Source organism: Talpa europaea (genome assembly GCF_964194135.1).
Source record: "Talpa europaea genome assembly, chromosome: 9".
NCBI classification, from domain to species: domain Eukaryota; kingdom Metazoa; phylum Chordata; class Mammalia; order Eulipotyphla; family Talpidae; genus Talpa; species Talpa europaea.
In genome coordinates this window covers 110181156-110325334 of record NC_140076.1, presented here as the reverse complement: position 1 = coordinate 110325334, position 144179 = coordinate 110181156, and the positions used below count along the sequence as shown (strand labels likewise).

At 41.5% G+C, this 144179-nt stretch overlaps 3 protein-coding genes across 6 annotated transcripts; 1 reads left to right on the top strand and 2 right to left on the bottom strand.

Annotated features, from left to right (window-relative positions):
• Positions 1-30266: 30266 nt before the first annotated feature.
• Positions 30267-61986, top strand: TSPAN2 (tetraspanin 2; the record flags this gene model as incomplete). Of its 3 annotated transcripts, XM_084243104.1 has the most annotated exons (8): positions 30267-30335; positions 44732-44834; positions 53303-53400; positions 54667-54741; positions 56010-56108; positions 57241-57312; positions 58987-59070; positions 61921-61986. In XM_084243104.1, the coding sequence occupies 8 exons, from the start codon at positions 30267-30269 to the stop codon at positions 61984-61986; spliced, it is 666 nt and encodes a 221-aa protein (XP_084099230.1). The 3 variants fall into 3 exon arrangements, with proteins under 3 accessions (XP_084099230.1, XP_084099231.1, XP_084099232.1); XM_084243105.1 differs by lacking the exon at positions 54667-54741; XM_084243106.1 differs by lacking the exon at positions 58987-59070.
• A 6519-nt stretch (positions 61987-68505) lies between these two features.
• TSHB (thyroid stimulating hormone subunit beta) lies at positions 68506-73368 on the bottom strand (the record flags this gene model as incomplete). The annotated part of the gene is made up of 3 exons (XM_084241959.1): positions 73312-73368; positions 69188-69350; positions 68506-68760 (listed from the first exon to the last, which is right to left on the bottom strand). Exons 2-3 carry the CDS (start codon positions 69347-69349, stop codon positions 68506-68508), a joined length of 417 nt encoding a protein of 138 aa, XP_084098085.1. The 5' UTR covers position 69350; positions 73312-73368.
• Positions 73369-87116: 13748 nt separating this feature from the next.
• SYCP1 (synaptonemal complex protein 1) lies at positions 87117-141912 on the bottom strand (the record flags this gene model as incomplete). Of its 2 annotated transcripts, XM_084243515.1 has the most annotated exons (31): positions 87117-87254; positions 87352-87438; positions 94561-94704; positions 97298-97477; positions 100109-100168; positions 101309-101383; positions 101884-101976; positions 102977-103087; positions 103487-103603; positions 106956-107018; positions 107184-107246; positions 111205-111286; positions 115509-115579; positions 116105-116222; positions 118654-118757; positions 119551-119655; positions 123984-124045; positions 125869-125936; positions 127121-127305; positions 127749-127843; positions 129854-129962; positions 131617-131690; positions 132269-132338; positions 133759-133817; positions 135311-135384; positions 138136-138203; positions 138840-139004; positions 140374-140430; positions 140594-140637; positions 140819-140903; positions 141808-141912. In XM_084243515.1, the coding sequence occupies 31 exons, from the start codon at positions 141910-141912 to the stop codon at positions 87117-87119; spliced, it is 2931 nt and encodes a 976-aa protein (XP_084099641.1). The 2 variants fall into 2 exon arrangements, with proteins under 2 accessions (XP_084099641.1, XP_084099642.1); XM_084243516.1 differs by lacking the exon at positions 101309-101383.
• Between the last annotated feature and the right edge of the window lie 2267 nt (positions 141913-144179).

Here is a 144179-nt window from a genome sequence, read left to right as displayed (position 1 = left end):
TGGGCAGCCTCTGCAGCGTGGGTTCAATTCCCAGCCGGCCAGGAAGCAACCCACATGGTGCAGCAGACCTCTCCTATCTCACCCGCTGCTCCCCTCAGCAGTGTCTTTGGTCCTTCTGCCTGTTCTGCTCCCCGCTCTGTCTCTGGTGAATCCTCGCCCCCTTCTACACTCTGGCCTATACCCTAGTTCTTGTATAAATAAATCTTTAAAAAAAAAAATCTGAATCTATTAAAAAAAAATAAAGTATGTAAAATTAGCGTCCCAATTTGGCTACTGTACTCAAACCAAGCCCAGGGACAAGGGAGTCCAGAGCACGCTAGGAGCAGAATGCCCCCGGAGGGCAGAAGGAGGCTGAGAGGGATCGGTCCTGGGACGTCTTCAGCTCCATTCCCAAGCTGGCTGGGGGCTCTGCCTGGACAATCTCATCAGCCACCCACTCACCTCCCCTGTCCCTCCCACCTCCCAGGTTACTGAAAAACTCAAATGCAGTCCTAAGAGAAGATGGTGTTAGCACCGGCACCCTCATCTCCTTCAGGGCGCAGATCACCGTGCCCAGCGGGGCTCGGAGACCCTGGGGCTCTGCCCTGTAAGACAGACACTCAGATGTGTCGGAAACACAGACAGTGGGGAGAAATCCCAGCAAGATATAAACACTCCTATGAGTGTATATATCATGTATCAAATGAAGCTCCAAGGCTGTTTATTTTCGAATACAGGACTGTTTACAGTGCGGCGCCCGCTCCCGGCACATGATGGCCTTGAAATGCAGGGGAGGCTCGTGGGAAGCCACCATGCAGATCCCAGGTGCCCCAGCGCGTGGTTCCGTTTATTCCTCCAGCATCCTGGACATTCGCTTTCTGGCAGAGCAGGAAGCCAAGTGTGTGGAGGAACTGGCACTTGAACCAGGTCTGTGGACTCCAAAGTTGACAGCTGTCTGCTTCCTCCAGCATCCCCCTAGAGCCTCACTCCGGAGCCTGGAGATCATCCAGGCCAGCCATGGCCCCTCGCGAGCACCATGGCTGGGGGTCTGGAAGCCGGCAGCTCGCTGCTCTAGGATTCCTGGATCCACCGGCCACACTCACTCCAGGGAGGTGACACTGCTGCCTTCCTCCTCCACAGACTCTTAGAAAACGACGCACATCAGCTCACGGGGACGCCTTGAACACCTGACTGACCCTCACAACCGCCTTGCAAATACCAAGAAGCATGTTCTGTTACTCAAGCGTCCCTGTATTTTAAGGAACAAGAACACTGGTGATATAAATGCGTAAATCTAAGCCCTTGGGAGAGGACTGGGCACCCAATGCTAAGGACCTGATAGTCACGGGGAGGCTGGTGGCTCATGAATCGGCGCCCCCATCCAGGGCCCCCACATTCAACTGGGCTTCTGGGCCTTTTCAAAATCCTGGACCAAAAATTCCTGCTCTTCTCCCCAGGGAATCATGTATCTTGGGGCCGCGATGTGAGCCTAGAGGTGAGGACGGACTCTGGGTGTCTAGAGATGTCAGAAGAACCAGGCCAGAGTGCGAGGCACAGCAGGTGGCAGCTCACAGGGACTAGGGGACCCCACCCCCCTGCCCGGCCGCGCCCTGCGTGGTCTCCTGGTGCTTATAGCCAGCAAATGCACCTCTGTGAAGCAGCTTGTTCCTGTTCAGTGGATCAGAATTTCGTTTTTCAAATACATGCAAAATAATGAAAATTACTTTGTAACTAGGATGACTTTTCTGCATAGCTTCCCCCAATGAGAGGTTTGGAACCCCCAGAAGACAGTCAGATAGGAAACAAATGCACCCTTTCAGGACCGAGCCACAGAGAGCTGTCCCCTCTGAGGACCTCCAGGCCCACTCAGGCCCCCTGCCTGCTCCCCTCAAGTAACCCAGGCAGAGGAACTTTCCATCAAGACAGGGCCTGACTCAACCTCTCCCAAGTAAACCAGACACCAGCCACCAAACTGCCAGCACAAGAGTTTCCATAATGAGAAGCTTCCAGGAAAGCCCCATAAAACCTTTACTGTAAATTCAATAAACTGGATTTCAAATATGGTGGCTGGGCTGGGGAAGCCCGGGGCCACCCCCCAGTGTGCACCCCGTGCGCCATCTCTGCACCACAGACGCAGGCCACCCAGCCCAGACAGAACCGCAGCCCCACCCTCCCCTGGTGTCAGTTCTCCCCTTCCCAGGTCAGCTTCTGCGTGCTCTCCCCACGCCACCAGCACCCCCGACCAGTCGTGCCCGGTGTGAAGAAGGGACACTTCAGCAGACCCTCCAGAAGACGCAGCCGACCACAGGGTATGAAAGCCTCAGGCCCCTGGAGCTCACGCCTCACCACCTTTCCTTTGCCCCATTCTGTTAACTCAATCTAGGAACCCCCAACCACCAAGAGCACAGAGAAGAACCCCCACTCCCAGAACATGCAACCCATATTCAGAAGCCGGGTGTTGGACAGTCCTAGTATTTCCCCAGGTCCTGGTCCAAACCCCACCCCTCGCCCCGACCCTCAGCGAACGCCTCACACTCCCTCTTCCACCCCTGAGAACTTGATTTTCCTCAACACAAGACATCCCCACACCTTGCACTCTGAGACGAGGCCCGGCCTCACTCGGGCCTCCGGGGCCGGGCCGTGCGGGGGCCTCGCGAGCCTCAGGAGTAGGCAGCCAGCCCGGGGAAGCGTGTGCAGCTGCAGGAGTGAAGCAGGCCTCGGCTTCCAGACCGCGCTCAGCCCACCTGGTGAGTCTCAGGAAAGGTCACGGCAGAGGTCTGGGCGGGATAACGCAGCTGATAGGGCGGGGAGAAGGGACAACTGTGTTGGCAGGGCTGGGACGTTTGGCTTCAATCAGGAAACACAGCCCCTCAAAACTTTGGAAGGGAAGGGGCTTGGACTGTAGGGGTCACCCAGCCCCATACTTGTATTGTGCAGAGGAGTGAGGTACAGGGGGGTGACGTGACTTGCCCAAGGTCACACAGTAAGAAGTCAATGAGGGGGTCAGACACACAAAAGCCGGCCCCTGACCCCGGGGCACTTCCTGCTTCTGGGACCACACAGCAGGGACCCACGGGGGCCCCCAGAGCCAGGCTGTGGCCAGTCATGGTCCAGCAGTGAGGACACTGGATTCATAGGCAGCCGAGGTCCGTGTGGCCCATGTGACAGAGAGCTCCCCACCCCCTAAACTTGGTCCCCTGTTGCTCACAATACGCCCAGTAATATCTACCTTCTGTACCCCCGTCCTCATTTGCTGCAAGTGTCCAATAAGGTCGTGTGAAAATCTGAATTGCTGCCTAAGGTTGGAAGTGGGGGAGTAACAAATAGCACCAGGGGCTGAGCAACCAGGCACCCAGAAGGAAGCAAAAGCATGTTCCAGGTCCCCACTGAGCCTGGGGGAACAGATCAGGCATCTCCCCCACGCTGGAACCACCCCCATCTGAGGCAGCCCCCCAGCCGTCACCTGCCCTGCCCAGGCCCACAGAGATGAAAGGTACACTGTTCGCCTCTCCTCCGGGCGATAGAGTTTCACATTCCTTCCCTCTTCACAAGAGGACCTCGGAATCTTCTGTGCAGGCACTTGGGTTGTGGATATTTTCCACATTTTTTTTTAAACTGCTTTTTTGGGAAACTATTTTCCTCCAGTCCTGGACCAAGAACAAGCCAGTCAGAGCTTGCGTTGGGAGTCCCGAGGGCAGCCAGGCATCTGCCCGAGGGCTTGGGGGCACAACGCAGCCTGTACTTTTCCATGAATGGGAGGGGGCAGGGGCAGGGGTGCTGCCTGGGAAGGCTGCCTGGTGGCCTGGCATCCCGGGGATTTTCCCGGTTGGCTTTGGGGAAGTTATTCCGACCTGATCCACTGTGGCAGAGGCCCTGATGAGTGTGAGGATTCAGACCTTGAGCCCCAGTCTGAAAATCCATGGTGTCCTTGGTTCCCCCAAGCCAGGTTTCTGGTTGACCTGCATGGAAGCTCTTCAGGCCTGGCCCCTGGCATTAGGCCATCTGCCTCCAAGCACCTGCATGTCTTAAACACCCCCACCTTTAGGGCTGGTTGACCTCACCAATAACTTGTGCTCACACCTCACCCCAGCCCTAGGGCCAGATGGAGAGTTCATGAACTTCTGCCACCAATAAAATGGAATGATGACAGAGCATTGTGGTTGTATGAAGTAGCTAAACACAAGAACCTGGGGTCTGACATTCAAGTCAGACAGGCTTTGCTGCTTTCAGGCCGCAGTTTCCTCACCTGAGAGAAACAACCAAAATGTCCCAAAACAGACAAGTGGGTCAAGAGGAAGTAGTCTATGTACAAATGGAACACTAGTCAGCGAGCCAAGAAGATAAACTCACACCATTTGCCCTGGTAGGGATGGAGCTGGGATTATGCTAAGCAAAATAAGTCAGAAGGAAAAGGAAAAATTTCTGATGGTATCAATTATAGGGAGAATTAGGGATCCGGGAAAAGACAAAACTAGAGGGCAAACCGTAGATCTGAGGCACCCAGCAGGGGGGAGGGAGGGAGAAGGATCAAAACAGGGGAGGGAAGAGCACAAGGGACTGTGGTGATGTCATGGGTGCCGAGGTGGTGGGAGAACTATGGGGACCACACCTGAGGGGAGAAATCAGCTATTGTACAAAAATGGACGGTGTCCAAAAATAAAAAAAGGAAAAGGAAAAGAGACATGACTGGCCTATGAAGACTATAGTTAGGATTAATTAAAATGATGCATAGGAAAAGTGCTTATCATTATACATGATACAAAATTGAGACATTGTCATGTCTGGAATGTAAACGTGACAGGTAGGGCCTGAGACGTCGGTCTACCCTCTCCTCCGCCAGCATGGCGATCTAGTGAAGCAGAAAGGATGCTCAGGCCGGGGCAGGCCCAGCAGCAACCCCAAGGACCGTGTCTCCATGTTTTGAGTCACACAGCATGGCGGGGGGGTTATGACTAAAGCTGCAGCGGTAGAAGAGATCTGGGCTCTCATCATGGTTGGAGAACCAAGAAACTGGAGTCTCCTCAAGAGTCTGCTCATAGAGACCTAACTTCCTCTAGGGGTCTGTAGTGAAGTCTTAAATCAAAGTGCACTCAGCAGTTGGAAGAAAGCACACTTTTTTCATGTTGTGGCAAAAATTTGGTGATATTTTCACCTGAGGTAACATGGAAACTAGTACAAGGACCTAACTTGATAGTCTAAGATTCTCATGCAGAACACTGACAACCCCTGGTTCCTTGTCCTTTATGATTAAACATGAAAGAGAGAAAACTAAAGAACAAACTGTTAAGTATAATGGAGCAGGACTTGCTGCATTTGAAAATAAAACTTTCTTAATCCCAACCTCTTCAGAATGAACAATTGTCATATTAAACAATGCATCAGATCCGAGATAGAGCTTTGAGATTTTTCGTTAAAACTTCAGAAAGAGGGCCTCCCTGGTGGCTCAGGCGGTCGAGCGCCACACTGTGAAGCTGTCTGCAGCCTCTGCAGCATGGGTTCAATCCCGGCCGGCCAGGGAGAATCCCACATGGCGCAGCAGACCTCTCCTGTCTCGCCCGCTGCTCCCCTCAGCAGTGTATTCCTTCAGTCTGCCTGTTCTGTTCCCGCTCTGTCTCTGGTGACAGAGACAGAGAATATCTCTCCCGCACCTCTGGCCTGTATCCTGGTTCTTGTACAAAAATAAATAATCTTTAAAAAAAAAAAAAAGCTTCAGAAAGATCCACGATGGTGCCTCTCAAGCATCCATGTTCCAGAAAAAAGGCAAGATCTCATTTTTTATGGCCTAGTAGTATTCCATTGTGTATATATGCCACATCTTAATTCAAACATCTGTCATCAGACACTTGAGTTCTTGAATATATATTATATTCAAATTGTCTAATAAATCCAATATGTGGACATCCTCTGGAAAAATATCTGTTAACTCCTTTTTTTCCTGTGTGCTTTCCTATTTCTTTGTATGTCTTCTAAATTTTTTTGAAATTAGACATTTTTATACTATCATGTAGCATCCCTGGAAATCAAGTCCTCCCAAGTCTTGCCCCTACCCCTCAGGTCTGTTGCTGTTGCTGATGTTATTAGCACTCTTGCTAGTTTTCTGGACTAATTCTGTAAAGCCTGTAATCATTGTCATGTGCAGCCACTGAAGTCTCTATTCAGTAGTTCAGTGGTTAGCTAATGATTGGACAGAGATTCTTTTGCAATGCCTTGAAACAATGAGTCTCTTAGCCATTACCAAGGATTCTGTGTATGTTAGGACAGATCCTCAATTTACCAGCAGTTTAAAAGTTGCCTTAAGGTGTGAACCTTTCCCCTAAATCATGCAGTGTGTTGTGAACCAATGTTACCTCAATAAAAAAAGGAAAGTCTGCCTCAGCCCTTACTTCCTGTTGTGCAAAGGCTCAGCCCAAGAGGACGGATCAGGCCTGCTCACGTGTTTCTCCCTCATGCACACATGTCTGCACACGCGCAGGGCCTTCTAGAGACAAGGGAATAAGTTGAAGCTTTCCAAAGTCCCCTGTGAATATCTCATTCCTCAGATTTTCTGTTAAGCCTCTTGCCCCAAGTGGTATGACTGCCTCAAGTAGTTTGATGTTAAAACAATTACAGCAAATTGTTTCTGACATATTCCCTAGAAACAGTGCTTTCCTCTCTGAGTGAACTCTGAGTCAGGCAACTAAAGATCCGCCCCATGAATGGGGCTCTCCAGGGAGCTGCTAGCCAGGGCAAATGATGATAGTTTTCTGTTGGTGGGCACGGGGTTTCTTGGGGTACTCCAAACCCATGCTGCCCCCTCCACTGGTTGCTAAGCTGCTGCTTTTTACAGGAACCATAATCCCAAGTCTCCTGGTTTTCAAGGCCACCTCAGAGTTGGAGTGTGGATGGAAATGGACAAGTTAAAACACCACAAAACTTGCAGTTCTTGCCAAAATGCCATCTTGACTAAATGCTCCTTTAATTTTTTTTTTTAAAGATTTATTTATTTATTTGTTTGTTTGTTTATTTATTTATACAAGCACTGGGTACAGTCAGAAGCTTGGGAGGGCGAGAGAATTCACCAGAGCCAGAGCGGGGAGCAGAGCAGGCAGAAGGACCGAAGTACACTGCTGAGGGGAGCAGCGGGCGGCAGGAGAGGTCTGCGCGCCTTGTGGGACCCTCCTCCGGTGGCCGGGGAGCAGCCGGGGATCGAACCGGCGCTGCAGAGGCTGCGGGCAGCTTCGCAACCCAGCGCTCAACCGCTGCGCCACCAGGAGGCCCTCCTTTAATTATTATAGACCTTTGTTAATTTTCAGAGTTCTGAAAAACCAATTATGGTTATTTTTTCCAGAGTTCTAGTTGCTTTTATAGAAGCTGATTTTCAGAGGTCCTTAGTTTACCATTCCAAAATGCTTCCTGCCCGATAAGAATTTAAAGAGCAAGTCTTGCAGAGCCTCTCTGTTAAAGGACAGAGTTTCTTAATATCTTAAAGGATTTGTTCCACAGCAGCCTAACTGGATTCCAAGGTAGAGAAGGCCCCTCTTGAAGGTCACTGTGGATGTGACTTTTGACTAGTGGGGGAGACTATAAATTGACACAAAAAGTTCAGAAAGAGACACTAAAAAATGAAGATGCTCCTGGACCCCCAAAGTGAACTCTGAAAATCATTCCATTTCAACATGTGTTATTTTATATATATATATATATATATATATATATATATATATATATATATATATATATATAAAGAGTGACCCAGAAGGCAAAAACCAAAATCCAAGATCCCCGAGAGGAGAAGCAAAAGACACATAGAATAATCTAGATTTAACTAAAATCAAGCTCTAGTTAAGACCAAAATGGGCCATAAGAGTCCAGATAGATTTCAGAATTGCTGTGGACCAGGAACATCTACATGCTCCCTGTCTCCCTCTTTATGAACTGAAGAGTCTAGAGTTTGCCTGGCCCACCACTGCACAGAGGCTCTGTGGAGAACAGAAAACTTTCACCTTCTCTTTAGTGCAAAGTTCTTCAAATCAAGAGGAATGTACTCACCTGAGTAGTCTCATTCACATTTGAACCTGATATAAATTATGAGATCTTGTCTTCAAGTTGCCACCATAAGGGGGTGAGCTTTGAAAGTCCTGGAGAGCGGGACAAGTGTGTCTTGCCCATGGAAAGCATGTAATTTTAGGTTATGGTCAGAATATGGACTATGACAGATTGTATCTTTCAACAGTAGTCACTACAATACCTGCCATCCCACATGCTTTTCTTACAATGTGACCTTGGTATTCCTCCTACTGCACAATGATATCTATGTCCCCTTCCCTAGAACCAGGTAGATCTCTGTGTCTGTATCCACAAATACAGCAAGACAGAAGTGATATTGAACTTCCAAGTTTAAGTCATAAAAATCTCATGCACTGCTGCTTTCCTCTTCAGGGTCATGAGCTCTGGGAAGCCAGCCACCATGCTGTCAGAAAGCCTAAACTCTCCCACATGGAGAAGCCACATATAGGTTTTCTGGCCAACAGCCAGCTGAGATCCAAGCCAACAGTCAGCATCAACCACAAGAGATGTGGCTCTGACATCTCCAGATAATTCTAGGCCCCAGCTTTGGGGTCACCCCAAGCTTCACGTCTTTCCTGTTGAGTCCCAACTCATCGTGTAGGAAAGACAAGTTTTGCCTTCTCTGACCTCCCCAAATTTCTGACCCACAGAAACCATGAAAGGTTTAAGCCCCTACGTTTGGGGATGATTTGTTAATCAGCAATAGAAAACTGGGAACATAATCTAGAGAAAATGGTTTAAGACCCTGCACATTTGAGCTATTTAATTTTTTGCTATTGTGAACATAACTGCTATGAATATTCTCATACAGTTCCCCAGCGCTTGTGTAAAAGGGCACTTGAGGGTATAGATTTTAAAGTGAAATTGATGTCCACATTTACAAGCTAGTGCCAAATTGCTCTTCAAAGAGGTATTCGCAGTTATATCCACTTGACAAGGCATAAAAAATCCTGTTGACCTCTCTCTGGGCTCTTAACTGCGGTGCCTCTTCTCCGCACCATGCACTCGCTGTGGCCTGCAAATCTTTCTCGGATGCCATTTTGCCAATGAGGCCTGCCCCGGCTGCTCCACGCCAGGTGACAATGCCCCGCCATCACCCTCAGCTGTCCCTGCCCACGTCTTTATCTCCCTTCCCAGCATGCCATGGAACCAGTAATTGTTGCATTTATCGCTTATTGTTCACCTGCCCTAACAGAATGTTCACGGCCACATTCATGCGGGAGCGCAACCATCCCATACGGGGTAGGTTCATTACCAGTTCCAGCAGCCGTGATGGAGTTTTTGTTAGGGGGAAAAGGATGTCCTAAAGCTGATTCCATACAGGCTTTGTGGACTCCACCCCCACCCCAGGCCAAAGCCAAAGACACTGGGAACTCCAAATCCCATCCCCACCAAAGGGAAGGTGGCTGGGACCTGAGGGTGGGGTTAAGCAGCCAGGTTGATATAAGGCAGACACGTGGGATTTGGAGGGGTCCCCCATTTCGGCTCTCCGCCAGCTCACAGCGTCTGGCCAGCTCTGAGAGTGCTTTTTGGGTTTCCAGGTCGTCGAATCAGGTAGGACGCATTAAAGACCTCGCAGTACCTGGTATGTATGTAAATTGTCAATGGTGATTGTCACCTTGTAATATTGTATATTCAATTGTTTATTATCTACATAAATTGTTTCTGGAAATATAGGGAGAAAGGGTCTCAACAGATTCCTATTAATGGAACTGTTGAGAGTAAAAACTTTCCTACAAAGGACTGAATAGACCTGGAAATACACCTGACATTTACTAAGTTTTCTTTGACATAATACTGGTAATTTTTTATGCATTTTGTCCTGAATCCACAAAGTTTTGTTTCGTTTTGTTTTGTTTTGAGTAACCAGGATCTGCAGCAAGGTTGCAATTTTTTTTCCAGCAAAGCTAACTTGTCACATTTTCTCTCCCCTTGATACCAACACAGCATACAAATAGTGGTAGTAATTTTTGCTACTTATCTCAGAGTCTGTTTTTGCATAACTTCCATAGGGATTTTGTCTGCTTAAACAAAAAAATTGGACGTGAGTTTGATTGTGTGGCTTTGTGTGGAGTTCTTCCAGAAAGTTGGAAAAGAGCTGAACCAAGAAGAGGAGAACCTGTTTGCCTTGTTTGTAGGGTTCCAGAGATCTCCAAAGAAGGTGAGGAAGCTTGCCTCCAGTGGCAGGACTGGACAACCCGGCCAACGAAAAAGCCCTGGTACCCTGGAGAAGAGGAAAGTCCAGGTGGAGTCTGATGAGACCAACTTTGTTCCTGAAGCCTGCATCGACCGGATGCCAACGGTTCGCTCTGATCCTATATGGAGTATTTCAACAAAGCCAGCTAGAAATTGCTGTTAGTTATTTCTGCCCTGTGATTTTATGCAAAAATAGAAAAAATGGTTTAAAAGTAGTTTTAGTTTGCAAACTTTTGCTATGCTGTTCAAAGTTTGGGATCAAGGTTGAGAAAATTTGTGTTTTACATCAGTTGAACCATTTTAAGATTTTTTTTTTTTCCTGTGATTTTGACATATCTGCTGTCTTGTTTTGGCTAATGCCTCCAGATTTTTTTTTTTTTTTTTTTTGGCTTGAACTGATGAACTGTTTTTCCAGGAATAGAGGACTTTTGCTTTCCACAATGGACAAATACCTGGAGGGACTGGTTTTCTTTCACTCTGGAACCTGGTAAAAAAATGTTCATCTGAGACTGCATCCCAACCTCCATATATTCGATCTTCATCACCATGGAAATGGTGGCAAAAAGTGAAAGGGGGGAATTGTTAGGGGGAAAAGGCTGTCCTAAAGCTAATTCCATACAGGCTTTGTGGACTCCACCCCCACCCCAGGCCAAAGCCAAAGACACTGGGAACTCCAAATCCCATCCCCACCCAAGGGAAGGTGGCTAGGACCTGAGGGTGGGGTTCAGCAGCCTGGTGGATATAAAAGGCAGACACGTGGGTTTTGGGGGGGTCCCCCATTTTGGCTCTCCACCAGCTCGCAGCGTCCGGCCAGCTCTGAGAGTGCCTTTGGGTTTCCAGGTCAGCGGATCTGGTAGGACGCATTAAAGACTTTATTTCCCTATTTTCTCCCTGAGTTGTACATGTTCCTTATTTCCTTTTCCCTTGTAAATAAACCTTTTATTAACCTTTTGTGTGTGTCTGCAGTGGAGTATTCATAAGTCCCTTTTAAGCGCACGGGTGAGGACCCATAGCCAGGCAACCCATATTGGGGCTGCCCTATAACATTTTCAGGCCACACTCCGCCCTGCACGCCTGTACTCCTCCGCACTCCCCTGCACACCTCCGTCCTCGGCGCCACGCCACCCACACCATTTGGCCAAGTGCACATGCACGGCAGGAGGGCAGCAAAGCCTGAAGCTTCTCCCTTTACTTACCCCACACATGCCAATTGACATTTTTCGTTGTCCACCACTTTCTATTTTTTTTTAAGATTTATAATTTATTGCTGTGTCCTAGCACCCAAATGTGCACAAATGCAATGAGTTTATTAAACAAGTGAATGTCTATATCTTTTCCGGTACCCTAGATAACAAACTGATTTTTACTAATTAAACATAAATGCTAAATCACAGTTGCCTTTAGTTTTCCTTGAAAAGTAATGATGTTAAGTAGCTTTGCATGTGCTTATTAGCCATCAATGGCTCCTCGCAGGTGACACCCCTGTACATGTCACTCATCCACGTTCCTATTGTTTGTTGCCCTTTTATTAAGTCATAGGAGTTCTGTATGTATAATCTTGATACTGATCCATTGCCAATCACATGCACCCCAAATATCTTCTCCCAGTGTACAACTTATCCTTAAGAGGTCTAATAGACAGAAATTTTGTTTATAACATAAGCAATGCAATGGTAAATCCTTTTTCTGTTCTGTTTAAAAATAAACTATTCTCCCACCAGAGCGACAATGCTGGGGGCCAGCTCTTTCTAAATCTTTTTAAAAACCTACTTTAGTGGGCCTCCCCTGGTGGCGCAGCAGTTGAGCGCTGGGCTGCCCGCAGCCTCTACAGGGCCGGTTCGTTCCCGGCCGCCAGGCGAGGGTCCCACAAAAAAAAAAAAAAAAAAAAACCTACTTTAGTGACCACGGAAGGATCTGTGACATACAAGGTAGTACAAAGGACCTCCAGGCCCCTCCGGAGAGACAAGCCCACCCACCCCCAGATCCAGGCCCCTCTCCCTTTCATTCAGCCTCTTCTCCCCTCCAGCAACAGAGACACCATTAATCACCTCTCAGAGCTGCCAGGTGAGCCCAGCCGTGGTGGGGGGAGGTGGGAAAGTGCCCTAGGGAAGGGGCTGCAGCTTAGACTCACCAGCTGGCAGGAGCAACCCCCACCCCTGCAGAAGCACCGGGCAAGTTCCAACAGAGGCATCTAAGGGGCACTTTGGGATTCAAACCGTAGCCAAAGGGATGAGCCTGGGGAGGGGAGCCAGCCCTGCGCTAAGGCAAGGTCCCGCTAAAGCAGAAAGTCTGTTTCTAGAGGGACACGGTCTCCTGTCCGTCTCGTGGGCAGCCCCGTGGCGGCAAGGGGCAGTCATGGTCACCTCTGCGGCTCGTAGAGAACCAGCCCCTGGTGTGGCCCACACACCTGCGCAGGTTCCAGGAAATGCCAGAGCACGAGGGGGCAGGCGCGGAGAGGGCCGGGGTCCTGGGAAGGGTGACGTGGTTATTAGCCACAAGTCACGTGCACTGACCTTGACGTCACGCTCACCCATCCCGGGCCTGCGGATGTCTCCTCTGCTTCACAACTCGAGGATGAAACTGTGGGGAGGAGAAAGTTTCGAATGTAAACACCAGACATGCCCCCTGTCCTTCTGCCTGATTAGCGGGGCGTGAGCATGTAACCCGGGGGGTTGTCAGTGTCCTGATGAGTCACCAAATCCTATGTGAGGGGCTCAGACTTTGCCTCCGGTGAATATTTGCCTTTCACACGTCCTGTCGTCTCTGCCGAGAAGCAATAAGCAGTCACTGCTGCGAGCCCAGGGCTCACAAGCCTCCTGCCTCAGGTCATCCTCCACTGCCCCCGCCTCCCGGCACCCAGCCCCGTGCTGAGCACTGGGCGGGGAGTCAGAAAAGCTGGCTCCTGGTCAATTTCTCTCTCCCCTTTTCTACTTAACACAAGCCAGGACATTGCAAGGCCTTCAAGCAGAGAGGCTGCCGACCCGGCCTGCCTTCTGCCCTCACCACAGGCTTCCCAGAGCATCACATGAACGAATCTTCAGTTCCTGCAAATTGCTGAGGCACCAGAGGAGGCCCACTTAGCGCAGGGCAGTCACCAGCCCTGGGATCCATGGGAATTTCCTCTCCAGGCCTCCCTGCCTGCCCCTCCCTCACCAACCCTTTGCAATCTGAGAAGTGTGACCCCCGAGGAGGCAGACAGTACCTGGACAGCATGGCCTGGGGGTAACTCCTCAGGGAAGGGAGTCCCCCACACCCAGCATTGTGGCAGCCAAGCACAGAGCAGGTTCTCCACAGATTAGGGCGGACAGATAAAGGAGAGTCTTGGAGCCCTCAGTGGCTTTTCCAGGCTTTAATGCTCTTTCTACACTAATTATTTTGGGGCAAGCCTGCATGGCAGGGAGGCTGTGGGGGGGGGGGAGGGGCGGGAGGTTGGCAGGCCTCCCAGTACCCCACGAATCTTTACTCTTTCTCTTTGGGCTCTCTCTGGCATTCTCTCACGGCCTCTTCCTCTCCTAGCCATTCCACCGCAGCCCTTTCATCTGATTGGCCCCACCCTTATAGCCTCAGCCTCCAGGCGCAGGTGTGTCCACTCAGGCATGCCCACACCATACTCCAGGTGTGCACCATCAGGCGTGCGTGCCCCGCTCCCACACTCCCAAGTGTCTCCTGCATTCAAGGCCACAATGGATAGCCACAGGGGCCAATGGCATAAAAGCCTGACCAATTCACTTACCTTACACCCAGGTTGTCACAAATGCTAAGTCCTCAGTCTCCCTGGAGACCACGCACACACAGCGGGCCTCACCCAGAACACCTGACCTGCCAGCGTGCTCAGAGTGGGAGGTCCCAGTCTAAGGAAATTACCTGTGAAGATTCTCCTAATCTTATAGGTAGTACCATGTCCAGAACGTTCCTGCGCCCACGGAGGCCCCTCTCTGGGCAGACCAGAACAGGGTTGCTGGATCTGGCAAATAAAAACACAGCACATCCAATTAAACATCAATCAGAAGTAAACAAGGAATCTTTTTTTGAGTGCAAGTTTGTCTTACAGAAGATTTGGGGCACACTTAAACTAAAAAAAAAAAAGAATGATTGCTATCTATCTGAATTCTAAATTTAAATGGACATCTTGGATTTCATATGGCAACAGAACAACATCACAGGCCCAAACCTAAGCTCATGTATGAGACAGCGTGGGTGCAGGTAGAAATTTAAAAATCACACTCGGAATCAAAATAAAGGGCGTCTCAGAGTCTGAGGGTGCTGCAGGGCCTGTGGGCTCCCGGGCATATTTCAGACCCATCACCCCTGTAGCTGCCAGCAGCACCCAGAGGGAGGCGGTAGGAGACCCCAGAAAAGAGGCCCAGGTGCTTGGCAGCCAGCTGCATCCACTCAGACCAGAGCTGAGGGAAAGCACCCTGCAGGGAGAGCTGTGGGTGGGCCAAGGGGAGGTGGCTGCCAAGATGGGGGCCCAAGGGGCCATGAGCTTTCAAATGAAGAAGACTTTGCTGCCAGGAAAGAAACTTCTGAGGTCAGCGCTGCCAGAGCAGCTGGGAACAAGAGGGCCTGCAAGCTGGGGAAACTGAAAAACAGGAGCCCCTGAATCCAGAGCTGCAGTCACAGACTCAGACGCTCTGAACTCGGGGGAAGCTGAGCAGCTCTCAGCAGTTTCTCTGGGCAGCCAAGCGAGTGTCTCTTCCTAGAAGCCCCACTGGGGAGCCCCCACGCAGGTTTCCAGCCCCACACCCAGGACCTCCCAACACCTCCTACCTGAGGCTCACACAGACACGCAGGAGAGCAGCCAGAGCTAGTCTGCGTGAGCTGACCCCTGGGCTCCGCGGAGCCGCCACCTCACAGGGCCCGCTGCCAAGGGAGGTCGGAGGCTGCATCTTCTAAGCCAGGACCAAGGTGCCACCTTTGGAAAGGCGGTTCCTCAGACACAGTGGAGCCATCTCAGGACTGGGTCAGACAGTAACAGCCAGGAGGACGCAGAAGTGTGTGGCACCCGCTGCCCACCAGCAAAGGCCTACCTCTTCCCGCCCTCTCCTTGCGCCTGGGGGACCAGGCTCCGGGCCTCCTGTGAGGGGGCTGAAGTCATGGAACCCCCCGGAACATCCAGTCCCAGCACCACGCAAGGGGGCGGAGGGGGGGACACATGTTACCACCAACTTTGAGGAGCTTTGAGAAGAATTTGGGGCCACTTTAACAACAGACGCCACCATTATTATTGTTATTTACAAACGCAGACTGTATGTGTTAAGTACGTTACACACTGTCTTGCTTAATGCACAGCCTATCAGCCGGTCCCTGCCAACCTGGACAATTAATAGTCAGCGGGAGAGGAGCCCAGCAGACAAAATCTCAGACTTAGCAACTGATCATCAAGGTTAAACCCCTGATTGTTGGACCACGGTATCTGGACTGAAGAGGCTAAGGGCCGGCTCCAAGTCCTTGCAAGGCTGAGCTCTGGCAGCAGGGGGCGCCAGTGTCTGCCATAAACTACTTGCCACAGAAAATCTACACATAATTGTTGCAAAGAAATACAGAAGCCAAAGGGAAGAAACGAGGAAATGATCCCTAGAAAATTCCAGGGGCCCCAGGAAAGAAACTCAAAACAAAACTAGCCAGTGATGCGGGCAGCTCAGACCCAGCTGGAGGGTGTTAGATTCCAAGAGCCTGGGCCTTCCTATCAGCTTCTCCAGAGCTCAGCAAACTTCCTTGGGGAAAAGCCGTCTTGCCCCTGGTTTCTCAGCTGTCATGCCCGCCCCTTGAGATGGCCACAACCTCTGCGGTTTTGCTCTTGGCTCCCTCGGGTCAAGTCCACACCCTGCAGACACCCGAATGGGGAACAAATGAGTAGCGACCAGCGGGCCTGGGAAAGGCCCTTCCTCCTCTCGTCTCTTGTTGCCTATTCTTGCTTCCACCACTCTCCATTGTCTGTCAACATAGGATTTTTACAATTTAGTCAGTTTCTTGCTTGTCATTGCAGCAGTAGCTGTGGCGGCCTGTTGTAACTTTCTGTATCCCACCCAGGAGCTCCCTCCAGCTTCCCTCTCCGGCTGGCCTTCCTCATCTGTGAAATGAGGGTGACTGTTAATATTAAATGAAAGGTAGCAGCTCAATCAGCCAAAACAGTGCTCCAAATCTGAAGCTATGTGACCTTGAATAAGTTACTCCTCCCCGAGAGGCCTTCTCAGAGTGTCTCTGTTTTCTTCCCAGTCAAATGAGAAAAACTGATGTCTCTGTCTCATATTCTTGCAAGGATTAAATGAGATACCACATGTGGAGCCCTTGGCTTCATGCCTGGCTGTTGGAAGGCAGCCAGCGCTAACTAGTAGTACATATTATTTCAGTTAATAGTAAAGAAGGGCAGGTCAATTAAGGTATTATGGTATTTGCAGAATGTCTATCAAAGACCAAATATTATAACAAAGAGCAGAAGGGTATAAGGTAATGATATATATTTCTTATACTTTGTATCCATGCAGCAATTCTCCCAACTGCTTTGATATTCATTATTGCATCCTCACCGCCACCAGATGACATATAGCAGAACAGATATTATCCCCATTTTAAAGATAAGGAAACTGAGGTTTAAAGAGATTAATTGAATTAATGTTCACCCAGCTACTCAGAGAGAGAGCCAGAAAAAGAATTCATCTTCCCATGCCTGGCTCCGGCCCTCAGGATGCCATAACCCTCCGTGAGACGGGCTCCCAGTCCACGTACATTCTCCTCCTGGCCGACATGGGCAGGAGGACAACAGAAGGTCACAGAAAGACCGGGTTTGTGTGTTTAACGCAGCCACTCCAGCCGCCACTGCCTGCTGCAGACCAGAGCCCTGGGCCGCAGATGAGGCTCAGCACCCCGAGGACAGGAGGGTGGGGAGCCAGGCCCCAGCTCACCCCACTTGTTCAGTGGTCACTCCACGTGTGTGGCGTGTTCTCACCCGCAGCAGGTGCTGCGCCCTACGTGCAAATCTGTCAGGGACAGAAACATGGCTTCAGCTTCACAGGACTTCTTGTCTAGTGAAGGGGGAAGATGATAAGCACCTAAGCCATGCGCAGACACAAGCAGCCAGAGACAGGTGAGTCCAGGTGTGTTTAGAGCCCGAACCAATGAACCCGGCCCAAGGCTGGAGGCGCAGGGGAGCACCCCAGCAGCGCAGGGAGAGGGTTGCGGGCCCCAGCGCTGGGCCCCTGGAGGATGGGAGAAAGGAGAACAGGCGGAGAGAGTGGGGGGTGGGGAGGGTGAGGATTTGGCCAGCGGCCACCCAGGGCCACCGGCTGGGCCTGCAGGCTGCAGTCAACTGAAAGGGGAAGGAAAGAGGGCGGCTTTTCAGGGTTCGCTGGTCATAACAACAGGAACAGAGTCTGGCTTACTTCAAAACACAAAACGAATTTATTGCAAGCAGATGTAGCATCAAAGGAAAAGCTGAACAAGCCGGCCTTGAGCAGGGCAGGAAGAAAGGAAGGGCCACAGGTCTAGGTGGTGGGGATCAAGATGGTCCCCCAAGTCAAAGAGATCTGCCCAACCTCTCTCAGTCCTGGGGTTCCTTCCCCAAGATTCAGATTCCCCAGAGATGGTCCCTGTTGGCCGGAAGACAACAACGTACCTGGAAGACAGTCAACAGGACAGCTTCCAAGGGGGAAGGACGGCCAAAAGGAACATCACAAAAATCAGGGTGACATTCCCAAAGGAGTGGGAAGGAATTCTGGACACAAACACCCCCACACTCACCCGCCCTCAAAAAAAAAACCCAGACATCTACTTGAGATTGCGAAAAAAAAATGTCTGGAGGATCATCAAGGACAAACTGGATTTCCTCTGGGTTTGCCCAGAAAATAAGCTCAGGCCATGTGGAGTCCAGGGGTGCACTTTTGGGAGGTAGGAGCTCCTGGCAGGTCACATGGTGTTTAACCCAACTCCAGGCTCTCTGTGTGACTCACCTGTGACAACCAGAGAGCTAAGGTAACCTCTAAGTAAATAAACCTCCAGCAGGGTCAGAGGTGACAGAGAATGCCAGGGGCTGGATTCATTGCACTAACAATTATATGCAAACCAGCTTGAAGGCTGACTCTAAAGTTTTCCCTGCTCTGGGAGTGAGAAAGCTGCAGGAAGAGGTGAGCGGTACCTTAAGATGCAATTCTGGGTGTGCCAAACAATAACCAGCAGAAGTGATGGATCTGCGGGTAGGAAGCCCCGAGATGTCCTGAAGATCTAGCCGTTGGAATCAATTGTGGTTTCCTTCCTGCACAGACAAGCTTTGTCCAAAATGTGCTAATCCAACATATGATTTCTCACAGGAAGAACATTTCAAATGTGGGTTGCAGTATCTCAAGAAACCCATAATGCTTCAAAGGAAGGAGACATTGCAAAAGCACTAAAGATAAAAATTGCACAAGATTTGGACTCTGTGGTGGGACAGGGAGGCCTTGCTTGCCTCTGCGCTATTTTATTCCCTTGGAATAGAGGTCAAGGTTCTTTGTGCAGTTTTGAGCCATTGGCTCGATGGTTTCTAAGTCTTCTCTCCCTCCCCCTTTTCATGGAAAACTTCTTTCATTGCATTCAGATGAAAACTTTTTGGTGTAAAAAGAGTGGCTCTGATTCTAAGGAAAGCTCAGTGATGAAACCAATGTGTTAATGTGTCAAATCTGCAAAATACCACTGGTGCCAGAACCAAGAGATGCCTATTTTGCAGAAAAGCACTAGGAGAGATTTCACATCTTGCTCTGATGAAGCAGGGGAACAGATTTATAGTAAGAACGTGCACAAATAGAGACCCAAGGCACAGGGACATGCCCAGCAGATCCGCCATATTTAGACAGGGAATTCTGTGCCCGTCCCAACCTCACCAAAGCTGTTGTGTGGAACTGAGAAAGGGCTGTCTCCACAGTCAGAGGTGAGCTGAAGGCCCCGGCAAGCCAGACCCCACCTGGCAATGAGTCGGAGCCCAGAGGGGAATCCAGTGATTTGGAGCCCAGAGGGCGATCCAGTCACTGCCAGGGTAGTCTGTGGGACCTCAAGAACCACCTCTGGAATTCAAATACAGAAGGAGATTTTCAGGGACAGCGACCATTAACATATCCATAATACCACTGCCCTGCTGGACTTCTGGCATAACAGTATTGGACTTGATTGGACCACCAGTTCCCAACATCCCAGAAAGAGCACACCAAAGAGATGCCAGCAGGTACCAACAACACAGTGTCCCAATGCATTGGACAAATTAGAAAACAAGCAGCAGGGAGAGGAAAAATTACAAGCAACCAAGTACATCCCCAGGGAAAAGACACACCACAAAAAGACAATCAAACACCAGATTGCAACACCAGTGACTTAGAGGAACTTAAGAGTCTTCCCAATATAGAATTTAAAATCGCCATGATTAAAAAACTGAAAGAAGTCGAAAATGATATGGGAAAAATAATCAATGATCAGAAGAATGAAATTGAGTCCCTAAAGAGGGAAGTGAAAGAAATGCAGGAGATCAAAGGATTAATGAAGATGAAATGGAAGAACAAATAAGTACTCTCAAAGGCACAGTAATAAAAAGAACCAAAAGGAAAAGGAAAAGAAAAGGAAAGAGAAGTATGAAGGAAAAAGAATGAAGAAAGACTTTGGGAACTATCTGATTCCATGAGGAAAGGAAATATAAGAGTTATAGGAATCCCAGAAGGACAGGAGAGAGACATAGGAACAGAGAAAATATTCAAGGAAATAATTGAAGAGAACTTCCCAAACATGAAGAAGGAGCTGAAAGTAGACATACAAGAAACAAGAAGAACACCTAACTTCCATGATGAAAGGAAAAATACAGCAGGACACGTAATAGTAAAGCTCCTGAGAATCCAAGACAAGGAAAAAATAATGAAGCTGACAAGAGGGAAGAAATAGATAACATACAAAGGAAAACCAATCAGGCTGCCATCAGACTTCTCTGAAGAAACACTACAGGCAAGGAGAGAGTGGAGGGACATAGTCAACAAACTCCAAGACAACAAATGCCAACCAAGAATACCCTATCCCGCAAAGCTCTCCTTCCTCTATGAAGCAAGAATTAGGACCTTCCAGAAAAAGAGAAAATCCGGAATTTCATTACAACTAAACCCCCACTCCAAAAAATAATACAAGGAGTTCCAAAGACAGAGCCAGCAGAGTTATAAGAACGAAACAAGACAAAATTTTTTTTTCTAAATAAATAAATAAAACCAGAGAGAAGACAAACAAAATGGCAAATACAGATGCTAACATATCAATATTAACTTTAAATGTAAACAGACTAAACTCTTCAATAAAAAGACACAGAGTCGCAGGCTGGATTAAGAAACAAAACCCAACCTTTTGCTGTCTCCAGGAAACACATTTAACTACAAAAGATAAAAATAGACTGAAAGTAAAAGGATGGAAAACAATCCTACAAGCAAATGGACCAAAAAAGAAGGCAGGAACAGCTATACTTATGTCAGATAAGCCAAATTTCAAACTCAAAAAGGTAAAAAGAGACCCAGATGGTCACTACATTATGATCAAGGGGACAGCACATCAAGAAGACATAACACTCATTAGCATATACTCACCAAATGAAGGAGCACCAAAATATGTCAGACAACTATTATCATCTCTGAAAACAGACATCAGAGAAAATACATATGTAGTAGGAGACTTCAACACACCACTATCAACAATGGATAGATCAATGAGACAAAAAATAAGTAAGGACACTAAAGCTCTAAATAAGGATCTAGACCTCATGGGCTTAACAGGCATCTATAGAACACTAAACCCAAAAGAATCTGAGTACACATTTTTCTCAAGCACACACAGATCATTCTCCAGGGTCAATCACATACTGGGACACGACAAACATCAACAGATACACCAAGGTTGAAATCATACCAACCATCTTCTCTGACCATGAAGGCATCAAACTAGAAATAAACCACAAAAAGAAGGCAAGGAACCCTCCTACTTCGTGGAGATTAAAATCCGCACTACTGGAAGACCACTGGACTAATGAGGAGATCAAAGAAGAAATTAAAAAATACTTTGAGTTGAATAACAAGGAGGACACCAATTTCCTAAATGTATGGGACACAGCAAAAGCAGAAATAAGAGTAAAATATATAGCAATACAGGCTCACATCAAGAAACAAGAAAGAACTCAAAGAAACAACCTAATCTCACATCTCAAAGAACTAGAAAAAGTACGACAAAAAAACCCTAAAACCAGTAGAAGAAAGGAAATAATAAAAATCAAAGCAGAGGGCCTCCCTGGTGGTGCAGGCGGTTGAGCGCCGCACTGTGAAGCTGCCCGCAGCCTCTGCAGCACCGGTTCGATCCCTGGCCACTGGCGAGGGCCCTCATGGCGGGACAGACCTCTTCTGCCACCCGCTGCTCCCCTCAGCAGTGTATTTCGTCAGTCTGCCTGTTCTGTTCCCTGCTCTGGCTCTGGTGAATTCTCTCACCCTCCCACGCTTCTGACTGTACTCTGTGCTTGTATAAATAAATCTTTAAAAAATAAATAAATAAAAATAAAATTGACTTGCCAGATGATTATTCTGTAATTTTTTTAAGTCTGTCCTAATTCAGAGGGTAATAATCTCAGACACAGTAAATATTCAGACTTAGCCTTCGGATCCAAATGGGTGATGTTCCTCTTCTCCCCACAAACTCCTATAAACGTGACAACAAAAAATGAGCAGGTTATTCCCACAGGGCCCGATGGAAACAATTATCTTGGAGTCTGGCCCCCTCTCCTGTTTCACAGCCCCGCCTTCCTTCCTACATGGCCACACGCAGGTAGATACTCTTTCCTCTCTTCAGCAAACACCAGAAGCTGCACATGATGAAAGGAAGCTGCTGCTGCCTGGATGCTGCCGGGCCAGCGCCGTAAGACGAGAGCCAGCACCTGTGGCCATGGCAATGGTTTGCAATCAGCAAACCTTGGCCCTCACCTTCCCTCCTCCTCTGGGCATCTAAGACATGGTTGGTTTAGAAACCCTCAGCCCACAGACTGTTTTCCATCAACAGCTGCATAGCAACGGGATTAACATGCTACAAACCCAGCCATAAAAAAACAAAAAAACACTGTTCATGTCCTGCTTATCAAAACCAGGTAGGACAGCAGGCACCCCAGGCTCTTCTTTCCAACACTGGGGCAGACTTGATGTCCTCACAACTTACTCCATCGAAACTGTAACACTGGATAAAAGGCAGAATCATCTTTTTAAATGCATTGCTTGAGGGGGAGTTTCAAAGACAGCAGGAAGTGAAAGCAGAAACACTGAGAAGCAAGTAGGGGTTCAAATCACCCTTTGCCTTGAGTTGAGTTTTCAAGGTTTGGGGTTCATGAAGTAAAACCGAAACCCGACTATAATAGGGAGTTTATTAGGAGACCCCACCCCAAAGGCACAACCTCAAGTTAAGAGTAGACAGGAAATAAACGAGTCATGTGGACGAAGAGGAGGAAATGGAGCGTTTTGATCTTGGGGTTGGGTGGAGGGAGGTCTCCCCTCAGAAAGTGTAACCACGAGCCAGTCTTTTAATGGGCTTGTTGTCTGAATTAATATTCTGTGGAAGGGACTTGAGATGGTTTATAGAAATCAAAGCAAATTCTATCTGGAGGAACAAAAACCTCAACCCACCACTCAAAGAATTTCACAATTTTCCAAGAAAAATTAGCAGCTTACAGCAAGAAGAATGGGGGGTGACAGGGAAGGAGGGAGGGAGGGAGAGAGAGAGGGAACAAGACATTAAAATCGACAGGCACAAACTTCTACAGGCGGCAAAATCAGATCACAGGTTCAAATATCAGGATTATGAGATGGAGAATAGACTTTTTCGAGAACTCTGTCCTTGCCTATTTTCTCCTGTCTCCACATGTAAACCCCCCGTGGGCTCTTAAAACTCAGCCCCTTTCTATTTTTTTTTTAAGATTTATTTATTTATGCATACAAGAGCTGGGGCACAGGCCAGAGGTGTGGGGGTGAGAGGATTCACGAGAGACAGAGTGGGGAACAGAACAGGCAGATTGACTGAAATACACTGCTGAGGGGAGCAGCGGGCGAGACAGGAGAGGTCTGCTGCGCTGTGTGGGTAGCTCCCTGGCCAGGGATCGAACTCCTGCTGCAGTGGTTGCAGGACAGCTTCAAAGGTTGAGTCTTAACCCCTTGCACCACCAAGGAGGCCCCCCTTTCTATTTCTTGAAACTGCGTGTGCCTTTCTTCTTGCTCCATCTGCCTTTTTCCACAGGCGCCCTCCCCACAGACTACAAACACATCCAAATCTTTCCCAGTAAGAAAAGAAAAAAGAAACCTTGCTCCCCCATCCTCTCCTCCACCCTCACAGCTCAGGTTCTTGAGAGCTTGTGTCTCTTCTCCCCACTGCCTGTTCCGTCCTGAGCTGCAGCCTGGCTTCCACTCACCCCGACCCGCACACAGCATCTGCTCTTCTGAACTAGCCCTTCCCCAGTAGTCAGAGTCCTAAATAACCGTGCTACCAAATCCAGTTGACCATTACCTGTATATTCTGTGGCCACACCCTCCTCCCCAAAACTTTCCTCCTTGGCCTCTGTGACATCACTTTCTTCTGATTTTTTTCTTTACCTCTCTGATCATCTCTTCCCAATGTCCTTGGAGTGTTCCGTCTCCTCTGCCCACCTACCATAATGTCACTGTTCTTCAGCTCCTTTCTCAACACGAAACATGTTTCACACTCTCCCTGGACACAGCATCGGTCTCGTGGCTTAAAACAGCTGTACATCCCTGAGGCATGCACACCCTGGTGATACCAGAAATCTTTCCAGATTTTCCGAAAATCTGTTTCCGAACCCTGGATTTCCATCCTAGAACCCAGCTGCAGAGAACACACCTGTGACCAAGATGTCTTCCCTCACCAGCTACCTCTCATCCTACCTGACTCTTCCTCCTGAGTGTAGAAATCTCTGGACAGGTGACTTGAAAATTATTGGCATAGGTAGTGAAAAAGTGACTAACCATAATATGGATAATAAATGCTACCGCAAGTTAGAAGAGTTCGAAGTCTACTTGACATAAAATTGAAGAAAGAGCAAATGAGCAATATTAGAAATAGTGTTTGACAGACTATCAAACTGTGTGAAATGGGGCAAATGGTTCAGAAGAGATTAAAAAAAAATTGACATTGCATAAAAACATCTTCCTTCCTCACCGCTTATACATCTAAACAAACCTCCTCAGCATTTATATCAAAGCAATGAAAAATATTTAAGGGACCTTTGCCAAGCCCTCCCTGTGTTTTTCTAACAATAAGTAATGTTCATTCAAGGATAAACAAACTAGAAGGAATAACCGCAAACCACCAATCTCATTAAGAGATGTGTTTCCAGTAATTCTTTACTTTTAGGTTTAAAGATAGTTTGTTGAAAAATATATTTGTTATTTTAATCATTGTGTCCTCAAAATATTTTAATGATAACTTAATGGAGAAGGAATTAATTAACACTCACAGCCTCAGGGTCTCAGGAGGAAAAATGTAATTTCTTTTAATAAACTTTAAGTAATGTTTGTTCAGACAAATGTAGAGGGACATTCAAGAAGAATCTCTCAAGCATGAAAATGCATTCCTTTAAGATAACATTTCATAGAAAAGGTGGAATGGGAATATAAGCTCAAGGAGAAAAAAAGATATAAAATTTGCACTTTATTAAAGAGGAGCTTGATCATGTAATTTCTTAAATGGATGATGGTTAGTAACAGATCATGTTGGTACTAAGTTTATTGGATGCATTAAAATGAGTGACATGACAATTTTCTTTTGAAATACATAATCTTCACATTTTTATAGACAAGAAAATGGGTGTCCAAAGAGGTGAAGAAATGTGCCCCCAAATTATTTAGCAATCACATAGTTATGACCAGTTCATGACTTAAACTAAACCCTGGTGCCTTCCCACTGAAGACCAGGCCTCCACACCGCTGTGTGGGGACTACACAAATGCCAGTTTGCCTCCTCCTTTTCTCATCCTGCGCTGCCAGTTATGTAAATTACCTTCTTAATTTCACTTGCATTTATTGTTTTTTTTAATTCCCACTTCTGTTATCCTAATTTAATGCTTCATTATTTCTCTTTAGAAATCCAGTTTTAGCCTTCTCTCTAGCTCACTTCTAAAACTGCCCTTACCTCTTGGTAACTTTGAAGGGTTTCTGATTTGAGGGCGGATATCTCTGTAGAGCTATTCTGTATTCCCAAGTCTCTCTAACTGTATTTATTATTTTTTTTAAAGATTTATTTATTTATTTATACAAGCACTGGTACAGTCAGAAGCGCGGGAGGGTGAGAGAATTCACCCGAGCCAGAGCAGGGAGCAGAACAGGCAGAAGGACCGAAATACACTGCTGAGGGGAGCAGCGGGTGTGGCAGGAGAGGTCTGCACGCCATGTGGGACCCTCACCGGCAGCTGGGGATCGAACCAGTGCTGCAGAGGCTGCCAGCAGCCTTGCAGCCCAGCGCTCCACCGCTGCGCCACAGGGGAGGCCCTTTATTACTATTTTTTAATTGTATTATTTGTGCTGAAGTATTATTGATTTACAACACTGTATATGATTTACAGGTGTAAGTTCACAAAAATAATTTTCACCCAGTCTACTGGACTTGCTCCCAACTCCCATCTCTACTTCTGAAAGCCTCAATTCTACAGGCAGATTTCTAGGGTTTCTTTTGGCTTAGTTTCGTCTGTGCCTCTATTTTGTTTCCCTCTATTCCACAGGAGTGAAATCATCTCATTATATGGTAATTGTCTTTCTCCTTCTGACTTATGTCACTTAGTATAATCCCCTCCAGTTCCATCTGTGTTGTGGCAAATGGCAAATTTCATCTTTTTAATAGCTGAATACTATTCCATTGTGTAGCTATATTGGAACTTGACAATTTTTTAATGTAAATAGTTAAAATACATCAGAAATGACACCTTTACAAATACTCAAACTTATAATGCAGAATTTTATATGTTACTTTAAAATATGTGAGGGTAAACACTGCATAATTCCATGTAGAGGACATTATAGAATAGGCCATATTAATCTATAGTGAAATACGTGCCTCAAAGAGTAGTAGGAGCATTAATTCTGGGGTGAGGTTAATATTCTACATTTTAAGAGGCTTTGTTCAAAAGACAAAAACATTTGTCAAAAATAATCAAATGGTATACTGAAAATGTGTCCTTTTCTTTGAGCTGTGTATTATCTCAAAAAAAGGAAGAAAAACTATTCACAGATATTTGACCTCTAGTTAATGTTCTACATGCTAAAGAGCTCAGAGAGTAGACGTATTGATGTCTCAATTAATTTGGAAATGCAATAAAGTGACAAGTGGACAGATGTAGAGATAAGTAATGTAAGTACAGCAAATTCTCTATTTACTGTAGAGTCTAGGTGGTGAGTATATGGTATCCACTACTCAGTTATTTCACCCTCTATCTGTTTGAAAATATTCATGATAAAACATGCAGGAAATGTACAAGAGAGAATAAAATTTTTCATAACTTTTTAGGGAATGTGTGGACAAAAGTTTAATGATCATTGGTTTCCATAATCATCATTTGCTAATGAATCTTTAACCTAAACTTAGAGTCCAAATTTCCCTCCAGAATCCCAATCATATCTCCATCCACTTCCTGTGGCACTCCATCTAGATTTCCCATCAGATCTAAAACTTTGCAGATCCAAGTGTGAATATATTATCTTTCTAGGTTGGTTAGGAACAGCATCAGCTATAAGTAACAGAAATGTAAGAGTCTAATAAAACTAGGGTTATTTTCCTTACAAACAAGAAATCTAGACGAGGCGGCTGGTGCTGGTACGGGGATCTCACGGTCTCTTGTTTGGCAGGTCTGCAGTCCTCTTGGCCTTCCCTTCCTCATAGTTACAAAATGTTCTATAGTTCCAGGCATTGTGTCTGAGTTCAAGACAGGAAAAAGGGGGAAAGACTAATTCCAGACACAATTGAACCTTTTATCAATGTTTTCCAGAAACCTCCCAGCCAACTTGTACATAAATCCCATTAATCAGAACCATACCAGATGGCCACCCTTAACTACACAGAAAACCAGAAGCAAGGACTTACCATTCCTATTTTCTCGACTGGGTGGAGGGCTGGGCGAGGGGTAAGCCCATCTACAACATCCTTAACATTCTCCCAAACCTCCTCTACCTTCTATCATAGTCCTGATCTCTGTGCACGGTTCCAAGATCTACCTAGTCACCCATAAAAGAAATCCAGGATCATCCTTTTCTGTTTTTTTGTCATAGTCAGTCTGTCTTGATCTTTCCTCATCTTTGAATCTCTCAAATCTGAGCCTCCTTCTTATACCCACAGTCACTATCTGGATTCCAGCTCTCCTTTGCTATCTGAAATAGTATAACAGTTTCTTATTATTAGTCCCAAGTCTTAACTTCAATCATCCTCCCAGTAGCCCCCAATTCGAGCATTCTAAAAATAGAAATTTAACCATCTAATCCCTGTCTTATCTCTGTTCGATGGTTTGCATAATGTCTAGTTAAAGGCCAATTCATTATTATGCCATTGAATGCAATTCCCTACTCTCATGTGATAATGTACTCTTTAAAAATGTGTTATCAGGGCCTCCCTGGTGACGCAGCAGTTGAGCGCTGGGTTGCGAAGCTGCCCGCGGCCTCTGCGGCGCCGGTTCAATCCCCGGCTGCTCCCCAGCCACCGGAGGAGGGTCCCACATGGTGCGCAGACCTCTCCTGCCGCCCGCTGCTCCCCTCAGCAGTGTACTTCGGTCCTTCTGCCTGCTCTGCTCCCCGCTCTGGCTCTGGTGAATTCTCTCACCCTCCCGCGCTTCTGACTGTACCCAGTGCTTGTATAAATAAATAAATAAATAAATAAATAAATAAATAAATAAATAAATCTTTTTTTTTTTTTTAATAAATAAATAAATATGTGTTATCAGTTAGGATGCCCTATTCCTGTCAAGGGTCAGTTCTCCTAAGACAGAACTTTGTGGAGGAGGTGGGGTGAAGAACCTGCACTCAAAATCTAAATCTGAATTCTATGTAGGCAACATCTGTGTCTAACACATGCATGCTAAAATGGTAGCATGAAAGAACAAGGCATCTGTATAGTAGGGGTTTTCTTCTCAGACATAATCTCTAAATGTATTTTGTCTTACAGACATAAAATTTGGCAATATGTTTAAAATATAATGTCAACAATATATTTAAAGTATAACATCATTATTGTTCATTCAATTCTGAGATTTATTGAATGCTTAACCATATACCAGACACTACTTTTTAATTCAGTTGTTTTCCTTCGTAATAGAGCAGAGATGACAGAGAACAATTTATGTTTGACTGAAGTTAAAGAGATGCCTCTTTCTGCCTACCTAATGACTTCTCTCCGTATTTCACTATTAAGACTAAATGCTTATTACCAGAACCAGCACTTTCATTTTTCGGTCTTCTACTCATTTTCATAAGTAAAATTCACTACTTATTCAAATAAATGTTCAAAGACCCAAATGGAAGCCAAGTTGGGAATACGGTAGAAACTGCTGGCAGACTGATAGAGCCCAGCACAATAACAGCTGACGGTAGATAGTGCTCTGTGCCAGACACTGTCCTAGGCACTTTACAGATGAACTCACTCATCTGCACAGCTCTGTAGGGTCGGTACTATTATCTCCATAGGACACCATAGGCAGGACACTTGCACTTTGTCATTTGACTAGAAGCTGAGTCCTAGTACCTTTTGGGCTAATTACAGAGATCATCGTTCCCTGAGAGGTCTCCAGGCCTGGGCTGCGCACCTCTCTGTCCAGATTCATCCTTGGAGATAAGTCAGCCTCACTCTCCCAGGCAAAGCTTTCCCTGCACAATCCAGGGAGCGTGGGCCTTTCGGAACAGCCTCCTCACCTTGCTACAATTTTCTGCGTGCAGACTGACAGAGAAGGCGCTGCCAGACCTGGCTGTCTCCCTGGGGCTTGCTACTATGCCTGGCCTATAATAAGCACTTGAAGTTTTGCTGAATTAATGCAGAGGCTCCCTGGATTTTACACTTTGTTGTCGCCCCCATAGTGTCTGGCACCACATATTGTAGACACTTAGTCAACTAGAGTGGGAGCCTGATTTCCCCGCCAGCAGCCTAACTTAATAAAACAAAGCAAAATAAAGCCAGTCCCTTTTACTCCCATCTCTACCGCTCCATCAGTCCTGCGGATCTGGATGCCTTTCCAAGCCCCCCATCAACCGAATTCAGTAGGAGCTGGAGGCTCTGACTCCCCCTTCCCTGGCCGGGCGGAGCAGGGAGGGGAGCAGCCGCATCCCGCGCATTCTCCCAGCTCTTGCCTATTAAGGTAAGAAGACTCGCGGGCGCGCGGGAGGGGCGGGGTGGGGGGGGTCCCCCAGAAGCGGCCTCCGCAGCCTGCGCACGCAGGGGCGGGGACCCGCAGGGGCCGGACGCCCCCGCCAGTCTCCAGGCGGTCACGGGTCCAGCTCAGCTCTTCCACCCGAGGTCGGCTTCCTCGGTTTCCATGGCCACCGGGGCCGTGTCCTCACAGCAGGCTCAGCACAAGGCGCTTATTAAATGGGCCTCGGGTTCCCAGGGGACACTCCCTCCTCGCAGATGCTCCGAAGCCACCCGGAGCGGGGCACCTGCGGGCCGCGCCGCCCTGCGGGGGCCGGGAGCGACCTGGCTCGGGGAGAGGGCGGGGAGCTGCACCTTTGGGCCCCGGGTCTCGGCCCCGCGGCGCCCACGCCCACCGCCCGCTCGCAGCTCCGGCTGCAGCCCGAGGCCCCGCCCCCGCGGGCCCCGCCCACAACAGGCCCCGCCCACAACAGGCTCTGCTCACCGCAGGCCCCGCCCCCGCGGGCCCCGCCCACAACAGGCCCCGCCCACAACCGGCCCTGCTCACCGCAGGCCCCGCTCACCGCAGGCCCCGCCCAGTGGCCCCGCCCCCCGCAGGCCCCGCCCCCTCCGCGGCTCCCACCGCTCCCGGCGCCGCGAGCGCGGGCCTGGGACTCGCACCCAGCCGCGGCCGCAGCATGGGGCGCTTCCGCGGGGGCCTGCGGTGCATCAAGTACCTGCTGCTCGGCTTCAACCTGCTCTTCTGGGTGAGACCCGGAGCCGAGAGGGCCGGGCGCGGGGGGCCGGGCGGGGCCGGGCCGGGTCGGGGGGCGCCGACCCAGCCGCTCCGGGGCCCGCGCGATCCCGGCGGAGGGGGGTGCGGACAAAGGGGGGCGGCGTGAGGGCGCGAGCCCCGGGCGAGGCGCAGCGGCGAGAGCCGGGAGAAGCGGGGAGAAGCGGGGAGAAGCGGGGAGGCGCCGGGCAGCTCTGCCTGGGCTGTCACCGCGCCGCGGCGGCTCCGGGTGCGGGGCCGCCCGCCCCCCGCGCCCGGGCTGCACCCCGACCCGCGCTCACGCCCCCCAGCTCACGCCCCGCCGGGGCCGCCGGGGCCGCCGGGGCCGGGGCCCAACCCCAGCGGGGAGGATGCGCTGGCTGTGATGGTTTCGCCCAGGAAATTGGGGGTGGGCGTGAGAATGTTATTGGGGGGTCGGTCGCGCTCTTCCTGGGTGCTAGGAGAGTGCAGTGATGGGTGAGAGGTGGGGGTGCGCTTCTGAGCAGGGGGAGGGGAAGGGGCTGCCAAGGGACAGCAGCAGCACCCCCTGTCCCTGGCGCTAAATGCGAATGCGCCCAGGGATGATCTCATTCAACTTTGCAGGGTGCCGCTGAGCTGACAGCGAGCGAGCGCGGTGCTGGGGGAGGCGGCTTGGCTCCCACGACCCTGGGCTCCCATGTCCTGGGGACAAGGTTCGGGCCAGACCATCCCCAGATCTCCCCATACCCTGCCTCCGGCCCTCCAGGGCTGTGAAGCTAGGTCTGAAAATTGTCTTTTCTGCACACTCCCCCTTGGGCTTTATCAAGAGAATGTCAGCTAGAAGAACTGCTCAGGTAGACCCGGAGGGAACCTAGATCTTGCTTAAAGAACAGGTTCTTAGAACTGGGAGGGAGCAGCTGTGCCTTGGGTTCCTTGAAACAACTAAGATGGAGGGGGGTTTTCCTTTTCCTGCACTGGGGAGTGTGTCTTCCCATGACTGCAACTCATTAATTATTGAATGACGGGCTCATCTGGTGTTTGCCAACCCATTAGCCCAGATGCCTGTGTGAGTCTAGCAACTTCCAGGCTGTCAGAAGCCAAGTTACCATCTCCCGCATCCTTCAGCTGGGGTAGGTGTGAAGGAGGTACCTGGAGGACAACCCCAAAACTTAAAATACACACATGGTGTTTGTACACCTGGGCCTTTATACCCATCATGCTACAAGGAGGAGGTTTCTAAAGGCCATTTGTGTTGTGCTTTTTAGTAGTTTGGCTTCATTTCCAAAGCTGTCGTTTATAGAGGTCATGCTTCAGTGACATCCTTCACTCTCGCTGCTCACAAATTCAAAAGAAGTTTTGTATCAGCCTGGGAAGGAACTCTTAGGCCAAGTTCAGTGCTTATTTAGTGCCTGAGGTCGTGCAGCCTTCCCAGGATAATGGGAAGCATTGATTGAGTGTCTTGGTGTGTCAGAAAGAGCTCGAAGCACATCACAGCCACTATGCACTGAATCCCCACGACAGTCCTGCTGAGCACACTATCATTATCCCCATTTTTACAGACAAGGAAAGACTCAAATAAGCCAACGTGCCCAACATCACACAGCTAGTAAGCGACAGGGGTGGGACACAGTGTCCCGAGCACGCTGGCTCACTCAGTAAACAGTGGTTCTGGAAGTGTGTCTTCTAGACCAACAGCAGGAGCATCTCCTGGGAACTTGGCACAAACGCACACTCTTCAGCCCCTTCGCAGGCCTCTCTGAGTCAGAAACTCCCGGGAGGGACCCAGCAACCTTTTCCCAGGTCCTCCAGGTCATCCTGATATAAAGTGTGAGGCCTGCTGCGGTTAACAATTTTTAGACAAGTATTAGAAAGAGAGTGTCCATACAGAAATATAAACTTATAACATGTAAATATATGTAACATAAATGTATATGTAAATTATAAGTGATTATATATGTCATTTATAAATATAAAATGCTATTCCCTGAGCTGCTGATGTTCTGGTGGAAATAAAGCCAGTGCAGACAAAATAAGACAGTTGACAATCCAGTGACCAGTTTCGTGCGCTGATGCTCACACAGTGAGGAAGGGAAGGAGGAAGAGAGAAATGTTTGGGTCCTCCCTTGTGTTAGGCACAGGGTTAGAGGTGAATGAACATTTAGATGTGGGAGTGAGTCCAGGAGTTCAGACGAAGGACCAGTGAGGAGTGAGGAGGCAGGACGGGTCTCCTGAGGAAGGGGCGCTTAACCTGCATCCCGTCTGTGCCACATGGAAGTGGACAAAGGTGCAGGGGTGGTGCCACCCACACAGGAGGAGCGTGACCCCATCTGCCCACAGCAGGGGCTTGAGTGAGTTAGTCTCCCGCCTCAGCTTCTGTCTTCTCATCTCCACAATTGGAGCAACAGAGTTATGGAGAGCATTAAGAGGAAATAAAGTGTCTGCCTGCACCTCCTGTGAGCCTAGCACCTTGCAGTTTCTCCAAAAGTGTTAATTATGAGTTTTATTATTAAGTGCCAGGCACAAAGGAAATCCTCAATAAATCCTCACTCTTTCCCAGCAGGGAAGGGTGTATGTTTGCCTGGCAACTGGCAGCTTGTTTTCATTTGGGGTAACTGCACATTATCTTCACAACTGTGCTTGTGGCTTTTCCCACACTGGAGCTCAGAAGATCGGGAGCAAGCCTTTTGTCTGTTGTGTTGATGTCTGTGCCACAGAGCACAGAGGAGGCGTCCGTACGGAAATATCTAGAGGAGGAAGACATGAATCTGCCACTTGGAGACTTGGGCCCAGATAATGGATCATCAGCTTTAGCTGAGGGCTCAGCCTCTCTCTCCGCTCATTGCCTATTGATCTGTTCTCTGCTGGCCGGGGTTGAGCCCAGGGGGGCAATACCGGGCCTTCCTCCCTCCCTGTTCCTTGGGGTAGGGACTGAGGACCAGTGGCCCAGACACACCTCCAGCAGCATCTGTGCTTGCACCCCCCAAGGGAAGGGGCCGCACGGAAACCGATGCCTAGTGATTTAGGAAAAAAGCAGTTGTTTGGGATAAAATCTAGATATTGACCGACAGGGTCGCTGAAAGAACCTGATTCTAGAAAAGCCCCACCCTAGTGTCTGAAGTCGTGTTTTCCAGGTTGGAGGGTTGAGGAAAGTTTGGGGAAGGGACCGAGGGTGGGGTGGGGTAGGAGGGCAGTTTTCCTGGAAGGATAGGCCTGAGCTGGGACTTCAAGGGTGATACTCACACACCCTCAGAGGCCTCCCCTTCTGAAGTACAAGGTCCTCCGTGGTGACGGCACTTCCTTTCTGTCAGGAACTCACCAGCAGGCAGGCACAGAGGCGGGGGTGGCTGTGTTTTGTGATCTACAATTTGACAAATCTATTTGCAACCTCCTTCTGGCAACTTGATTTAAGTTTCCCTAAGCTGTGCTCCTGATTTTATAAACATCCAACTGGGTCCTGCCAGAGCCAGCACAGGGCTTCCTGGCCCAGGGCCGACAACTACATTCACCATTGAATTTTTAAAAACAAAAGTAAAACTCAGCCATGAACCCCACTAAATTAATTTCTGTTATCAGGGTGGATGGCTAACACAACCCCCACCCCCACCCCACCCCACCCCCACGCTTGTCATGTCTAAATTCGGATACTACGATCAGATAGCACAGCATATTCCCATGCCTTTCACTGAAATCACCTTTATTTTTTTCCTCCGTTGCATAGCAATATAAATAAAACAGCACAATCCACCGAGCGCCTGTGTGGGGAGACCTGGGCGCGTGTTTATTTCTTGCTTGATTGTTGTAGCTTTCCTCGCATTGTGCTGGGGGAGGCCGCTGAGTGTCACCCACCGACAGGAAGCAGGACTATTCATTGTCAAAAGCCAGAAGCCATATATGGCTGACTTGGAGCTGCTCGCCGCCCTTCTCACCAGTTGCTAGTGCTGCTCTGGGTTTTCAGTCTGACAGGTGCATCTGGGAAAGACGGGGTCCCACGGCTGGGGCATGAGAGGTGTTTGAGGCTACTAAGTGTCCAGAAATTGCCTCTTGCTCTTTCCCAAACTTATTTCAAACAATAACTTCAGAGCTACCACCAGTCAGAGACAAGTTAAAAAAACAGGAGCTCAAGAAAGTATTTTTTTCAGGTCTAGCTGAAACTAGACCACCCCAGAAAGCAGATGGGAATTTCCTTGACCTTCTAGTAGGGTAGTCAATTCTGATCTCTGTCAAGGTGGGAAGCACGCAGCACTGGCCAGCCTCCTGGGGTGGACAAGGGCAGTGTAGCACTGTTGGGGAGAGGGGGCGGTGAGAGCTGAGTCCCAGGGATCTGGACAGCACTGAGCTGAAAACCCCGGGGTGTGGAACCTGGGAGGTAGATGTTAGCATCACACCGCATGGCTTTATTCCAAGCTATTAGGGACTGGGTTAGTAAGTTTTTAACCTATTTGAACCTCAGTTTTCCTCATCTGCTAAATGGACATAATCGGCTACCAACATCAATCTATGATCTTTGTGCAGACAAAACGCATATGTAAGATATAGGGCCTCCCTGTAGTGCAGGGGGTTAAGACACAATCTCTGAAGCTATCCGCAGCCACTGCAACAGGAGTTCGATCCCCAGCCAGGGAGCAACTCACATGGCACAGCAGACCTCTCCTGTCTCGCCCGCTGCTCCCCTCAACAGTGTATTTCAGTCCGTCTGCCTCTTCTGTTCCCCATTCTGTCTCTGGTGGATCCTCCCACCCTCCACACCTCTGGCCTGTACCCCAGTTCTTGTATGCATAAATAAATAAATCTTTTTTAAAAAAAAAGATAGTATGTAAATATGTAAGGTAACAAGTATGATGCCTGTGCATGGTAAATACTCAGTAATATGAGATATTAGAGGAAGTCATATCTAAATTCTAAAAGTACAGGTTGGAAAGTGGAACCCAGAAGTCAAGAGGGTTCCAACGGTAAGGACAAATAGGAAACAGGTGTCCTCAGCCCAGCCAGCTAGCAGAGCAGCAGGAGTCTGCGGCTGACCAAGGGTGTGGAGTCAAAAGGAAAGCCATGTTCCTCTGCAGCCAGCCACTCAGCAGACGTGCGGACCCCCTCCCCAATGCCCAGTGCTCTGCCAAGTGCTAAACATCAAAAATGGTGAAGCCTTGAGGCACTGTGCCTCTTTAGGGCCTTTGACAGTAGTTGACCCTTCTCCAGTGGTCTGTGCCCCGGAGGGCAGGGCTGTGTCATGCAGTGTCTCCCTCGCCATCCTCAGCCCTGGCGCTAGGAGAGGCTCAGCACTCACTGGGATGGCTCTGGGCACATGGTTGCGCACTGAGACTTTAATGCGCACACAGATCCCCTCATCTGGTTCAGATCCACATTCTGACTCAGTGGGTCACCTTTACTAGCGAGCCCCCAGGTGGTGCAGAGGCTACCGATGCAGGGAGCACCTCAACCTCTTCCTCAGACGTGACCTTGGGAAATCAAAGGCCCACCAGAGCCTCTTGTTTCCACCAGGCAGGGAGTCCGTGCCCTTCCTTTTGCCCCGCTCGCCTGACTTCCTGGGGCAGTTCTCTTCATGCCAGTTACTGCTTTACCATTATTATTTTAAGAGCTTTTTTTTTAACATTAAGATTTGATGGTTTCTAGAATTACCAGGCAGCCACCGGCCCATTGTCCATTGCTTCACAGTGTTATTCTAGAACATCTCCCATGCGGTTTCTTGGGGTGTCCAGCCTTGTGGACAATAGAGCCTGTAACTCCATCTCCCATCTTGACATTGAGAGTGAAATATCACAACGGAGCTGTTCTGACGCAGGCACCGCTAACGCTGTCCTGACCACGGACAGAACCTGTCAGTGTCTCTAAGGAGTGAAGGAGGAGGACTTGAGAGGGAGGCTGGTAAGAGGGGACTTTCAGATGGGCTGGAAACACATCTTACAGATGTAGGGGGGCTGCTGGCCTGCCTTGTTCATCCTCTTTGGATTTGATTGCAAACAAAACTAAGAAGCTAGTGACCATCCCTATGATGTTTTAGTTGACAAAATGCTTTCACATGTGTTATCCCATTTGATCATGAATCACAATAATCCCATAAGTCATATCATTATCCCCATTTTGCAGACGTGACACTGCAAAGCAGGCATAAGTTCCCAGAGCTGGGGCGGAGCAAGGCTGGGTCACCCCCAGATCTCTGGTTTCAAAGTCTGTTCTTTTCACGGTATTAACTTATTAAGGTGTGTGGAATATCAGGCAGAGGAAACACTACTTCTCTAGAAAAGGTGAGGTCTGTGGTCGCGGAGCTTGATTTACTCACAAATGTGGTTGCAGAGATGCATTCAGCGCTGGCACATGGAGGAAGCGGGAGAGAGGCTGAGGCCAGGGCAGATGCATTTAAGGCCGAGGAGAAGCAAGACAGGGCTTGAGAAAAGAGCATATATTAAAGAAACAGTTTGCAGCACTAATTTTAGCAGCAAAACCAAGAATAATAACAAGCACTATATAAATGGAAGCTGCGTGCCAGCTGTTTTCCCAATCACATTTTGTATATTTAATTCTATCACCCTCACAACAACCCTCCAGAGTCTAACCGCAGCTCTAACAATGACCCTCTAAAATCTAACACCACTCCCAGTTTATGTCTGAGGAAGCAGGAGCGCCAGGGTTTAGTAGACTTGCCCAGGCTCCCAGAGCTCGCCAGGGGAGGGCTGGGCTGCGGCCTGTGCCAGACTCTTGGCCTCTCCAAGTGTGCAGATGAGCAGGGGGAGAAGCTGAAGCTGTGAGGAGCCTGGGGATTCTAGACCTGTGTTCCCCAGCTCAGCGGCGACTCTACCGATCCCACATGGCTGTGTACGTGCACATTAATGGAGATTAAAGGACGAAACTAACTTCCTGCGTGACCTCGCGTGCTCAGCAGCCATGGTTGGCCAGTGGCTGCGAGATCATGGACATCATTGGAGAAAGTTCTGTTGCGTGACAATTGCCTAAATACAGTTATTCTTTCATAATTCGTTGTTTCCTACTTTTCTTAGTCTTAGGAAACAAACTTAAGAGAGACAGGATCATAGTTCCTGGAAGGGGAGCCTTCTAGTGTAGAAGGTTTCGAGAACTCAAGGGAACCCCAGCGGTCGTGGGGAGAGTGTTGAGCTAAAATAGAAGTAGAGGAGGTGGGAGCTGTGTTTCCTCTCTTGAGAGGGTTGTTTGAAGGCTAAACGCAGCATTTGCAAGTTTGCACCATAATGGAACTAAGTGCTGGGCCCTCCCTGTGGGGCTGGGTAAGGTGAACACGCTGCCTTCTCAGGGAGGCTGTGATTCCCTCCACTCTGCAGGGGGGACGCTGGCCGTGTGAATGGTTGTGTTATATCCCACCTAAGTGCCTCCTTCAGTGTCAACACTCAAGGTTAAATTTTCTAGAGCGCATCTGGCCAGTACCCCAGGGTGGGTGCCAAGCCCTGTCCTCCCACCATGATGGTGACTGGGACAGAGGCAGCTTACACGTAGTGCGGGAAGGCAGACGTGCGCTAGTCCGCTTTGGCTGCTTGGTGGCTTGGATTTAGTTCTGTGCGCATTCGATCTCTCTCTAAAGACACCTGCCCACCAGGGTAGCCAGTGCTCTGCGTTGCCTCTCCTCGCTCTTTAAAAAAAACTCTGCAGGGCCTCCCCGGTGGCGCAGCAGTTGAGCGCTGGGTTGCAAAGCTGCCCGCAGCCTCTGCAACTCCGGTTTGATCCCCGGCCATCAGAGGTGGGTCCCACATGGCGCGCAGACCTCTCCTGCCGCCCGCTGCTCCCCTCAGCAGTGTACTTCGGTCCTTCTGCCTGCTCTGCTCCCCGCTCTGGCTCTGGTGAATTCTCTCACCCGGTGCTTGTATAAATAAATAAATCTTTTTAAAAAAGAAAGGAAAAAAAAAAAAAACTCTGCAACCATCATCTTCCTCATTAATTCTTGCTATCTCTTCTCTCCTTTTCCCTGCATTTTTTTTTTTTTTAGAACAGGCATTTTTGTGTAGCCACCGAGTAAATCCAACTCACTTCCTATGACCTATATCGAAATGATCTGCTTTATCAGTCACAGCTTTTCATCCCAGGTCAGCTTCCTTCCTGGACTTGGTCCCCACCACCCATGCCCCCAGCTCTCCTAAACCCCCTCCCAGCAAGGTCAGCTCGCCCACGCTCGTTAACTTACAACAACCTAGACAAGAGAAGAGGGGGTGGGCACAGCACAGAGCCCATTGTTCTTTCCAGGGGTGAAGAGAACATTCCTGAATCTGTCACTGTTTGGAGAGCGGAACCTTCCATCGTGCAGAGAATGAAGCATTGATTGATTTTAAAATAACACCCTTACCTGAAGGAAATCTTTCAGGAACATCTCTGCATAACTCGTTCTTAGGAAATCATTATGAGGAAATATTAGAGGAAATTAGAAAGACTGGGATCAAACTCGTCTATTTCCACACCAACCACCTTCTTACCATGGGCACCTGCCTGCTGGTTCCCTTCACCCATCCTAATGTCGAGGCCGGGCAGAGAGGTTACTCGAGAGGCTTGTGTGGGTATCCGAAGGCAATTGGTGCTTGTGTTTTTTCTGACAAAATCTTTGCTTTTGAGAACGTTGCCTCTGAATCCTTGCCTTGCTGGTGCTGCATAATAGGATGAAAATCTGAGGAGCTGACTTTCCTCTTCAAGAAAATTAGCATCATCTCCCAGAACAAATGTGCTTGTGACTTTTGTCTGCTAAAAGGATGAGGCACCATTACCCTGATGGTATCACAATGTGGTTTGCAATCAGATCGAGAGTTGTGAGTGCTTCCGTCTGGGATGAGAATTGCCACCCTGAGCAAAAGTATTAGCTTAAAAGCTTTTAATAAAAACTCTAGGGTTGAAAAGTCATTTCCAACATGTGGGACTTCATCCCAAAAAAAGAATTGCAAATGAACTGGGTGGTGTGTGCACATGGTCTTCACCCCAGGGAAGCAAGAATACAAAATTGATGCTCATTCTCTCATTTGCATTCAGAGTGTGTGTGTGTGTGCACGCGCATGTGCACATGTGCATGAGGGTGTTATCATATTAAGTGTAGGCTCCTTCCTGTAAAAGGGGTGTGTCAATGGATTCTCTCTGTCCACGAGTACTGCAGAACACACATCCCCACAGGCTGAGGAAAACACAAAACTGACACGACAAGTTCTCATCTTGTTTTTCCTGCAGGGAAGTGTTTTGCTGAGTGTGATGGACAGCATGCTCACCCAGGGCCGCCGAGGTGTCTGCGGTGTGTCCCAGGTGCAGAGGAGTCTGAAAATAGTATTTGCAAAGTTTTCCCTCCAGAGAGCTGGTGGGGAGATTGTCTGCAGTCTCGCCTGTCTGCCTGTCTTAGTCAGATCAGGTTGCCCTAAAAAAGTCTCATGACTGGGTGATTTAAAGAACAGGAATTTATTTGTCACAGTTCAGGAGGCTGGAAGTCCATGGTCAAGGTGCTGGGCTATTCAGTTGCTGCTGCTGAGGAGTTTTTTCCTGGCTTGTAGATCAGTGTGAGCTCCGTGGCAGAGAAAGCAAGGAGGGTGGGGTTGTGGGGTATTTCTTATTGGGCTCTAGTCCCATCACAAGGGGCCCACTCAAGAGCTCATCGAGCCCTAATCATCTCCCCAAGACCCCATCTCCAAGGACTGTCTCATAGGGCTCTTGGTAGAGCGTCACCTATGGAGGGGGCGTGGTGGGGTCACAATTTAGTCAATGACGCAGCCCAAAGGGCACCTTTGGGAAGGTCCCCTCCGTTCATTTAACAGGCACCTGCTCCGGGAGGTGGACAGAGCAACAGAGGCTTGTCCCTGCCTTTAGGCCGTAATCAAAACTAGACACAGAACTCGACAGAAGTGGTTCTAGCAGACAGGAGGGGAGGTACAGGCCTGGGCCAGCCAGCGTAGGCTCCTCCGGGGAAGTGACATCAGAGTTGAGAGCAGTGGGGGGAAGGGGAGGGATGGAGATTCCTAAGGAAATAACTGAAGTAGAGCCCCCCACCCGCACCCCCCCCCAAGCTGACGCTGTGACTAGAGCACCGAGGCAGTCGTGCCCAGCTCGGGAAAGGCACGGTGCTGTGGGAGAACTTCTCCAGGATGATGCTTCTGACCCAAGAGGGGGGCTTTCTGCTGGATTTAGTCCTCAGCAGAGTAGCTGGTTTGCTCTTTGTGATTGGAGAGGGTGGGGAGCCAGCCTCCCTGGGGGGCCGGGGCGGGGAGCAGAGCGGACTGGAGGGCCCAGGTCCTGGGAGTGATCTTTGCATTTTTGCTTCTCAACACCACTGCCTTCCAATGCTGTCCCTTCCTGAGAACCATGTTTGTGATTTATGAAGCTTTTTTTTTTTTCTTGAGTGCAAAAATATGTCCTCAAGATAGAACATTTCATTCGCCGTCCTAGGAAAGTGGAAATGACTACAGTAAAATAAAGTTGAAATCCATTCATAAGTTCTGCTCCATGTGAAATGACTTCTCCCCGGCGGAGAGCCACTGCTTAAAAGAAACTTTTGTCTATTCACTTTGCTTTAAAGCCGTCGAATCAGGTCTTCTATCCTTTCTCCTACTAATTTTGTTCTAGAATACAAAGGTCTCCTCTAAGAACATGTGCTTGTTGTTTGTGCCTTTGTAGCCTGCTCACTCTCTGGACAGGGCTGGCCACTTAGGTGGCTTGGCAGTGAAATGTATCATCTCATTGTATCTGGCGACCCCCTACTCAATAACATGGATGTGTGTGCCATTGTGTCCCATCTCTTTTTTCTATTTGACTTCTCTTTTTAAGTACTGGACACTCTTTTGTCCTCAAAATTCTATGTCATCACCTCCTCGGAGTGCCTAATGCATGACTGGTACCCAGAAGAGGGCCGCGACTTAGCTTGGTGACAGGTGGTGTCTCCAGGGGCTGGTTCTGTGACCGACTCCTCAGGGTTAGGGAACCCGCCTGGGCCGCCCGGTGCAGATCGGCTGTTCCAGGAGCCGCTGAGATCCTCCAGAGAGAAGAACTGGCTCTCCCATCTCTGAATCGCTGGCTCCCAGCTCACAACAGATACCTAATAAATGTTTATTTGATGATTAACATCAAATCCCAACTCATACTGTTGTGTGAAAAAAACCCATTCCTGGAAAATCAGCATTTCTAGTGATGGCTGGGACTGGCCCTGGAAGCAGGGCCCCCGTCGGCAAAGGTCTTAGAACCCCGGTGACCCTCACTGCTGACCTCCACCCCGTAGGGTCCAGGTCTGGCCTTCACTCCCCCCCACCTGGGTCTCCTCGTTAGCTCCCCACAGTGTCCGGCACCAGGCGGCACTCACGCACCTGCTGATTCACATCAAAATGAGCCGTTCCCACCTCCCTTCTGGACCCGCGTGGGCGTTCCAAGGTGGCAGCCGGCTGAGTAGAAGTGGGGTCTTGGTCTGCCCCCAGTGCCCTGCGCAGCCAGGCCCTCTCCCCACACGGCATTCGAGGTGCGGAAGCCAAGGCCTCGCCGTGCTGTGTCACTGCCTGGAGTTCCCGCCCCGCTGCAGGCCTGCCCAGCTCAGGGGCTTCCCGCGCATTCCTCAAGACTTAAATCAGCACCGTGGCCTCTGCTGCCTGCCGGTGGGCTGGGGGGCATTGCCAGCGTTGCACTGCGTCACTAGTTGAAGGGGTGTCAGATAAAAAGACTGAGCCAGATCTTCCTGTCGTCTCGCGATTGCCAAGCACGGGGCCGACCAGACCAGACTTGACTCTTTAACATGCCAGGGGTGGGGGGGTGAAGACAGGCACAGAGAAGAAGGGGAAGAAAAAGCAGCGGCCTCTCTCTCCTTATTTGCTCTAACACAGAGGCGCAGTGTCTGAAAGCAGAAGAGCGGCTGCGATGGACAGGAGAGAGACGGAGGTGCAGAGGTTGGGCGTCTGGAAGGGCCGAAACGTAGGCTCCGGGGCCTGCCGGTGTCCCAGGTCGCTGAGCGAGACACTTCCCCCCGGGCTGGGTCACGCAGGGCGGTGGGGCCCAGGGACGCCTCACTTCCTCGCTCTGCGCCTGACAGGGCTCTCGGTTGGTGTGAATTTTTTCCGAGCAATTTCTAGTTTGTGGCCGAGCAGCCAGAGTGCAGGGAAGCCACGTATTCTGCGAGCCTCACAGGTCCAGAAGGATGACGCGAACCAGCGTGGTCTCTGTCGAGGCCACTTTGCACACCAGCGATGCCTCTCGTCGCCAGGAGCCCCAGGTCGGGCCCTGTCCTCACCCGGGGTGGCTGGCACGGCGTGGCAAGCCGGGAGGATTCCCTGAGTCGGCGATGACGTTCAGCCCAGCCACCGTTTCCTTGACCCGGGAGAAAAGCCCATGTGGTTTGGGGCTGGGGTGTGGATGAGCAAGGCTTTTTCCTCATTGCCCCGTGGCTTTAAATTGCAACCTCTCTTTTAATTTTCCATTATGCATTGAGCCCATCGGTGCCAGAACTGGACAAATCTGTTCCGTCTGGGAGCATGATCCCAGACAGCTATAAATTAGTTTGTGTACAGAGATGCCAAAAATGTGGCCTCCTGGTAGGGTGTCCCTGGGGCCGGTCGCCTCCTCCACAGTCTCCACCGTGGCCGCGGGCCTTGGCCGGTCGCCTCTGTCAATAGACTTTGCTTTGTATTTGGAAACTGTCTTTCCGTCAAGTCACCGCGGAGGCTAGGGAAGCCGCTGGCCTGCGAGGCTGTGCGGGCACGGTGGCCTGGGCAGCCTCGGGCCTTCCTAGGACGGTGCTTTCCCGAGGGCATCGCTCGCTTTTCTGCCCCAGAAGCAGCAATTCCCTGGAAGCAGGTCTCGTCCCTGACGAAAGCACAGCCCAAGAAAACTCCCTCGGCTTTTTCTGGATTGAACAGATAAACCACTGGGTACCGCTCCAGAAGCCAACATTTTTAAACCTACGAGAATCAGAGGACTTAGACAATCTAGTGCAAAGAAAAAGTCACCTGTAATCGCAGTCTCCTCAGACACATTTTGCTAATACTTGAGCATGGTGTTTCTCCGTATTTCTTTTTAAAAACGCAGAAATCCTGTAGAGCTGGTGGAGCCTGCTTCCTGGAGCTGCCCCTCACATTACCCAATGAGTGCTTTCCTCTAAATACTGGAAACTTTTAGTTATTCCGCTCTGGAGTGTCCAGCGGCTCGAGCTCTGCCCCCTCACCCCTCCTCTCTGAAGCCACAGGGTTTTTTGAAGCCGCCACAGAGGGACCCGGCCCGGAGGGGATGGGGGGTGAAGAAGAGGGAGGGCTTCACACAAAGCCAGCAGAGCGCCTGAGGGGGGCCTGTCCACGGACCCCCCGGACAGAAGCGTCCTGTGGAAGAGGCGCCTGCCCTGACCTCACTTCGCGATCCCTTTTCCTCACTCCATCTCCATTTCTCTGCTGGGTCCTGGGGTCTCCCCGTCACCAGCTTCCCTGCCGGGGCCTGTGAACTGTCCCCCTGTGAAGAGGCGAGGGCAGCACAGCCTGAACTGGAGGGTTTGGCAGAACCAGGAGGCTGATGTTGCTTCTCTGCTTCCTCCCCCTGGTGCGGCCAGAAGGTGCCTGTGACTATCTTCGGGTGGGTTGATGGAGACAGGGAAATCCGCGGCGGGGTTTGGGAGAGAGGACGTCTCGGCTGAGCTGGCAGCCGGGCCGGTCCTGCCGGGCAGAAGAGGCCCCCGGCCCGGTGCGGAGCGCGCAGCCCGGGGTGGGGAGAGGAAGTGGGCATGACTCGGCCAGCCCGCCCGGCCCGCGCCAGCCGCTCGGCCTCGCCGTGAGCCACACAGCACACAGACCTCGCTTTTTCAGAAAATTATTTTTTCCTTTCTCACTTTCCATGGAAACTCAAAATAGCAACCAAAGGAAAGAAAAAAACCAGCCAGGCGCTCTCCCTGCCTGCAAAACCAGCCCCGGGCAGCGCAGTGACCCCGGGGGCTGCAGGGGGAGAGGGCTGGGGAGACAGGGCTGGAGACGCTGGGAACAGCCTCGCAGCGGGCCCTGCACACTCACCAGGTGTGGGCGGCTCTGAGGTCGCTGTGTTTTCTTCCAATTTAGAAAAGTGGGTTTCCCCTGGGTCTGGGAGTTCATCTTGCTCTTGGTGACCTGGCGGCTGAAACCCAGTCCCCCCTCTCGCTGGTGTCCAGGTCTAAACTGTGCAGAAGGGGCCAGAAGGCAGGGGCAGGTGCTTTCCAGATGCCTCAAGGCCGTGCGGTGCGCCCCATCGCTGCAGGGCAGCCTAGCAGGGTGGAAACCACTGGCGTTGGGGTGAGGGCGCCCCGGTTCTAATATCACGTCAGGCACCTGAGCAGATGGTTTCCTCTCCCCTGTGACCTGTGACGGGTGAATGGGGTGATCTCTAAGAGGGGACTCGGCAGCGCCCAGCATCCATGCCCCTGGCTGCCCCGCCATGCGCGCCTCCCCCTTCTGTCCTGAACGCCTGCTGTTTGCCTTTCAGCTGGCCGGCTCGGCTGTCATTGCTTTTGGACTATGGTTTCGCTTCGGAGGCAGCATGAAGGATTTCTCAGCAGAGGACAAGTCCCCAGAGTATTTCTATGTGGGTGAGTGACTCCCGCCTGCCCGCCTGGTCCCCGGAGCAGAACCTGCCCTGGAAAGCTGAGCCCCTGTAGATTCCTCTAGGCTGGGGGAGTGGGCAGGGCAGCTGGGAGGGCCCGAGACCCCACATGCTCCATCCCTCTAAGGGAGCTCAGTGGGGAGACCACCCTGTGGTGCTGCTTTCGGTCCCTGATCCCTTCGCTAAAGCAAGCCCGAAGCACGAGCACAATTCCTTTCCAAAGAATTGGAAAGTTCCCTTTCGCCCCCTGAGTGAAGGGGTCACACCACAAAGTTAGTTATTCTCGCATGCATCTGGGTGATAAGGGGGCCCTTGTGAATCAGGCTTTTATTCTGCGGTCTTGTATTTTACATCGTCTAGACGAGAAATAGGATGCACACGGAAGAGAGCCATCTTTAGGTTTGGGGGTGCTAACCTCAGTTCCTCCAAGGCTAGGAGCTGCCTCTGGGAAGGGAAGCGGGGAGGTGGGAGTGGGCAGGACTGCCTGGGGGGAGGCTGCAGTGGGGAGGGGTGGTAAATAGGACAGGGGCGAGGGGGCCATGGTGTAATTTTTAATTCTAAGATGCTAAGGGTGTGATGTAAGTAGGAGCTGAGCGTTTCCTCGGCTTCCCCACTTCCTGGTCATTTGCTCCAGATTCCAGGAAGAGTAGTGCGTTTCCTGGGAGGGGAGAGAGTCCAGCCCCACGCAGGGCCCGGGGGGAGGGGGGGTGGGGGGGGATCCTCATGAAGGGCCCTTCACCACCATGTGTTACCACCTCTTCCCAGCGCCCTTCCTGCACCCATCCCTGCCAGGAAGGAGAGCAGGCACAGAGAAAGGAGGCTTGTAGAGGAAAGTAACAACAGCAACAAAAACACGACTAAAGATGGGCAATAATGTTTCATCAAAGCTTAGGTGGAGACTTTCGTAAAGCACCCAATTAATTTTAAGTTCCACTAAGGAAAGACGAAATGCTGCCCATTTAACTGTGACACACCGTCAAGGATGCATCGTCATTTCAGAAACATTAAAATGCTTGATTTGAAATACACACACACACACACACACACACAGATACATGTAACATACATATATAGTATGTGAACTGTGGTAAAATCTGGGGAGTCTCCAGAATCGGTTCCGAGCTCAATAAAGCCCTCAAAGGCCCAGGTTCTTTCTATCTTCCTACTCGCCGTCCTCAGAACTCAGAATATGCTCAAACTCTTCCCTTCAGGGTTACAAAACCGCTATGGGCTGAGCCTCACATCCTCAGACACATCAAAGGGCCTTTTTCAGGACTGAACAAAACATTTGTCAGAGCTCAGGCAACAAACTTCCCCTGACCGCTTTCCCTTTCAGTGATAATAAACGTCTGGTTATCTAAAAACCTCTCCGTGGTGATCTTAATTTGGGGCTTTCATCGAATGTCTGGTTTTACGCAAATGTTCTGATTCCAAGCAGGGGCACCTCAATTCTGCCCATTTTTTGCAGGCTCCTCCATGAGAGGAAAGCACAACCTACCGTGGCCACATCAGCCGCATCTACAGCTCAGGGCCCTGGGGTCACACAAGCACACGGTTCTTACCCCCAAGTTAGACACCTTCTACTTGGAAGGATGTCTAGACACAACAGTCTGCTCAAAACTAGTGCGTAATTAAGTGTCAGCTAAGATGTCCGTAGTGGGTGCAGCGGGGTCATTCCAAACAGGCGAGGCAGGGAAGACTTTAGTGAGGTTGGAAAGATCACAGTATGACTGGGGGAGTTGAGAGGGGACTCCGGCTTTGAGGAAGGCAGCACTAGGCCCGTCCACGGGACAGGGACTAGCCCTGCTGGGCAGGGAACTCTTTTTTTTTTTTAAGATTCATTTATTTATGCATACAAGAGCTGGGGTGTAGGCCAGAGGTGCAGGGGGTGAGAGGATTCACCAGAGACAGAGTGGGGAGCAGAACAGGCAGACTGACTGAAATACACTGCTGAGGGGAGCAGTAGGGAGACAGGAGAGGTCTGTTGTGCCATGTGGGTAGCTCCCTGGCCGGGGATCGAACTCGTGCTGCAGTGGCTGCAGATAGCTTCATAGTGCTGTGCTTAACCCCTTGGGCCACCAGGGAGGCCCCTAGGCAGGGCACTCTCACTGGACTGTGAAGGATTGGGTGTGGAGTTTGGGGAGGGAGGAGGCAGTGAGGTCAGAAGTTCTGGGGGGGCCTGGAACATCAGGGTTGTCCATTTGATGAGAAGGATCATTTAGGGTTGGGGGAGGGGATGATCACTGCATTTTACTGAGATGATTCTGGCAGCGGTGGAATGTGAGGGAGTCACAGGACAGTAAAGAATGTGCTAGCTTACTGGTAGAGTTGTGGGGACACACCCATGTGGTTGCTGAAGGAATGGTGCAGAAAGGGACAGAAAGACAAGAAATGCTAAACATTATTAAGCATCAGTAAACAGCATTGTTAAACGTTATTAGACTCTGGGACAGAAGGAATTAAAATCGGGTAGAATGAGCCGAGAAGTGCTAACTCCTGAATTTCAGCTGGAAACCTGGGGGGCAGGTGTGTGGACCTGGGGGCGGAAGCTAGTTCTGGTCGCTCCAGAAACAAAGCACTGAGAGCAATTCACAGGTGTGGGCTTGGGGCCAGCACAAGAAAACCCTTTTAATGATTGGAAAAATGGAAAGAGCTGAGCAGACTGTCACAGGTGAATGTAAACTCTCCCTCATGTCAGTGTGTCACCACTAATGTGGCAAGATCAAACGGGTATTTCTGCACTCCTGTGCTGAGTAGGAAAAGCGCTGGCTCTGCACACGCATTCCTGATTGTTTTCTGATCAAAACTAAAGCAGCATCAATTGCCAGAGATGCCGGAAATTCTTATTTTCATGGACTTCTCTCTAGGACTCTTAACTGCAAGTCATGGAAACCTGTTCTTCCTATTTGTAAGAACCGGGTTCAAACTGTCTTGAGCAAAACAAATTTCTTGACTCACGTGTCAAGTCTGGGCTGAGCGCTGGGCCAGGAGCACCAGTGACATCACCAGAAGCCAACCTGCAGCGCCTCCCACCTCTGCTTTCCTTGGCCCCCATTCTTGGGCAGGTTTACTCCGGACGTGATAAAATGGCAGCCCCCTGCCTCAGGCCCATACCCCGCCAGCCCCGGCAACAGCAGCACACACTTCATTCAGCCCAGCGGACACTTCCAAGTCCTGAGCCGCACCCAATCGGGCCCTCACGTTCTCATCAGCCCTTCGCTAAAGTGTTGTGAGCAGGCCCAGCATGGCCAAGTGGCTCTAGAAGAAATGTGGTCTCACAGCCCCGTCTCTGAGGGGACCCCAGAAGACATACAGTCTTAGCCCCCTGCTTGTGGGCAGAGGACTGTATGCCCTATAAAGAAAATCCTTCCATCTTTCTGGGATCCTTGGTTCTTCCTCCATGGCCCTGGAGAGAAGGCCCTTGTTTGTGATAAAGATGGGACATGACTTCAGTCAGGGGACGTGGTGGACAGGACCCCACTGGGAGGAGCTGGAAATGAGGTGGAGGCAGGGTAGTCAGACTGCCTGCCGCTGCTGCCTCTACAGGACTGGGTCCAGGCCAGGCCCCGGAGGCCCAGCCAGGATGTGTGTCCACTGGTTGCTAAGGTGGAGAGAGCAGAACCTGGCAGGCAGGGAGCCAGCCCAAGAAGGGCTGGGTGACTTGGTGTTTCCTCAGCCCTCTCCACTACTGAGTTTCAGTGAACTTTTGGGCAAAGCCTCCAGTGTCTTCCAGACCCCACCAGCCTGCCCCCTGACTTGCTGTGACAGCCCAACTCTGGGGCTGCCTCTGAGAGGGAGAGACCCAGAAAGGCTCTTCTTTCTAGGAGTGTGGCGGGAGCTGTAGGGCAAGCACGCACAGGGCAGGCTCACTGTCAATTCAGGCAGACGGACAGAGTCTTGGAGCCCTCGGTGGAGTTTTCCAGGCCTTCAGTGCTCTCTCAGGGAACCAGCACACAGGCACGCCAGGCGGGGGCTGGCATGCAAGGAGGCAGGCATGGGCCGGCCAGGGGGCTGGAGGCCGGCAGGCAACTGAGCCTCCCAGCCCCCCACGAATCCTGGCTTTCGTTCGCTCTGGCCTCTCTCTGCCAGTCTCGTGTGACCTCCGGGTCTCCCCTCAGAGTGATCCTCTAGCGGTGCTGCCGCCGCTGCCTTTATAAGCCCCTCAGCCCAGGTGTGAGCACTCTCACACACACACGCCCGTGCTTTCTGGGCCCAGGTGTCTGGTCAAGGCGCACGTGCCCTGCACCCTCGGCCTCCTGCCCCGGGCATCCACGCTAGGCCCCGGGCATCCAGGAGGGCACAAAAAAGCCTGATAACTTCATTTACCCTAGAGGGGCACCCCCTCAGCCCTCGGCAGGCTGCACAGGCGTGTGTGCTCGGACACATGAGGTCATGTCTGTGGGCGCAGGACGTTAGCTGGTTTTCCACGCAGGGGTTGCCCACACAAACAGCCACTCGGCTCTGCAAGCCCCAGGCTGACGGGGCTCGCCCCCTGCTCTCCTCGAGTCCAGGCCTGGCTGGGAGTACGGCTGGCGTCCTGTACACAGGCGCGTCCAGTCTGGACGCGGAGGGGCTGGCTGGCCTCTTTCAGAGCGCTGACTCACTCTGGTGGTATTTTTTGACTTCTTGGTTTTCAGTGGTAGCTGGGAGTCGTGGTAGCAGAGCAGAGGTGTGCTGCCGCCACAGCATGGACACAGTTTCTCCAGCACATTTTTAGAGGAAGTTATGGTCAGTAATTAGTGTCATGTGCTGATAACGAAACCGAGCAAGGGGAGCATTTACCAAACGCCACGGTTGCCAAGGTCTGGATTTCTGACTCTAGCCCTGTCCTGGAGGAAGAAAACCCAGAAACCGCCCATTATGGACCCCTTAAGCACTCTCAGAGAAGGAAAAAAATCCTCCTGGCATTTATAAATTGCAAAAGCAACAGATTTCTAGGTGGGAGAGGCAGTGATTTTTATGAGTTCCTACTGAAAGAGCAGCCTGGGGGGTGGGGTACACTCTCTGGCTAGACCCTTGGGGTTCAGTTCCAGGTTTGCCCCCCATTAGCTGTGCAATCCTAGGAACATGACTTCTCTGTCCTAGAGCCCCAGGATGTGAGATATAAATGTTGATTCCACGCGCCCTGGCGGGTCCATGTAAGGACGAGGTGGTTGGCTGGACACGCCAAGCACCCGCTGTGTAGTGAGCCCCCAGTACACAGGAGCCGCTGATTCGGTAAGGAGGGCCTCCTAAGGAAGGAGTCAGCCTGCGGAGTCGTGAGGGCTTAGGAAAACAGGAGAGAGAGAAAGGAGTGATAAGCGGCTAAGTATCCACGAGAGACTTGTTCACAGCATCGAGGCTTCTCGGGCGGCAGGTGCCGGGATGCGCCTGCCAAGGCACAGCTGTGCCGGCAGCCAGGCACCAGGCCGTGGTGGCCGTTTCTCTGGGTGCTGAATGAATCCCCTACTGACTCATGTTAAGCACGTAGAGCAACACTTAATAACTGATGGCTGTCGTTATTTAGAAGCAAGTCCCTACCTCCCCCATAAGCAAAGTCCATGCAATCCTGTACTGTGTGCATCTAGGGCAAACTGGCATTGCAAGGCCCAGTTATTAATGATAAAAATGCAATTTCAAGGTGTTTTTCTCTTTAAAATCAGGGGAACTAGGACTCCGAAAGCATGGGGATTTGGGAAATAGGTTACACTGCTATGGGCGAGGCACTCGATAGAAACCATCTTGAAATTAAAAAGTGACTGTCAATTTATTCCTTCAATAGCTACTTTTTGAGGGCCAGGTCAGAGAAAGGATAAGGTAACCTTGGAAACCACAGGTGGCCTTGGGGATGACACCAGATCTGGAACCGGATCCAGCAGGTGCGTGGAATTCTGCCGATGTCCCTTCGGCTTCTGTAAGCTCACATGGCCCTGGGCTCAGTCACGTGGCTCCCACTTACACACACATGGGTGTGCTGGAGAGAGGCCTCAAGAATCTGAGCTGCTGGACAGTTTGGAGGACTTTTGGGGCGCTCTGGAGCTCAGATAGTCCAAGAATGGAATACTGTACAAAACATGCTTTCTTGGGGCAAGCGTGTTTCAAAAGGCAAGGACCGCTGCCCGAGGGACCCAGCGAGCTTGTAGCCACGGGGAGCAGCTCTGTCCTCTGCCCACGGGCCTCTGTGCACAGCACCCCACCTCCCTCGCAGCACCCTGTCGCCTTCAGACTCTCAGGATCCCTTCCTTGGGCTGTGCTGCCACGCCCTCTCGGCCCAGCCGTGGCTGTGCCATCCCTGCAGTGACGTGGATGTCTGTCGCCATGTGTCCTCAGCTTGTATCTAAACAAAGCCGGCGATGGCAGACAGCCAGGCCAGAAGTTCGGATTTGATTTGCTGTCTTTGCTACTCATCCAACAAACTGATGGAGAATTGCCTGGTGCCGGGCATTTTCTAGGTAGGATGAATAGTCTGTCGGTGGAATTAACGTCTCCAGCGAAAGACAAACATGAGACCCCGCAAAGGCACGAAACAGAAAGGGATGGGACGTGAATCCCCACGTGGGGATGGAGACGCATGGGGTGGAGACTGATCCAGGTGGGCCCCTCCCAGGCCGTGATTCTGAGCAGAGTGTGGAACCAGCGCGCAGCAGTAGGGAGACTGAGCTTCTTAGGCAGCAAATCAGTATAATGCGGTGCTCCAGCCACGGCCCCTCTGCTGCCCGTCAGTCGGCCTGTGTCCCTGAAGAGAGCAGGGTGGTACTGGGGCTCCCTGTGTGTCCTGCCTCTCGGACCCCAATTTGTAAAACAGAAATGTAACTTAACCTGCTTACCTAACAGGGGTGTTTTGAGGAAACCACTGAGATGATGGCAATGAAAGGACTTTGAAAACTAAAGAATTTTTTTTTTTTGACAATAAGGTGTTCAGATAGCGGAGCCAACAACAGTATTATTTGTAATATGGTATCATTTCTTACGAACACATCCATTCCCTTATGAAATTATTCTTTAAAGAGGAAAAAGGAGGACTTGGCAGAGCCAGCCCAGCAGTAGATGAAGAAATACCTGCCTCCGAGGAGGAACTGCAGGGCTTCCCCTTGCGGCGCTGAGAACTGCCTGGGCGGAGCAGGAAGCGGCAGCCCGGCTGCCCCTTCATGTAGGTCAGGGAACAGGCAGATCTGTCCACAAACCACCCCGAGCACTCCAGAGGGCCCGAGGCACCCTCTGGCCAAGCAGGGTTTCCCCACAGCACGGCTGCCAGCTCCCCACCCTCTCCCCTCGTGGTGAATGGGAGTGGTTTCCAGGTGACTCATGAATAACACATACACAAAAATAAAGAGACGTGTTGCATTATTCTGAGCAAGTCAAGTGCCAGGCACATACTGTGTTCTAATTTATCTCAGATCGGAAAGGAAATAAGAAAAGGCTTGGTTTTATTTCTCTCAGAATAAGAACAGGGCTGTCCTTTTCTTTCTCTAGGAGAGCAACTTTCCTTTAGTGGTCAAGGAAATCCTCCCTCACCCCTCAGCCCAGATTAAGGCCTCTGCTACTGCTGGAGGGCAGCCCAGGCTGATGTGGGGAGCTGGCTTTGGAGGCAGATGGGTAGCTTTACCCCCAGCTCTATCATCTTGGCCAAATCACTTAACCTTTGGGAGCCCAGTTGCTCTGAATAAAAAAGTGGAGATAAGCTTGGTACCCGCCGCAAGAAGATTACATCAACGGAACTGTGCTAGGTGCTAGCAGAAAATAAGCCCTAAATAAAGGCAGCCTATATTATCTTCATAGCAACATTATTTGGTTTCGATGACCTAATCGCCTGCCTGCTTAGCTGCCTTCTTAGAACACGGCGTCCGGGGTGTCAGGGTATGCGGAGCCGCCCTCCAACGCTTGCAGGTCTCATGCAGCCTCAATGCCTGCCTCGCTGCCCGCCACCCCTCTCCTCAACCCAAAGTCCTCTTCCGACCCCCTCCTGCTTCCTCTCCTGTGCCTGGGCAGGTCACCAGTCCCCTTTCCCTCCTAGAAGTTCCTCATGGCCTCACAAGATGGAGATATTCGTTCCAGAAAGGTCTGGCGCCTGACCTCGCCTAGACTCAATTGCTTTCATGTCAAGCAGATGATAGTAATATCCCCTCGACAGCATGTGGACATCCGAGATGCAATGTGGGGTGTGGGAAGGCACGTGGGGGTGACTAGGAGCAGAGCTGTGGGACTCGGTCAGATGCGGCTTCAGTCCTGAGTGGCTGCACACCTAGAGCAGGCGCATGCACTGCTGGGAGCTCAGCTGGCTCTGTTTGTGGGGTAACAGCCGTTCCGCCCCCGGGATGCTGTGGGATGGGGGAGCGCTCAGCAAGCGCCCAAAGCTATGCCTCTTCTGCTCTCCCTGGGGGATCTGGGCAGTGGTGGAGGCTGTGGGGCCCCCCACGCAGGGCTCAGGGAGGGGGTGGCCGAATGGTCAGCGTCTCCTCCAACCTCTTCCCACAGGACTCTATGTGCTAGTGGGAGCAGGGGCCCTGATGATGGCCGTGGGGTTCTTCGGGTGCTGCGGAGCCATGCGGGAGTCACAGTGTGTGCTCGGATCTGTAAGTGGGGCGCCGCGGGGTAGGTGGGGGCATGGGCCTGAAGGGAGCCCCCATGTATGGATTCCAGTACCACCTCGTCAGGCCCACTGAGACCCTGGCACTCACTGTCTCCTGAGTCTGGGTTTTTCCCTCTCGCGCGAGAATAATGCTCTTTGCCCTGCCTCGCACAGAAAGTGAACCAGATGAGGTGGGTCTTCACTGTGAAGGTGTCTGAGGGGCATGTGCCTATCATTTGTAAGGGGCAATTAAAACTGTTCTTTCAAGGAATATTTCGCAGTGGGTAGAGAGCTAAAAGATTCCTCAAGCCAAGGAAGCGCTGTTATCTACAAGAAAAGCATTGCAGTTTGCGATAATAACTTACCAAACCTCCCTCTTCTGGCTCATTTTAACAAGCAGACTGTTGTTTTAAAGACTGAAATTATTTCTGTGAGCTGCTATACAGCCGCTGCCAGTGTGAACGAAGAGAAGGAGAAGGAAGGAGGTGGGAAGAGAGAATGCTTTGTTTCTCCATGAGGAGAGAGACAGGGGTTTTACGAGGCGGCCTCGTTATTTGTTGCCGTCTTGGCCTTCTTTAACTGGGTCTGCTTCTCTGTAAAATTTCTACCTAGCTTCCTTGACCCTCCATTCTCTATTTCTGCACACCTCTTTCTCTTGTTCATCACTAAACTGATTTGACAGGAGCAGACCCAAGGTAGAAGTCTGTGCTGAAGGACTCCCCACCTCCACCCCAACCCTCAGAGGTGCCTTCCCAGACCAAACAGCCTCAGGCCATGCCTTCCCAAGTCCAGGGCCCTCCAGTCACTTTCATCTCCTGGCCTTATTTTATGTCTCTATAAAGCCTGTTTTGTTCAAGTGTTTATTAAGCAGATAGGCGCAAGGCTCTGTTCTAGCTGGTGGGGGTTCACTATCTGAAACTGTCTTACTCAGTTGGTTTTATTGGTTTTATTCATGTATCCTATCTTTCCTTTCTGAGGTCCATGATATCAGGGGTGCTGAGACCTTGACTGTCCACCACTCAGTACCAAGAACAGTGCCTGTGGCATAGTAGATGCTCGATAAACAATAGCTGAATGAATTAATGAGTGAGTGAGTGAATGAATGTATGTTTGAACAAACTGTAAAGGAACCAAGGGGCAAATTCTTCCTGCTAGATCAAGTCAAACTAATAACTTGCCTAATGTTTTTCAAATAGAACTAGAATCAAAGTGGCTGAATAAATTAAAAAGGTATTGAATGAATGTAGTAATTATTTTTTCTCCTCTACAGTTTTTCACTTGCCTACTGGTGATATTTGCTGCTGAAGTAACCACTGGAGTATTTGCTTTTATAGGCAAGGGTGTAGTAAGTAAAAATTACAATTTTTTTTTTTGTGTGTGGGACCCCCGCCGGCGGCTGGGGAATGACCTGTCGCTGCAGAGGCTGTGGGCAGCCTCGCAGCCCAGCGTTCAGCCGCCGCACCACCAGAGGAGGCCCAAAAATTACAATTTTTTTAATGCTGATTCAAGTGTTCTCTGTATGGCAAAGGATAATACTGATGTTGCAAAACCAGATAACCCCATAATTATCAATTGTGCAGAGCTGTTTAACCTAGATGTATTGTACAGATTAAACATATCTGTGAATGAGTGTCCCTGCATATATGTGAGTGTATTTTTCTGGGGACATAGATGATGGCTTTCATTATTCTTATAAAGGGGGGGTCTATAACCCAAAAAAGATCTTTAAGATTATCCCATTTGAAATGAGGTCGGGGTTAAACTGCAGAATGACCCAGGGGATGGGAACCATGCATTGTCGTCCCTTGTCCTTAGGCTTGGCCTGTGTACCTGTAACTGCAGCTAATGTGGATTTGTGCTCCACCTGCAGGTGCCAGAATAGGTTATCAGAACACACAGAGCAAGGGGCCTTTTTAGAAGGTTAAAAAAGACTGTAGGAAAGATGAGTGGAAAGGAAGAGGAGGAAGGATGGAATAATAAGTTTCCTGTACTCCACATAAATTCACATACCATCGATAATGCGTTTATGCACTTATTTTAGATTTTAAAAATGGGAGACAATTAAATCTCACCTTATTTGGAATTTTTCTAAAGGAACTGGTTTTATCTGTAGGTTAGAGGAATTGAATCTTAAGACCCTTTGAGATCTCTGTGGACTTGGGGTTTTGTGCCTCGATACTAGAAAAAGCAGTCTCTATGTTTTATATGATATTTGAAGGCAGAAACAATTTTCCTTGATGATGGATACCTTTTAAACCATGTCATGATAAGACTTGAGTACCTTTAATCATAAGGCATCAAGAATGCCTAGGTCCCTACGCTGGCTGTGTGGCAGGGGAGGGGGCCAGGAATCTGGGTTCCTGTTGGTGCTGACACCCATTCAGATTTAAGAGCCTCCATGCTAAGGAATCTTTTTAGTCCATGGAGACTATTCTCAGTTCATCCTCCAAAGCATCTTAGACACTCCAGAATCTATAATCTATTCCAGGTATGCAGACTTATTTTAAAACACAGATAAACATCTCTTTTCGCAGGGGGAAGGAAGAGGGATTATCCTTGATGAAAAGAGAACATCTGAACTTCCCTCCCACTGTCCTTTCTGGTGTTTTTCAGGCTATACGACATGTTCAGAGCATGTACGAAGAGGCTTATAACGACTACCTTAAAGACAGGGGCAAGGGGAATGGGACACTCATTACCTTCCACTCAACAGTAAGTACCTTTACCTCTTCCTTACAGTTACTTCTAGAGATTGTGCATGAGTCGGCTTCTCTAGTCACCTGGAGTGAAAATAAAAATAAAGTCAGTGAAGTTGAGCAGCATCCGAGGAGCCGGAGTTTACATTGTGTGGGGGGCCTGGAAGAGAGCAGGGCTGACCCAAGAGGTCACGAGAGGAATCCAGGACTGGGGCGCAAAGAGGCAAAAAAGCACTACCAGAACACCGAGAAAGCCCCCCAAGTAAATACGGTTCTCTCAAATGGTGGCATCAGAATGTCACAGAAACACTTACTCCTTCCAGTCAGAAAAGCTCCTCTGCAGCTGCTGCTCTGAAAAGTGTGGCCTTGAGCACTTTTCTGCCTCCCTGTGGAGAAAACGTGCTATGAGCAGCCATGCCCCTTGCCCCAGCCTGTGGGGATGCTGGGGCCACATCCCGATAATCACAAGAGGCTGAGGGATTTGATGGGCCAGGCAAAGCCCTCCTGCTTTCTTAACCGCTTGTGACATGGAGAATTAGCCTCGCAGTCCTGGGCCAGGGTTTCCAGGTAGCCAGCTCTTACCTGTCACAGGAATGTCCTGCAAGGTGCCAAGCATTTCTCCCGCTTCTCCTCAGCTGCCCCAAGGACTCCAAGCAGCACAAAGGTTCTTTGTCCCTGAAGGGCCAGCCCTAAGGCAAGATACTTGTTTGCTGGCCCTCTTGGGCTGTGGGTTTTGGCTCCTAGGGTTTATTGTAGCCACTTCTCGCTGTCCCAGACTATCCCCGCTTAATACGCCTGCCTTGAAGCTCATAGAAACTTTAGCTGCTCAGATGAAATTACTCCCAGTCTGCTAGAAAGAATCCAAAGGCCAACCCCTGTCTGAAAAGCAGTCGTTTCACGGACACAGTCAATTAGCTTCGCGCCTTGTTTGGGTTGCCTTGAGTCACTTCCCATCATAAAACTCGGACAACTTGTTTTGCTAGCCCAGATATGTGATTCTTTGCCCTCTTTCCTGACATGGTTTGAGTTGCAGTGACTGGACCTCATAACTTTTGCTGCCTCGGCACCCCAGTCCTTAGCCCTGACGCACAGGCTTGTGGCTGCTGCTTTTACGCCCGCGTCCTAAAAGCTCTTTTCTGATTTTCTAGTTTCAATGCTGTGGGAAAGAAAGCTCTGAACAGGTCCAGCCCACATGCCCGAAGGAGCTCCCAGGACACAAGGTGAGCTTCTTATCCAGGTCCCTGCCTCCCTCGGTGTCAGCTGGTTCATGCCGTTGTTTGACCCAGGACAGTGGCCGTGTTTTCTCTTACCAACAATATAGTTAGCAAAAAATGACGTTACCTGAGCGTTCTCAGAGAAATTGGTACCAAATGTCATGCCCTTTGTTGCAGAAATTTCTCTCAAATTTATTTTAAGGAAAAGGAATCAGAGATGCGGACAGAGATTATGTGCCATGGTGATCATGCAGTGTTAATAGAACAAAAACAGTGGCGAGGCCATTGGGGATTGTTTAAATAAATTGTGTAGATATATATGGAAAAATGTTTTACAGCCATAGGAGTCACAATTTCAAAGAATTTTTAGTGAAGAAAAATTTTTTTGAGGTTGTAACGTCAAGTTACTTAAGCACACAGTTGTCTGTAAAGAATAAATGAAGCGTGTGTCTTCTTTTTTTTAGCATCTTTTTTTCCAAATTTCTGTACTAAGTGCATGCTCCTTTCAACACCAAGTAAAGCCAGGACAGGTGTTGGTAGTTTTTCACAAAAAGGAACTGACTTTGGGAGACAGGAGGGCTTGGGGAGACGATGCTGGAGGAGGACTGTGTTATAAGGGATCGTTGTTTGGATGAAAGAGCATGGCGTGGTGCTAACTGAAAGCGGAAATGTCACTAGGGAAGGAAGACGGATGTGTGAGAAGGAAAGGAGGTGCCTGACAGCGCAGGGGTCCTGGGGAGACTAGACGGAATGGCATCCAAAGCAGGGAAGGGGTCACTTTCAACGGAGAGCGGCAGTGAGAGAAAAAGGAGCTGTGCCGCCTTCCCCTCGCCAGCTCAGGGCCCACGACAGCGCTCGGCAATGGATGGCCGCAGCGCGGAGGCTGGGAGGTGGAGGCGAGGAGGGCCGGAAGAGGCCCACAGGCTCACTTCCGCTTTCTCTAAGGGAACCGCCGTCTAGAGCAGTAGTTATCAAACTTACCAAACAAACAAACGTTTTGTGATGACTTTTTTGTGCACATCTCTGTCCTCTAAATTGTGAGCTCCCTGAGGGCAGATGAAATCATGTCTTTTATCTCCCATATCCATCATGCTATTTCAGTGACTGACGCAAGGTCACTTGCTCAAGATGTTTGTCGAATGAATGAATGAATGATGAGTGAAAGAAGTATGAGAGTGGTGAAGGTTTCATATAATGTATGAGGGTATCAAAGGGAACTGACCCAGTGTCCAGTAAAGGACTGGGTAATAAAAGGACAGAATTAGGCTGAAAGCATATCTCTGTACTGAAATAGAAACTAATTATGAATATAAGTGATCCTTTCTGCTCCTTATCCAGGTTCACCCCCAGCATGAAGGTTCTTTGAACCTGCCTTGCACAGGCCCCAAATTTTTAAAGGCCACAGGTCCCATAAGAGTTTCCTTCAGTCAAGTTTCAGGTCTCTGAAGGAACCATTGTCCTAAATGAGAAAATTCCACCCAAAAAGAAAGAATTGTATTTTCCCAAAACTACATTTTTGCTTTAAAATTGTCAGGATGATGCTATCCTGAGAGGAATGGTTTAAATGTGGGCAGAAGCTGGCACAGAATAATCTGTAGAAAAGGAAAGAATTGGACAGGGTGATGATTCACACATACTGTCAGTTGTTATTCCTACCTTTTTTTTTTTTCCCCAAAACAGAACTGCATTGATGAAATTGAGACCATAATCAGTGTAAAGCTCCAGCTCATCGGAATTGTTGGTATTGGAATTGCCGGTCTTACGGTGAGAAAGTTCTAGAATTTACCTTTTCTACCCTCTAAGAACCTTTGAAACTTTTCATCTTATTTCTCTTCAAGTGTGATTTGGCAACATCTTAGGAAAGATTTCACATAAAATACAAAGGCCTTTGTTGACAGACATTTTCTAAGAACAAAGTTAATTAGATACATCATACTTAGTTCTCTAAAATATGATGCAAATTTCAACTTTAACCCAATTATATCCTTGGGTTTATTATTGAAATGACTTCCCACTTTAAGGTAACCAAGCTTAATCTAGGTAATTTCTGTTCTGGCTCTCCATCATAGGTCACCCTCCTCTCACCTATGATTTGAAAAGGCAGCATAGTATAGAAATTAACAGTATGAGACTTGCCATCCCTCTGTCCCCATTCAACTCCTAACTCCACTGCCTACGAGCCCTGGGATGGTGGGAGAGTTTCTTACTTTCTCTATGCCTCAATTCCCTCAGCTTTGAAAAGTGGGGATTTTTGTATTCCAACCTCATAAAATTATTGTGAAGATTAAATGAGATAATATATATAAACTATTATTAGGAAATAACTCATAGAAAATGTCAGGATCATAGTACTCAGTAAATGCTAGCTCTGCGTATAGTCAAGAGCATCCCGGGCCTCCCTGGTGGCGCAGCGGTTGAGCACTGGGTTGCGAAGCTGCCCGCAGCCTCTGCAGGGCCGGTTCGATCCCCGGCTGCTCCCCGGCCACCGGAGGAGGGTCCCACATGGTGCGCAGACCTCTCCTGCTGCCCGCTGCTCCCCTCAGCAGTGTACTTCGGTCCTTCTGCCTGCTCTGCTCCCCACTCTGACTCTGGTGAATTCTCTCACCCTCCCGCGCTTCTGACTGTACACCCAGTGCATGTATAAACAAAAACAAACAAGCAAGCAAATAAATAAATAAAACATGCCTCTATTAAAAAAAAAAAAAAAAAAAAAAGAGCATCCCGAAATCCAGAATCCAAGCAAAGCCTGTTTGGATTCTGGATTTCGGGATGATAATAGTGGGTGATAATAGTGCATCCAGGTGCCCTCAGGTGGCTCACTGCTTTTAAAATATGGAAGATGACTTTGCAAGAATTGATAGGAACAAAGGGTGTGGTAGGAGGAGCATGGGCTGACAGTGGGTTCACATAATTGAGGTCTTTGTGTGCCCTTTTGAGAAGTTAGACACTTTAAAGCTGAGGGGAGCCACTGAGGATTAGAAGGACCTACACTGTAGTGTGTAGATAAAGTTGGAATAGCCAAGATCTGAGTCCGAGAGGCCAGTGAGAGGTGCTTTCCATTGTCCACAGGTTGAAGGGTGATAACTCATGGTAAGATAGGACTTACTCTCTAATCCTCTGAATAAAGTAAGGGGCAATGAGGGTTTTAAGGAAAGCTAGGAATTGGTAGGTTTTTTTCTTCTTTTCTCTGTTTAGAACACAGGGGTGGGTAGTGGGTGAAAATGCTATGCTGAGGACTCCCTTTTGCAGGAACACCCCTCAGGCCCCTCCCACCTCCTCTAACTCAGCCTGCTCACCATCTGCAGCTCCCCAGGACAGGTGGAAGATTTTTAAAGTTCTGCATAATGGAAATGTCAAACAGACCCTCCTAACAATTATACTGTCTGTATAGATGAACAGTCTAGACCCTTGACTGTAGGATGAGCTGAAAAAATTTCTTGGGGTGAGGAGGAAAGGAGGGAAGGGCTTCAGTGTATACAACCAGCAAGAAGTAGGGGTTGCATGCAATCTTACCAACACAGCGAGGAGCAATGGCCCTCTGTTGGTCCGCTTGAATCAGCACCCCAGATTCTTTTTAAATTCTTTTCTTCACAAGGGAAGCGTTGCATAGTGTGATCAGCTAACCAAATGTCAGCTCCGCATCTCTCCTCCACACACTGGTACCAAGCAAGCTCTGGGGTCCAGAGCTCAGAGCCCTGCTTCTGGCTGTTCCTTTACTTAAGGCTGCCCCTTCCCTTCCAAAATAACAGCTAATTCATGCTGCTATGAATTTAGTATTTACAGATCCTGGTCTGATTTAGAATGGGGTTGGTGGGAGAACCAGAGAGGTATGGTGCTGATTTCTATAAACAACTGTTGACAGTAGTTGATAAACATTGCACGCACAGAGAGCATTCCACAGTGTCAGCAAAATTGTCAGGGGAAAACTGAGGACAGGAGGATCTTTTGGCATCCTTCTAGCCAAGCCATAAAAGTAGCCATTGATTTTGCCAAGTATTTGAATTCTCAAAGAAGTACCCAAGAGGAGAAGACATCAATAGTACCATAGTCAAAACACCTTAGTGTATGCTTTGGTAAAACCATCGAGTTAAATAGTGAAGCATTATTTTCACTTAAAAATAGATCAGGAATGAAGAGAGGCTCCACTTTTTAATGTGTGATCCCAGTTACAAAAGTTCATGACTTTTCCAAAGATGGAAAACTATGTAAACCCCAAGCATATTTAGACAACAATGATTACAGACACATTTTTTTCAAAATAAATATATAAAAGATCTGAGATGAACCTGAAGTTCAAAATTCCAAAACCAGTAGTGTATCGGTCTTTCACGATTATTAAGAATTATTCTGCTGTTTTATATACTAAAAAAATAGCCCTTTTCTTAAGCAGGTTCTTGTTATTTTTTAACAATAATAAAATAGGAATGTATTTTAAGCAGCTTATACAGCTTTTAATGAGTAGCCATAATTAAATAGAATATAAAAATGCCATTTATAACCAGTAATTGCTTATAATTATTTACTAACTTTAGTCAGACACTTAGGCAACTTGCTAACCTTGTTATCAATTTTTATCACTTGAAAGTCATTAATGAGTGGTTCCTTCTGTTTCAGATCTTTGGCATGATATTCAGTATGGTCCTTTGCTGCGCGATACGAAACTCACGAGATGTGATATAAAGCGACTTCTACAAGGAAACTACAGTCTAGAGCTTTCGTACAAATGCCCCAGGAGCTTTCTCCTGGTTCATTTTTAATAGTCAAAGGACATCAGGTTCTAAAATAATTTGCTGTTAATTGTACATTTGCACATGTATGTTTGGCTTCCTGTGTGTGGTGACTGAGAGCATATTCATGTGTGATCTGAGTGTTTCCAGTACATGCATTATACATAATGAAATCTGTTTGCTGGGAATTCCTGATTCTTGTTATGTGAGAACAACAACTTATTTAACCCTCAGAAAAAGATTTAAAAAAAAAAAAACTTTGATAGACTTAAAAAACTTGGTTATGAAAAATGAAAAAATGATAGTGGGTTAGTTTCTTAAACTCTAGTCATAGAAAGAGACATAGAATTAGGGATTTTTAGTAAACAGGAGCAATAAGCTACAGGAATTGAGAAATCGTGGTGCAGTGTTAAAATTGTCTATGTCTGCGCTGGGTTTAAGGGTTTCCTGAGTTTTTTTATATGCATTCTCTCCCTAGAATACAGTAAACTAGTTTTAGAACTAAACACATCTGTAGAACTAAATGTAGCATGGAAAATCTAATTTGAATAAATCTTACTTTCCTAGTACTTAACAAAAAACCTCCCTCTGGAAAGAGTGGTTACACAGACAATCATGTACCCTATCAAAGTGAGTGCTTTTAGGACTAGAAGATCTTTTAACAACTTTTTAAAGAAATATTTTTGTTCATATATAAAGACATTTAAATATTTATTACTTTCCTTATCTGACTCTGCTGTGAACTACTGCAGTCCTTAACATCCTCTAAAGGGCTTTTCTCTCTACTTTTTCTGTTTCTCCAAGCTCCATGGATAGAAAGACAAAGCAAGAGATCTGCCAGCCACAAATTGTGGGAAAAAAGAATTTTTACTAGCACTGTGTCTTTGAAATATCTCATACTTTGAGTTTAAAAATGATCCTAATTTTTTGTATTTTGCTATTTATTCACATAGAGACTCTTCTCATAGATTAGGAACTACATTTTTTTACCTTTAAATTGTAAAGCAAAATCCTTCATAATTCAAATATTATCTCATGAGCATCCTTGGCCAAAACCAAAATAAACAAAGAAAAGCATCTGCTAGTTGTGGGCACACTACAGAGACAAGCTAAGGAAACAAAAATAGAAATGTGTTCTTTCTGTGCAAGTTCCCTATAAAAATAAAATTTTCATATTCTTTTATGGTCTTGATGCTTCACTATAGGTATGAAATCTAAATTTAGGACCTAAATTGACTTATTTGCCTAATTTTTAATAAGTGTGTCCATTTCGTAAATCAAAGAAATTTCTTTTTTTCCATTAAAAGGCCACACAAAAGTGAAAATATGCAGGACTTTAGAATCACCTCATGTGACTTTGCACAAATATAAGAACACAAGTCTTAGGGTGTGCACTAAACAAAGTCTGCACTTTGACAAAACACTTTCTGAAAAGACAACCATTTGCAATAGTCTCACTCCCATAGAAACCGCATTTCTCTTTCTATCATATTTGCTACTGCTACTAACTTTGGAGGAATATTTTCTAGGAAAAAAGTCAGATTAAAAGCAGGCTAAAATTTACTTGTATGTGGATAGTTCACTGTCTACAGCTAAAGAAGATTATTTTAAGAAAGTCACTCTATGAAACAGATGTTATACCCCAGTAATTGAGAAGTATCATCTTTGAAGCAGAGAACAGACTATGTCTCGTGAGGGCTTCAGTTCTTCTGCCTCGAGAGAGGAGAGAGGCCCAAGTATGTACTCAGGATCCTTCCAGCTCTGAATCATGTTCCGAGCCAACAGAGTGGGTTTCATTCTATCTCTGAATGAACGACCATGAAGACTACAGTAGCTAAAAGTGGAAGAGTAGAGATCTGCTCTATTATAATCATAATGTGCCCTTTTAGGGAGTAATTGCTCCAAAATACGTGCCATGAGTAAAATTAGAGAATTCTACCTCTGAGCAAGGGTAGCTTTATGTATATCTTGAGTCTATATATATCTTGAATTCCTATATATCTTGATTCTATAATCTTGAATATATACACATATATAACTTGAATGTATGTATACATATATGTGTGTGTGTACACACGCACACATGCTTATGAATAAATTTTTGGTTTTGTCTGTTTTCCTAAACTAATTTGAAATCAGACCCAAACTTTTTCTTAAGTATCTCGTGCCAAGGCACTGAAGTAAAACTTTTTAATGAAGAAATATTTTAAGTTATTTCAAATTAAATTTTCTGTGTACTAGAATTGTTTGTTCGGTTTATTTTAAAATCCTATGTATCTTTATGTGCACTTCACACAACTCACCTAAATGTTTAATTTACCAATCAACTCAAACAATGTGGTAAAAGTAGAACAGTGGTAACCCCTCCATGGAGTTACAACTGGAAACTGAAATCAAAAGCAACACCCTAAGGACTTTCACTGCATACAGCTACACTTCAATTAATATTGTTCCATCCAAACCATACCTCTGTTCCCCTGAACAGCCCCTGTTGCTTCCGTAAAATTGTACACCAACAGTTCCAGTGGAGTCTTCCACACAGTCGGCAATGATCACGGCTCTCCTTTCCCCTGCGAGCAAAGCTTAAAGGTTGGCTCAGTGAGAATGAGGCTCATAGAACTTCCCTCAATAGCAGTGAAGGAGATAACATATTTTCCTTTATCAAGTAAGCTTATTAAAGATTAAAATGAAGAGACACCTCCATGTCATGGGTAAAACATGACCTCCATGGCCACAGGGCTAGCCATTGGGAATTCCAGAGGTGTACCCGAACTTTCCTAGTTCACTGCCTTGATATACCGCTTTTGACTACCAGGCCCTAAATTTCAGCAATGCCATTTCCCCCACCCCTGGGACGGAACATTCTTGGGCCCTTGGAGCTAGTCAATTAACTCTATCATCTTAGATGGGACTCATCAAAATCAAAGTTTTGTTTAAAAGTTTTGGAACAAAAAGTTTCTGCTCTCTTTCAACATTCTTTATTATTTTTTTCTATAAAGCATACATACCTGTAAGGTCTTCTATGTAGGTGTCCTCTCAAAGGTGAAAAAGACTACTGCAAAGCAAAATGCTATTAATCATTTTGTTGATATTCTCATTGTAACAGAAAGGCTAAATACATTCCAGGAATTCACTATTCAGGAATCCACTGCCTCCTGAGGACAGGGGAAGCATGAAGAATAGAAGAATATATCCCATATTACAAAGCAAAAATCTATGCTGATTTCATAAAATTTTTAATATTCCAGAAACCCTTTCAAAGTTTAGGAGTTTGTTTTTTTTTCCCTACTGTATAATTTTTGATGGTTTTACTTATATTAAGTAGAATAAATTGAAATTAAATAACCAACAAAGTGCTTAACACACCTGACAATTAATGAATATGAGCTATTGTTATAATTATTATGTTGATAAGTTTTGTTAATTATAAATCAAACATGAAAATTCACTCATAACTAAAGACACTTCCACATAATACCAAATACCTACTTGACCACATTCACTTGTTGAGTTAATGGAGAATTTTTCATATATTTCCAGTTCTCTATAAGTTCAAGGACTTGATATCAGTTGTCATAGCCAAGTGCCTGTACTTTTCTCTGAACCAATACTCCAATATAAGAATTGTGGTTTTACTATATTTGGGGGCTTTATTTTGGACACTTTTTAAAAATATAAGAATACTGAAGTGCTAAGATGAATAAGACAGCCCTCTGTCCTCAAGAAACTTTAAAGTAAGTTCAATGATTATCATTAACCCAGAGTAGACCCACTCATCGTGGCAGGGAATGGCCAGGGGAGAGAGGCTTTCTGAATTTGAGGCCTCTAAACTGAGTCCTGAAGAACCTATACAAATTACCCAATTAAAAAGTAACGGATAGAGAAGAGAGAGAGATTATTTTGCAAGTGACACAAGTACATGCAAGAAGACTCAAAACAGAAAGCATGAAAACATTAAAAGACGACCTGTCAAGAACCCAAGAGATAAAGGACCCTGCTAACTGTACTGAGTCTTATCTCTGTTCAGAGGCCGTTGGGCGAATTTTAAACAAATTACAAAATACAATTTGAAGCTTTCAACGACCACTTAGTTTCAATATGAACAATGATTGGCGGGCAAAGGTCAGAGTGACAAGTTCTTAAAATTAATACACTGGAAACAGTTTTTAAAGCACTGAGTCTCAAGTTTCCTCTGCCAAGGACTGTCTCCTTTAAACTCTGAGTTGAATTTTGAAACTATAAGTTCCATCTTTCTCTTATTACAAAAGGAGGAATTCTTCACCTCCCCATTTTAAACTCTCTATTTATCCTTCCTCTTAAAGGCTCCCAAAGTAGCAAGATCCTCCAAAACAACATTTCCATATACCCAAGTTTCTGGGTTCAATTGAAATAGATTTTTGGTTATACAATTCCCTAAGCACTCTCCCAAGGATTCTTTGTTTTAAACAAGTTTACTTTCAAGAATAGCTTAATAGGGCCTCCCCTGGTGGCGCAGCGGTTGAGCGCTGGGCTGCGAAGCTGCCCGCAGCCTCTTCAGCGCCGGTTCGATCCCCAGCCACCGGCGAGGGTCCCACATGGCGCGCAGACCTCTCCTGCCGCCCGCTGCTCCCCTCAGCGGTGTACTTCGGTCCTTCTGCCTGTTCTGTTCCCCGCTCTGGCTCTGGTTCTGGTGAATTCTCTTACCCTCCCACACTTCTGACTATACCCAGTGCTTGTATAAATAAATAAATAAATCTTTAAAAAAAAGAATAGCTTAATATAATTTATATGTGAGATATAATTTATATATCAGGCTATTCTACATAGCCTGCCTGCTATGGGAGGAAACAAGTTATCTCCGATACTCCCATCAGGGGTTCTATGGCCCACGGTAGGCCAAGCCCACCACACCCATGTCCAGACCTGGCCTCTTCCCTGCAGGTTGAGGAAGCCCATTTCAGTAATGTCTTCTGAGTTAGTTCATGAGAGGCCTCTGTAAGTCTCTCGGCTTTTCCACAGTTCAAGTCTTTGGAAATACTTTTCAGAGACCGTGTAAGGCATGTGACCAATGCCAATTAGGAGTGGAATTTAGACTTTTTACTCAACCAGAGATCTATACATGGAAAACAGTTTTCAGAGGGGATGAGGGGATATTCTAATCCAACAGCTTTCAATGTCCATGTTATCAAGGGATGTGAGATCACAAAGCTCAATGTTACTATCAACTTCAGATGTTGTTAAAAAAAAAATACGAGAATTCCTGACTTTGTTTATAAATGTACAGCTATCCCCTCCCCCATGGCAGGGCATGAACTCGCTACTAACCCTTCTCCACCATTTCTCCATCCCCAGGCACTGTCATCATGCACGCATTTACAAGATACCCACTGAATGCCATCTCAGTGGCTATGCCATGTAGCAAAGCCAGCTGAACCTACTGACAACTGATTTTCACTGAGAGTAGCAATGTGGATGGAGAGAAATAGACAAACACAGGATAAGTCATCTAATTTGAGGTCAAGTCTGCAGGGCACTATGGCACTCTCACTTCATGTCTCTGTTGAAGCCAAACTCTCATGAAAGAGTACCTAAGGAAGGAAGAGAAAAATAAACAATATCAAGCACATTTACCGGAAATGGTGTTTCAATATTGATAAAGGTTTAGATAAGAATTTAAGATGATCCCACTCCATTAAATCCCCTAGCACTCTCACCCTCTCTCTAAAATCTTTCATAATTGTACTAGTTTTTCATGACATCAAAAGTCAAAACAGCACAAGTTGCTTATGGTATAAATGCTGGAAAGTATCTCCTATCTCCTATTACTTGAAGGACTTACACAGGATTTAGACTTCCACATGTAAAATGATCGTGGCCTCTTTTCAAGGCTTTTAGAGTATAATTTTCACAAATTGGTTGGCCCACCAGAGTAATTAAATTAGAGAATAGTTCATATACTGTTTACTGAGTTTTGGTGAAGGTTTATCCTGTGCATTTGAATGATAGGACAAAGTACTATATTGCAGAGTTCAGATATCCCTCACTGTCCACCTCTGCTCTAGTCCTACTTCTAGCCTTTGGAAGTAGGTGTCTCCTGTGTCCTGATGCCAATTGTTCTTCAGCTTTTGATCACATCACCATTCCCCTATAACTCTGGCATTCCCAGATTCATTTTCCACGTCAAGACAAACTTCGTGGTCATCTGTCAAGAGAGCCTGCTCAAGGCTAGCTTTTGTTAGTATTTTATGTCCCTGTTCTCCAATTTTCCTGCACTCTCCCCTATCATGTGGATACTATCCCTCACATGAATTTAAAATACTCTTTCACTCACCTTCTCTTCTAAAGCTTTTAAGTTCTCTAATGCATGTATAAGTATGGGTATAGATGATAGTACTCAAAATGTACACGGGTTTTCTGAAATATATTGACATTTTATTAGTTTTATTCCAGATAAACACATGTAGCCAAATTACAGATTACATTGCTATTGACATTAGATAGAGAATTCCACCATGTAAGACTTCGGAGGTTTAGTACAGTAGTTTGTCTTGATGGCCTCATGAATACAGTCACTATAGTCAGTATTACACTTGCCACACTTACAGCTTACAGCTACAGGGTAGGAGAAATAAGGAGTAACATGGTGTGGACACCCAGGTATTTCTATAGTCTTGTATATGAAGTCTCTATATGTACAAACATCCTGGGACAAAGCATATTTGGGAAGAAACAGCTTGCCGTTGATATCCTGAGGACAGAACAGAAAAATGAGCATAATGTGATAGGACTTTAGGATACATGCAGAAAATGGAAACAGATAAAAAATAATTCACATATACTCCTTTGTCACAAATAGGACCAGGGAAAGATTCCTTAGCCTCATTCCCCAATATATCCACTCTGAATCCCACAGAGACAAAAGTGACTCCCCTCTGTTATCCTTCATCAGGGGGACAAGATGAGGTTAAAATGAATTTGGATGTAAAACTGTTATAAGTTTATCTGTACCCTTGTGCACATAGCATTGTAACCTGTGTTTTCTACCTCTAAGGAGACAATAACCATGGGAGTCAGAATATGAGGCTATGACTCATCTCATTTCCTTTCTGGATAGGAATGAACTGAGTCTGGGTTTATCTAACTTACAGCTGAAAGAAGTGAGATGAACGACATACCCGTGTCATGCAATACCCAGCACAGATGGTGGTATTGATGCTCAGGCAGTAAGCACACTCCTTCCTCTCGACATGCATAATATACTCAGTTGGAATGCAGAAAGACATTGCTTGCCCACAGGCAACGCCAAGCAGCACAGACATCAGGAAGATAGCAGTCATGCTAAGGCAAAGATAAAATTAAAGAATATATTATATGTGTCCTTTAGGACATTCAGAAGGGACTAAAATATATTTTAATATGTGTGTATATAATAAACATACATATGTTTATGTGTATATGCTTATACACATATGTGTATAAGCAATAATAACATCTACCTTTTATTGAATGCCTATTTTGTTCTAGGCCCTATATTAGGTGTTTTTACATAGTTAATATTCTCAATCGCCTTTCCATGCACACTTAGATGTGTATATGATCCACATACCCCACATAAGGGAGTAAGAACCCTAGTAAAGGTCCTTGCTTGCAAGTGCTACTTAATTCCACTGGGCAGTGAAATGGCAAGCTCGAATCACCGCAACAGAAAAGTGAGAGAAACATATATGTCAACTAAGTAAAACACAATTTATTCATGGAAACAATCCAAATTCTGCCTCTATGATTATAAGGAGTTAACAATTTGCCCTCAGCAGAGGTTTTTCCAGAACTATATTTTTCTTAAAAAACACTTTGGTGCAATAGCTTAAAATGCCAACAAACTTGTTATAATAAGAAGGGCAAAGAAAATTCATAATCAAACTTCAGTACCACCTTAATGCAAATCATTCTGCATATAATTCTATTCATTTGCTGTCAATGAAAGTATGATGAAACTGGAGAAAATCCAGAAAGGTGACCAAAATTATCACCAGTGTTAAAAGGCTAACCCAGAAATCTAGGAACCCCACATCACCACCCTTAGCATTGTTTCTATAGGGTTGAAAGAAGTAGAATTGGGAAAAGTAAAAAATTATTTTATTCAGAAGATGCATCAAACTTGTTAACTTGAAAAAATTATAGCAGCAAAAAACATAGGTTGACACCATGAAAATAATGCAACCAAGGATGACAGATACACTGTGGGTTGGCCAGGAAAGTGAACTAAGTCTTGGCTGCATGGAAGACAACAGAGGCTCCACCATGCCTTAGGCAAAGGAGAACATGTATCTCAACAGAACCCATCTTATAGTTTGTATCAATATTAATTGGACAACATAATGAGTTGAATAATGTTATGGCATAATTATTTTGTTGTGCTACTCAGAGAGTAATCAAGTTTCAGACTTTTAGATGTAAATTGATCACCTCAAAGATTAAGAAGATTTTTTCACTTACAAATATTGCATAGCTAGGTATATTTGGATTTTTTTCCATCTCAAGTTACATTATCAGAAAAGAAAATACTGTCTTAATGGAATAGTATTGTGATCTTTCAATATAAATTTCTTTGCTTTTTCTACTAAATAAATCACAATTCATTAAAATTTTTTATTTAATCAAACGTCAAGATTTCCTCAAACCTGCCAATTATGTCCCAATAGCATCTTTAAACTACACACATGAAAACCTCCATTTATTGAAATCTCATACACTGTATTACTTAAACAGAAGTTTTCCTTCAATCAGCCTATAAAAAAAAATGAAAACTACGTTCAACAGGCTATTTTAAATGTCAACTATCAGCGGTTAGTGGTTATTCCAACATATCTCCTATCCCTAGGATGAGAACTGCAGATATACTAGATAAACATTTATCAAGCATTCGAACCAGGCACTGAGAGCTACAAAATGGTTAAGCTATAGTCCTTGACCTCAAGAGTTGACAGTCTATAGGTGAGGATTCATGTAATCACAAAAAATAAAAATGCACATAGTCCTGAGTGCTCTGAAAGAACCCAAATTATGACTCTAAGCTCCACAATTAGCAAAAATTTCTTCTGTGGGGCCTCCCTGGTGGCACAGGGGTTAAGTCTCAGTACTATCACACTATTACCACTGTGGCCTGAATTTGATCCCAGGTCAGGGAGCTGACCTACATGGCGCAGCAGACCTCTCCTGTCTCATCTGCTGCTCCCCTCAGCAGTGTATTTCAGTAGATCTGCCTATTCTGCTCCCCACTCTGTCTCTGGTGAATTCTCTCACCCCTTGCACCTCTGACTTATACCCCAATTCTTCTGTGCATAAATAAATAAATCTTTAAAATAAAATTTTCTTCTGTATTCAAAGAAAAATACTATACCATTAGAAAGGGTTTTCTAGTGAATGCTTTTAAAGAAAATGTTGCTTATTCCAGCATTCCTTGGATATATTTGGTATTTCAATTAGGGAGCAAAAATATAAGAACTCCTTGCTCTCTGAAGCACTTCACAAATGTGAGTTCCCTCTGTGGAACAGAACTGGTCTCATTATTTTGGAGGATCCTCTGCAGGATCTTTAAAATATTAACAGAGTAGATATATAAAATACTCAACCAGCATATCATATGGTTCTTGCCTATCCAGCCAGTCAGTTACTGGGTTTTTGCTATAGGAAATAATGAACCTCATATATTCCAACTTTTAACTCCATGATTCTACAAGAAATAAATATGTGGTACCTAGTAGCAAGACTATTGGTCCTGAAGTTAAGGAACAAAATTCTATTTCACAATCTCCTGTGGAGCTATGAGAAATAGATTAAAATGTTTGGATCTGATTCCCATTTGTAAAACAGAAAGAGCAAGAACACCTGACTTGTTTTAAAATTGTAGAATAAAAACTATTAACCACTTTTATCCATTGTCATATTCTTATAAATATATATAAGATGATATAAAAATGTCATCTTATAAATGTAAAACTATAATCTAACAAAATGGAAAAATAAAAGTACTAAATTATCAATAGTAATAGTAACTATGTAATTTTGTATATAAAAAGAAACTGATACTAACTTTCTCTTTTATTGCAAATATTAAAACTTCACCCATGAAATCCTTCCGGGCCTCGATTTCCTCACATATAAAAAGAAGTTTTAAAACCAAAGCATAATCAGGAAGTTCTTTTAATCCAAGCAGTCTGTGATCCTATATGATAAATTAGTGTCAGATGCCTGGTCTAAGAGTTAGTGATCTTGAATTCTGCTTCCAGATTTCACTGCAATTATATATAACTGAATAATTTAGTATCTTTGTACCTTCATTTTCCCATCTATTCCTTCCTAAAATCTCAAAAATAAAAACAATATGTGGTAAGTTCTTGAAGAACTCCACAGAAGTAAGGCTATGTAACTATGTAACACTATATAAATCAGCATAGTTAATACCTCCCTAGAGGATCTGCCTTAATTTCTCCTTTACCGTCACTTGGATTTTCTCATCTCTGCAACTAAATTGCATCTTTTAAAGTCATTATAGTGATTTATTGGGTACCTAAACACAGAAGTCAAGATATCAGGTCCTAAAAAATGAGGGAGGCTATTTTCAGTGGCATCATATGTACTTACACCTTGAATGCTTTTCTTTATTCCAAAATTTTTCTTTCCTTCTCTCCTTTTTTTTCATTACCTTCATTCTCAATAAACACATTTTTCTCTGCTCTACTAATTTTCCTTGCCAATATTTTCTCTCTGAATCTTTTACTATACTATGGAGTCAGTTGCCTATTTTATGAATAACCAAGAAACTTCACTAAAGCATGTATTTTTCTAAAGAACAAATTGTACAAGGCGTGTGTGTATCAGACACTTCAAGAGGAGTTCAGCGATAAACAACTAACATTATACAGAGTAAATTATCCCTGCAGGTACTCAAACTGAATTTACCCTAAATTTTCCCAAAGGTATATTACCATCAAAATGACCATTAGTAATTAACAGGAGTTAATGAACAGATTATTTCATTTATCAAATCAGTCTTCATTAGGAAATTAACCAGATGCTCCTCTTTCTTTAAGACAATAGCATTTTTCCATATCCTTATATATGTAGTTCATTTACTCTCACCCATTATTGAGCAATTTTGGAACAATAATTACAATTTTTAGAGTCTATTAAAGCAAATTATCACTCAGCATTTGTCACTTTTAAATAAATGCTAATGTGGTTAAAAAGGAGGAAAATTAGAGCATTTCATTTCTCAACTTCTCATGTAGACACCTACCTGACTGCATTGGTGAGCTGATGCTGTGATGACCCAGACTAAAAGCTCTTGGTTCATTTTATACCCTTCAGGATAATTCCTTTCTGATCTTCTTGTTTATATAATTGCATTTGAATCACTGCTTTCTTATCTGAAAAACATCTTTTGAAAATTCATACTGAATCCCAAATGAAATGTGTTTAGATAAACAATTTCACAATATCTTCCTCAGGAAACTCTGACATTATTACAGCATGAATTTTCCCTTCTCGCATTTCAAAGTAAAATTACCTTTTTAAATACATCCTTTAATAATATTTATTAACATTAGCAAATGACATATACAGAAGGAGAAAAAGACATTTAAAAAAAAAAACCATTTGCTTCAGCTAAGTAAATCTTAGGAATGAAAGTTTATTTGGGGTTTGAGTGTCCCAAATTTTACTTAAATGTTCATTTAGAGATATGTAAAATTACTGTTCATCTACAAAGCAAAGGCAATTCCTTTATAGCTATCTAGGGCAATTAATTAGTGAAATTTGTTTATTATTTTTCCTTTGTATTTAAAAATTAATAAAGTTTACAGATGTGAAAAAAATGTTAAGTATATGATCAAATCTCACAGGATATTAAACTGATAGGAGAGCAAATCCTGGCTCTGCCACTTACTGGCTGTGTGACACTGCATGCAGGAGTTCTCTTACTACAATTTCTTCATCTATTTAAAGAAAACATCAGTGTTCATGTACAGCACTTAACACAATGTCTGGTATATAATGAGGGCTTAATAAATTATAGCTAATTTATATTAATCCAACATTTTTTTTTTACCAAATAGTCACAGTGCTTACTAGGCAGTCATTATATTTGTTGAATGTACAAATGGCTGAGGGAGTGAATGAATAAATATTGAATTTTTGGAACCAACATACACTTTTCTTATCTCTATAGCTATCACTCTATTTTATCTCTTCCAACCCATTTTCCTCACTGTAACTAAAGCAATATGCCAAATATTCAGTGAAATTTCCTATTACCTAAGAAAAAAGCCCATAGTTTCATTTACAAAATCCTTCATAATTTGTTTTATATTTCTAATTTCATCTTTCATCACCTCTGACTCTTTATCTTCCCTGCTGTGTCTCCATTTTCTATGTTCTGCAGACAAACTGAACTAAGTTCCTCAAATTAGTTACCTCCTCTCTTGCCTCCAAGTCTTTTCATATGCCATTCCCTCTATGGGACATCTGTCTGGTCCTGCACCACTCCATGCCCCATCTCACTTAATTCCTGCTCAGTTTTCACAATTTAACTGAGAAAGCATCCCTTCTGCAAAGCCGTCTCTGATTCCCCAAAGCCTTCCTCATGGTTAGTGGTTTTAAGAGATTTAGAGAAAATATATAAAACATCTGTCACAAGGCAGATGCTCCATAAATCATAGATATTATTATAGATTATCAACAACCCCATTAGTCTTCACTTATCCTAGTCTTTGTTGTTAATGAGAGTTAATGAAAAAAATTAAGACTAGTATAGGCAAATCTCCCTAGAGGGGAAATTGAGAGGTTAGGAAGAATCTGGGATGTATATCAGGTATAGCCATGTTTAGGGGCCCCTGAGTCTTGGGAATATGAGCTATTATGCAGTAAGAGAAGAACTCTGAAAACAGGGCAAGTGGAATGGAGGATGCCAAACGTAAACTTTTTCATCTGATTCCAGGCAAGATGTTAAGTTAAAAGAGTACAAAGTAACTGTGAGGATATTAGGTGCTTGTTTCTACTGAAACCAGTGCCTTCAAAACAAAATTATTAATTCTGGAGCTCAGTTTCTAGCAAAACATATATATATATATATATCCCTAAGAAATACATATATACACAATAGGGAACTGATACACACTTGACCTATTGCTAGAGGACAATAAAAATCATATATTTGGGTAATAATTTTATTTTCATAGGTATTTTCATGTATATGCTCTCATACTGTTAAAAAGATTTATGGGACCACCCCTGAGGGGAGAAATCAAATATTGTAACAAAATGAACAACAGTGTAAGAAAATAAAAACTTTAGTCAATAAAAAAAGACTCCAGGCAGATTGAACTTTCACTTCTTGCCCAGATATAATATCCCCTCTAAATAACAATAAACAGTACAAATATACTAAACGTTGGTTCTACACACATTGCACCTTAGGCAACAACCCAAAAAGCGATCTCAGAGAGACAGGGAACAAACAAGGGAAGCACAAGTTACTGCCTTGAGAAAGTTTCTGATCCATGGTGCAGGGAGAGGCATCAAAGCCTCTGATTCTGATTAACAAAGCATAAAAGCTAGATCCAAAAGGATCAACTGTTTGCAAGTCACATAACTGAGTCAAAGAAAAAAATCTGAAAAATATTTATATGAAAACAGTAATTCTGGTAACTTACAGGGTATAATCCACAATATGTGGCATTCAATAAAAAAAATTAGGCATCCCAAGAAGCAAGAACATACAAGTCATATTGAAGAGAAAACTAATCGACTGAAACTGACTTAGAAATGGGAACATTAACTGAATCAGTAGAAAAAGAACATTAAAATGACATCATTGGGCCTCCCCTGTGGCACAGCGGTTGAGGGCTGGGTTGCGAAGCTGCCCGCGGCCTCTGCGGAGCCGGTTCGATCCCCAGCTGCTCCCTGGCCACCAGAGGAGGGTCCCACATGGCGCGCAGACCTCTCCTGCCGCCCGCTGCTCCCCTCAGCAGTGTACTTCGGTCCTTCTGCCTGCTCTGCTCCCCGCTCTGGCTCTGGTGAATTCTCTCACCCTCCCGCGCTTCTGACTGTACCCAGTGCATGTATAAACAAACAAACAAACAAACAAATAAATAAATAAAACATGCCTCTATAAAAAAAAATAAAATAAAATAAAATGACATCATCAAAATACTGCAATAATTTTTCATTAACTGATTACAAATCAGTTGTCTTTGGTTTTGTTCATCTTTTTCTAGTTACTTGAGGTCAGAGATAAGATTATTTACTCGAGCTCTTTACTTGATATGGTCCTTTATTGTTATATACTTCCCTGTTAATACTGCTTTTGCTGTGTCCCATCAGTTCTGGTAGATTTTGTCCTCATTTTCATTTGTCTCAAAATATTTTTTAATTTTTTCTTTGACTTTCTCATTAACCCAATAGTCATTCAAAATGTGTTGTTCAGAGTCCACATATTGGAGTCTTTTCCTGTTTTTGTGGCTGATATTTAATAACATTATGATCAAAGATATTGTGATTTCAATCTTAATAAATTTATTGATTTTCTTTTGTGACCCAACTATGTGCTCCATCCTGGAGAATGTTCCATTTGCACTTAGAAGAATGTGTGTTCTACTTTTTTGAGGTACAGTGCACTTAAATGTCTGTTAAGTCCCTGTGGTCACATTTTTTATTTAAGGCTGTAATTTCCTTGTTTATTTTCTCACCAGTTGTTCTGTTCTTTGGTGAAAATGGGTGTTACAATCCCTAGTCACTACTGTGTTGGTACCAATGTCTGTTTACAGATTTGATAATAGTTGCCTTATATATTTTGATGATCCATTTTCAAAGGGAATAAAAGCCACTCAGAATCTCCAATTCACTAAATAGTGAAGTATAACTGGAATATGAATCAGCCTAATTAATATTCTCCCCTCCCCAAAGAATGGGTATTTTTCTAATTTACAAAATACTTGGCTTCTATAAAATTCTAAAATCCAGTGCAACAGGCTCTTAAAATATATTAGTTTAGGGCCTCCCCGGTGTCACAAGGGGTTAAGCACCACACTATAAAGCAATCCACAGCCTCTGCAGCATGGGTTCAATTCCAGGTCGCCAGAGAGATACCCACATGGCGCAGCAGACCTCTCCTGACTCGCCCGCTGCTCCCCTCAGCAGTGTACTTCAGTCAATCTGTCTGTTCTGTTCCCCACTCTGTCTCTGGTGAATCCTCTCACCCCCCACATCTCTGGCCTGTACCCCAGCTCTTATATGCATAAGTAAATAAATCTTAAAAAAAATTAATTTATCTATCTGAAGACTGAGTGATTTGTGTCATACTAGGATAATCTGCCATTTGAAATGAAATCTGTTCATGAAACTTCTTTTGATGTCTTTTTTCTTAAAACAATACAGACCATTAATAGCAAATAAAGTTGAATCTAATGAGCATATTGATCTTGAAGCTTCCAACCAGATAGACAAAATTGATCTAATAGTTATAAAAATTATCAATTTGCTTCTTTCTTTTGGTAATGGATTAATTTAGCTCCTAATGTGCCAGATTTATATGAATCTACATAAGCTTTTGCCATTTATTTCAAACATTTTTGAAATTAAGGTCATATATAAATATTAATAGAAATCGTTAACATCATCTATAATAAAATTCATAGTGTTACAAAGTCAGATCAGTATCACTTTTCTTTCCTGTAAAACAAAACTTGTTTCTCTATCCCTTAGTATAATATCTTTTACTCTATTTTTGTTACTTTATATAACCTCTGGTAATTAGATATTATTCCTCCGTCTGAATAATAGGAGCAGTATTAACTGTACTCAGAATAACAAGTATAACCACTTCTCAGCAACTAACCAACATTATGTTATTAATCTCATCAAAAATTATCTTAACTTTCTCACAGTATTTTTTTGTTGGAAACACCAACCTCAACACAACAATTCATGGTAGAAAAGCATACCATAAATACGGAACTTCTTGCTGGGGAGAAAAGGCTTGTGCCCCTATCAGGTCACCCAACAGCCAGGACCTGCCCCAAAGAGACAAGCCCCAAAAAATCTAGCTAAGGAAAACAAAGGGGCTGATGTGAAAGAGAACTATATGACTGTGGGAAATAGAGATTCTGTACTTAAAGGACTGAACACAAAACCATTTGCTCCAAGATCTAGCAGAAAAGTAGATTGAAGTCTACGAAGTGTCCAAGAACAAATGAGTGGATTAGGAAGATGTGGTATGTACACACAATGGAATACTACTCAGCTATTTAAAGGAAAAAAAAGTCATGCAAAATGTGTTGTTCAGTGTCCACATATTAGAGTCTTTTCCTGTTTTTTTTAAGATTTATTTATTTATACAAGAACTGGGGTACAGGTCAGAGGCGCGGGAGGGTGAGAGAATTCACCAGAGAGAGGGGGGAACAAAATAGGCAAGACAGGAGAGGTCTGCCTGCGCCATATGGGTTTCTCCCTGGCCGGATGGAGTCGAACTCATGCTGCAGAGGCTGCGGACAGCTTCACAGCACAGCACTCAACCCGCTGTGCCACCAGGGAGACCCCTTTTCCTGTTTTTGTGGCTGATATTTAATAACATTGTGATCAAAGATATTTTGATTTCAATCAAAAAATGAAAAAATGTTTACTTTGTAGAATATGCTTTTGTCATGGAATACATTTTCAATTTTTATTTGCATGATTTATACACTTAATATATGCATTTGCAACATGGGTAGAACTGAAGGGATTATGTCAAGTAAAATAAGTCAGAAGGAAAAAGACAAATGCCAGATAGTATCACTTCTATGTGAAATATAGAACAAAAACAAAGACTCAGATAATACCAAGCCAATAACAAACCTCCCCGGTGGCACAGCGGTTGAGCGCTGGGTTGAGAAGCTGCCTCTGCAGCCTCTGCATCGCCGGTTCAATCCCCGGCTGCTCACCGGCCCCCAGAGGAGGGTCCCACATGGCGCGCAGACCTCTCCTGCTGCCCGCTGCTCCCCTCAGCAGTGTACTTTGGTCCTTCTGCCTGCTCTGCTCCCCGCTCTGGCTCTGGTGAATTCTCTCACCTTCCTGTGCTTCTGACTGTACCCAGTGCTTGTATAAATAAATAAATAAATCTTAAAAAAAAAAATCTGAGTGTATAACTGAGGCTACCAGAGGAGGAGGACGATAGAGGAAAGCAAAATGGGGAGGGAGCACAATGGACTGTGGGAGAGGACTATGGGTGTCTTGGTGATGAGCATGTTGTAGTGACATACATCAGAAGGGTGTGATCCTATATCTGTAAATCATAGGCAATGTTGTAAACTAATGTTACCACAATCCAAAAAATAAAAAGATTTTACAGCAAAAGAAAACATAAGACAATTAAAAAGACACCTCATTGAATGGAAGAAAATATTCGCACAATATATAATGTGAAAAGGGATTAGTATCAGATATATTTTAAAAATTCATACAACTCAACAATGACAAAAAAAACCAATCCAATTAATAGGCTGCAAATAGGAACTGAAAACTTACCCTAGGCGATCCAGAAGACAGACGTAGGAAAAAATATTCATTGTCACTTCTGTAAGAAAAAGTCAGGTTAAAACCACAAAAGATACCACCTCACATCCATGAAAATGGCATATATTAAGACCCCCAACAAGTGTTCGAGAGCATACAGAGGAAAAAGGAACCCTGTTATATTGTTCTTAGGAATGTCAACTGGTACAACCATTATGGAAAGCAATCTCGATTTACCTTTAAAAAACTGAAAATGGGAATACCCTATAACCCAGCAATCCCACTCCTGGGCATATTTCCAAATACCATGAAACCATACACACAAAAATCCAGATGTTCTACAATGTTCACCGTAACTATGGCATGGAAGCAGTTAAAATCTATTGACAGATAATTAGATGAAAAAGATGTATATCCACACTATGGAGTACTACATAGCCGTAAGTAAGGCTGAAATGCAGCCATTTTCAACAAAATGAAAGGAGTTTGAGAGAACTTAGTGTACTAAAAAAGTGATAAAAACAAATACTGACATTTTTATAGCAGACAATTAGATAATGTAACAAAACACTTTGAAAAATTGGACATCAGTAAACACCATTGAAGGCTCTGAGGGAGTGAGGAAGGAAAGGCACAAGAAGATATACGGCACAAGGGGAGGGAAGGCAGTATATAAATAATAATAAACTAAATACACAAACATAGAAAACAAACAAAAAAATACTAAATCTAGAGGTGTGGAGTCTCTGTTTAGATGCTAACTGCATTCATGTGAGTAGATTTTATCATACCCAGGTAAAATGTATAGGGTGAGAACAGTAGCTACTCCTTGATCCAGGCCAGAGGAATACTAGGGTTGGGGAAACAAAGAAGCCTGCAGGATAGAGAAAAGTGCAACAAATGTTAGGTGATCAAAAATATTTATGGAATGAGTAGAATGAAGATATACTAAAAATTATTCCTTTTATGCTATCAGTAGCCTGTTATCACCACTTCAGCAGGTATGGCCTCCAGTACTTTGCTTACATTATTATTCAGTTCTTACAATAACTCTGCAAGAAATATAATCTCTGATAGATGATTAGGTATTTACCATCACATGAAAAAAATTGTTTACTTTGTAGAATATGCTTTTGTCATGGAATACATTTTCAATTTTTATTTGCATGATTTATACGCTTAATATATATTTCCACACCAATGATTTCATATTTTTACTATCAATCCTAGAATATACTTTCAACTTTTATTTTCATAATGATTTGTATATTTAATATATACTGCCACAGCCATGATTACATATTTTTACTATCACTCCTAGGCAACATCTATTAAAAATCTTAATATACAGAGGCCCATGAATTCCAAAATTAATCACTTATCCTACAGAAATAAAAGCACTAACAGCATTGCTCTAGTGCAGAAAACGAAAAACAAAGAAAATTCCCAAGAACTCAGTTAAGACAGAGTAGGTTATGCCAACAGTAACAACCGAAACTCTCAGGGACTATCTTACTCATTCTAATGACCATGATGGGTTAATGACAGAACTTTAGTCCATGTAATTGTCATTCACAGATGTAGGATCACAAACTGCTGCAAGGGGAAGATTGTGATAGAGCCTCACACTATTAATCAAACACTCTGGTACAGAAGTAATGCACATAACTTCTACCTAAAATCCATCACCAGAATTTATCATCTAACCTTACCAAGGTGGGAGGGGAAGTGTAATCTTCTCAAGAGCCTGGAAAGAGAAGGGCTGGATATAGGTGATCATAAAAGTCTCTACTGTCTCTACCACACACTTTAATAAACAGCTAGTTATGGCACATCCATAAAATATTACATAACTACTAAAAAGAATGAATTGGAACTTTCATTTTAGAGAGATTTCCATGTTAAGTGAATTAAACAAGACTCTTAAAAGTGTATATATATATATATATATATATATATAATCTCATTATTGTAAATTAACCATGACTAGAGAATTCTGTGTGTATGCATGTTAAAATATAACTAATTAAATACATTATATCTATCTATTCGTTATGGAGAAAAACAGGGAAGGATATACTCTAGATTCTTGTCAAGGGATACCCAGAAGAGGTGAATTTGGCAAGGGAAGTCCTGATTTGTGTGGAGAGAAGAGAATGAGGGAGAAGGCATAAGGAAATAAAGCAAAGGCACCAAAATTTAATATAATTCTACTTATGTACTGATATAAATTATATATATACGTAAATTATTTTTAAAACTTTTAACTTTGCTTTTTTTTTTAAAGATTTATTTATTTTATACAAGAACCAGGGTACAGGCCAGATGCGTAGGAGGGTGACAGGATTCACCAGAGACAGAGCAGGGAACAGAGCAGCCAGACTGACAAAATACACTGCTAAGGTGGAGCAGCGGGGGCGACAGGAGAGTTCTGCAGTGCCATGTGGGACCCTCACTGGTCGGCAGGGATTGAACCAGCCCTGCAGGCTGCAGACAGCTTCACAGCATGGCGCTCAACCGCCTGTGCCTAACTTTGATTGCTTTTCTGGAACTTAAAAGTACTGAAATTATTTTTTCAGTTCTCTCCAGCTCTAACCGCTATGATTTTGTAACTTTAAATAATTTTATCTTGTCTCCTATTTATCATTCCTATTTCTATCCCACAGCTGAGCTGACCCTGATTAAAGTTCACGTTGTACTACTATAGCCTTGGACTATTAATTATAATAAATAATGTATTTCTAACCTTTATATCAACCAAAGCAACTTCTTCTTTGACATCATAAATTTACATTTACATGAAGCAGGAGATATTTTATTACTGCTAGAGTGATAAAGTTGTGGATATTTTCTTAGGACAAGTATTAAAGTTAATCCAAAAGTCCAAAAGGACTAATCCAAAACATAAACATTGAGCCTACAAAATTTTCCCTTCTCTCATCAGGATTACTTAAAAAGCTGCAATAGCCACATCATGTTCCAATTTACCCTCAATGACATTTTTTAAAACATCTTTTTTTCCAACTGGGGGATGGATGATAGCAGTTATGAGAACTTACACTTTTTGTAAAATTTAAAACACCTTATTTTAAATAATAAAGCCTTATTTTCTTGCTTAAATTCATTCCATTCAAAACCAAAAAAAAAAAGCCCAAATTTTGCAACATAGCACAAAACATGATATGAAGAGACCATGGACTGGTTCTGTTAACTGCTCTTCATCTCATCCCTTATACTGCTATTTTTTCATTTGTTTATATATTTTTGTTTGCTACTTGACCTGGAATCATTGAAGGCAGAAATTATGTATGTATCATATAGATAACAGAAGTCCAACTACTCATTTTATATTTTTAGAAGCAGGCAGTCCCAGTCAGAAATATTTGAAATAGATCACTCCCTTCTTAAACCACTTGTTCTTTGGGCTTCTCTGATCCCTTATACCCCACCAGTCTCTCCTTCTTAGTCTTTGCAGCAACTCTCCAATCCTTGGCTTTAAAATGTTCCAGAACCTCCAAGGATCAGTACTAATTCTTTCCTCTTCTAAAACTACATTCTTACTCTCAGTAATGACAGCACATTCAGTCCTATATTTTAAATATCACGTATATGTCAATGACTAAATACTGACCCTTCGGAAGAACTCATGAATCATTTGACCAATGACCTACTCAGTGTCTCTTAGATAACTAATAGGTTAGGTATATTTGAGGTACCTCAAATATTACAAAGCCCAAAATAGAACTTCAAAATCCAACTTTGTACTTTGTTTCCCGCACCTTATCTCCAACCAATCTGTCAGCAAACATTTTTGGCTTCTTATCAAAATATATGTCAAATACGACCTCTGACTGAGTCCCATTTCTCAATCTAATGGAGCTTTTATTTGCTTTTTTTTTTTTTACAGCCAATATTTAACTGAGTCCCCCTCAGTCCAAACCTTTTTAGAGCCTATATCCTACAGATACACAGACACACAGTAAGGTGTTCAATTCTTGTTTCAAAGCTTATACATCATTCACTTAAGACCCAGAACCTGCTACCCATTGCTAGAGAAATGGTAATTCATGGAAAAAACAAGGCTACAATAGGTTACAATGACACACCAAGTGGTAATTTCTGTGGAACTGTTCAGAGCAGACCCACCAAAGCCACATTAGAGATACAAAATTAGTATGCTATTTAGCTCCCCTAAATTTCACACTATTTCCCTCTCAATGTATCTACCCTATTCATCAAAATACTGAGATTTGCTAATACTCTCCTGAATTAAATTTATCCCCTCACTAGAGGACCATCCATCTGCAGTGGCAAAGACTACTCTGTAAAACACAGCATGCTGGGCCTCCCCGGTGGCGCAGCGGTTGAGTGCTGGGTTGCGAAGCTGCCCGCAGCCTCTGCAGTGCCGGTTCGATCCCCGGCTGCTCCCCGGCCACCAGAGGAGGGTCCCACATGGCGCGCAGACCTCTCCTGCCGCCCGCTGCTCCCCTCAGCAGTGGACTTCGGTCCTTCTACCTGCTCTGCTCCCCGCTCTGGCTCTGGTGAATTCTCTCGCCCTCCCGCGCTTCTGACTGTACCCAGTGCATGTATAAACAAAAACAGCATGTATAAACAAAAACAAACAAACAAATAAATAAATAAATAAGCATGCCTCTATTAAAAAAATAATAAATAAATAAATAAATAAAACACAGCATGCAGTAGATTACATGCCCTCTAAGGCAGGAAGCTCCGTGTTTAAGAGAGACGAGGCTGGGTCCCATACCATATGTCCAGTTTCTCCTAAACTCATCAGATTAATTCATGCATTCAAAGAGTGACTAAAGAGCATGAGGAGTTTCCTTCCAACCTAAAAATGGGTTATGACAAAAAGCTTCTTCCTATAACAATCTCTAAACTGCATTCAATTTTTAAAAAGGCATTAACTGTATAACTTAAAACAAATTTCCCATAATAATCAAATTATAAATTTGCAATTGTTCATTGCTACTATTTCAAAATATTTTAATTAATTTGTAGGATTTTTAAAAATTCTTCTGATAAGGTTACCACAAATGAATGCACTGATCTCAAAATTTGCAGTAAGTTGTTTTTCTTACTCTGGTGTCTTTATGGGAATGGTATAAATGTAAAAAAAAAAAAATGAAATTTATTCTGTACTTGGTTATTAAAATTGACTCCATAGTCGCTACATGCAAAAGAATGAAGCTTGACCACTACCTCACACCATACACAAAAATCAACTCAAAATGGATTAAAGAACTAGACTTTAGACCTGAAACCATAAAATACATAGAAGGAAATATAGGCGAAACACTACACGACATGTACATCAAAGACATCTTTACAGACACATCACCCAACGCAGTGATAGTGAAGGCAAAGATAAACAGCTTGGACTACATCAAATTAAAGAGCTTCTGCACAGCAAAAGAGACAATAACAAAGAGAAACCCCACCAACTGGGAGAACATTTTTGCACACAACACTAATGATAAAGGACTGATCACAAAAATCTACAAAGAGCTGATGAGACTCAACAACAACAAAGAAAATAATCCTGTCAAAAAAATGGGCAGAAGAGCTAAAAAGAAACTTCTCTGAAGAGGAAATGCAAATGGCCAACAGGCATATGAAAAAATGTTCAACATCACTTGTAATCAGGGAAATGCAAATCAAAACTACCATGAGATACCATCTTACACCAGTGAGAATGGCACATATTAAAAAAACTAGCAACAACAAATGTTGGCGAGGTTATGGAGAAAAAGGAACTCTCCTGCACTGTTGGTGGGAGTGCAAACTGGTCCAACCACTATGGAGAGCTGTGTGGAGATTCCTCAACCTACTAAAGATAGAGCTTCCATATGATCCAGAAATTCCACTCCTAGGTATTTACCCAAATGACACAGAAACTTTAATTCCAAAGGGCACCTGCACCCCTATGTTTATAGCAGCACAGTTTACAATAGCTAAGCTTTGGAAACAACCCAAATGCCCAAAAATAGATGAATGGATCAAGAAGATGTGGTACATATACACCATGGAATATTACTCAGCATTCAAAAAAAGATAAACACATGCCATTTGCAGCAACATGGATGGCGCTGGAAGGGATTATGCTCAGCGAAATAAGCCAGAAAGAAAAAGGAAAATACCGGATGGTCTCACTCATAGCAGGAATCTAGAAAACTTAAATAAGGGACCAGGAAAATGAATAACTATAAGAAAGCGAAAATCAAAATCAACAAAAAACTATGAACCAGAGACACTCTATGAGGGGTGGGGGCGGGGAGGGGAGGGATTGGGGTCAAAATTAGGGGGTTGCATTTGTATGGGGAATATAAAAATAAAATTTATTTTTAAAAAAATAAAATAAAAAATAAAAACATTAAAAAAAATTGACTCCATAGCTCAAAGTGGAAGATTCAAATATAGGCTACTGTAACAATGTTTTTAACACTTGAATCATGTACTGAACAGTTTTGCTCTAAATTGTATCTACTGTAAGAATCATAGGTATGATATGTGTAAGTTTTTCTTAACTACATATTAATATTTAATCAATCCAACAGATATGGAGTACCTACCACGGGTCAGATATTGGTATAGTCACTCAGGATGTAGCAATAAGCAAAGCAGACAAAACTCTGTCTTTGTAAAGTTTACATTCTAATGAGGGAAAACAATAATCCTAGCCCTGTTTCCCTTTTGCAGCAAACTGGGAAGCCAGTTGTTGAAGATGGCAGAAGTAGAAGTTACAAGGTGGCAGGGTTCCTGACACTGCCTTAGAGAATGCTATTCACTAAAATAGAAATATTTATTTTGGACTTTAGCTAAGTGAAATTTGATTAACTATAGAAGCCAGTGATTCCCTAATACAATAATTTTATTTTAAAATGTTTCAAAACATAACTTCAAATGTGAAATATCACCTATCAACACTTATAATCCCCCAAAAATTACTTGCTCAAGAGACCAACATTAAAGTTTTAATTAAAAGATCAGAAGCTATAACTCCCAAAACTGTATCTATTTATCAGAATATTGTCATAAGCACACAAATTAAAGGAGAAACATACTTTCTGAAATATTACAGTATTTTCATTTATATACTGTTATAATAGTGTAAATTCAATCAAAAAATGAATACTTAAAATAATTTTCAGTATTATAAAAGATGATGCCACAGAATTAACCAGAAGCTTTTTTTATTTGCATCTGAAATATTTTAATAGTAAAGAATAAAGAGTAAATCTCAATGGCATACTCCCTGCGTTCAATGGCTATCTTCACAAATTTGAAAACTTAGCCAAAATAGTTTTTATGAATGCAAGAAAAGGTAAAAGCAAAATATAATCATCTATCTGAATATAGATTTTCAGGTAACATGTGGCTATTTCACATTTAAGTCAAGGTATAAAAATATAAAGAAATTATTTATGAAAATATCAAAAGTCTCAACTGCAAAAAAATCTGGCACCTTAGGAAATGCCAAAAAATTAACTACAAATTTCATGTTATAGGCTCCTTAATCATATTGATTTTCTGAAATTAAACAAAGAGCTTTTCTGCTTCCTTTAGTTTTTTCTTTCTATCCATTTTAGCAATTGCAGCCCAACGGTCCTCCTTCATTTTCCTCATAGTTCCAAACTTCAGTGTAGGCACCGGGGTTGTTAGCGATGAAGGGGTCTGAACACAAAATAAAATAAAATGATAATATATTTAACTTTTAAAAGCTAAGTCCAAGTTTTGAAATCTGCTTTCTGAAATAAAATGTAAAAGCTACCTTTTTTGGTGTTCTGACACAAAGTTGAGAAGTTGGTAGATTATTCTTATATAGTTTTTTCAAGGTCTCTTCCTCTGATACCATGCTCTTAAAGAAAAATATAAAAATATAATTTAGGGGTTGCCATGATTAATATTTTATTAAAATCTGGCATACTTAGTACATCTGAGGAAGAGGAAGGACAGAGGAAGGCAAGAAAGGGGGAAAGAAGGGGAGGTGGAGAGAGGAAGTAAGGAAAAGGAGAAAGGAAAAAAGGCTGTAGACAGACTAACAAAATAAATTTGCAGTCTGCCAAGCAAGGACCTAGATTTTGATTCTATTAACTATATTCCAGAAAAGTTAAGAGGAAAAAAAGATGTGTACGAATAGTATTTTCCTATTGATTTCCATTTCAGTTTGAGTCTTTATACTACCACTCCCTGCCCCAGCCAAACCTTCCCCCCAGCATACTTACTCAAACTCACACTTTGAGCTTATAATGATTTATAATTCTATAAAAACTATAATGTCATTATCAATTTATGAGTATTGTAATTCTCCCTAATAAAACTACCTAATGCTTATTTAGTACTTTATGTCAGGTATTGTTTTAAATATTTTGCATATTTTAATAAGTTTTAATCTTATTACAATTTTATGAGTTTTAATCTCATAACAATTTTAAAGTTATACTAGCTTATCCCCATTTTAAAGGTAAAGAACTGAGACGCACAAATATTAAGTAAGTAACTTGCCCAAGATTACACATTAGTAAGAGGTGAAGCCAGGATTCAGAACTCATGTAGGCTAAGTTCAGAATTCCTTCTCTTAATAAATACATTATATGGGCCTCCCTGGTGGCGCAAGGGGTTAAGACACAACCTGTTGAAGCAGTCCACAGCCTCTGCAGCATGAGTTCAATCCCCGGCCGGCCAAGGAGCAACCCACATGGCGCAGCAGACCTCTCCTGACTACCCCGCTGCTCCCCTCAGCAGGGTACTTCGGTCAATCTGCTTGTTCTGTTTCCCAATCTGTCTCTCACCCTCCGCACCTCTGGCCTGTACCCCAGCAATTGTATGCATAAATAAATCTTTTTAAAAAAATACATTATACACATGTAGTGAAGAAAGTAATCAGTTCACATTATCCTTTCTAGTTCATTATTTAACAAAAAATTCAGTCTTCATAATAAAAATACCATATTTTCTTAAATTCTAAGATTTCAGAATTTAATAGGCCACCAAATACTGCCTTTTCAGATACATTTACAACCAGTACATACCAACTGACTAGCTTAGGAAAAAATTATTTTAAAAATCATGTAAACCATTAAAATTTTATTAGGTGAACAGTAACTGATTATTCATTAACGACTGTTCACTTAAAAATGACTAACTAGTTAACCCAATTTAAAACAGCAGAAGTTTTCTGCCCTTATGATTTCTTGCAGCATTCATCTAATTCATGTTTATTGACCATTTGTATATCTTTGAAGAAATGTCCTTGAAGCACTTTTTAATTGGGTTGTTGATTGTTGTTGAGTTATGGGAGTTCCTTTTATACAACAGATACGAATCTCTTGGTAGATATGGAATTTGCAAACATTTTCTCCGATTCTTATGCTTGTCTTTCATAATAGTGTCCTTTGAAGCACACAAGTTCTTAATTTTGATGAAGTCCAAATTACTGTTACTTTTAGTGGCATATCTATGAAATCCTTATCAAAGTCAAAATCATGAAGATTTGGGGGTGTTTTCAATGTTTTAGTCCTTAAGGTTATGTTCCCCAATTCCATTTTGAGTCAATTTTTGTACACTATGTAAGAGTCCAACTTCATTCTTTTGATGTAGATATTGTCCTAGCACCACACGTTGAAAAATCTGTCCTTTCCTACACTGAATGGGCTTGGCACTTATCAAAAACAACTATGTACGTAAGGATTTCTGTGTACCCTATTTTATTCCATTGGTCTGTGTACCTGCCTTATGCCAATATTACACTGTTTTAATTATTAGCTTTATAGCAAGTTTCAAAGTTACAAATTGTGAGCCCTCCAACTTTATCCTTCTTTATAAGTTTGTCTTAACTATTTGGTGCCTTGCAATTATATGAATTTGAGCTTCTCCATTTCCGCCAAAAAGATTGTTGAACCTGAGAGAGGTTGCATTGGATCCATACACTGCTTCTATAGTACTGACATCTTAACAATGTTAAATTTTCCTATCCATGAACACAGATGTTTTCAGGTCTTTTTTAATTTTCTTAGCTATTCATTAATTTTTTCCAGCAACGTTTTATGTTTTCACTTTCATTCATCTCTAATTTCCTTTGTCATTTCTTCTCTGGTCCTTTGGTGGCTTGAAGTCGACTACTTTCTACAAATGTGAATTTTCTAAGTTTTCTTATTGACTTCTAAGTCACAGAAGATACTTTGTATAATGCTTATCTTTTCAAATCTAGTGAGACTTGTTTTGAAGCCTTTATCTGTTCTGCAGAATGTCCCGGTGGTGTGCACTTGAGAATATATACTTTATTGCTGGTGGGTTGAGTGTTCTGCAACTCTGTTAGATCCATTTGGTTTATTTCATTTTTTCAGCCCTCTATTTCCTTATCTTCTGTCTGATCATTCTATTCATTATTGAAAGTAGGGTACTGAAGTGTCCAACAACTAATGTAGAATTATGTATTTCTCCTTTCAATTCTGTAGTCTTGCCTCATAAATTTTGAGGATGTTTTTAGGTTTGTAAATGTTTAAAGCTCTCTTATCTTTTTGCTAGATTGAAGCTTTTATTATTATATAATATTTCTTGTCTGCTGTACTTTTGGTTTTTGGTTTTTGGTTTTTGTTTTGTTTTGTTTTGTTTTGTTTTGCTGTACTTTTTGATTAAAAGTTTGCTTTGATGGAAATTAGTATATCTATCCCAGCTTTTTTTTTATTACTATTTGGATAGAATATCTTTTTCCATGCATCCACTCTTCATTTTCATTTGTGTCTTTGAATTTAACACAACTCATATAACAATGTTTCAGCCAATGATAGGTCACATATATGATGACAGTGGTTACTATAAGCCACACCATATAGCCAAGGTGTGCAGATTTATGTATTAGACTGTATGACAGTCACACACTAATGAAATTTCAACCTGAAGGACTCTTTTCAGCATTTCTTGAAGAGGTCTCATGGGTAACTCCTTCAGCTTTTTTATAAATCTGGAAATGCTTGATTTCTCCTTAGTTTTTGAAGCACTGTTTTGTCAGATAGAGAATTCCCATTTGATTTTTTTCCTTTAATACACTGACTATTTAAACATGTCTTCTTGCCTCCAATGTTTCTCATGGAAAATCAACAATATTATAAAGAGGATACCTTGTATATGATGAGCCGATACTTTTGCAGTATTTAAGATTCTCACCTTATCTTAGCTTTTCAAGAGTATGTTTTTATAGTGTACTTTGATTAGAGTCTAAGTATACCCTATTTAGGATTCACTGAGCTGTGTGAATTTGCATGTTCACTTCTTTCATTGAAATTTGGGAATTATAGCTATTATTTCTTCAAATATTCTTTCTTTCCCTTTTTCTCTTCTCCTTCGGGGACTCCCATAGTGCATACATTGGTGAACTTGATGGTATCCTTTAAGTTTCTGAAGCTCTGTTTACATTTCTTTACTCTTCTTTCTTGCCTCTCCACATATTCAATAATTTCAATTGTTCTATCATCAAGTTCACTAATTATTTCTTTTGCTTACTTAAATCTGATTCTGAACCCTCTAATGTCTTTTTTTTTTTTTTAGAGGCATGCTTTATTTATTTGTTTGCTGGTTTGTTTGTTTGTTTTGTTTATACATGCACTGGGTACAGTCAGAAGCGCGGGAGGGTGAGAGAATTCACCAGAGCCAGAGCGGGGAGCAGAGCAGGCAGAAGGACCGAAGTACACTGCTGAGGGGAGCAGCGGGCGGCAGGAGAGGTCTGCGCGCCATGTGGGACCCTCCTCCGGTGGCCGGGGAGCAGCCGGGGATCGAACCGGCCACGGGCAGCTTCGCAACCCAGTGCTCAACCGCTGCGCCACCGGGGAGGCCCCCCTCTAATGTCTTTTCATTTCAGTTTATGTACTTTCAACCCCAGGATTTCTTCTTGGTTCGTTTAATAATTTCTATATCTGTATTTCCCATTGTATTCATATATTATTTTTCTACTTTTGCTATTTTAACATCTTTAGACACTTGTTTCAAATTCTTTGCCTAGCAAGTCCAACACCTGCACTCTCTCAGGGACTTTTTCAATTGATTTTACAAAAGCCATACTTTTCTTTGTATGCCTTATAATTTTTTTGTTGAAAACTAGATATTTGAATCTTATCATTTGGTAAGTCTGCAAAGAAGACCTACCCCTTTCCCCAGGGTTTCTTATATTTATTATTTTTTTAATTAAAATTCTTTTTTGGGGGGCCTCCCTGGTGGCGCAGCAGTTGAGCGCTGGGTTGCGAACCTGCCCGCAGCCTCTGCGGCGCCGGTTCAATCCCCGGCTGCTCCCCGGCCACTGGAGGGTGGTCCCACATGGCGCGCAGACCTTTCCTGCTGCCCGCTGCTCCCCTCAGCAGTGTACTTCGGTCCTTCTGCCTGCTCTGCTCCCCGCTCTGGCTCTGGTGAATTCTCTCGCCCTCCCGCGCTTCTGACTGTACCCAGTGCATGTATAAACAAAAACAAACAAACAGATAAATAAATAAATAAACATGCCTCTATTAAAAAAAATAAATAAAATAAAATTCTTTTTTTTTTTAAGATTTATTTATTCATTTATACAAGCACTGGGCACAGTCAGAAGCGCGGGAGGGTAAGAGAATTCACCAGGGCCAGAGCGGGGAGCAGAACAGGCAGACTGAGGAAGCACACTGCTGAGGGGAGCAGTGGGCGCTGCAGGAGAGGTCTGCGTGCCATGTGGGACCCTCGCTGGCGGCTGGGGATTGAACCCGCGCAGCGCAGCAATTAACCACTGCACCACTGGGGAGGCCCTTCTTGTATTTATTTACTTAGCTTTGTTATGCTTTTAACTTTCGAAAGTTTCTCTGTGCCAGCAATTAATCTAAGGAGAAAATGTGATTATCTTCTCAGGTTTTTTTTTTGAGTCTGTGTCTTTTTCAGTATATGTGTAATACTTTTCTAAATTCTCCATTAATGTGACTGTTTTTGAAAGTGTTAATCCTTAAATTTCTGGCTTGTCAAACATGGAAAAAAGAGAAAAGGACAAAACAGGTGCAGTTTGTTTAAATCCTTTGAAGACACTTCAGCTGGGGAGGGTTGAAACATTGGCTGCCAGTCTATGCATGCCCTTTAATGATCAGAAGCAGCAATCAGAACAATAAATTTTGAAATTTAGAGGACAAGGTCCTTCTTGCTTGTTGGAGTTCTAGTAGAACACAGAAATGTGAGCACAGCTGCTTGCCACAGGACGATGAGCTGGGTAATATGTATTTGTTACCATGCTTAGTGCTGAAATTAACCAAAATCAACCATAATATACCAGTCAAATTTTTCCCTGAAAGTTTCAAGTATTCAAATAGTCTCCATAGTTCTAAAATAGTTGCTGCAGATAGTTTCAGTATCTGCCAATTCAGTAATTGCCAGTACAATTACAATTTGGGTAGAGAAATGAAATCTAGGTACTTCCTGTCCTACTATCTTCTCCATGGTAATTGTAGATAATCCATTTTTAAAAACTATTTTTATCATAATTTGAATGTTCACCAAAATTTAAATACAACAGCTAAGAAAATTACAAAAATAACAAATAATTTCAAGGAATAATTATAACCAGTAAAACCCATTGTGAAATATATTTGTAGATTAAACAATCATGTACAATTCTTTATTAATTTGTTTATTGTATTGTAAAGTTATGATGTGCCTTTGAAAAGTGAAATGAAATCATGAGTCACTGTGAATTGCAGATCAGTTAAGACACTATCCTATATTCATCCTGCTAGAAAAGTAGTAGGGATCCCAACCCAGGGATGTCTAATTTCAGAGCTCAGGCTCTTTCTACTAATTCATTACATTAGTAGAAATCATATATCTTGATTTCAGTTTGAATTGGCAGTTATTATACCCAATGACATGTGCAGTCTACAGAGCCAGACAATCGCTGTTCAAATTTTGGCTTCATGCCTTGCTACGTATGTGATCCTGATCAAGGAACTTGCATAACTCCATCTCCTCATATATAAAATGAATATAAGTGTCTGAACTTCTACAGAATGAGACTGTTGTAAGAAGTAACTGTAGTAATCTACATGAAGTCTTTACAACAATATTGGGTTCACAATTTTAATGTTAAAACATTAATTACCTATAGTTACTTATAAAAGTCACTAGAGTAGGATTATATAAATTAAATATAATAGAGTTTTTAAGAGCTTAACTATTCATTATTCCAGAAGAAATGAAAATAGAGGATCCCAAAGCAGTTGAAAAGCTTGTAGGATCTTGCAGATATTAGTGGAAATAATTAAACAAATTATTTTAAATAGATTTTTGTAATCAGGAATATTTGGTATATTATTCCATTGAGTGTGATGAGACTTAACTATTTTCAAGTTAAATGCATCTAAACTTGATTATTCTTAATAAATCATCATTATGCCTTTAAAAAATACTGGAATGTGTGAATATACTCATAAGAGGGAGTAATTAGTGCTAATAACTGCCCTGGAAAATAGCCTCCTTAAACATGCATCTTTAATACATTAACTCTTTAAGAATGATACAAACCTTCTATTTGTCAACCAATACTTCGATATAGATTTCAACAACTAAGTGGAATAAAATTTAAAAAAATGTATATAATGCAAAGTTTGAGAGAGGCCCTTAATATAAAATTTGACTATAGCAATAGTATTTTCAACTAAAATTTCTTTAAAAAAAGAAAGAAAAAATGTTAAAAACTACTTTATAATACTTTGCTGGAAAACAATATGGTTAATCATCTCATATACCAACTATGTTATATCAAGAATTTCAAAGTGCCATACTTTCTAAAGTCTAGATATGATTTGAATCTTAATTTTTCTAAAATGCTACCAAAGCATTGGATTGTTTTATAGTAGCATTCTACTGTGTTTCACCATTGCAATGATAGGCACTATGTACATACACATATATACCAAGAAATTATATAGATAAATTATAACATAAACTAATAGTAAATGATAATAATTTGCAATATTTTTACCAAAAGATCAGTAGTTTCTGAACTATCCGAATTAATATCAAATTCAAAGACCATCTTTCTCTTTTTATTATTTTCTTCACTGGGCACATTCTTGTCTTCTCTTTGCTGCATTTTCAGTTTTGTTGGTGTCTTGACAGTATATGCCTATTCAAGAAAGAAAAGCAACATAATATCCTACCAAATCAAACATATGTTATTAAAAGACAAATGAGTTTTAGCAATCAATAACTATCCATTATTATTGATATGTATATGAAGTAGAAATTTTGGATAAAATTTTAATTCAGTTGTTTTTATACTAAAAATTTTATAACTTTCTTGAAAAAATTTACAATAGTGATCAGTCGTCCTTCCCTTTTACTGAAAAACAGATTGGGGATGGAGGAGGAAGAGTCTACAGCTTTGCAGTCAACAATCTTTTTTTTTTTTTTTAAATATATTTGTTTTTTTTTTTTTTTTTTAAAGATTTATTTACTTTTATACAAGAGCTGGAGTACAGGCCAGAAGCACGGGGCGGGGGGTGGGGGGGCGGAAGGGTGAGAAGATTCACCAGAGACAGAGCCGGGAGCAGAACAGGCAGACGACCAAAATACACTGCTGAGGGGAGCAGCAGGAGAGACAGGAAAAGTCTGCCACTCCATGTGGGAATCTCCCTGACCAGCCAGGAATCGAACCCATGCTATAGAGGCTACGGACAGTTCCACAGCGCTGCGCTCAACCCACTGCACCATCGGGGAGGCCCCTTTTTTTTTTAAAGATTTATTTTATTTCTACAATAGCTGGGTACAGGCCAGAGACATGGAAGGGTGAGAGGATTCACCAGAGACAGAGTAGGAAACAGAACAGACAGATAGACTGAAGTATACTGCTGAGGGGAGCAGCGGGCGAGTCAGGAGAGGTCTGCTGTGCCATGTGGGTAGCTCCCAGGCCGGCTTGGAATTGAGCCTGTGCTGCGAAGGCTGTGGACAGCTTCACAGCTCTGTGCTCAACCCACTGCACCACCAAGGAGCCCCCCAGTCAACAATTTTAAGGACTTTTCCTAACCATAACTGAAAACAAAGAACTGAGTTTTTACAATGAGGTACCATCTTACACCACTGAGAATAGCATATATTTAAAAAATTAGCAACAACAAATGTTGGCAAGGATGTGGAGAAAAAGGAACTCTGCTGCTTTGCTGGTGGGAGTGCAAACTGGTCCAACACCATGGAAAGCTGTGTGGAGATTCCTCAACCTGCTAAAGATAGAGCTTCCATATGATCCAGAAATTCCACTCCTAGGTATTTACCCAAATGACACAGAAACATTAATTCAAAAGGGCAACTGCACCCCTGTGTTTATAGCAGCACTTTTTACAATAGCTAAGGTATGGAAACCACCCAAATGCCCATAAATAGATGACTGGATCAAGAAGATGTGGTATATATACACAATAGAATACTACTCAGCCATCAAAAAAGATAAACTCATGCAATTTGCAGCAACATGGATGGAGCTGGAAGGGATCATGCTCAGCGACATAAGCCAGAAAAAAAAAAAAGAAAAATACCGGATGGTCTCACTCATAGCAGGAATTTAGAAAACCTAAATAAGGGACCAGGGAAAAGACTAATTATAATAAAGAAAAAATCAAAATCAACAAGCAACTATTAACCAGAGACACAGTACCAGCGGTTGGGGGGGAGGAAGAGAGGAGGGATTATGGTCAAAATAAGGGAGGTGGAATTGTATGGGGAATATAACCAAATGAAAATGCATACATTGGGCCTCCCCTGGTGACACAGCAGTTGAGCGCTGGGCTGTGAAGCTGCCCGCAGCCTCTGCAGCGCCAGTTTGTTCCCCGGCTGCAGGCGAGGGTCCCACATGGCGCGACAGACCTCTCCTGCCGCGCCCACTGCTCCCCTCAGCAGTGTACTTCATCAGTCTGCCTGTTCTGTTCCCCGCTCTGGCTCTGGTGAATTCTCTCGCCCTCCCACACTTCTGACTGTGCCCAGTGCTTGTATAAATAAATAAATAAATCTTTAAAAAAAAGAAAAAAAAAAAGAAAATGCATACATTGTGCAAAAATGAAAAATGATGTAAGAATTATATAAAATAAAATATATTAAATAAAAAAAGAACTAAAAAAAAATTTCTCCAAAGAAGAAAAACAAATGGCCAATAACCATATGAAAAATGTTCAACATTACCAGTTATCAGGGAAATGCAAAAACACCCGGAAAGTTATAGAATCTGCCCAAGACACCATTAAGTTGTGGACAGTAATAGGAAGAGAAAAAAAGGAAACCATTTCATGCATGTATCACAAAAAAATGAAACATTCAAGAAACTGGTTATATATATATATATATATATATATAAAATCTATGTTTGTGATACCATATATATGGTAAATGATAGAGAACCTTCTTTTTTTCATTAAAAAATCTACTTATTAGGGCCTCCCTGGTGGCGCAGTGGTTGAGCGCTGGGTTGTGAAGCTGCCCACAGCCTCTTTAGCGCCGGTTCGATCCCCAGCTGCTCCCCGGCCACCGGAGGAGGGTCCCACATGGCGCGCAGACCTCTCCTGCTGCCCGCTGCTTCCCTCAGCAGTGTACTTCGGTCCTTCTGCCTGCTCTGCTCCCCGCTCTGGCTCTGGTGAATTCTCTCACCCTCCCGCGCTTCTGACTGTACTCAGTGCTGTATAAATAAATAAATAAATCTTAAAAAAATCTACTTATTAATTTTAGCAACCAACCTTTGGTAATGGTGTTGATAAAGTACTTTTGGCAGATGTCCATTGAGAGTCTCTTTTATCTTTGTTTTTGCCATGATCAGCAGAGGTGAAATTTTGATATATATTTTGTGAAGGAGCTGTTTTAGAATCAAATTTCCAATAACTAGTTTCAGGTGTTTCCAATAACGAAGTCTGTGTTTTCTATATTGAAAAACAAAAATGAATAAACATCATCAAACTTTATTTCATAGTGAAGCTGAATGGGGCTGAATCTGCAATGAGTTTCAATTAAGAACATACAGTGTGCAGGATGAAAAGGTACAACAACCTGTGCTACAAAAACACTGGAAAGAGTCAAGTAATATGCTCTTTTCTACTAGAACTGTTACTGACTTACTAGGTCTTTTAAAGTAAATCTCCAGACTTTAATTTATCCAAGTATATAATCAAGGAACTAAAACTGGGTAATCTGTAGATCTCTTTGCCAAATTCTACTGATTTCACTTTATAATCTTTTTCCCAACAGTAATGAATTTTAGTATTTTTTTTTCAGAAATACTGAAAAAAAGGATACAGCTTTTTTCTAAATATTTCTACATCACAGTTTAAATGAAAGCAAATTTGATAAAACCAATTTTTTTCTCTTTTCTTTAGATGCGTTATGAGTCATCCTGAGAACCTTCAAAATGTAACTGCTTTCTTGGACAAATTTTGATTCTCAAAAGACTGAGAATGGCAACTACACCACCTTGTGGCCATGTTTGAAAGTTAACATTTCCTTGGTAGCCCAATAGTCTAAAAGTTGCATCCCCACTCTACCATACTGAAAATGATCCCCTTGTTAATACATTATGGAACTCTATGTATTTCCCTACAAGATACATTTTTTTTCTGACTGTTACATTTCCAATGATGAATATTCAGCGTATTTTAAAAACAGTGGTGGAGCCTCCCTGGTGTCTCAGCAGGTTGAGCACAGCACTGTAAAGCTGTCTGCAGCCTCTGCAGCGCTGGTTCAATTCCCAGCCGGCCTGGGAGATACCCACATGGAGTGACAGACCTCTCCTGTCTTGCCCGTGCTCCCCTCAGCAGTGTATTTCAATCAATCTGCCTGTTCTGTACCCCACTCTATCTATGGTGAATCCTCTCACCCTAGTTCTTGTATAAAAATAAATAAATCTTAAAAAAAAAAAAAAAACAATGTTGTTTCCTATGCGCCAAGTCCTATTTTAAATACTTCGCAAATATGGGGAAAAGGATCTTTATTTTCCCTTTACAGATGAGGTTAAGTGTCTAGTATAGAATTTCAGAATTAAGAAATCCTTTTTATATACCTTCAAATATAAAAATATTTGATTATTATCAATCAAAATCATCAATAATAGGGCCTCCATGGTGATGCCAGGGGTTAAGATGCAGCACCATGAAGCTATCCCCCAGCCACTGCAACATGAGCTCGATCCCCGGGCAGGGTGATACCCACATGGCGCAGCAGACCTCTCCTGACTCTCCCTCTGCTCCCCTCAGGTGTGTATTTCAATCAATCTGCCTGTTCTGTATCCCTCTCTGTCTCTGGTGAATCCTCTCACCCCCGGCAACACCTCTGGCCTGTACCCCCATTCTTATATGCATAAATAAATAAATCTTAAAAAAAATCAATAATTAAAAAAAAATTTTTAAATAAAGATTATGGGCCTCCCCGGTGGCGCAGCGGTTGAGCACTGGGTTGTGAAGCTACCCGCAGCCTCTGCAGCACCGGTTCGATCCCCGGCCGTTCCCCGGCCGCTCCCCGGCCACTGGAGGAGGGTCACGCATGGCACGCAGACCTCTCCTGCCACCCGCTGCTCCCCTCAGCAGTGTACTTCGGTCCTTCTGCCTGCTCTGCTCCCCGCTCTGGCTCTGGTGAATTCTCTCACCCTCCCGCGCTTCTGACTGTACCCAGTGCTGTATAAATAAATAAATAAATAAATCTTTTTAAAAATAAATAAATAAATAAATAAAGATTACTTTGGATCTCAGTCTCTTTCTCAATTGATTCAGACTAAACTGAGGAAAGGAGCATGCCACTTAGTTGGCCCTCTCAAAACTCAAAATTTCTAGTCTCTTTTACCTTTGTATTTGCCTTTATTGCTGATGTGGTAGTTCTGATGCATATTTTGTGAAGGAGCTGCTTTAGTATCAAATTTCCAATAACCAACTTCAGGTGTTTCCTGAATCTAAACGATCTAAATATAAACTTTAGAATTTTTAATGAAAATATTTTTTTCTAACATTGGAAATTTAGAGAGAAGAAACCACTTTAAGATAACACTATAGGGCCTCCCCTGGTGGCGCAGCGGTTGCGCGCTGGGCTACGAAGCTGCCCGCAGCCTCTGCAGTGCCAGTTCGATCCCCAGCCGCCAGGCGAGGGTCCCACATGGCACAGAGACCTCTCCCGCTGCTCACTGCTCCCCTCAGCAGTGTACTTTGTCAGTCTGCCTGCTCTGCTCCCCACTCTGGCTCTGGTGAATCCTCTCACCCTCCCGTGCTTCTGACTGTACCCAGTGCTTGCATAAATAAATAAATAAATCTTAAAAAAAAAAATTAAAAAAAAAAAAGATAACACTGTAGTAGAAATAAAGATGGAAATCTTCTCTAAAACTCCAAATGAGAAATGCTTTGAAATGGTTAGCTAATATTTCTGAAATAATAAATAGCAAGAAACAACTAAAGAAATAAAATTGTTACACATTTTAAATGTTCTTTTCCTATTTATGAACAAAAATATATTCTAAATGTTAGAAAATGAATTGGTGCCATACAAAAACTATGAGAATTATATAAAACTCTTACCTTTTCTTTTTTTTCTTTGAGAGCAACTGTGTTTTTGTTGGCCTCTTTTTTTAATTTCTCCTATTAAAAAATGAATAAAGTACATTTAATGGGGTCATTACTATTAACAAAAATTTCAAAGCATGGCATATTCTTTAAAAAAACTAGCAACAACAGAGGAGGGAAGAGCACAAGGGACTATGATGATGGTAATGAATTTCTATGGGCACTACACCTCAGAGGAGAAAGCAAACATTGTACAAAAATTAATAATGATATAAAAAATATATAAATTGAATAAAAATTTAAACAATAATTTCAAAGCACTCTGTTTACATAAAGGAAAAAGCAAAGACAAATAAGACATAATTCTTATCTTTCAAGAAGCTGAAAGGTAATGGGAATACACAGTGACATAACTACTTTAAGAACAACATGCTATGTGAATATTTATGTACCGTAAAGCTCAGGACAAAAGTTGTGTGAGATTTTCTATAGGATGCAAAACAATTAAAGGAATTACATGTAAGAAATAAAGTGAAAAATGTAGAGAGACTTGAAATTGAAAGTGCACATTATGTACGCTATTGCAGTGATTAAGAGAACAGTATTTGGAATCATGCAAAAAATGAGTAAGATTTGCATTCTAAAACATTCTACTTTTTTGTTATACAATCTTGAATAAATAACCTAGCCTCTATAAAAATGAACATAATAACAAGTATTGTTTATAACACTGTTATAAGGATTAAATTAAAAGGAGGATACTCAGCTCAGTACTTATATAAAGGGGAAAAGGTAGTATTTATCACATCATTTTCAACTGTCAGTCAATTCACTTTGTAAATTGCAAAGTACTATACAAATATAAGGCTTTATTTTACTCCTAAAACATAATAAAGAACCTAAACTCACATCCAAATATATAACCATTTTTTAATACAGGAGTTATTCCCAAGTATTTCAGTATATCTGAAAACACTTCTACTTTTAAAGAGCACCTATATTTATGTGTGCTTAATATTTACATTAGGGAATATGGTAAATACTTCTGAAAAAATAAACAAGTTTAATGAGGAAGGCTATATTCTAAATCCTTAGCTACCCAAATTATCACATTATTTTCAATATCACATATGAAAATACATATTTTCACATATGAAAATACAAAGTTGCACTTAAACTTTATGATTACATCATCTATAACTCCACAAAACATACTTTTTCTTCTCTTTCTATTTCAAGCTGTTTCTTCATAGACGAAAGTTCACTTTTGAGATGAGATAGTTCAATCTCCTAAAGAAAATGAAACATGATATACAGAAGTGAATCCAAATACTTTTCAAGACAGTAAAAATCAAACTAGTATTTCAAATAAACTTGTTTTTATAGAGAGAAAACTCACTTATAAAATACACTTTGAGTCCACTGATATGAAGGTTGCTAGTTGAACATAACTAAGGATTTCATTTAAACAAGTTTTCCTACAGTTTGCAATAAATAAAAATTTAACATTATGTATATTTCTCCTCATGCTCTCCAATCTATTCAACCCCTGCTCTCCCAATCTCACTGAATTCTAAATTTATTTGTAAAAACGTTTATAACTTTTCATTTGAGAAAAAAAAGTTGATTTCACTATTTCAAAAAATGGTGAAGCTCTGTAAGATCCCATTCTGATGTAAGAGGCTCTGATTCTATAGATGAAAAAATATTATTTTATTTCATATTATTCCTTCCTACAAGCCCTGCCGACATGAAAATTGGCTTTTATTGCTATTTATTCTGTATCTCACCAAAGATGCTTTCACTGATGAATGTTCTTGTTCTTTGCTCTTATAAAGTCCTAACTCTGAGTCTCTCTCCTCAACGATTTTGTCATATTGGTGCTATATTAAAAAGGAAGAACATTTTAGACATTAGAATCCAAGTAGATTATGTTTTAATAGGACTGGTCTCCTTAAGTATTTAATTTTTACAGAAAATATTTATGAATTCAGCTACATATCTGAACATATTTTGAAACCTTTTCAATTCCAGTTTTTATTCAAATAACACAAACAATGAAGCATAGATGACAGTCTTGGAAATAGTCTAACACAAGAGAATAAAATATTTTTAATTGGAAGCACTGAATTTAATCATTTTTTAATTGGATCAAAAGATCACAACCTCTTAGAAAAGAGTCTGATTCCAGATCTAGCAAAGGAAATATAAGATGAATCTCGAACATTTTATCTTAACAGAAAGCAAGAAAGCTATCAGAAACTAAACAGTCAAGTCAAAGGAACTCGCTGGTCAGTTTGAAGAGGTTTCCACTGGCCAAGATAAGACGATTTGAATATCAACAAAGATAAAAACTGTACTGGACAGACACATGCTAAATATGATCAAATCTATAAGTTAATAATGTTACTTAAAATATTTTTTAATCCTCGTTGTTTGTGCCATAATGTTATATACGGCAACAAATTTTAAGGATGAATAGGTAGATATATCCCATCTCCTCTCCAAATCAGGACGGGAATAAAGCTTAAACCCCATAAGAGAATGATTTTTTAAAAAAACAAAAATAGTGCACCACCACAAATACAAGAAACATAAGCCTTTCACCTATTCCATTAATAAAAATGTGTTTAACCCTGTATATATTAGACACATGTAGAGGATAAAAATATTAACAAGATGCACCCCAGTAGCACCCAAGTTCAGCTTTGTGCAATTCTGAATCAAAATTGGAGAAACAGGATACCAAGGATATTCCTGCTATAATTAGTCATTAGGGCATGGACTATTTTCTCTGACAAATCAGAATACTATCTTGATTTCAATGTTTTTATGTATAACTATGGTTCCAATTAATAATTTTCATTCACAATAAGAAATTACCTTATGTTTTTCCATAAGTGCTACCATTTCAGCTATTTTATGTTGACATCGTATATCAATTTCTTTCTGTAATTTTACCGCTTCTTCAGCTATTACTTTTGCCTTTTCAACCTATCAAATAAAATCTTTCTCAAAATTAATGCACAAAAAGTTTACTTAAATGTAAACACCATACACTCTATTTACATAAAATGCAGAAACCAACACCAGGAAATTAGGTAAACAAAGTATAAAAAGCATTACTGTTTTGATTGATTTTTGGGTGTTCTATAAAATTAGATAATAGAATAACATTATAACAATCATTTAATCATTTAAAAATAATCACTTACTGCTCAATGCTCAAATATTTAGAATCAATGATATTTTAGCTGCTATGGAGACTATATCCTAAAATAAATTTATTTAAATTTTTATCATAATTTTAAAAGTAAGAATTACTACTTTTCTCTTAAATTACTAATAAATAGTGTTTTAGTATAACAAATTCTCAAACATAGTTTCTCATACCTCTCCCAAAAGATTTTCTTCTAATTTCTTCTTCTCCTCAATTTCTTTTTGATAGTTGTCAGTCATTTCTTTAAATTTTTGTTTGGCACTTTCTAGGTCTAATTCTAATTTACTGACCTTGAAAGTAAAGAAAATAGCATAAATATTAGTAAGGACTGCTTAAATTATTTGAAAACATTCTGTATTCATTTTGTGGCTTTATGAATCTCAAAGAATACTTATTCATGGAAATTACAGTCAGATAATTTTTCCCATATTTTTCATATGGTGAGATATGCTTCATTTTTCATAATTTCTTATATTTTTTCTTTAAAATATGCATTTAGTCTTGACAAGTAATATTTTAAAAGCAACCATATTTTTACTTTTAATGAATTTCCCAGCAATTTTTACATTGCTTAGTCTCAGTTCAACATCTTTACTACAATAAATAATCTGTCAATTTGGATAGAAAATCCATGTTCTGAGGGAAAAGCATATTGGGATTTTTTTTTAAACAACTTTACTGAATGTTAGGCTTCTATATATTATCATTTTTGTTATCTTACTTTTCTTCACAAGTGTTTTCCTTGCTTTTTCATCTATAAGTGTCATTATTTCACCAATATTCTCGAAAGAGAAGTATGTTGTGGACCTAATTCAAAGTTGACAGCTATTTTTGCTGTACTTGAGAATTTTTTTCTTATTTACTGACTTCCATTGTTATTTGCTAAGACGTCCATGGCAAATTTCTTGTCATTAGTGAACTTCAATTTGCCTAGTTACCTTTAAGACCTCTGTCTGTCTATATCCTATAGTTGCACTATAACACATAATAAGTCTACATATTATTTTTTTTTAATTTTTCCTATTTGGTATATATCACTCTTTCTATATCTGTGAGTTCATATCTTCCATCAGTTCTAAATGTTATCAATAATTATTCCCTCTCCCCAATTCACTCTATTCTTTCCTTCTTCCTAAACACCACAAAATCCTTAGAATAACAAATTCATTCAACTGTAACAAAAACAACAATAAAAATTGATGGACCCAACGGTGATAAAGGAAGTTGGTTGCTTCACACCCTATAGGATTGCCCAATAGTTAACCAAAAGAACATTAAACCCAGAGAGTAATGTGGCTTGAGGCAAAACAGGAGCACACCTTGATTATCAGAGATCAACACATATTACAACACAGTAGAGAGAAAAGAAAGTCATCCTTCATTGAACAAGATGGGTGGAGAGAAGCACCTGGAGGCTGTGATCCAGGACAATGGGATACATACAAGGAAGATGCCAGGAGCCCTGAAGAAGGGAAAGCTAAACAGGTGTAGTCACACACTCTTAACTGAAAGAAAACAGTGTAGAGGAGTTGGAGTGCTCCACAGAGAGCAGATCATCAGTGAAAACATCAAAAAAAGCACTGAACTGCATTCTTCCTCACCTACCCTTTGGGACTGGTACTGGTCTTATGAAGAGCATTGACAGCCCACAGGCTGCAGAGTATCAGATCTGGAACCCCATAAAGGAGCACTACTGGTAGTGTCATAAACACACACCAGTCATCCCCCTAACACATTCACACCAGAGGCTGGACTCTTCAAGACCCTTACCCCCAACCCTCCAACGCAGCAACTGCAAGATCAAATTTTAGGAGCCAGCAAAGACCAAAAAACTAAGATCAAATAAAACCACAGCACCATCCACTGGAAAATTAAAACCAGTTCAACTCTAAGTTATGGCTACATATACTTAAAAAAAAAAAAAAAACCAGACCTCTAAAGCAAAGGATAGGAGGCCAAAAAACACAACACATGGCTCCTTGAGACCTAAAGGGAACATGACATCACAAGGAGAGAACAACTTTCCAGAATCCAACCATAAACACATGGAAGAGTTTATCTCCCTATCAGCTATGAGTTCATAATTCCTTTGAGAAAAGAAAAAAAAAGAGGGAAGAAAACACAGAAAATCAACTCAGATATAAAGGAACTCAGAAAAGCTAAGCAGAAAGATACAACAAAATTCAGGAAAAAAAGGAAATACCTGAGAAATAATGAACAGAAAATAGGAAAGCTATTTGCAACAACATGAATGGGCCTGAGACCATCCTGCTAAGCAAAATAAGTCAGAAGGGGAAAGACAAATACCAGTTCATTTCACTGAAATGTGGAATATAAAGAAACAAAGCAAAGAAACAGACAAAACCAAAAGAAAAGAAACCTTTCTTTCTATGTGTTAATCTTACTATAAGTTTGCTGAAAGCATGTATCTACACATTTATACTTTTTATTCAATGTGAGAAACTGAGAAAGTGTAATTTACTATTATTGCCCTATACTCCTTGACCTCTTTTCAAGGACTCTAACTGCACAGTTAGTACCTGATATTGTTCCAAAGGTCACTAAGGTACCATTCCTTTTTTAAAAAATCTTTTTCTGCGTTTCTCTGACTAGATAATTTCTCTCTATCCAGCTTCAAATTCACCAATACTTTCGTTTTCTTCAATCTTTTATTGAAGCTTGTTTTTGAAGATGTTTTACTTTTCAGTACTAGAATTTCTGTATGATTTATTTTTAATATTTTCCTTTCTTCACTGAAAGTCCCCATTTTATTAAAACCATACATTTTTTTCCCATTTTCAAAGTTTTAATAGGTGTATAAAAGATCATATGAGGAGATTTCAATACCTAGTTCATATTAGGGTCATTTTCTACTGACTTATTTTTATAATATTTCAAGGATATCTGTGTTGTATTGAGTTTAGGGCTACTACAAGCAATGCTACTATGAATATTTTATACATTTCTCCTGATTCTATTTAAACATGAAAGGGCTGAATTATATACCTTTCCATATAATTCCAGTACTTTCTGAGAATTCTTATTTGTTTTCATTTCAACTATATTTACATATTTTTAATTTTAAATACTATCGAAAAGTAAGACATTTTGCCTCCCCCCAAAGGGTACCTATTTAATACACTGAGAACCAGTGCCTTCCATTCACAATTCAAAGACTATTGAGTATTTACAAGGGTCAGTCACTGTTAAAGGAACTGGGAATAAGATGACAAACGAAACATAACCCTAGCATCACGAGCTTACATTCCAGGATTTTAATTTGTTTTTTACAGTCAATGGTTCTAAAATGCTTTATGCTACAGGATAACTATATATGGTGTTTTTAAAAAAACGTACATTTCAAGGTGTCACCCCAAACCTACTCAATCTCAATTTTCAATGTATAGGTAAGGAATCTGAATACATACATATACGCTCATACACACATACATTTTTAAAGTGCTTAGCGATTTTTAACACAGCCAAATAACTTTATTGCAACTAAAAGAAATGATTCCCAGAATTACAAAAGTTAATGTTTAAAAATAACTGCTATCATATAAGGGTATAAAATTGCTAAATCTTTGTCTCTCAGTATTTCAAAAATAAAAATAAATATCTCAAAAAATACATCGCAAATACCTTTATCTCATAAACATTCAGTTGCTTGCTTTCTGCTGTACCCTTTTTTTTTAAGGCCTTATTCTGTTAAAAGTTAAAAACAAAGAATTTTATTTAGTATCAAAGCGATTCAAACCTACATTGTTACAGGCTTGGATTGAAACTACTAAAGGAAAGCATTAGTCTCTAAAACTGCAGTTAAAATAACCCTTCTTTTAAAGTAGTTTCATTTTGAGAATCAGTACATACCTCCTGTTGAAGTTCTTCAATGTGCTTGCTTTTATTTTCAACTTGTTTCCTTAAATTGTTACACTAAAAATTTATGAGAAATAATAACTATTTTATTCAATATTCTAGTTGAAATAAGTAATTTCCAACTAACAAAAATATTACAAAATAAGAGGTCACTTCAAAAATTATGTTGTTAAATAATTCCACTAACGTCAAACATTATGTGAGCAAGTATAATTTTAACAAAAGATTATCTCAATTACAAATTTGAATTTCTTAAGATTTCTTAGTCTACTTAGACAACATATGCATTCAACTACTCTAAAGAAAATGTGCCTTTGGGGTCAACTCTACAACAAACTGAATTATATATTAGTTGAATTTTGAAAAGCTGCAGTCAGAGGTAAGAATACCTATAATTTATCTTCTAAAGTCATTACCCATCTCTTATTTCTGAGATCTCTTCTCCTTTGGAAAAAATACATTAATACTACATTATTCTATCTCCTCCTAACTACATTCTAATCTCTCTCATAAAATACCAGCTAAAACACTTTTTTGTATATCTCACTCTCAGGGACTATTTTGCCTGACTACAATATGCTATCTTGAACTATGAGGTATTAGTCTAAGAATTATTTGGCGTACTATAAAAGCAGCACAAATTTCTAAAGGACACTAAATATTACAAGTATGTATGTTGTTCTAATTTCCAACAAATAGGAACCCCAGTGGGGAAAAAAATTTAACCTCCCTGAATAGCACAGAATACTCTTATTTTTCTTGTGACATTCACATATAGTCATAGTTACTACTGTGAAGCTGAATAATATGTGGCACTACTATCTACAAAGTATTTATTTTGACCATACTTTAATAGTGTTCCACCCTTAACAAATGATCTACTTCAGAAAACACAAAAGAAAACTGTAAGAAAAGCTAAGGAAAAGTGAGAAAAATTTTAATGATTTTCACTCCAATTTGATTGGCTATTTGGTGGGATGCCTAGAAATTCCTTAAAAGGTTTTAAATTATCACAGTTCATTTTTAAGTAAAATAATGCATGTGCATAGAAATAGGGAATTTTGTTCATCAGAATTATAGTTAGAAGAAAATGGTGTTATAAGAGGTTAGAATTTTAATAATAAATGACTTGCCAAAGGAAAAGTCAAGTATGAGGACAAGTGTGTGATGAGGTATAGAAAAGAGGGAAGTGAATTGGAATAGGCAGTCAGGCAGTAAAACGTTTCACATTAATAGCTGAAACTTTCCTACAGCTTTCTTAATTACAGAAATGTGAGAGATGTAAGAATGATTTTTAAAAGCATCTTACTACTCTAAATGTAGCCACAACAAATGTAAATGCTGACTATATGAAATTTTGGGAAAGGGAAGAAGAGATAACCAAAGCAGTTTTCTTAAACTGCTCTTTGAAGTACTGTGCAAAACTCCTGAACCCAGAGCCTCTTCAAAGAAACCTGTAATAAAAATCCTCTATTAGTCCTCAAAAGTCTTCAAAGGAGAGTTCAGATTTATTTGTACAGAACTATGTAAAGGCTACTAGCCCTAAAGAATCTAGTCACATATATTGTTACTAAGCCTCTACTCCCAAACATTATTTGCAATTTGATAATACCTTGTTTTCTAATATCTTCATTTGTTTATCTTTTTTTAAAACTTGACATTCAATGCTTCGAGCCTAAAAAATATTAGTTGATAGCATAATTAAAAATGGTAACATAATTTCTATTTTCTTCTATATCTTTTAGAAATGGAATTACAAAGTTTAGTATTTTGACAGTTATCAGTTCTCCCAGTTTATTTCAGTATTCGCTTTTAAAAACAGAAATTGTCTTTGTGTTAATGTTTATATGTTAATGTTCATCATTCTTAATATCACTTTGTGCTATTTTATCATTTTTTCCAGTTTACCTTCAATTTTTAATTGCCTTGTACATAAACGTTTACAATCTCTTTAAATAATCTGAATCTTGTAACAAGCAATTGATTGGTATTACTATCTCCATTTTAGAAGGAACAAACCTGAGGATCAGATAAATTACGTATGGAATAATACATGTCTAAACTAAGGTAGCAGACCAGGAAAAAGACAAGTAATAAAATTCACTGTCAGGCAAAGTATCTGAGAAATATTTGCAGCTTAGAAGCAGTTTCAATAGGTAATTAAAATCCAACCATCAAAATTTAAATGTTACCTTGTCTTTCATTTTGTTTTCCGTTTCACTAATACTTTCTATATTGGTAAAATAAATTTAAGTTCTTATTAGAGGATTCTGATTTACATTAAACATTAAATTCTGATTTTTCCTCATTACAAACAAGATTAGTGTTTTGAAGTGGCCTCTGACACAAATTTTAAAGTAGTGAATTACCAAAATTTTACAAAATTACTTCATTTTTTCATGGCTGAATTTAATTAGTAATATGAAACAAAGAAAAAATAATTTTGAGAGAAAAAATGTGGCATAATCAAAAGAAGGCCAGCTCTAAAAAAAAAGTCAAGCTCTACTACCTTTCCATTTGTAACCTTTCAAAGATTTTTACCCTTTCCAGGTTCAATTTCCTAATTCATAAAATGAGAACAAAAATGACTTCCAGTTAAATAAAATAACATACATAAAGGAACTACGATGTTTCTGGTCCATTTTAAGCCCTTAGAAAGGAGAGCTCAGGGCCTCCCTGGTGGCACAAGGGGTTAAGATGCAACCTACGAAGCTATCCACAGCCTCTGCAGCAGGAGTTCAATCCCTGGCCAGCCAGGGAGCAACCCACATGGCGCAGCAGACCTCTCCTGATTGGCCTGCTGCTCCCCTTAGCAGTATACTTCAGTCAATCTGCCTGTTCTGTTCCCCACTCTGTCTCTGGTGAATCCACACCACCCCCCCGCATCTCTGGCCTGTACCTCAGCTCTTGTATGCATAAATAAATAAATCTTTTAAAAAATTAGTAAAACAAAAATGCGAGCTCATCTCATTCCTACAATTTTCTAACATACAAATATAATTATGACATTCCTTAGATCAAAACTCTTCAATAACCTCAAACTCCTAAATATAGCTTATGAAGCCATAAGTGACCATCCTCATCTCTCTCCACCTTAATTTGAATACATCCTCATCTCTCTCATCTCTCTCCACTCTCATCTTGTCCTACTCTCTCCACTATCACCAATACCTTAAATTCCAGATGTCATAGTCTGTCTTCAGAATGGGTATGCAGCTCATGCCTGATCAGATTACTCTATCCCCCCAGCCACAAACTGACTCAGGAATAAGTGAACAACATTAGGCCAAAGTCACCTCCAAAATTTTTTTCAGAACTTTTGAAACTATTTACCACAGTCTTCCAATTGATTCCAATGCCTTCTATCACTCTCATTCCACTCTTAAAAATTAAAAATGTCAGTTCCCTAATATAAAACTTTAATTGGATCACCACTTTCCATATAAACAAATGAAATTCATACTCAGCACCCAGAATAGAGCATAGTAAGTAGTTAATAATATTTGTTGAATGAATGAAAAAGCAGCTAAGGCTTTCATAACCTAGCTTGATCTTGCTATCTTGGTATAACTTTCTCTCACCAAATATATGAGAGATACCATATGATTTCACATATCTTGTACTACTGCACTTTCAGAAGATTATTCCCTAAAATAGTCTTTCTTCCTATCTCAATTTGTTAAAATCATACCTACCAAAGTACAACACAAACTTATTAACCAATTTATCAGTATATTTTATATTATTAAAACAAGCATTTTATTTAGCTTAAAAATGTATATCAACATTAAATATTGAACATTTATGAATGAAATTTAGAATTGTCATTATTTCTCTAAATATAAACCATACAAGCAAAATAACCCAACTTTGACTATATTTTTAAGATCAACAGCCTACATTCCCTAGAGCACCTACTATTTATACACGAGTATACTTCATTAATTTAGACAGATAAAGGCTAATTTTATGATTTGAAATTTTGTGCTACAAACTTTTATTTAATATAACATACATTTTCTTCACTCTTGTCCAATTTACATTTAACTTCATCTCCTTTCTGTTTTAGTTCTTCTCTCACAGATTCCAGTTCATTCCTTAAGGGAAATGAAAGAGTGACATTGTAATAAAATTTATGTTTTTTACTCCCTTTCTGGGATCTCTAAAATGGTTCACCATTATTTTGTTAGTTTAATTTTTCATTTTATTTGGTAATTTTTCATATATTAATGCCGACAGGTATACTTCTACTCCTATATTTAATGTAGACATTTATTTTTTATTAATTATCTGGATACCTGCAGTCATTTTTCTAGGAGTTTTTTTTTTTTTTTTTAATAGAGGCATGCTTTATTTATTTGTTTGCTGGTTTGTTTGTTTTGTTTATACATGCACTGGGTACAGTCAGAAGCGCGGGAGGGTGAGAGAATTCACCAGAGCCAGAGCGGGGAGCAGAGCAGGCAGAAGGACCGAAGTACACTGCCGAGGGGAGCAGCGGGCGGCAGGAGAGGTCTGCACGCCATGTGGGACCCTCCTCCGGTGGCCAGGGAGCAGCCAGGGATCGAACCGGCGCCACAGAGGCCGTGCGCAGTTTCGCAACCCAGCGCTCAACTGCTGCGCCACCGGGGAGGCCCCTAGGAGTTTTTTAAAAACTCCTAGAAAGAACAATTATTTCTTATTTAAGTCAAGATTTCACTTTACTGTTTTCTTAGTCATTAGTCATCACTTTAAGACAGATAATTTTACACAAATTAGGGACATAAATACAAATGATTTTAATGAAGTTCATGACAGAAATTTGCATACACATAGATCCTTAATATGCAAAAAGTATACCTAGAAACCTACATAAGAAATAGTAATATCGGGCTTTCCTGGTGGCGCAGCGGGTTGAGTGCAGTACTGTGAAGCTGTCCGCAGCCTCTGCAGCGCGGTTCAATTCCCGGCCAGCCAGGGGGCAACCCACATGGCATGGCAGACCTTTCCTGTCTCGCCCGCTATTCCCCTCAGCAGTGTATTTCAGTCAATCTGCCTGTTCTGTTTCCTGCTCTGTCTCTGGTGAATGCTCTAACCCACTGCACCTCTGGCCTGTACCCCAGCTCTTGTATAAATTTAAAAAAAAAATAAATCTTTAAAAATAAATAGTAATACCTCTGGAAAGTAATTCTGAATTAACAAGAAGAGAAAAATGGCAGCAAGAAAGACAACAGACAAGAAAGAGAGCTTAATTTCCCTAAAGGCTCAGTTGTCCCTTTGAATTTTGTACCATATGAATACATTATCATTATACAGCTTTTTTAAATTAAAAATCTGTGCTTTTACATAGAAAAAAATGGTGCTTTGTCTCAGATGAATAATTAAAGATATATCTAACTGTAGTCTTCCTTGTTACCACTTAGATATTGCTGGGTATAACCTGTGTGTATGGAATAGTATTCAATCATTTAGAATAAGTGACCTTGTGAAAACTGAATCCAAAATATGTACACTTTAACTGAGTATTAAACTTTTAATTGATGGACCTCTTTGGTGGCCTAGAGTTAAATCTCAATGCAGTCACTGGCACTGCCTGAGTTCAACGCCTGGCAAGGGAGTTAACCCACATAGGGCTCAGCAGATCTCTCCTGCCTTGCCCGCTGCTCCCCTTAGCAGTATATTTCAGTAGATCTACCTGCTCTGCTCCCCGCTTTGTCTCTGGTGAATCCTCTCAGCCTCTGCACCTCTGGCCTATACCCCAGTTCTTTTTTTTTTTTTTAAAGGTTAACAAAAGGTTTATTTACAAGGGAAGGGGAATGAGGAAATGTACAACTCAGGGAGAAAAGAGGGAGATAAATTCTTAAATGGGTCCTACCTGTTCCGCCAACCTGGAATCCCAAATGACCCACCAAGACCAAACCTGCCTGGCCAAGAACACAAGCCAAGCGTGCCCGACCCCACTAACATGGCTGGTTTTTATGTACAAACAGAAAATGGCTGCTTAACTCTGCCCTTAGGTCTGTACCCCAGTTCTTCTACTAAATATTTTTAAAAGAAAAATAAACTTTTAATTGCTATAGTTTCACTTTTCCAAAACACATTCAGATGAAGTGTCCTTTAAGTCTAAACGATAGGTAGTTGTTTAAAAAGACATTATCCAAATAATTTGAATTCTCTAGAATCTCCTTAAAATATTATTTTTACCCCCTACCTATACAGAAGCTTAATAACTGAGATTCAATTATAAATAACTGGTACTTCTGAAGAAGAAAGTTAATCAAAAAGAATAAAAACATCAGTAAAAGTAGGATGAAAGATGACGTCCCAAATCTAGAAAATAGTAACAGCTATGAGCCAGGCAGTGTGCTCAGCACTTTATTCACACTACCTCCTGACTACCTCCTGCAATCCTATGAGGGAGCTATATTAGATCAAAGGAGATTCCAAGAAATTTTAAAAAGAAGTAAGTTTTAATGACCACATTCATTAAACTCATACTTCAGATTATAAGTACAAAGAAGAGACTCCAAATATTTGGAAATCATCTAAACTGTTTAATGGATATTTTAAAATTTAAAATACAAGACCAGATTATTTTAAAAACAGTGAATATGAAAACACTGCATTTCTAAAGCCCAATCATAGATCCATAGCTATATTAAAAGTATGTTGAGGGCCTCCCCAGTGACGCAGCAGTTAAGCGCTGGGTTGCGAGGCTGCGGCATCAGTTTGATCCCCGGCCGCTGGGTGAGGGTTCCACATGGCGCGCAGAACTCTCCTGCCGCCCACTGCTCCCCTCAGCAGTGTACTTCGGTCCTTCTGCCTGTTCTGCTCCCTGCTCTGGCTCTGGTGAATTCTCTCACCCTGCCGCACTTCTGACTGTACCCAGTGGTTGTATAAATAAATAAATAAATCTTAAAAATAAAAAATAAAATAAAATAAAAGTATGTTAATACCTTGAAATGTTATTATTTGAAAAAGAGAAGATAAACTGTCAATATATTAATATTAAAAATAACTAAAGATTATTATTTATTTCAGGCAGACAAAATTCAAAGAATAAAAGCAATGGGTAAAATTATAGAAAGAAAGATACTCAAATTCAATACAAAACTTAAAAAACATCTGTATGACAAAAAATTATCCAAAGTGAAAAGAAAATGATGGTTGGGGTAAATGGATACTATAAATAAAACAAGATAAAGGATTAATATATTTTAAAGTTTAAATAAATCAATAAGAAAACAAAGATTTCAAATATTAGTGGGAAATACAAGCAATTTTTGCAAAAATATATTCTAGGAAGCAAACATGAAAAATTTCAAAGTTCACTCCAAAATTGAAAATTATAAATAATGAGTTACTTTTATGATATATAATCAAACAAATTAATAGTAATGTCCAAAACTAATTATTAAAGCATTTTGGACCTAACATTTTCATATACTACTGCATGATTTACCACTACAACAACCTATTAGAAACTAAGTGACTATCAAAAGCTATTAAAATAATTATGCACAGGCCTCCATGGTGGAGCAGCGGGTTGAGCACAGCACTGTGAAGCTGTCGCAGCCTCTGCAGCACAGGTTCGATTCCCAACTGACCAGGGAGATTCCCACATGGCGCAGCAGACCTCTCCTGTTGTGCCTGCTTCTCCCCTCAGCAGTGCTTTTGGTCCGTCTGCCTGTTCTGCTCCCCATTCTGTCTCTGGTAAATCCTCTCACCCTCCCGCGCCTCTGACCTGTACCCCAGCTATTGTATAATAAAAAATAAAATCTTTTAAAAAATAATAATAATAATTATGCACAATTCAATAAATTCTACTTGAAATTTATATTATTAAATTCAAATTGAAAAGTATTAGAGGGATGAAGCCAATTTTTTTTTAGAAGAATTTATTTTTTTTCAAGATTTATTTATTTATTTATTTATTTATTTATTTATTTATACAAGCACTGGGTACAGTCAGAAGTGTGGGAGGGCAAGAGAATTCACCAGAGCCAGAAGGGAGAGCAGAACAGGCAGACTGACGAAATACACTGCTGAGGGGAGCAGCGGGCGGCAGGAGAGGTCTGCGCACCATGTGGGACCCTCCTACGGCGGCCAGGGATCGAACCAGTGCTGCAGAGGCTACGGGCAGCTTTGCAAGCCAGCGCTCAACCGCTGCGCCACCAAGGAGGCCTGCCACTTTTATTTTTAAGCAGAATTCCAAAGTAGTAATTTAAATCTTTTACTTACACTATATTCGGCATAAGTTTAATCTAAATTAACAATAACAAATAGGAAAAAAAATACAAAAATATTTTGCCAGACAACAAAACACCAATTCATTAGTCTTGCCTTAATTGTGTTTCTGTGTCTTCCAGATTTTCTATTTGTTTCAACATTCTTTCTTCTTGCTTTTTGCTATTCTAAAGAAATAACCAATGTTGTTTATATTATTTTGATTCAACAAGAACAAAATTGAAACTATTGATTAAGACCTGTAAATTGCAGCATAAAATGTATTATGCTCTATATAAACCAAGAGAATACACTATAGCATAAGTTCATACTACCTTTCCAGTCTTACTTTAATTATTCCCTAAAAAGCTCTATATACCTGCTAACAAAGCAAGCCTTACTTGCTGTTTCCTAGTGATAGTCTGAGGCTTTTATAGTTTTTGTTAATATTGTAGCTTCAAGGAATACTTGTTTACTCATTGTTACCACTGAACATGCAATTCATGTTTTAAGGTGAAAGTCAATGTTACAGTCCCTCAAAAACCTTTCCTTCCACCAAAACAGAAGTATCTGTGGACTCTGCTAACACTCTGTCCCAAAACAATACATAGCATACTATTTAAATTTGAGCATCTAATTTTTCTACTAGGTCATTCATAGCTCCTAAACAGGAAAGAAAAGTAAGTCACTGATACTTTAATTTTTCAACTCACATTAATATCTTCTTGCTGTTTCTTGAGTTCTAGGGCCATATCATTTGTTTCTTGTGCCAGTTCTTTGTTCTCCAATGAAAGTTTGTTGCAACTTGCAGTTAGTTCTGTATTCTTAAGCCTATTTTTTAAGAAAATGTGATGCCAAAATATTACATATGAAATTATACAATGTGGAATTTTAAATAATCTTAGAGGAAAGGGCTGAGATTATTAAATAAGATTGGCCATTAGTTAATAATTTCTGAAGCCAGGTGATAGGTATAAATGAGCTCATTACTTCCACTACTTTGTACATGTTTGAAACTTTTATGTAAGTTTTTCAAGACGCCCTATATATTTCCTTGCATATTCTCACACCTCCATCCCCTCACTTTATCACAAATTTTGAAGGGTATACTTCATATAATTTTTCCCTTCTAGTAGACAATATTTTAGAAACTCTTTCAAACTTATCTGATTAAAATAGTTCATGAGTCATGAACTAATATAATTAAAATAAATAAAACTACATTTAACCTTATGTGCAACACTTAAAGGTCTCAAAAGCTCCATACTGGAAGAGCAATTGCCACATGCAGGTGAGAAAAATCTGCTGCCCCAAGGTGTCTTTTTAACAAGAGGTTTATTTCATGGGGAAGATTCTGAAGTCTGGACGGAAATTGCTTTTGTAAGCTTCTCTCTGTAAGAACCTCTCCCAATAAGCCCTAATTTCCTTATGTCTTTTCTGCATACCTTTTATTTGAATACTTTTCCCTAGTGAAAGCCTTAACTAAATTTCCCTCTTGCCCTTACCCACGAGGCCAAATTCCCTATTTAAGATTGAATCTAAAGTCATTTGGGTGAGTAACTCAGTCATGTTAGCTTCCTCCCAGGTATACCAGAGGCAAAAGTGTTATTATTAGACCTTTTTTTCCTCATCAATTTGTTTGATGTTTGATTATTTCCCAGCTAGAACCACCCAGAGGGATATAGGACAATTTCCATTGCATCTGGTATGTTACTGGTTGCAACCAGGATCACTTTTAAATGAAGAAGTGGAGTATATGGCTTTATGAAATGATTTCAGGAGTACTTATTCTCTCCTCCTTCTTATGCTGGAAATTCATTAAAGAGTAAAGCTTTTCATAAAAAATGAAAGGTTGTAAAAGCAAAACTACCAGGGATGACATAAATTTATATTAAAGTAGTACAAATTAGTTCAGTAACTAAAAGCAATCTTGGTTAAAATTATCCTACGGCCTTCCTGGTGGTGCAAGGGGTTAAGATGCAACCTATGAAGCTACCTGCAGCCACAGCAGCACAAGTTCGATCCCTAGCCAGGGAGATACCCACATGGCAAAGCAGACCTCTCTGACTTGCCCACTGCTCCCCCTAGCAGTGTATTTCAGTCAGGTCGCCTGTTCTGTTTCCCACTCTGTCTCTGGTGAATCCTCTCACCCCCCACACCTTTGGCCTGTACTCCCAGTTCTTGTATACATAAATAAATCAATCTTAAAAAAAAAATTATATCCTAAACACCTAAAAAGATACTGTTGGAACGGTACCAGACACAGGGAATGGACACTAAATGGAAAGGAACAAGATGCTCAGTAAACTAATTACTTCTTATTTTTATCAAGAGTAGAGAACAGCAACCAAAAGGAAAATAATCATGCATACCACTAGATTGGCTATTTGAGTAATTATGAATAATAACGCAATAATTATTTCCTCCTATTTTCAAAATTAAACATATTAATGAATTTGTATTAAGAAATTTCATCAAGGACCTCCCTGGTGGCACAAGGGGTTAATCACAGCACTATGAAGCTATCCGCAGTTTCTGCATCATGAGTTCAATCCCTGGCCGGCCAGAGACCTACCCACATGGCACAGCAAACCTCTCCTGTCTTGCCCGCTGCTTCCCTCAGAAGTGTATTTCAGTTTATCTGCCTGTTCTGTTCCCCACTCTGTCTCTGGTGAATCCTCTCATCCCCCACATCTCTGGCCTGTACACCAGTTCTTATATGCATAAATAAATAAATCTTTTTAAAAAAATAGCAGTAGGGCCTCCCTGGTGGTACAGCGGTTGAGCGCTGGGTTGCAAAGCTGCCCGCAGCCTCTGCAGCGCCAGTTCGATCCCCGGCTGCTCCCTGGCCACCGGAGGGTCCCACATGGCGCGCAGACCTCTCCTGCCGCCCGCTGCTCCCCTCAGCAGTGTACTTCGGTCCTTCTGCCTGCTCTGCTCCCAGCTCTGGTGAATTCTCTCACCCTCCCGCGCTTCTGACTGTACCCAGTGCATGTATAAATAAATTAAAAAAATTAATCTTTAAAAAAAAAAAAGATGTAAAAAAAAAAAAAAATAGCAGTAGTTCTCAGCTTTGTGATATACTTTTGATGTCAATGATATGTACTTCCCTAAGCAATGGAATTGGTAAATTATTCTTAACTAGAAAGAAAATATAACTTTAAACCCATTCTAATAAATATTAACCATAATTTACTTATCATTAACTACTAGAAAGCTTAGGAATTGAATACATAAATTATTTATAGGAAAATATACATACTTCTCATTTTCAAGCTCAGTTTTCAGCTCTTTAACCTGTTTGGAATAATGTTGTTCACTTGTTTCAATGACAGTCAGTTGTACTTCCAAATCATGTACTTTTTTCTGGAAAAGAAATGTGTATAAACACAGCAAATATTTTTACAATTTTCTCATTGACAAAATATGGTCACTCTGTAATCAAGTCATATATTTGGCAAAAAAGTCCTAAGAATGTGTCAAGTTTTAGAAATGTAATCATTATAACTACTATAATTTTAACCATTACATATGGTTGTATCATAACCATAATTTTAAAACAAAAAGCAATCAGAAATGCATTATAAGTTTATTCTATTCTATCAACCAATAAAATATTTACCAAAAAATTTACATTCAGTAAAACGTTTTCATCAGTTTTACTCTACAAGTAATTAAATTCTATTAAAATGTTATGTTGAGATATATTAATGAAATAAGGTATCTTAAAAACTAAGCTTTTTTGCTATTGTAAAAGAATGTAATACTGTTATGAAGTGAAAACATACTTTTTAAAAATAAGATATTCTAAACATATAAACTGAGCACTATTAAAACTATTGTAAGTAAGAACGTAAAAGCTAAATTTTAAATGTATCAGTTAAGAAAGACATCAAGAAATGTAATCACTATAAATCATAGTATTATGCACACTATTTATAATTCAAATGGTGATCTTTCTCTGGCACATTATAACAGGATCTCCTATTAAATCTGATTTAAAATCAGTCATTAGCATATTAAATATAACAGAAAGATACTTTAAAAGGAATTTTAAGATGACATCTTTCACAAAGCTAGTACCTTCATCATAATCTATTTTGTAACTCTGTACTCTAACAAAACATTTAAAAGAAAAATGTAGGTTTTTTAAATAAACCTCTCTGGTTTCAAGAAGACCAGTTAGTTCTTGTTCTGTTCCTTTTAATTCTTCAACAATCTTCTCAAATTGTGTCTTTTCCTCTAAAAGACTTTGGTTTTCCACCTATTTAAAAACATTAACAAATCATGACAAAAAGAACATATACATCCAAAATAATCAAACTGCTTAACGAGGGTTGTGGAAAAAAATGAGTTTTTCTCTTTGGTTAAATTTTTTTTTAAACAGAGAAAATAAGTCATCGTTAAGTAAATTCCAAAACAATATAACAGAAGATTTAATGGACAGAGTCCAGGAATATTTTTTATTTTTTAAAAAATACAAAATTAAAGATTTTTTAAGACCTCCGTCTTAGTAAATAATGGAAATGAATGAAAAAAAGTCAAAAATAAAGAAGATTAGTAACTGGATATAACATATATAGGATGTTCTATCAAACCATGGTAGAGTATACATTCTTTTCCAAAGGCACATGGGACATTCACTAAAATATACCACATACTGATTTCTAAAAAAAACCTAACAAATTTAAATAATAAAACAAAGCACATCAACTAACCGACATGGAATAAAACTAGATAAAAGTAACAGAAATATAACAGGAAAATCTCCACATTCATGGGAATTAAATGAAACAATAAATATCTAAATACCCCAAGTAAATGCCTAAATATCTAAATATCCCAGGATCAAAGAGGAAATCTTAAAAGAAGTTAGAAATATTTTAATCTAAATGAAAATGAAAATACAAAATATCAAAATTGATGGGATAGAGCTAAAAAGGTGATTAGAATAAATTTATAGAATTAAACTGCCTATATTAGAAGGCTCAACATAATCTAAGTTTCTAACTTAAGAACTTCAAAAAAGGGATCTCCCTGGTGGCACAAGGGGTTAAGCTTCAGCACTACACAGCTATCCACAACTACTGCAGCACGAGTTTGATCCCTGACCAGGGAGCTGACCCACATGGCACAGCAGACCTCTCACTGCTCCCCTCAGCAGTGTATTTCAGTCATTGTGCCTGTTCTGCTCCCCTTGTCTCGGGTGAATCCTCCCATTCCCCACACCTTTGGCCTGTACCCCAGTTCTTGTATAAATAAATAAATAAAAATCTAAAAAAAAAAGGCAAAATAAACACAACGCATGCAGAAGGAAAGAAACAGTAAACAACAATGAAATTGAAAGAAGAAAAAAGGAACTAGAATAACAATTTTGAAAAATAATATACAAAATGGAGAAATCATATTCTTCAAATCTAAGATGTACTATAAAGCTATAATAATCAAGACAATATTATTTTGGTGAATTCACAGACAAGTAGATCAAGGAAACAAAGAGTAAAGAAAAAGACTTACACGATTATGGTCAACTTTTTTTAAATATGCAAAGTCAACTCAATGGAAAAAGGAGAGTCTTTCCAAGAATGGTAATATCACACTACATCTATCCAAATTGTTTAAATCTTAAAATCTCTTTCAAAACCATCCACTTTTTTCTCATTACCACCACCACCACCACCACCTGAAACCACTTTCATTTCTCTGGACACAATGATTGTCCTATTTTAATATACTGTTCTCCATACTGAAAGCCAAATGAGCTTTTCAAAATGCAAATCTGACCAAGTAATGCTATAGTGAAATTTTTTCTAGAGTTTTTCATTCTTTTTAAAATACAAAATTTTCTTGATTATGAAGAAAAGATATTGATTTAAAAGACTATGAGTCCCCAGGTTCCTACAACCTAACTCTTTGGCCTTATTCTGTACCACTCTCTTCCTTTCGCTCCATGTTGTCCTTTCCATAATCCTTCCTATCAAAAGATCTTTGCATAGGGTCTCCCTGGTGGCGCAAGGGTTTGTCCGCAGCCACTGCAGCAAAATTTCAATTCCCCGGCTGGTCAGGGAGCAATCCACATAGCACAGCAGACCTCTACTGACTTGCCCACTGCTCCCCTCAGCAGTGTACTTCAGTCAATCTGCCTGTTCTGTTCCCCACTTTGTCTCCAGTGAATCCTCTCACCCTCCCCCCTGCCCCCACACCTCTGGCCTGTACCCCAGCTCTTTTTGTTTTAAAGATATATTTATTTTTATACAAGAGCTGGGGTACAGGCCAGAGGCATGGGAGGGTGAGAGGATTCACCAGAGACAGAGCAGGGAGCAGAATAGGCAGAAGGACCAAAATATACTACTGAGGAGAGCAGCAGGTGTGAGAGGAGAAGTCTGCCACACCATGTGGGAATCTCCCTGGCCAGCCAGGAACCGAACCCTCGCTGCAGGGGCTTCAGACAGCTTCACAGTGCTGCGCTCAACCCTCTACGCCACCAGGGAGGCCCTACCCCAGCTTTTGTATGCATAAATAAATAAATCTGTTTTTAAAAAAAGATCTTTACATATACTATGTACTCTACCTGAGAAGCTCCTCCTTCCCACCTCTAGATTTCAGTTCAGTCTTTATTTTTTTAAAAAAAAGCCTCTCCTGACCTATTTCAAATCCCTTTATTATAGGTCTCATAACACTGTGAATCCTTTATTGGCCTTGTCACAACTATATTACTACTTTCGGGCTTTCTGATTATATTTAAGTAACTGTTTCATGCCTGTTGTTCCATGAAATCAAGAATATGCATGCATTTGTTCCCCACTATATTCAAAAGTAAAGTTAACAGGAACTCCACAAATATTTATTAAATGAGTAAATATATTATTTATCCCTCAAGCACCCTTAAGAGATATGTAAAATTATTTTCATTTCACAGATGGAAAAATTGAGGTATCAAGAGTTTAGGTTAATTGCTCCAGATCTAAATAATGAATAGCAATCAAAGCATTATGATTCTGAAGACCAAGGTATTAATTAGGCTACATGTGTTCAAATGTAACAAAATCCTAAACCAATCCTTATCCATGTGGCAGTGATTCTTTACATTTAAAAAAATGCATTAGGGCCTCCCTGGTGGCACAAAGAGTTAAGATGCAACCTATGAAGCTATCCATAGCCACTGATCAGCCAGGGAGCTACCCACATGGTGCAGCAGACCTCTCCTGACTCACCTGCTGCTCCCCTCAGCAGTGTGTTTCAGTCAATCTGCCTGTACTGTTTCCCACTCTGTCTCTGGTGAATCCTCTCATCCCCCACACCTCTGGCCTGTACCCCAGTTCTTGTATGCATAAATAAATAAATGTTAAAAAATGCATTAGTATTTCATTCATTCAACAAATGTTTATAAAGTGCTTACAAAGTGTCAATCACTGTGTTAAGTATTGGGGTTATAAGGTAAACAAGACATAGGTTTTCTTAGTTTTTATTGGAATATAGAGTCATTCTACTATTATATTCACTAAGCACACACTGCATGCCATCTATTATGCTAAGTAATGGAAAATCTTAAAGAGGAATAAAGCATTCAATTATATCAAAAATAAATTAATTTCACTTGTAATAAGTACTATAAAGAAACAGTTCAATGTGCTATGGGAAACATAATACAAAGAAGTGAACTTAGAGCTGAGACATAAAGTATAAATACGCAAAATCAAATCTAAAAGCAATGTAAACATTATTATTTATAAGCGTTTGTGCAAAAGCAAATCAATGAAAGAAAGGACAAAGATTTGGAAATAATGCCTCCCAAGATATGGAAGAATGAAGAGTTCCAAAATTAAATGTGATAACCTAAGCCCAAAATTCAGTATCTGTAATTAAATTATAAACAATATTGCCTTATACACCATGAGTTGGCAAACTATAGCCTGCAAGAAAAAATTAGCAAGCAGTCTCTTTTGGAAGGCACTTGACCTAAGAGTGATTTTCACAGGTTGTTAAAAATGAAATGAGAGAAGGCAGACAAAGAGGAAGGGACAAGAGCCAAGAAGCGGGAGCAGGAGAGAATTAACATTCTGTACATACCCTACAAAACCTAAATTTTTACTCAGTCCAAAATGTTTACTATCTATCAAAATGTTCACCAATCCATGCTGTACCCAGTGTAATCAATTATAATATAATAAAGACTTATCCCAGCAAATTCATTAAACATGATTCTACCAACACTAAACATCAACAACAACCAATTTGTAGTGCAGTAACTAATAGCACACATCTCTTTCTCAAAGTTAATACCATACATCTCTTTGAGACTCAGAGGTATCAAAGGCATACCAAATTTATGTGTCAGCCACATGAGGCATATTTGGTAAATATACTGTCTACACATATTCAAATAATATAAGTATCTCCTTAGGATAATTATCAAGATTTATATTATTTATAATTTAAATACCTCCTTAAGATAATTATCAAGATTTATAAAAGTCGGTACAGAAAAGAAAGTGCATTTACTAAAAAATATATAATTTTTTGTATTTTAGTTGAAAAAACTAATGTACAATTTTTTTGAAAATTGCTATACATTAGTAAGAAACTACTTACCAATATTTTTTTCAATTCTTCAAGTTCTACTTCCTTGTTAATTTTAAGCTTAGCCATCTCTTCTAAAATAAGCAAAAGAATATAAATGTGTAAAAAAATGAATAACAGGCCTCCCTGGTGGTGCAGGGATTAAAGACACAGCATGATGAAGCTGTGGCCAGCCACTGCAGCAGGAGTTGGATCCCCAACTGCCCGGGGAGTTAACCCACATGGCACAGCAGACCTCTCCTGTTTCACCTTGCTGCTGCCCCCTCAGCAGGGTATCTCAGTAGATCTGCCTGTTCTGCTCCCCACTCTGTCTCTGGTGAATCCTCCCACCCCACCCTCACACCTCTGGCCTACACCCCAGTTCTCGCATGCATAAATAAATTAATCTTTTTAAAAAAGCTTTCTTCTTTTAAAAAATTTTGATTAAAAGAAAAGGAAAGGAGAGATAAACTAATACCATTTGTAAGGAAAAATCTAAAGATATGGACTGATACAACTAGAGTACTGGAAAGCATAGGAGTACAGAATATCCTCCAAGATTTTTGGTTTTGAAAACTACACAGCCAAAGGAGGAAATAAACTAATACTATATAAATTTTTTTTGCCAAAATACTTTTATTTTAGAACTGTTCTTTTTCCAACATAATCATGATTAACTTACAAAATTGGGCATTTATATTATATTTTCAAAGTGTTTCCCTCTAAAGGGAAAGTTAGTTTAATGGAATCCAAATATTGAAAGGCTAAAAAAATAGGAAAAATCATATCAAGGCTTTAATTTTTTTAATATGACAATGACAGATATTTAATTTCAGTATCAGGTCAAATTGTTAAAAATATCTTTTGAAGATATTTTAAGGACTAAAATTGTCTCTAAGTCTACAACATTCAACTGAACAATTCTAAAGAAAGATATAAGCACTGTTTTTTTTTTATGTTATTTTTATGCATACAAGAACTGGGGTACAGGCCAGAAGTGCGGGGGGTGAGAGGATCACCAGAGACAGAGTGGGGAGCAGAACAGGCAGACTGACTGAAATACACTGCTGAGGGGAGCAGCAGACGAGTTAGGAGAGGTCTGCTGTGCCATGTGGGTTGTTCCCTGGCCAGGGATCAAACTAGTGCTGCAGTGGATGCGGTTAGTCATAGGTTTCGTCTTAACCCCTTGTGCCACTAGGTAGGCCCAGATATAAGCACTGATTTAAAACAGTATAGAATGATCTGAATATTAATTGGGTGCAAATACATTTACAGCCATTATAACAAAAAATAATACTAAATACTGAAAAATAAAATTATTTGTGATTGGATAATACAATTTTATAAGTCAAAGGTCAGTCTAGTCTATAGTGGGAAATTAAGCATTACAAAAGGAAAAGTATAGGGCCTCCCTGGTGGCACAAGGGGTTAAGCACTGCACTATGAAGCAATCCGCGGCCTCTGCAACATGAATTCAATCCCTAGCTAGCCAGAGAGCAACCCACATGGCGCAGCGGAGCTCTCCTGTCTTGCCCGCTGCACCCCTCAGCAGTGTATTTCAGTAGGTCTGCCTGTTCTGTTCTCCACTCTGTCTCTGGTGAATCCTCTCACCCCCCGCATCTCTGGCCTGTGCCCCAGCTCCTCTGTGCATAGATAAATAAATCTTAAAAAAAAAAAAAAAGGAAAAGTATAGAGTTTAAAAGTTCAAACATCCTAAAACAAGGCAATATTACTTATAATTTTAATTATAAAAGTATTCAAAGCTAATAATAACAACACAGAGATTTAGAGATACTCTAAAAAAAAACCTGCCAATTCATGAACAACTTTAACTTATAAAAATAGTAATAATAAAAATTGGAAAAAATATGTATTTATGTCTAGACTAGCGTTACACATGTTATTCTGTAAATCTTACCAAGTTCACTCGATTTCTTCTCAATTTCCATTGTAAGTATTTTCAGTTGATCTTCACTTTTTTCCAACCTTGTAAAATATGTAAGTTTACAATGTAAAATATTCATTTAGTCAGAATTCATCTAGTAACTAAATATGGTGCAACTTAGTAACAATTTACCTTAACATCGATTCACTCATTCAATTATCAAATATTTTTGAGTACCTACTCTGTGCCAGATAGTTTTTAACATTTCAAAATATTACTATTATAAATACATAGCCATATATTGATAACAGCTATATAAAACCTTAAGCTTATGGTAACAGTTTTTTAGCTGATGATTATCAAAGTAATACATCCTAGACCTTTAAAAGAAATTCTGTATGTTGCGCCTGCCATACTGAATTCTATCTTAGGAACAATATAAGAACTTGTATAATTCACTTAACTCCCTTGACTTTCCATTTCCTCATCTATAAAACTAAGATAATTGGAACAGATGACATTTAAGATCACTTACAGTTTAAACTTTGAAAATAATTTGAAAAGGTCAATTAAGAATATATCAGATTAGATAAGCTACAAATTAGCTTTCTTCTTTCATCATACACAAAACAATAAAGAAAACAGACTAAGACCAACTCATGAATTCAAAGAGAAGCTTGTTCCTTCTCTTTTACCCTATCAACTTTTATTCACCTTACTGCTAATAACTTATTCATAACAGACTTACATGACTATTTCTTTAATACAAAGTAGTGAAAAACAGAACTAGTTTCAGACAAACTGCTATTTAGATGAAATGCAAGTGAATAATGTATTTTATATTTAAGTTCATCCTATTCATTAATTATTAACTTAATAAAAATGTTTAAGCACCTATTCTGTCAAGCTAGTTGCTAATTTTGTAAGTCAGAAAGAATATTACAGATTCCACAATAATTTCCTAGACTCCACAAAGAATCTATTTCTATGATGCTAATAATACAGTTTCATGACATATCACTGCAACATCAGTACTTATGAACTTGACTTTATAGCTTGACTCTATAGTAAAGCGTGCATGGGAATTAACAGAGTAACTTTCAGTATATTTTCCTAGAATACCAGCACACACAATACAACCTTTAAAAATATATTATCACTTTACACATAAAAAAAGAAACTTGGCTATAGTTGTTAAGTGAATTAAAAAAATCAGTTGACAATGAAAGGAACTGAACATTAGAAGAAAATCTTTTTATTCTGCAAAATAAGAAAATATTTTTACCCTTGCTGTTCTGCTGTCAATAATTCTTTCAAGTTGCTGATGGTACTTTTAAGTTCAGTAACCACAAACGCATGAGCAGCTTTAGCTTTATTAAATTCTTCCATTTGTGCTTCCTTTTCTCCAGTGAGCTGATATATTTTTTTTGTTGCTATCTGTAAATCTTCCTCTAAAGCCTTCTGAGTACTCTAAATGAAATAAAGCACAAAACAAAAGCTATGAACCAAGTACCTTAAGGCAAAAAAGTTGAACTCATTTGCTTCTGTAATTTGCTGCCCCTCCCTTCCTCCTTGCCCCTCCTCTTCACCCACACATTACTCTTACTCCAATTACAGTCCACCTATAGTACCAACCTCTCCACGGAGTCTTCCTATTTTAGTTCTTAGACCTACTGTAGCAATTTTTGCCTAGATCACACTACTGGTACCTAGTATAGTCTTGTATTTTAGTTATACTTTTGATGTGTTTTCATCCAAGGTCACTAATTAGAATATAAGTACTTTATAGTCTGAGATTGTATCTTCACTAATTGAAGATCCAGGTCCTTGTACATTATTAACATTCACTAAATATCTGTATACCAGCTGATAGTGTGACACTTATCACACAGTGATCAGTTTATATATCATACCACACTTCTTTGCAATGACATTTTAACATCTTCTAGTTCAGCTGCCAAATGATCTTGCTTCTCATTTGATTCTTTTAAGTTTTCATTCTGCAATTCTAAAAGAAAAAGTTGCATTGAGAGACTAAGTCATACTTAATAGAAAATACACACAAAAAATATTATTTGTAACAATTACTCCCCCCACACACATTAGGTATTCCAAAATAACACAGAATAATGCAAATATAAATGTACTACAAATGGTCATCAACTTTTATTGACTAAGTGGATATATAAGAATTTTTGGTGCTACATTTTTATAACACTGGAAGCAAACTAAATATAAACAAATAAATTAAATTATGGTGGTATATATATACACAGTGATATACTGTGTAGTCACCTATAAATGATATAGACTTTATTGATTACTAATTTGGGTAGATGTTTATAAAATATCAGAATAAAAAGGGCAAATTAAAAATAGTATTTATATAAATAGTACACATGAAAGGAAAGAATACACACTAAAATGTTTTTTAAATAAGTTCTAATGGTAAAACTATTCATGACTTTATTTTCAATAATAAAGATAAGATCATGAAAGGATCTATATGACTTGCTCAGAGGTATAAACTTCATAAGTGCAGGCCATAAAAAACAATGAAAGATGTTAAGCAACAGAATAATGTTTCAATTTTTTAAATTCCATTCTGAAAATCTATGGGAATGAAAGGTTAGTGGTCCAACTCTGGAAAAAATACAGGAAAAGGAAGTCTGGAGAGAAAGATATATACTGTCGACTATAATACTATTTATTATTGCTTGGTAATAAGTATATCATCAGAGAAATCATAATCACAAACTAGTTCTTAAGTATGTGTGGAAACTGAATGTATGCTGCTGGAATACTCTAAAATAATTCCAAGACAAAGAGCCAGAGCAGGAGTCACAGCCTAGATAAGAGGGAGAAGGAAGTAGAAGAGGTAGTAGACAGGTGGTTGGGGTTGGAGAGGTCTCCCCGGTGGCACAGAGGGCTGAGCGCCGCACTGTGAAGCTGTCTGCAGCCTTTGCAGCTGCAGGTTCGATTCCCAGCTGACTAGGGAGAAACCCACATGGCGCAGCAGACCTCTCCTGCCTCTCCCACCTCTCCCACTACTCCCCTCAGCAATGTCTTCGGCCCGTGTTCCTGTTCTACTCCCCACTCTGTCTCTGGTGAATTCTCTCACCCTCCCGTGCCTCTGACTGTACCCCAGTTCTTGTATAGATAGGTAAATCTTCAAAAAAAAAAAAAGTCTAAACAAATCATACATTTGAGGTCCTTTATAATCTAATCCATTCTTTTCCATTTTCATCTACCTGAGTTCTCAAGATACACTAATCCATGTGGCAAATATATTCTAACTTTCACACTTCCATGACTGGCACCATCATTTCTTCTGCCTACACTCTCTCGTCCAATTCATTATCTAATGAACCTTTAATCACCTAAGCACTAGTTCAATTAACAGTTTTTCCTTAATACCTTTCCAAGTATATTGCTCTAAGAATAATAATTCCTTCCATAATGCTCCCATATTATTCATTCACTTGTAAACTTTATTAGAGTGCCTAATATGTGCCAGGAATTGTTCCAGTCACTTGGAATGTGTTCATGAACAAAAAAAAAAAGACTTCAAAGATCCCTGTTTTCATGTACCACTTTGTTAAAGCTGTGAAGAAGATAAGAGAATGGAAAAGGAAAAAAAGGAGCATATTTACTTTTCAAACACTCTAAAATTATTCTATTATGCCCCCTAACTGGGATTTTATGAATTATTAAGTATAAGGAATACAGAGATAAAATTTTAAGAAAAAGACTGGCTTTTCCTTGTCATCTAGGTCATTCTAATTTGAGACTTACAGCACTAGAAAACATTACAACAAGATTATAATGAAAGTCAAAATTTAAAAGTAGAATATATAACACATTGTAATATTTTCTTATGTAATTTTTTTTTTTTTTTTGGTGGGACCCTCGCCTGCAGCCAGGCAACAAACCGGTGCTGCAGAGGCTGTGGGCAGCCTTGCAGCCCAGCACTCAACCACTGCGCCACCAGAGGAGGCCCTCTTATGTAAATTCTTACTTGTCTTTTCTTCTAACTGATTAACTTTAACTCTGGATTCTTCTAGCCGAAATGTTAAATCTTTCATTTTATTTTCCTTCTCAGTGCTTTGGCTCAAAAGCAATGATACCTAAAATTAAATATTTAAACTTACTATAGATAAGAAAAATTAAAACAATACATTAGCATTTATCATCGATGATTATTTTATATACTTGCTTATATGTTTTTCAGCTGGCTCCTCCTGACATTTAGTAGATGCTTGCACGATAAACACCTATTGCATGAATGAACTAATATGAATAATAACATTATAGTATACATTTTATTACTGAGGTTATACAATGAAATCTACTGGTTCACTTAGCCATAAATATTATTGAGCAACTACTCCATTCCAGAAACCATAATAAACATTGAATATACAGTATACAGCTATAGAACCTTCAAGAAATCACCTCAGACTGGCATATAAACAACTATACCTGAATATTAATAGTTTTAGGACAAAAATGTATAGAAATCAAAGAAAAACACCTAAATCAGTCCTGGGGAATGTAATAAAAAATTAAACCTATTGGGGCCTCCCTGGTGGTGTAAGGGGTTAAAGCACCAGCACTACAAAGCAATCCATAGCTACTGCAGCACAAGTTTGATCCCCAGCCAGGGAGGTGACCTACAAGGTGCAGCAGACATCTCCTGTCTCGCCCACTGCTCCCATCAGCAGTGTATTTCAGTCAATCAGCCTGATCTGCTCCTCACTGTCTCTGATGAATCCTCTCATACCCCACAGCTCTGGTCTGTACCCCAGTTCTTGTATGCATAAATAAATCTTCTAAAAAAATTAAACCTCTTGGTCCTGCCTAGTGGCCTAGAGGTTAAATCTCAGTGCTATCATCTCTACGGCCTGAGTTCCATGCCTGGCCAGGGAGCTACCCACATGGTGCAGCAGACCTCTCCTGTCTAGCCCACCGCTCCCCTCAGCAGTGTATTTCAATAGATCTACCTGTTCTGTTCCCCACTCTCTTTCTGGTGAATTCTCTCTCTCTCTCTCTCTCTCTCTCTCTCTCTCTCTCTCTCTCTCTCTCTCTCTCTCCCTTCTTCATCCCCCCACATACACACCCGCATCTGGGTCCTACACCTTATTTCATGTATGCAAAAAAAAGAAAAATTAAACCATCTCAAAGGACCGACACAATCTTGATAGACAAGTAGGACTTAATCAAGCAACACAAGGAAATGAGCATTCTAGATTCATATAAGAACACAAAGAATCAAGAAGTCATAGTTTATATGGAGAACAAAAGTAATGAGATGGCTAGACTATAAAACGTTTATGAAAAAAAGGGAAAAGATAAACTTATAAAGATAAAATGAAGACTTCTAGGTTCAAAATGGCAGAAAGATCTCTGCCCTAATTTCATCTCTAAATCACCCAAAAGAAAACCAGAAAACAACAAAGGTAGACTTCATCTTCTATGAAACCATGAGACTTTTATAATGCAAAACATGCGTAAAGAAGAATAACTGTTAGAAGGTACATAAAATTTCACAGCATAGAAAAGCAAGCTTTAGAGCAATGTCTTATTACCCAAAATATAACTACTGCAGAAGAGTCCGTAATTTTTTTAAGGGCTATCATTCAATGTGTGCATATTTGACTCAATGGAAATCTATTGCAAGCAAAAGGCTAAATATTTGAATATGTACAATATTAGAATTGTCTCATACATTTACTGTGCAGTCAGCAAATACAAACCAGAAGTTAACTTAAAGACAAATACCTGTTTTTCCTTATCATCTACTTCCTTCTTATATTCCTCTTCAAGGTGCTGGATTTTTTCATAATCTTCCTTTACTTTAAAAATAGAACAAATTATACTTTAATATCTTAACATGACTGTATAGAAAACAAAATTTAAAACTAGTGGTATTTTACCTCCTTATTTATCTAGATATTAAACCCTAAAGGCTTCTAACAAGCACTAAAACTGTTGTTCCCTTGCTGCTTTCTATTTAGTACAATAGTGAATTTAAATAACACCCAAATTATAATAACTTAAGAAATTTCTATATATAATTTTATAATAGGATACCTATAAATTTATTCTTTAATCACATTAATCTGAAGAGATTTTAAAACTATGTAGTTAAACTTAACTTTACCAAGAAATGTAAAAATAAGACCAGATCAGGCTTCTAAAATTAAACACAAGCCATAATAAATTTGATTTCAGGGACAATGTAGCTTTGAAACCAAAAAAAAAAAAAAAAAAAAAAAAATCAGTTACTACCAATTCACTGTTAGAGCTTACAAAACCATGTGCAACTTAAAATCTAAATTAAGGCATCAAGCTGAAAGGATAAAAATATCAAAAGAATAAAATAAAAATATAAACAGAAGAATAATAATATGCAAATTAAATAGAATCCTACACTTAAAATGCATGTCCAGTCTGGAATTCTCAGCTTGCACACGAAGTTCCTCAAAAGCTACTATCATTTTCTGAAATATAACATTTACCTTTTAAGAATCATACTTAAATTTTAATAGCTTTTCACAAACTATGAAAATATTAATATTAATAAATACATATAATGTGATCATTAGTTTTAAACCACAAAATCTGAATAATCAAAACATTATAATTTTTAATAATAATTTACTAACAGTGCATTGGAAGGGCCTATTACAGAACCTTCCCAGATGCTTAGTGGCACAGGAGACATGTCATATAGTACCAAATAGCAGCAAAAGAATTATTTGTATTCTAGTCATGAAGTCTGTATCTAAATCTTTAACTATATATTTATTTTTGCCTACTTAATTTCTGTCCTCTGTACTTAAGTAACTCTGTGTGGTTTCTCCCCCAAAACAGTTCAAATTATACTTGCATCATTTGACCACATAAGTTCATTCAACATATCTTAATTTGCAAAATCAGATTAACTTACTTATTCATTTAATAATTACTGAGTGTCTATAAGGATGCTGGTCAAAGTCCTTTACTGAAACTAATTTATATTCCAGTGTAAGAAAGAATATACATACACACAAACGTATAGCAAATAAATGTCATGTAGTTTAAGTGCTCTTCAGGAAAGTTAAACAAGGTGAGTAGAGAAAGTAACAGAATATATTTTTGATAAATAAGGAAGGATGATAAAAAAGCTGAATGAAGCTTATGAGTTTGCATAAGATCTTTGAACATAAAAATTCTAGATGGTGAACAAATTCAAAGAACCAAGGTGAGGCTGAGAAATATAAAAGCAGTTTGAGAAACATGAAAAAGAAGAGTAACATATCAGAGAAGCAAAGTAGAAAACAATAGAAAATGGGGTAAGAAAGGAACCAATATAAATTAATGATTATGTATTACAACAATATACTAACTGCTGACACATTTAATAACTATTTGATAAATTATGTCACTAACATGCAAATTTAAAAACTATTAAGGGCCTCCCAGGTGGCACAGGCGGTTGAGTGCCACACTGTGAATCTGTCCGCAGCCTCTGCAGTGTGGGTTCGATCCCAGCCAGCCGGCGAGAATTCCACATGGCACAGCAGACCTCTCCTGTCTCACCCACTGTTCCCCTCAGCAGTGTGTTTCATCAGTCTGCCTGTTCTGTTCCCCACTTTGTCTCCGGTGAATCCTCTTACCCTCCCGCGAATCTGGCCTGTACCCCAACACTTGTATAAATAAAAAATAAATCTTTAAAAAATAATAATAATAATAAAATAAAATAAATAAAAACTATTAAACGAAAAAATTAACAAACAGTATAAAACTTTGGGAATTTTATTAGTGATATATGTAAACAAATGATAATAACTATAATAAGAATAATTATTCATATTTTTATAGTTAATCATTCTACTGTGCTTAGAAAAAAGTTTAATTCAAATTTTCACTACCACTTACTTCAATGTTATTATTTAGATCCATGTAAACTTGTCTAGTTTCTTCCCGTTCATATTCATCTATTATTAAAAAAAAAATTGAAATTAAATTTTAAAACAATCATGTTGCCAATACTAAAAAGTCTCAGAAAAATCAAAATAATTAAAATTCTATATTAGTGAAGGAGATTGGTATATCTTTTGAGGCTTTCAAAGCAGCAGCATCAAAGGCAATTTTAGAATAAAGCATGGTTGTATTTCATGATATAATCTCAAAAGTTTGGTGCTGTTCAACAATCTCTAATTTTCTTTTATAGAATTACTATCCAGAGGGGCCTCCCTGGTGGCACAGGGGTTAAAGTGTCAGCACTATCAACATATCACCAGCCACTGTGGCCTGAGTTTGATCCCCATCCAGGGAGCTAACCTATGTACAGCAGACCTCTACGGTCTCACCCACTGCTCCCCTAAGCAATGTATTTCAGTAGATCTGCCTGTTCTGTTCCCCATTCTGTCTCTGGTGAATCCTCTCAACCCCCCCACCCCCAGCCCTCGCACCTCTGGCCTGTAGCCCAGTTCTTGTATACATAAATAAATAAAGCTTTTTTTAAAAACCAAAAAAAACAAAGAGCTGGGGTACAGGTCAGAGGTGCAGGAGGGTTAGAGGATTCACCAGAGACAGAGTAGACAGAGTAGAACAGGCGGCATGTGCTGAGGGGAGCAGTGGGCGAGACAGGAGAGGTCTGCTGCACCATGTGGGCCAATTCGCTGGCAGGAGATCGAACTGTGCTAGAGAGGTTGCAGATTGCTTCATAGTACTGAGACTTAATCCCCTGTACCAGCAGGGAAGCCCTCCACAGGAATTTGCTATTATGAATGATAGTTATACATCATATTCTTGATTCAATCTCCTAGTTATTTCAGACAGAAGAAAAGGTTAATCTCAAGATCAGGCGTCAAGTGAACTAGGAACCAACCATGAACACTAAATATATATATTTTTAATATACATAACATCTCTCAAAAAGCTTTCCAAGTTCAAAAAACTGATAACCAAAAAATGGTATGAGGCACATAAAACTTATTCAAATCAAACTGGTTCCCAAAAATTAAAAGATAATTTCCTCGGGCCTCCCTGGTGGCGTAGCGGGTTGAGCACAGCGCTGTGAAGCTGTCCACTGCCTCTGCAGTGCTGGTTCAATTCCCGGCCAGCCAGGGAGATGACCACACGGCACGGCAGACCTCTCCTGGCTTGTGCCCCAGCTCTGGATAAATGAATAAAATCTTAAAAAAAAAAAAAAAAAAGATAATTTCCTCCCTTCTCCACATCATCGAATAGTAATAATATGAAAAAGGTGAGAGTAATTCCCATCATAAGGAGAAAAAACAGTATTTTTCTTAATATCTATATGATATGATAAATGGTAGTTGGGTAATCATCTCACAGTACATGTAAATCAAATCTTCACGCTCTACACTTTCAAACTATATAACTATATAGTGTTGTATGTCATTTATATCTCAATAAAACTGGGAAAAAAATAATAAATTGATAAAATAAGAAAAATATTTACATTTCTTTGTCTTTTCTGCAGATCTGGCACAGGTTTCTTTGAGTACATTACATAAATGCCTTGTAGCATTATTCCTGAAACAAAAGAGTTTCCACAAGTGTAATCTGACCCCAAAATCATATATAAAAGTATATAAACACATTTTTATACTTTTTAAAGAAATTTTTAAAGCACTGTATTTTGTATATATCACTCACAATTTACTATATAGAGAAAAATGTATTAACTGTACTATTAGCAAAGATGATTTACTACCTTCTTTTAAAAGTAAAAAGGACATCTGGGCCTCCCTGGTGGCGCAGCGGTTGAACGCTGGGTTGCGAAGCTGCCTGCAGCCTCTGCAGCTCCGGTTCGATCCCCAGCTGCTCCCCGGCCACCAGAGGAGGGTCCCACATGGCGCGCAGACCTCTCCAGCCGCCCACTGCTCCCCTCAGCAGTGTATTTCGTCAGTCTGCCTGTTCTGTTCCCCGCTCTGGCTCTGGTGAATCCTCTCACCCTCCCGTGCTTCTGACTGTACCCCGTACTTGTATAAATAAATTAAAAAATAATAATAATAAAAAAAATAGAGACTTTGTCAAAATATTAAAAAAAAAAAAAGTAAAAAGGACATCTCCTCAACAAGTTTCTATCCAAATAGCTATCAATTACAATTCAGCAAATAGTTCCAGATTTACCTTAGGGAAAAAATGAGAGAAAATTGAGCTTTTCACTTAACTAATTATCCAGACATACTCTAGCCATTTAACATTCAAAACACAAAAGAGGCAATTTTATGACTAGCCATTCATGTCACTAAGACCTCTGATCATCTCAACAGATGCAGAAAAAGTATGACAAAATTCAACATCCATTTATGATAAAAATGTTCATTAATGTGGCTATACAGGGACATACATATAGTCCACAGCTAATACCATACTCAATGGTGAAAAGTTGAAAGCTTTTCCTCTAAGATCAGGAATAAGGTAAGCATGGCCATTCTTACCACTTTTACATATAGGATTTAGAGGTCCTAGCCAAAGAAATTAAGCAAGGAAAAATAAAAAATGAAAGATATTCAAAAATAAAAAATAAAAATTAAAACTGCCAGGGCCTCCCCTGGTGGCACAGCGGTTGAGCGCTGGGCTGCAAGGCTGCCTGCAGCCGCTGCAGCACCGGTTCATTCCCCAACCCACAAAAAAAAAAAAAAGTAAAACTGCCAGTATTTACAGATGTATTATACAGACAAATCCTAAAAACTGCACACCAAATACTACTAGAATAAAAAATTCAGTAAAGTTACAAGATACAAAATCAATATACAAAATTTGTTACTTCTATACGTTAGTAACAAACTATCATAAGAGAATTTAAGAAAATCTCATTAACAATTGCATCAAAGAGTAAAATATCTAAGAATAAATTTAACAAAGGAGATGAATGACCTGCACACTAAAAACTATAAAACATTGATAAAAGAAATTAAAGAAGACATAAATAAATGGAAAAATATTCCATGATCATGGTTAAGATGAATGTTGTTAAAATGTCCACACAACCCAAAGCAATTTATATATTCAATGTAATTCCAAAAAAATCCCAGTGGCATTTTTCTCAGAAATAAAACAAACTATCCTAAAATCTGTATGGAACTACTAAAGACCCTGAATAGCCAGAGTAACACTGAGAAGTAAGAATAAACATGGAGGTATCATGATTCCTGATTTTAAACTATATTATAAAGCTATATAGAGATATATACATATACAGTATTTCTCATACATAAGTAATCATCCAATCAAAACCATTTATTCCAGGGCCTACCTGGTGGCACAAGGAGTTAAGTCTCAGTCCTACCAAGCTATCACCAGCCACTGCAGCATGAGTTCCATCGCCAGTCAGGGAGCTAACCCAGATGGTGCATTAGGGCTACAGTAGGCATTAGATCTATCTTATAAGATACTGCAGGAATGTAACTACATACCCATAAAAAGTAACCAGTAAATATCAAACACGCACCATATTGGAACCATCCTCTCTTACTCCCTTCCCTCTAATAATTAAATCTCATTTCAGGGAAAAAATAAAGTTAGAGCATTTAAATTTTATCTGGAAAGTCATAGTTTATCTTTCAGTTGGACTAAAACTATTGAAATGGCATTTTTCACTTAATAGCCACTTCACTGATAGCCATTCTAATTTATGTAGCAAAATGTTTAACTTAAAACAAGTAGGAATAAACAAATTTGACACTCTACACAGACCCATACATTAGATATTTATGTGGCAGATAAATTAAACAATAATATTTTTCTATTAAATTCTGAATGATATAATCTGAATGAGTTAATAAAGGTAAAGTAAGACTTAGCTATCACTCAAAACAAAGGAAAGGAAATATCAAAGATGAGAACAAAGATTTAAGCCAAAGTTAATGGAAAAAGCATTGGACAACTGGCAAAAACAAACTATGAAAAGAATTAGCTTGGAACTAAATTGAGACCTACTTACAATTGCAGAACCTAACACAATAGTCAAAGAGAAAAGCTGAAAATATACAGAGGCTCTTGTAGATACAGGATTACCAGGTATCATACCTTCTATGATACCAAGTAATGGTTCCTCCTGCCTGACATGTTAAAAACTGAGAAATCAGTCAATGACTAGTTTGCCAAAAACAAGAATGTAAAAAGGTAAATCAGTAGAACTCTCACATATTAGTTAGTATTATATAACACTTAGTATCATATAACACTTAGTATCATATAACACATAGAAAGTGCTCCATAAACCTTTGAAAATTATTTTAATAATAAATGTTGAATAAGAATAAATTCATTACTTACTCTTTTATTAAATCTTTATTTTCTTGAATTCCTTCTTCTAATTTCAGACTTACTTTTTCATTTTCAAACTAATTTACAAAACAGAACAGTTCATCAGATTTCACTTAATAAAATAAACAAGAATATAATCATTAAGTATAATAATTTCTTTGCTAACATTCCACAATGTTCTATAAGAATTCTTTGAGCAAAAAAGCACTTATTCTGTCAGTTTATAGATTTTCCATAAAAATATAGATCTTAGTTTGTTGAATCAGATCCAAAAATTATCTGACAATATTTTAATTTCAATATTATCTTCCTTAAATATTTTGAAATATTTTATCTTTGTCCTTACCCAATGTTGCACTTTCTAAATATTTTTCTCACTAAGTCCTTATATTGAAGCTAAAGAGTTTAAAATTTAGCTTTATCATATCATATGCTATTAAGTTATTTATTAATAAATCAATAGTTATCTAACATAATTTGTTATCTTCCTAATCACTGTCTAATGTATTATTTCCCTAATCAGTTGCATTAAACTTTGTTCGACTTGTCCTCTATTAGGTGAAATACATCTAATATCAATGAAACCTCAAAAAAGTAATAGCCTTAAAATTCACATTAGAGTAACAAAATAAACTCAATTTATCATGAAATACTGTTTTAAATAACATTGTAAGACTTAGTATACGGTTTTTCAATTCCTTATCTTGTTATACCTGTAGTTCCTGAATGGCTTTTCTCTGGGCTTCAATTATCTTTCTGTTTTCTTGCAACTTACTTTCTTTCTGTTTCAGTTCAGATTCTACATTCACTTTCCACTTCTTGATCTTTTCAGCCTCCTTATACAGTTTTGAATATAGTCTGCTCATTGGTTCTGAATTCTATTAAAATAGGTTTTTCAAAAATTATTAAAAATTATTAAAAATTATTAAAAATTATTAAAAATTATTAAAAATTATTAAAAATTTTAGTGTACCAAACTACAGCTGCCTATGAAAATATCCATAAATAATACTTTAAAACTTGAGATGAAATCACTCCTGAAGTTTATGCCTTAATAGCATACTGAAGGTTACATTTAACTCTTAAACTACTAAGAATGTCAGATAGAAATATTTTAGTCATGGGCCTCCCAGGTGGCGCAGCGGTTGAGCGCTGGGTTGCGAAGCTGCCCGCAGCCTCTGCAGCGCCGGTTAGATCCCCGGCTGCTCCCCGGCCACTGGAGGAGGGTCCCACATGGCGCGCAGACCTCTCCTGCCGCCTGCTGCTCCCCCCAGCAGTGTATTTCGTCGCTCTGCCTGTGCTGTTCCCCGCTCTGTCTCTGGTGAATTCTCATCCTCCTGCGCTTCTGACTGTACCCAGTGCTTGTATAAATAAATAAATAAATAAATAAATAAATAAATAAATAAATAAATCATTAAAAAAAAATTTTAGTCAGAGAAAATTTGGTTAAGAACAAAATAAATCATTCTACAAGCAATCTATAAATTTTACCAATGATCTTGATTATACAGTCCCTATGTTTTAGTTTTGTGATACCATAATCACAGCAATAAACATATAGTACTATACATGGCCATGGACTTTCTCTTCATTTTAAAGGCCTCCTTGTACCATAAGTAAGAATGATTCTTATAACTAAAATCAAAAGTACAGTAAGTCCTACAAATTTCTTGGACAGTAAACCAGTTAATTTTACATATTAATTAAAGGATTGTTCATAAAATATCATCTTGATACTCAGCCTTACACAGCCTTTAAATTGCCTCTAAAAAATGGATGCTTTTATAAACCAGAAAATACTGAAATCTAGAGTTTCAGCATATTTAAAAGAAACACAGAGAGGGGGGCCTCCCTGGTGGCACAAGGGGTTAACTCAGCACTATGAAGCTATTGGCAGCCACCTTAGCACTTGCTCTCAAGGAGCTGACTGAGACCTCTCCTGTCTCACCTGCTGCTCCCCTCAGCAATGTATCTCAGTCAATCCGCCTGTTCTGCTTCCCATTCTGTCTCTAGTGAATCCTTTCACCACTACCCCCAAAAACCTCTGGCCTATACCCCAGCTCTTGTATGCATAAATAAATAAATCTTAAGAAAAAAGAAACACAGAGAGGATTTAAAACAAGGGTTTTAAAAGATAGATTTTAATCAAATGTAATCCTTTTGAAGCTTCAAAAAAAAAAGATACGTACAAATAATAATAAATTATATTCCAACAACAACACATTTAATGCAGATAGGAAATCTTACCTCAAAATCAGAGTCTTTCAGTCCTTCCTGGTGTTGACTATTGTCAGAATTATCAACCTAAAAAAATAAAGGTTTCTTATAAGAAAATATTTCTGACAAGTGTTCCCAAAGAGTAGCAATTAAATACTGATGGCTAATAATGCAACAATTAAGGTGTTTTTTCTTTTTTAAGCAAGCAAGACAACACCTAAATAGATGATACCCACTATATTTAACTGACCTGTTCAAGCATAGGCAGAAAGCTAACTTTTTGTAAAGAAGAATCTGCAACATAAAAGAAAACTGGTAAATTAAATGCGTCATCTTATTTTTCATAGTAAGTATTATATCTTGCTTTATTGTCAAGGCTATCAATATTAACCTATGTTATAGTTTCAATATCTAGTGATGGGTATTTAAAGAAGTCCTCCATGTAAAGTGATTTATTACTTTTCCAGGCTCCTACCTGAATCATTGTTTTCCCCATTTTTGGAGAGATTAGTCATTACAAATGGAAAACCAAAATCATCTTCAATACATTTGCTGAAAGTCTAGAAACAGATAAAAAAGTTTTTAAGCATACTGTACTATACCACTCTGAAAACTAGCAGTGTAATATATATTACAGATGCAATAGACATCTGCTTAAAGAAATGACTATAATTGCAAATCCTTTAAGGTACATACAGTATTTAAAATAAAAAATACTTCTACTATGTAAACAATGCAAAAAAATTAAGTAGGTATTTTTATATAAGGTAAAGCAAACATAAATTATACGATACAGGCTTTCTAAGTATTCCAGACAAATACCAGTAATTTTATTTCATATATAATAGTTTTCTTTAATTACATGAAAACTCTTCCCTTGCTAGAATTGAGAATTTTCTTCACTGAAAAACATTATGTTGTTATACTCTTCCAGGCTTAGAGCCATAAAAATTTTTCTATGGCATATAAATTTAAAATAGTCATTCATTGTGCCATTCCAATATAATGCTCCACAGAACTTTCTGAGAAGAACTCTTATTGTAAGCTGAATTTCCCTTTTTATCCTGGGACGAATTTTAAATTCAGTTACATGCTAACTTTTACTGACATGTCAACGCAGTCCTAATTGCCCTTGATCGTAAAGTCTCCTAATTTATATGTTACTATTTCATCGGATATGTCTTATAAGTTGCCTCAAATCATTCCAGGAAAGAAGGATTAAAATAAGCAGGCCCCACTACGTATGCAGAGTTCTACAGCAGCTGACATCATTTCTCTACATGGTGTTCACACTCATGAAGGACGCTCCTTAATCATTCAAAGCGATGCTCCTCAAAATTCTTAGGTAAATCAAATGATACTGACCAAAAAGATAATCATAAAATATCAGCGGTAAGGAAGTACACTTCGCCTGATTTGCCTAAAATTAAGAAGGGTCAAGTCAAGATTCGTATGCAAAGTTACCTTGAAGAAATTAGACTCTCCTCCCGAGGGATGAGGTTTCACTGCGGACACTTGGCTACATAACCTCGGCGGTACAAACAATTTAACCGACTTTTGCTTTTCCATTTTCTCTTCCAGTTATAATTAGCTATTGCCCCAAAGGCGGGAAAAAGCGTTTTACATCGGTTCATTAATACACGGCTCAGGGGAGACCACGTGACGCTCGTGCAGGAAATGGCCGCGGGAGGGCCGCCGCGTCCCCTGTTGCCATGGAGACGGCAGCACGCCCGTGGCGGGTGGGGAAAGGGACGAACACCCCGCGCAACGACGTCAACCAACATTAAGGCAACCAAAAATATTTAAAATAAATTAAATTTTAGAACACCGGTATCTGTTCCCACCCTCCCCCCCCCACATCCAAATGGCCACGCGGGCGGCGAGGATTGGGGGGGGGGTTGCCTCCTCGCCAGGTATGGGGGTGATGGGGTGGGGGGGGGCCTTAGGCGACCCCCACTACCAAGAAGGCGCCCGAGGCCGGAAGCGAGGGGGGGGGAAAGGAGGAGAGGGGTGGCCTCGGCCAAGGAACCCCAGCCCTGGGCTCGGGTGGGGAACCCGGCACCCCAGCCCTCACCTTTAAAGAACCAGGCGCCCCACGAGCTGCTACCTGCTCGTCTATGAGGGCAGCAGAAAGAACCAACCAGAACTTCCAGCTCCGAACCTCAGAAAGGCGTGAAATCGATCCACCCAGACCGGAGGGACAAGTGGGGCCAACGGCTGTTTAACGGCTAAATAACCGTCAACTCGAAGTCTCGCCGCGTGCCCAGGGCCTACTCTCGCGAGATTTCCTTCCGAAGCAATGGCCCTCCAGCCAGGCCCTGTGTGTCCCGGGAGCCCCCCCCCCCGCCCCCGGTGGCCTGCGGTTGTGGGGGTGCGCGCGCGGCTGTCTGACGCGAGGCGAGAGGGCGCTGGCCCCGAAAGCGCCATCTCTGGCCCCCGGGGCTCCAAGTCTTGGGATGGAAACACAGGCGCCTAGAACAACTATAACCCGCCCCCAAGTCCCCCGTAATCATTTATAGGTGGTCATTTATTGTAAAGATTTATTTATTAATACAAGAACTGGGGTACAGGCCAGAGATGCGGGGTGGTGAGAGGGTTCACCAGAGACAGAGTGGGGAGCAGAACAGGCAGACTGACTGAAATACACTGCTGAGGGGAGCAGCAGGCGAGTCAGAAGAAGAGGTCTGCCGTGCCATGTGGGTAGCTCCCTGGCCAGGGATCGAACTCGTGCTGCAGAGGCTGCGGACAGCTTCACAGCGCTGTGCTTAAGCCCTTGCGCCGCCAGGGAGGCCCTATAGGGGGTCATTTTCAAAGAGTGGTTAGTGACGCTCTTATAGTGACTTGACAAGTCAAGAGAGCTTCAGGGACATGGTATATTTCTTGTCAGTGCTTCAGTGGAGAGCAGAAAAGTGAGTCGGGAGTTGGTAGATCGTCCATGGAGAAAGTATTCCTGGCTGAGTCTCTGAAATGGTGAGATTTCAGTACAAGAGCGCTGAGTCTGAGAAGCGTGGTGCAGAGGTGTGAGGACAACGTGGGGAAACCGCAAGAAATGACCCTGGAGGCTTAGAGAGCACATAGGAAGGGCTTGCCAAGGCGTCTGGATTTCAGCTTTTGTGGGTGGGAATCTTGAATTATAAGCAGAAAGTACATGATCATATTCAGGAGAAAATTTTTGGTATAAAAATGCTTTAAGGGCCTCCCCGGTGGCGCAGCGGGTTGAGCGCAGCCTGTGAAGCTGTCTGCAGCCTCTGCAGCGCGGGTTCGATCCCAGCCGGCCGGCGAGAGTCCCCCATGGCGCAGCAGACCTCTCCGGTCTCCCCCGCTGCTCCCCTCAGCAGTCTTGCGTCCGTCTGCCTGTTCTGCACCCTGCTCTCTCTGGTGATATCGCTCACCCGCCCGTGCCTCTATCATGTTCCCCAGTTCTTGTATAAATAAATAAATCCTTTTTTTAAAAAAACGCTTTATGCTTTTGCCACTGGAGTTAGGGAGACAGTTTTAATAGCCTGGGACCTAAGCTATGATAGTCGCAGTCAAGATAAAGAGGAGGTGTCAGATGCAAAAGATGTTTAAAAAGTAGTACATTAGATGTGTTTACAATTAGATGTGTTTGTTTGTTTTTTTAATAGTGGATGTGGAAGGAGAAAGAAAAGTCCAAAAAAAATGTCTGGTTTCTCGGGGACCCCGTGGTGGTGCAAGGGGTTAAGACACAACGTATGAAGCTATCCTCAGCCACTGCAGCATGAGTTCAATCCCCAGCCAGGGAGGTGACCCACATGGCACAGCAGACCTCTCCTGACTCACCCGCTGCTCCCCTCAGCAGTGAATTTCAGTAGATC